General features: G+C 33.1%; 1 protein-coding gene across 1 annotated transcript; it reads right to left on the bottom strand.

The window, feature by feature from the left end:
• Nucleotides 1–15,811: 15,811 nt before the first annotated feature.
• FAM171B (family with sequence similarity 171 member B) lies at nt 15,812–118,288 on the bottom strand. The gene is made up of 8 exons (XM_031960348.1): nt 117,725–118,288; nt 38,380–38,613; nt 34,434–34,526; nt 31,035–31,193; nt 26,801–26,971; nt 25,258–25,374; nt 20,986–21,109; nt 15,812–20,673 (listed from the first exon to the last, which is right to left on the bottom strand). The coding sequence occupies exons 1-8, from the start codon at nt 117,963–117,965 to the stop codon at nt 19,320–19,322; spliced, it is 2,493 nt and encodes an 830-aa protein (XP_031816208.1). The 5' UTR covers nt 117,966–118,288; the 3' UTR covers nt 15,812–19,319.
• Between the last annotated feature and the right edge of the window lie 3,608 nt (nt 118,289–121,896).

Consider the following 121,896-nt stretch of genomic DNA (forward strand, 5'->3'; position numbering starts at 1 on the left):
TGTTTTCCTTGTTCACGGATTCCTAAAGATGCTATAATAAAAATCATTCTCTTGTTTGTGTGCCAGTTCAACTCCTCCTAGAAAATGCTGCAAGTCATCTTGTGTGACCTCTCCAGGGTATTCATCAACTCTAGGAACTATAATGCATGGGTTGAATGCAGGAAAAACCATAGGTGAAAAATATTATTAAAGTTGGTATATTTAGATAATATGGTGGTTGGGTAATTATTCTGCTCATTTTATTTTGGGGTTCCAGTGGCTTATAGAACATGACTTTCTTATCATGTAAGAGGAAAAGAAAGAGTAAAATCTATAAAGATATGATAGTCATATGGCAAAGGAGTGGAACAGAGTGAAGATAAGACTGAAGCATAGCAGGAGATAAGTCTAGTCTATTTCCAGGGCAACCTATGTCCAAGACACAGTAGGAACCACAGTAGGAGAAAGAGCCAGGGAAGCATCTGGGAAGAAATGTATCTGTGGATTTGCAAAACCTCTGCTACCAACACAATTGATAATATCTGGTTATGGTCTGGTAGGCTCAGACCAAGGGATAGATTCAACTTTGATTTTCCTTGTATAAGGGAAAGGAAACAGAATAGCCAAGGCCAAAACCTTAACTAAGCCACCAAGAGACTGATCTAGAACTTCTGAATTCTTGCAGAAACCAGAACTTCATAGTAGCTAACAAATCAAAGAAGAAATAGGGTTGACCCAGACATGTAAAAGTATGGGAAGGATCACAGTCAAGCTAAGTTGCAAAGCTCTCTCTTCTTCCCCTGCAGCTGGCAGTATGAGTAGAGAGAAGAAAACACAGAATGAAAATATACCAAGAATTGAGGGATGCTGATGTGCAAATTAGAAGACTCTATAACAAGTCTAAATAAAACCTCAAAGAAAAGAATTTCCTTGTCACAAGGATGAGAGAATAATGATATATAAAATGTCAAATGAGAACTATGGAGGAAATAAATGGGAAATAAAATGTATTACTTATAAAAGAAGTTGGCAAGCATTTTCAAAGAAGTGGTCTCCCTCAAATTTAAAATGATACAAATAAAAAGCAATGACTCTATAAGATTTTTTAATAAAAAACAATAGAAGCAAATATATTTCAAAAAAAAACTCACCTGAAAAATAGGCTAAGGAGAACATAATCTAATAATTATCAGACTACCTGAAAATTTTAAACAAATGAAAAAAAATTATAGATACCTTTTCCCAAAAAAAGTATGAGAGAAAAACTACCCAGTTATATTAGAATCAGAAAACAAAATTAAAATAGAACACATCCACCAATCACATCTTGATTAAAAACCCCAAAATTTAAATTCCCAAGTGTGTTTGAGCGGAAATCCAGAGCTTCTAGATCAAAGAAAACTACTATAAGCAGCCAGAAAGAGTTCAAGCACAAAGGAACCACAGTTAAGATCACAAAAGATTTGGATATTACCAAGGGCAGAAGATAAAGTCTTATATCCTGCAAAACAATATAATCCTGGCCAGCAGGGAGTAAGGGAGCGAGTGGGTATGAGGGACTACTAAAATAAGAAATAGAATAAAATAATTTTTGAGGACTCCTGATGAAAAGACAACTTAATCTCAGAAATATAAAAATTGGATCTGGGAAAAAATTAGAAAGGCATACACAGCACATGTGTATTTGGAAGTGACTCTATATTATGAAGTGTTTACATTTTAATATAAATAGAATAAATATCCTTCCAGAATCCTAGCGTCTTCAAGAATCATAAAAGATACAAAAGGCAAAAGGCCTAGAGAGAGTTTTATTCTGTTGTACTGATCTTAAGGGAAAAAAATAAAGGGGACAGAAAAGGGAATATGCTAGAAAACAGGAAGAGTGGGGAGAGCACTTAGTAACTTAATAAAATTACAGAAGATAAAAGAATATGTCAACATAGAATAAGAAAGGGAAAAGGTAATTTCCTTTTCATTCAAACTGAAAAAAGGAGGTTTCAATACACTTATATGTAAATCTGGAGTTTGGTAAAGAGGAAATTAAACAAAGACAGGGGAGAAAATAATTTAGAGTGGGATTAGTGATGGTTTGGTCATAAGTAATAGAACAAAAATTCCAAAATTGGAGGGTAGAATATGAAAAAAATTTAAAAAATAGTTTAAATGTAATCAAGATGGCAAATCAGATTGTTCAATTATAGAGCACCACTATTAAGCATAGCCTTTCATGACTTTCTCAAAAAGAAGAAAAATTACAAGATAGGCTAGAGGGAAGTAGATAATCATAGTTTGGAATGTGAATCAGATGAACTCGTGATATTTAGTAGAATGGATTAGAAAATAGAATCCAACAATATATACAAGAAATACTTGAAACATACATATATACACAGCTAACATTAGAAATTAGAGCAAACTAGCTCTAGGTGAATTGAAAAACACAAATAGAGCTTATGAATTCACACAAGGGAGCAGTACAAATGAACATGATAAAAAGTGACAAAGCTGGGAAAAGATATGCTTAAAATCAATATAAATAATGAACTGATATCAATACTGCATATGTCTTAAAAATAGCAACTAAATTCTTTAAGACAAATATAATTGAATTGCAGAGAGGATAAATAAAAAATAAAACCATAATAAGGAATCTGTGTATAGATATAGATGTAGATAAAGATATAGATATATACCTCTTTCAAATTTAGTCAAATTTAATGAAAAGATAGTGAAGAAGGATATGAATGAACTATTAGGAATTTAAATATGAAAGATCTCTGATGATTACTAAATGACAATAGTAAACTGCTCATTTCTCAAAACTTTTAAAACTAACCAAACGTTAAAGCATTAAAAACCTTACAAACATAAAAGTACCAGAAATATTAAACACGTTTTTACTGATTAAAATGTAATATGTTAAATTCCATAAAGAATTTTTGAAAAAGGATTAAAATTTAATTATACTCTACATAATTTATTCTCAAGCAATTCCCTGGTCAAAAAAAAATAAATCATAGAAACAATTAAAAATCATCAAAGAAAATTATAAAAATGAGACAATGTAATAAAATGTTTGGGGTATATCTAAAACAATCCCCAGGGTGAGGACTTCCTATTTTTTTTTTTTTATCATTTACCATTGTGGCAATCAGGTAAAGCTTATGGATCCCAATATATTATTGCCTAAAATCATAAGAATACTCAAAAACTCTACTAGAAAAATCATCAGACTCAAAAGACAAATCGTGGGCAGAGTCTGAAAGCTACTTGTATTTCCCCAAAATGGCAGGAGAAGTAAGAGTCTGTCTGCCTAATTTCAGGAAATCATGAAAGAAAGTATCCCTTAATTCTTAAAATTAAGGGACAAAAGAATCCACAAGATCCCAAGAGAGACTAATTTTAGATGTGTTGCCATTAATCTCCAGAATCAGTCCTAAAAAGATAATGTTGCAAGCAACCAAAAAAAAAAAAAAAAAAAAAAAAAAAAAAAGGAAAAAAACACCAGAATGAAGTTTCTATTGTCCAGGATAGTAATTAACAGAAAGATTAAAATATTTAATTTCAATTAATGGGATATTTCCCAGAATGCTTCAGCTAAGAAACATGAGATGAAAAATTTCTATATTATGATAACATAAGAAGACTAAGAGATCTTGCTAAGGGTGTTATTTAGAAAATGGGCAAGTAAAAAAATGAGCCTAATGCAAGCCACAAGAAGAGCTTCTGATCCCAGAAATAATGTAGTTAAGTATATAGCACATTGATCACCATGTGATCCATGCAGCAGTGAAGTTTTTTTTTTTTTTTTTTTTAGAGGATGAGAAATAACTAGGCATGTTTTAAAATATCAGAGAAGTAATCAATTGATAGAAGTTGAAGGAGAGGTTGAAAATCAGACTTAATGCAGTATGACAATCCTTTTACTGTTTCCCTCATTAGTTCTCAGTGTATTCTCTGGATCAGTTATTCCAAACATTCTTTTCTCCAACCACTTCCATCTCCCTTTAATTGTAAAATGAAGATAATGATAGCACCTTCTTCCTAGGATTATTGTGATGATGAAAAGAGATGTTTGTAAAACATTTACTATAACAACTAGCAAATGATAGATGTTTAATAAACACCCTTTCTTTTTCCTTCCTTCTTCCTCTTAGGAGGAATTCACTTCAGCTTTCACTGAAAAAAAAATGAGATCATCTATCTCTTATCCAATTCCACAATTCAGAAATTGTTCTCAGCCTCTTTTTCTCCTTGCTCCTGTCTCAAAAGAAGAGATAGCCCTTTTCACCAAGACCAACTTATTTATTCGTGTCACTAACCCTATCTCATTCCATTTACTTTTCTCCAGTAGATTGCCCCTTTGATCATTATTTCTCTCACTAGTGATTTTTTTTATTGCCAAATCAAATGGCCTTTCTAAATTCTCATCCTTTGTGACCTCCCTGAAATTTTATAAACTTTTGATCACCTTTATATTCTTTTTTATTCATCTCCATTATATACTCTTTAAGTTTTTGTGATATTAATCTATCCTGGTTTTCCTCCTACCCGGCAGGCCATACCTTATTAGTCTTTGCTGGATTTCATACAAGTGATTTGCAATAACTGTGGATGTCCTCCAAACTTTTTTCTTGAGCCTTCTCTACTCCAACTATTTCACTTGAAGAAATCATCCACTCCCATAGTTTCAATTATCATTTTATGCCAATTAAGTTTTTTCTCTACTAATTAAGCTATAACTTCTCTCAGAAGTCTCACATCCACAGCTTCCTATTAGAAATCTCAAACTAAAAGTAAAATATACATGTTAAGATCAACATGTCCTAAATTGTGTTGATTTTTACAAATTTTCCAATTACTATTGAAAATACCATTATTTCCCGTCACCCAACTCACCATCAATATTTACTCATTCTCTCATCCTCCTCCCTATATTCTATCTGTGGCCATATTCTGTTTGATTTGACCTTCTTAATCCTTGAATATGTCCCATTCTCTCCTTCAATACCTTGTCCCATCAATACCTTGATGCAGGCCCTCATCACCACTCAAATGAAATATTGCAATATCCTTCTTATTTGTCTGCCTTCCTCAATTTTCTCTCTATTGCAGTTAGCTGTCAAATTTCTTTTTCTAAGGTGAAGGTTTAACCATCTCACACACTCCACTCCATTCAACAAATTCTAGTGGCTCTCCAAATATAATTCCTCTATTTGGAGAAGTCCTTAAGGAATATGGCAAAGTCAGAGCCATTTATAGCCGCTATTTATCAAATGATTATTTGCATGATATCTTTAAACATACTTAGATATTCTTCATCCTTAAAAAAAATTGCAAAAAGTTGAATCCTCCTTTGGAAGAGTCTTTCAATAAATTGTCTCCTTTCTAGATTTCCAAGTCTTCTTAACCTTTATACTTTTCTTCTCCCCTCACCACCATATTCTCTGTAATACTGACCTTCTTTTTGTTCCTCTAATAAGATACACCATTCCTCAATTCTAGAAATTCACTAACACTCTCACATTCCTGAGATTCTTCCCTTACCTCTTTTCTGTCTCCTGCTCTCCTAATCTTTTTCCAACCTTCTGCAAGAAGCCTTTCCCAATCCTCCTTAATAATAGTAGTGCCTTCCCCCTTTAATTATCTCAAATGTATTCTTTATCTTGCTTGTACTTAGTTGTTTACATATTGTTTCCCTTATTGGACTGTGTTTTTGCTTTGCTTAATATCCCCAGTGCCAGACACATAATAGATATAGAATAAATGCTTGATGACTAAACATACTTGTAAAATGAGATGATTATACTAAATGAACTCTTATTGTCTTCCAGTTCTCAAATTCTAGGATTCCATAAAGTTAACAGTATGTATCACAGCCTTTAGTGTGTTATCTAAAGTGTGCCATCTCTTTTCCCCTGAGATGCGAGCTAATGGCCGTCTTTTCTCCCTTTTCATCTATCTTTCTCTCAGGTTAACAATTAAAAGGGAAATGAATGAGAAAACGAGTGGATTTCTAAAAGGTCACTAAATGAATCCAAGTTCTATTATGAAAATAATTTTCCATGATTTCACATTCAACCCCAAATTCTAAAAAAGTAAAAATGAAGTAATGTTCTCTAGTGTAAATAAAGCTCAAGTATAATATAATCCCAGAAAAAGGAAACTATTTCTCTTATATTTCTTCTCTGCTCTGCCTTAACACAAAGCCAATGAAACTTGTACTGCTTGAATTGTTTCTCTTTTTAGGTAAATTATGTTCAAGTTCTGAGCTGGAGGATAGTCTAAATGATCCCTGCTTATGTCAGTCTTCAACTTAACTCTTTTAAAAAAGTTTCTCCTCCTGGAAGATTCAGCTTCAGCTGACACTGTGGGGCTTCTCCTAATAACTTTGAGTCCTTTTTAGCTTTTAGGGATCTCTTCATCCCTTCAGTAATATTATTTTACACCTTTTTAACCTCCTGGTATATTTTATCCTATTTATTTTCCATTTATGTTTTTTTTTAATCTTTTGAATGGGATTAAGAAGTATAATGTCCTTCTGGAAGCCCCACATTGGGTGCCAAAATATAGAGTCTTTATGAATGTGTGGGTGCCAAGATGTAGTATGCTTTCTAGATCCCTCCAAATTGGGGTACCAAAAAATCCTCTTTGGAGGATCTCGAGACCAGCCTTGGAGGAGGAGTGAAGGAGGCAGGAGACTCACGAGGATGATCAAAGATGGAGTCCTTATTTCAAGTCCTCTTAGCCTTTAAATACCTTGGTATGATTACATCATTAAAGCACACTAAGTATGTGCCATCTAGAAAACCATTATATCATGACATCAAACTAAACAAGTGCTAACTATAGTAGCATTACATCATTACATCACAATGAGCAAGTGCTAACTATAATCACCTTACTATTGATTTGTAAATGCCTCTCTTTACTGTAAATATCCCTTACTTCAAGTAGAACACAAGTGGTCATGCCATCCTTGACTTCTCAGGAAGGGTGAGAACACCAAAGTGAGGTGGTCATATCCTCCCTGACTTCTCAGGAAAAATGAGAGCACCAAAGGGAGGTGGGGAGTCAAACCAGACTTTGTCAGCAGGTTCCCTCTGGGCTGAAGGGTCTTATACCTTACCCAGAGTTCCCCCACTATCTGCAGCTCTCTACAAAGAAGCTCCACAACATTTATTGAATGCTCTAAAAAGATGTATCTTCATAAAAAGTTAACTGAATTATTGGCTAAAATTCTTCTCCTCTTTCTTGTTTTCCCTACTTATATGAGCAATAAAAGTAATTAACCCAGCCCCAAGAATGGCAAACTCATTGAAAATGGGAATCATTTCCATTGCAAGCAGTGCCAAGCATGTATTAAGCAAATAATGAGTAAGTCAGTCAGTTAAGATATAAGTTCTAGGAAGTGTTCTAATTGCTGGTTATACAAAGAAAGGAGTGGGGTGACTAAACTGTAAAAACCATTTTCAGTGTCAATGTCACCCCATCAAAAATAAGAAGAATCTCATAAAATAAATGTGAGATGTCATGTTTAATAATGCCAAAGTTTCATCTACAGAAAATCTGAAATGCAAAGATTGATTCTCATTTATTAGACATTCCTCTAGGGAGTATTGTCTGAATCAGAGAAATAATGTTGGTATAAATCAAAGGGAGATATGAATTCACATACCTAGCCAAAGTGCCAAAGTTATTATTTATTAAAGTCAGTCTTTTTATATGACATACATATATATACATACATATATATATATATATATATATAAAATTAAGATGGATACTTTTGATATTCAACCTGATAATCAGCCAAGTTGAGAATGATCATCAATTTATTTAAATCTATTCTGAACAAATTATTGTTCATTTTCTTTGTCTGGTTTTACACAAAATTGGAACAGTAAAATTACAGGATAAGAAGGTTAAAGAGGAATATGGCTATTCCTAATCATATAAATAAGCTTTCAGTATCCAAAAAACATACAGCCTTTCTTTAAACTGTCTCTTAGACTTTGATATGCATAAAGCATGGACTTGATACACTTTGGGGTCAGCATTAGCTTTTGTCTTCCATCTACATATACCTATGTTTCTGGAATAGGTTTTTCATAATATACACATACACATATATGTATGCATGTGCAAATGTATGTATTATACATATACATGTATGTATGTTTATACATGCATGTGTGTATTGTGTGTGTCTACATATGCATGTAGACAAGGCAAAACTTTAAATGTCTGGTACTTAGATAGAAGACTATCTTTTTTTTTTTTTTAATGAAAATTACCAGGAGGCCATGGACACACATATACACACAAACACACACACTATCAAAATTATTGAGGCAAATTAAACTCACACGAAGTTACCCAAAGACTCATTAAATTCAATATTCTTATAAACAAATTATCCTTTAAAAATCATAATAGATCCCAATGGGATGTTTTGGGCTCAGCTGTCAAGGATAATAGCATTGTCATCCATAGTACTATTGCTCTGAGAGAAATTGTTATGTCTTAGTGCTAAAAAGATAACCATTTAAAAACCAGAGGAGAGAAGGCCACAAGACTCATGGCAACTGTCATTCCTACAGATCACCATCAGTCTGTGAATTGTGTTTTATTTGCTATGTGGCTGCTTTTGTTTAGATTATCTGTTTTGATCTTCTTTAATCCTGTGCTCTCAATCTGCTTACTCTTTATTTTGTGAACTCATTATCCTACCTATCTTTAATTCAGTTGTAACAGCCTAGTACACCCACTATATCCTAGGCCCTGAGACCTCTTCTGATTTCTATTCACATCAATGAAATTTAATTGGTATCTTCTACTTAGTTCTAGTTAACCTTGACTGTCAGGGAGATTCACCCCAAGTTAAGGTAAGAATGAGTGTGCTATTCTGGAAAGAATGCCATATTTGCAATTAGAGGACCTACACTATTCTTTGTGACCTTAGGAAAATCACTTCACTTTTCTGGGTCTCAGTTTCCTCATCTGTAAAATTAAGGCTTTGGATAAAAAAAAAAAAAAAAAAAAAAAAAACTTCCAACTCTAATTCCTAGGATATTGTAAAAACCATAGGAGCAAAAATTTTTACTGATGACTAAACAAATTATTATAATAAAATTTACAGTTTGATCTTTTGAAATAATGTATGTTACAGACTTCTTAGCTGGAATTCAGTTGTTTCATTTATTTTAATAACCAATTAATCATCCAAAGCTTAAAAAAGTCCATCAAAATCTAACTGGCAGAGTTCTTCCAGGCCTTGTCAAAAGAAAACATCATTCTAAATAAATTTCTTAGAGGATACACTCAAAATTTAGTTTGTGTCATTTTCAAAAGGAGAACCCTTTAATCTCTTCAAGTTACATACATATAAATTTGTTGGATATTATTGAAAAGTCCTACTCCAGCTTTAATCTCAAAAAAATATAGTACTGGATCTCTGAAGTTAGCATGTTTTACAAGAAGAAAGCAAGAATAATTGTTTCACTTCATCACTATTCCATTCCATTTTATCTCGCTGGGAAAAGATTAAGATAATTTTAAAAAAAAATCTTTGAAGTACTTGAAGTCCCATAAGCCTTTGAACAGTACTCAACTGAAAACCAATAGTACCTCTAAATTATTAGTTCTCAATGACTAACCCAATTGCTGATCAAGGTGCTAGTCTCAGGATTTTTGATTGCTATTGTAAGTAGTGGTGGTATTGAGTGGTAGCACAGCTTCAACTCCTGATAACAATGAAAACTAAATTTACTAATAAATCCCAGCAAGGATACCTTGTTCCTTGATATTTCTCTTTGATTCAACATCTGATGAAAAAACCGATATAGGGGAAATAGTACTGGTTTTCTAATCAGGGCATATAAGCTTAAAACCGAATTGTGCTATCTACATAGTTTCCTCATTTGTAAATGACAATTAGAACAGTTATTTTTTTCAGATCCCTTTTAGTTCTAGATTCTTTGATACACCTTCTTGCACATACAACACACACACACACACACACACACACACACACACAGAAATTAAACAGGATTTTTTCCCAAGTAATAGCTCTAAAAAATTTGATTGAAAAAATCCACAATTCTTTTTTCATTTTTGGGGAATATTCTTATTAATAATTAAGAGTAATTAGGTTTTGTAGTCTCTTATTTATTGACTGCAAATTTAAAGTCAATCAACCTTTAGAAAAAAAATCATATTTTTAATTAAGAAATAAGCACTTGATTATTATTATTCTCTTTTATAATATTCACCTAATGCAAAAATAATTCCTGGCTAGAAAAAAAATTTTCCCTTTTCCCCAGACTTTGATCTGACCACTTTCTGGCAAATACCAAAACAAGACCTGTTATTTTCAGTATCTTCAGCTCTAGCCATCATTCCTTTATGACACTAGATTCACCTAAATAGCACTAAAGTCAGAGAATTAGAAAAGATTTTATACATAATCTACTTCAGCTCATATTCAAAGAGTATATATACCTAAGTGGTCAACCAGTTTTTGTTTTAAGATGTCCAGTGACTAGAATCTCCTGTTTCCTGGTTAGTGCATTACATTTTCAGATTTAACTTTTAGAAAGCTTTGACAATTAGGAATTTTTCCTTACCTCAAGTTTAAATTTTCTTCCTTTCCAGATACTGCTTCCAGATACTGCTTTGTATGGGGGGAATATGTCTATTCCCTCTCTGAATACTTATTGTCAAGTATTGTGTACCCATAAGTTTTCTTTTCTAAAAGCTACAAACTCCCAAGTCCTTCAATCAAACACCATATCAAATAAACTTCAAGTTCTTCATTATCCCACTAAGAAATTTTTACTCTCCAATTTAACATTTTCTAAAACATATCACACAGAACTATATATTTGAAATATATGATTAGGGCAATTTTAACCTGTAAATGAGGTTTCCTCATTTGGAAATTCCCTGTACCAATGAAATCACAGGTCCAATCTCTACCCTCATTTTTATATTTTAAATATACAAATTATTGTTCTTTGTGGAATGAAAAGGTGGCACATGAGAACAGACTTGTTTTCATGAGCTTACTCTCAAAGTGATAATTATGATAATTAATACAGCCTGTGATGAAGCTGATCAATTTTGAGTAGTCTGGAATCTCTAAGGGATGGGATTACCTCTGTTTTCAAAGAGTATTTGTCACAAGGTTGTAATAGAGACTACAGGGATTTCAACTAGTCTGTGACCTCAGCATATTCATTTTGATGAAGTTGTTAGTCCACAAATTAAACAAAAATAAAAAATTCATAAATGGGAACCATGATGCAATGTTCACCATGTCCTGTTGTATCCTGCTTTCTGGAGGCCCCAAGTTGGGGTGACAAAATGTACTGTGCTTTCTAGAGCACCCATGCTGGGTGAAAAAAACATACCATCTTAGTGGAGGAGTGATGAGGCGAGACTCCTGAGGATGGTTAGGATATGGAGTCTGCTTATTCCAAGGTCTTCCCCCTTTATAATAGCTTGTGCTAAGTATATACTGCTCACATTGGACCACATGAATAACTTGCTATTGTATGTAGATTGCCACCTGGTATCACTCTGCTTCAATCACAACACAGGTTATCATTACCTCCTGACTTCTCAGGAAAGCCGAGAGCCCTTAGGAGAGATGGGGAGCTGAACCAGACATTGTTAACAGTTTCCCTTTGGGCTGAAGGATCTTATACCTCACCCAGAGTTCCCCCACTATCTGTGACCCTCTACAATGTCCCATTTTCTGATCTAGAAACTAGATGAAATTAGATGACTAGATGTTCATTACACTATACTAAAATCTAAAAAAAAAAAGTATAATCATCAAAGAGAAAATTAATTGCAAACATTTTTCCATAATTGAAACTCAGTTTTGAAAGCAGAGGCTCTTAATCTTTCTGGGTCTGTTTTCTCATCTATACATGAATTAATTGGATTAGATCATTTCCAAGGTCTTCTAACTTTATATCTCTGATTTAGATAAATAGATAGATATGACATGATACCATAACTTCCTTGTTTTAGTGAAACTATAAAGATATTTTCAAATACTTTGGGGAATACATGAAGAAAAATATTTTTGTATTAATAGCTCATAGTTGAGAGAAGATTGAGATTTTTATGCCTAATTTCCAAAGTTCCCTACTTCTTGAATCTTATGAATATGGAAAAATTTGGTATATCTTTTTCCTCCATTCATGGCTCTTTATCCCTAGCTTCTTGTCTCTCCACCCCCTGCATAAGCTCACTGAGCAATGTGATTCTGATAGTAAAAGATTTAATGGTTCATAGTAAAGAATTTGGAAAATTTTATCAGTATAATTTGGATTAATAAACATGGATGTGGCCTATTTACCTAGATAAGGATGTAGATGCTAGGAGAGTCTATAAGTATGAAAGATAAATCCCTAAATTAAGGAACAAGATAATAAACACATCAAAACAGGGCAATAATAACTTAAACTAAAAGTTAGCATGTATATAGAGCTTGAGGTTTACAAAATATAAAATACACACACAAATGTATCAGTCTTCTAGAAAGAGATTAATAAGAAACTATATATGAATTAACTGTCCACAGGACAAATTCCCACAATGAAATTTGGAGACTTTATTGATTTAATTCAATAAGCACCTTTTGGGTAAAAGCTCTGTGTTAAATGCTGAAACAAGATATACATATAAATTTACACTTAATAAAGATATAAAATTAAATTGCCTTATCATGAGAGAATTATCCTAAAATGAAACTAATGTAAAATAGCCCCAAATCTTAGAAATCATAATATATTATGAAATAAGTAATGAGAATTTGCTGAAATGATAAAAGGTGATGTAATAGGTACAGATAGTGGTGGTAATAGTCTAAAAAGGATGGTTAGAATGAAAATTGGTTAGTATATTTCCTGCAATATCAAGGGAGTAAATGCCTCCTTACAATGTAAATATCCAGTCCATTTGGCAAATGCATCCCTTTTAGTGAAGGATTCCCAAAGCTAGATGAAAAGATTGTTGAAGATTATATCCTTTACTATAACCCCATATGTATTAAGCAATCTTTCCATCTTAGTTCCTGCCTGGGGAAACTAATGATTTATTGGCATAGTGATTTACTTATATTTATGTATTATATATTCCATGTTGTATGTATTTATATTTAGTTATATTTTTCCATTATAAATTATTAAATTAGGATTTGGACACAAACGTTTCTGTAACTAAAAAATCTAGGCAGGATAAAGTATTTATACAGGGCTGGATGACCTTATTAATATTACTAGGCCTATAAAGCAGATACCTAAGCACAAGAGTGGAGATGCAAGAAATAGCCTGCCTTAGACTTTACTCTGGAAGCACATAAACTTTTTAGCAGGCCTCCCTATTTCTTGTCAGAGTCACACTCTTGGCAAAATGGAGGGGATTGAGAAAGGGGAAGGTTGACAAGATAAACATCATTGGGTATCCTTTACCAGAAGAGTACAAAAATGTTACTGTACACATAAGAGCTACCTGTTAGCCAAGATGCTTAAGTAGTGTAGTATAGTGGATAGAGTTGTTCTGTGAGTCAATAAGGATTGAGTTCAAACATATAATCTAACATACACTGCTAAATTACCTTGGGAAAATCATTAATGCCCAGAAAACCCTCTATGACTTTAAGTTGGAGAACAAGTAGAAATTTTTATTGACAGATTTTCCTTATCAGACATTTCTTGATAAAAAAAAAAAAAAGTTACAGAACTGATTTAAAAAGAAAAAAGGTAATGCAAACATTTACAGTTTTAGTAGCTTGCACAATGTTGAGGAATAGTTATTAGTTTTGTACTATAAAACTGTTTCCAACATTGTGCAAACATAATAATCAATGAAAAATGAGAAGATGCAAACAGGATTATGCATACAGTATAACAATAATGACTGTTAACTTTGGGTCTCTGGAGAGTTTTTTTGTGTACATGTTAAGGTACCTGACTAATATACTGTCTATTGGGGAAGACAGCTTAAAGAAAGGTTAGATGACACCTATGGATGCTTTCTCAAAAATGTATTTTTAAATCAATAAAATAAAATACATAGGATTACAAGGGGAAACATATCAAAACAGAGTCATCAGAACATTATAAGAACAAGTTCATGGGTTCTAGCCTAAAAACATCTGCTTTAGTGCATTTTTCATGTCACTGGATCAGAAATCTCACTTTTTATTTTCAGATTACGTCTGAATAGAGTGATTCCTATTAGGAAATGCCCAATAGGGACTTCAAGTAGCTATGTAATTTACCATAGTTTCAATTTATTTTAAAAAGCTAATTAGCATTTGACTAGCTTACAACTCAATTTATTTTAGATTTGACCAAACTTCATGGCCCTGATCCAGGATTTTATGGTAATTTGGATAGTAAATAGAGGCAATGTCTACATATATGACACAAGCTTACTTAGAAAACTATTCCAAGTAAAATCTTCAGCTGAACAGATTAGTTGAATCTCCCTGTGTGAAAATATCATTAAGAATGCCTGACCTTCTATGCCCAAGGGCCATAAATAAATTCATGCATATCCTTTAATTTAACACCACCATTACTAGGCATGAATACCAAAAGGGATTTTTTAAAAAAAGAAAATGACCTATATGTACAAAAAATATTCATATCAGCTCTCTTCTCAGGATAAGAAAAGAAGGAAATTGAGAGGATACCCATCAATTGAGGAATGGCTCAATAAACTATGGTATGTATTTGTGGTGGAATATTGGTATTCTATGGAAAATGATGAACACAGGATCGTCTCAGAGGAAAAAAAAAACTTGGAAAGTTCTCCATAAACTCAAGTGAAGTGAAATGAAATGTACTGTATACAAACCAATAGCAATGTTCTGGGATAATCAACTATAAATGACTTAGCTATTCTCAGCAGTAAAATCATCCACAATTACTCTGAAGTTTTTATGACGAAAAATCCTATCCATATCCTGAAAAGGAACTGATTGTGCCTGAATACAGATTGAAGCATTATTTCTTTCTCTCTCTCTCTCTTTTTAACTTAATTTGTGTTGAGGATTTTTTATTTTCATTAGGATGGGAGATCTATATTTTCTTTCACAACTTGACTTTATGGAAATAATTTACATAACTACATCTGTGATTTCTTAATTGTAGATGGGGATAAGGGTGAGAACTTAGAACTCAAAAATTTTAAAAAGACGTATTTTCTTTTTTGTTTTGAATGTAATTGGGGGAAAATATTAAATAAGTAAAAAATTTAAAAAAGAATACCTTACAAGTAGAACTTTGGTGAATGTTTTGGACTGAAAGTTATAGTTACAATGATTCTTGAGTTAATGTGTATATAAGCATACACTTAGTCCATATAATCATTTGGTCTTTGGTCTAAAGAAGTTAAGAAAATAGAGTCAAATTTCATCATTTCCCTTTTGACCCTCTTTAGCAAAGGTATTTCATCTAATATGCTACCAACCTTTAATTTTGATATATTCCTGGTGAATGAATCTACTTTTCCAATCCCTATAATCTAAAAGCAATGATCAAGTTATAAAATGTAAATTTTGAGGAATAAAAATTCAGAGAAATCAAATTTATTTAAAAAGTAAAGGATAACAAGTATACAAAAGTACAAAGTATATTTTACTTTTTAGGGAATGGTGAAAATAGACTAGATCAGAAATAATGGTAGTAGCATCTTATCCAAATTAGGTATGAACTGTCACATGATGATATAGTAGGTATTTGTAATGAAGAAGGTGGAAATTGCCTTCATTTATTATGAGGTAATGTAAAATAAAATGATGCATTAATAATTTTTTTCATGTTATTTTATTGTCTTTAATGAACTGCTTGACATTTTACAAATCTTCAATTACCATTTTACTATCAATACAATATTATTTATAATAAATACACTGAAATGTGAAAAGACACTTATGATAAAAATACAAAAGATAGAAACACTTAGAAAGTAGGATTCATAACATCAGTACTAGGTCTGAAATGGAAGGACAGTGAAACCTTTTATTTTTTTTAACATGGGTGTGGTTGACCAAACCATGTTATATCAGGCTTTTATTATATGATACAATTATGATGGGTCAAATAAAAGGACCCATCATATGTCCCAATCTTTGTAATAATGAGCCATATTGTAAGAGGGTTCCATCACACACAATGTTTTGAAAATGATTTCCAAAGCAAGGAACTATTTTTTGTTTGGTTTTTTTTTTTCTGAGATTTTGGTAAGCTTCATCATGCTTTATTGTGCATTAAAAAGGGCCTAATCCCCCATTCAACTTCAAAAATGTTGTAAAAATATATTTTATAAAGGCTCAAGATCATAATATGTATCAAAACAATACATATTACTGTGCTTATTAAGTGGATCCATCAGTTAATTGAGGGATAGTTTATTTGTTAAAGATATATCTGAAGTATGTACAAATGTTCAGGAAATGTTAATAGTATGACCAAAATTAATAACTCCCTGGAGATTTTCCATTTAAAATATTGAGAAAGTTTTAAGTATCATATGTGGGATTGACTTTTTGTCATTTGAAGAAAGAGTAGATGGCTTCAGGCTTGTCTTTTTTTCTTTTATTTTGTTTTTTAACAGGAGAATATGGATTGCTTTCAAATGAAAAATTACAATGCCTTTATCATTAAAATGAATATATCACCAAGATCTTTAACAAAAATAAGCTGCCAAAATTTAAACTCAGAACAAAATGGGCAGGGTATCTAAAAAAAAATAAAAGAAAATGCATCTCCAAAACAGATAGCCTTTCAAGAAAGGTCCTTGATTTTTTATCCTCCTTGCCCTTACAAACAAATGAACGATCTGAATGATAGTCTGCCTGGTGTGTCCTTTCAAAATACTCTGGTCCTGAGTTAAGTTCACCCAGACAGCCTTATGTTGAGTCAACCTGTTGCTAAAATGGAAAATTAGATTTTTTGTCTAAAAAAGGGAAAAATAATTCTGCTCAAATGATTGAATAGATGCAATTTTATGTATAATTTTAAACTTCATTCCAATATGAACAATCTGTCAACATTTATTAGACCAGAAAAAAATAAGCACAGAGAATACAAGAAAGGGGAGTTAAATATTACCTACATGGAAAATTCACTGTTCCAACATGAAACATTAGATTTTGTCTTTTTTTAAAATTAGCTTTAAAAAAAAGAAAGAAAATTCCCAGTTGAGTGATGATATTTTGGCTAACAGAAAAAACAAATACATTTTTAATATTTTGTTGTGTTCTTCTGATAAAATATATCTATATTAAAGGCACTTCAGCATAGTTTTAACTCCTTGTCCTTTTTTCATGCCATTTTCCAAATGAGTGACAAATGATGAACATTCACTAGTTGTAGATGTTAGTCTATTCTAAAACTTAAGTTTAAGGATTATCCAAGGCAATTAACTCTTGAACTGGTTGAAACAATATCTATGATAAAAACTGATTCCACGTGTCTTCCAAGAGCTTTGTTATTCAGGAAAATATATCAAAATAAAATTGTTATCAGAAAGTTGGTCAAAAGTGGAGATAAATCTGGAAATGTATCATTCTAAGACATAAGCTAATGTTGCCCATTTCATTTAAGTCTATAAATTTAATAAAGGTCCTTATCCATTCTGCCATATTTTTATTTTGTTGGATTGTCTAGTTCATTCATATTTAAAGTTATAAGCATCAGACTTCTGTTATCCTTCATTGATTTCCTTAGCATTGCTTTTATTATTATTTTTTTTTTATTTCCCTTCCTTATTTTGTCACAGAGTCAATGCTGGGTTGTTTCTCTATTTACTCTAATGTTAACTGACATGATTTAGAACCAAGAAGCCAACAAAATTTGAGTTTTTTGTTATCTTAGAGAAAAGGAGATTTCAGATATTTTATCATCTCAGGAAATTAAAAAAAGATCAATTTACGGTACTTAACATAGATCATCTAATTTTATGATGGCTGAGAACTAAATTAAAAGATAGCTTGGGCTAGCTACAAAACAGTTGTTCTATCATACTGCAGCATAAATCCTTCAAAGAATAAAAGGCATTTTAATATGATACTTCTAAAATGGTGATATCATTTCAAAAATATTTTGGACTTTTGATGATTCAGGATGAAAATGCCTTCACTATTGTGAAATTTTTAAGCACATTTGATAAATATCAACTAAATGTTTTGAATACATAACTAATATGTTAAGGATATTTTTAGAGTATATGGAAAACAGTAACATTTTTCTGTTAGCCAAGACACAATATCCCACTCTGAGAAAATTAGTTTTTCCATAGTATTTCAAAAGATTATTTTCTTCTTTTAAATAAAATTTTAAGTTAAATTTCTTGTGTTCATGAAAAGCTTTTCATTGGTTGAGACTATAACTTGACTATCTCGTGATGGCTGAGTTTGAAGGAGCTTAAATAATACATTCTTTCAGAAACTCATTTTTATCATTGAGGAAATAAACATAGTAAAAAAAAAAAATTCAACTTGAAATTGCTTGGAAAGAAACTCAATTTGGAAAAGAAATTCCATTTGAAACTGCTTGGGGGAAAAAAAACTCCTTGACATTTACCTCAATTCATTCATCAAGAGAAAAAGAGAAAGAATAATCATAATGGTTATTTTCAATTATCAAAATACAGGGCATTTCCCTCTCTAAGCAAATTCTACGAAGTAATCACTGACCCAACTTAGGTGAATTAGGGGTGGGATTAGTTTGAGGAATGATACACTATACATAGTGTTAATCACACTAAAGAAAATTATGTCTCACTTTTAAACTCTAGAATAATATCAGTCCAAAACATTTATCATTATATTTCAAAGCATAGATAGAGAACAAGATGATAGGGCTGTGGGAATTTTACAAGAAAGCAACGATTTCAGAAGGAACTATTTTTAAATGTTATGGATAGTAATTCCAGGCAAGGGTAACATTTTGGGAATCACTTATGGAGCACACATTTGTCAGTCTCAGCAGAGTGCCTGCAATACGAATACATTGAGGCTATTTTATAATTTGAACTTCCTCAAACTCATCACTAACAAAAGAAAACAATCAGAAAGTAAAAGATATTGGCAACAAAGCTTTCCTCAGTGCTTTTTTTTTCTGAGTAGGAAATTAATATTGTACATTTTTCATCTGTTACTCCTTTGAAGTCATAGCTTCAGTTCTTACCTTGAACTATACCTGTTACTAAGAAATAGCTCAGCCTCATTTGCTCTTTACAGAATTCACATTCCATTTAACAAGAGTTAAGACAGCTCTGTAGCTATCAGGTAAAGTGATCATCTTAATGGGTTAATTTATGGAAATAAGTGGTCTTTCCTCTCTCTTCTTCCAGATATTAGTTTTACTATCTTTTTTTGCCAATGGGGTTCTGCCTCTTTTTTTAGTAGGGGACATACTGGCTTCCAAATCTTCAGCTATGTTTTTTCTTCTTGGTGACTCTTCCATAGGCTGCTCCATGATTGTCCCACTCCCTCCATCTAGAATGTGCCTTAAAGCTGGATCCTCAGGAGAGCAAACAGTGGTTCCACTTTCACTGCTGCTGAGATCTAAATCTTCTAAATAAAGAATCTTAGGTTGATGCATGCTTTTGATGAATGTTTTCTCCCTCTCAAGTTTTCGATTAGAGTGATGCTCATTCATGTCCACTCCAGAGTCTAGACTGGTGTCATTACTTTGGGTTCTTCTCCCCCTCTTCAGATCTATAAAGGAATGCCTCACTTGAGCAATTGGCTTTCCATCCAGAGAAACAAACCAGGCTCTGGGATGTGGTGAGGGCTTTCCTTTGGACAATTCTAACAATGTCTGTTCTGAAATGCCTTGAAGTTCTGATGAAAATGGAGTCATTACAACAGCTTCATTCAATGTCCCTGGAACAGAGACTGATTCTAATAAACTATTAGAATATCTACTCCAGTCAGAAGTTTGGGAAGGTAAGCTTTGTTGAACTTCAGGTGTAACTTTCTCCTCTCTTGTGGCAGGGGGCTGCAAATGAGAATGTATTGGCATTTTGGGTAATGTCTGGGTATAGTTTTCTCGGTTTACTGGCTCCATCAGTTGGCCATAGACTACCTGTCCCTTTCTTGGCAAAGTAGCTGACTTAGCAGAATGTATCTGTTCTGGAGAATGAAAAAGGTCAGATGTTTGAAGGATAGCTATTGGCTGGCTGTAGATATGCATCAGTTGTTCGGGTATATGAGAAAGCCCATATATTTCTTCATTTACTGAAATATACCTGTTTTGTTCTTGAATATCACCTGTAGATGGAGAAACATTGCTATTATTGCGTTTTGGTTGTACTGTCTGTCTGGATGCAGCATTGTGCTCTAAAGACTGACTTGAGTTTCTTGAATGACTTTTCTGATTGGCTGCCAAAAATGAAACTTCTTCATTGTACATTTTAAAACTGTCCCGAGTTTTCACTGTAGAGACTCTGTCTTCAGGTTCTAACTTTGTAGAATCCAATTTGCGAGAACTGTATGGAGAATTCTTAGAGTGGTACAACTGTAATCTGTCCTCAACTTTTAATGAACCCTTCACTGAACTTACATGGTTTATGTGACTTGTTGATGTGGTCTGGTCTTTCTTAAGAACCTCAAGTCTAGTGGCATTTCTTTCCCTTTTATGTGATCCACCACATTTATCCCTATTTTGAAAGAAAACACAAATAATTGTTTAGAAGTAATCAAGTAAAAAAAAATCTGCTATTTAAATAAGAATATTCAAAATAAGATATTTAGAAAATAATGTCATATTTGAATTATACAAATTTTATATTTTTAAAAATCATATATTAAAAAAGCAATGTTTTCATTATGCTTCTATTTTGCCAAAGGCCTACATTTACTGATATACTAAACACGTTGAAAGTAAAACAGGTAGTTTAAAAAGAATTATTGAAAATAATGTTTTTCTGAGTTTTTATTAATGCTCTCACATTAATCAATTTTATTCTTACCTGCAATAACAAAGAAGAACAGCAAAAAAGCCAATTAGAATGATGACTGTACCTCCCAATATGGCTGTCAGAAATACAGTGTGGTAGGCAGTGATATCCTTGGAGACTTCACTTACAAATGAACCTAAAACATTTAACACAAATATACATATGTAAAAATAATTTTAACAAAATATAATTCATCCAGTGCCAAGTTTTTCTTAATTAGACCATTTCCTATGACCTTAAACACTCCCTATATAAAGTTTCTCATCTAACTTTCTGTTTAATCTTTTACTATCTTCATTTCTTCACAATTGTTAAGAAATAACAAAACAACACATTGACATGTGTGTGTCAGTATAAGAATTACACTAATGTTATATTTAATATGCATTCACTGAGTCAGATCATAAGAGGAATTCTTTATCTATTCAGTGCCCCAATATATGCCATTTTCACTGAGGGTTATAAATAACTCAGCCATGCAGTAATCTTATGAAAGGAAATGAAAAACAATATGAATTGCTTTACTCTTCAAGGCTTCTGATCAAATATGGTCTAGTCACTATAAAGATTCAGATAATGTTAAGAATAATTACTCAGTACTCAAGTACTAACCAAGTTTGAGAAAGTCAACATTATCACCACATCAATCAATCAGTATTTATTTATTAAGTACCTACTATTTGCTTCATAATGGAAGGCAGAAATTAATAAGCATTTATTAAGCATCTAGTATTTGTCATGCCCTAAGTTCTTTACCAATATTATCTCATTTTATCTTCACAACAATCCTGATAACTAAGTGCTATTATGATCCCCATCTTATAAATGTGGAAACTATGGCAGAGAGAGGTTAAGTGACTTGCCCAGGGTAACACAGGTAGTGTCTGAAACTGAACTGAAACTCAGCTCTTCCTGATTCCAGAACTAGCACCCTACCTGCTGTATCACTTAGCTGTCATCAATATTTATCCAAACCAAGTAAAGACATATAAACTCCTCTGTATTCAAAATGCTTATCCAAGTCAAGTGTAATAGAAAAATGGATTTATTTATTAATAAGTAAAATATAGGAGGAGGAATGGGGAAATATGACACTCACGAGGCATTCGCCTATTGGCTCTCCTCCACCTGTGTTCTCAATTACAAAATTGAGGTAGTGACTTATTTTTTTTTTACATAATATGAAGGCTAACTATTCGTCTACATAGAATCCCTAGCCCATTTAAGGAACTGATTTAGCCCAAACTCTCGGGTAAGAAAGCAGTGATCAGAAACTGTGATAAAGAGGGAAAATAGAGAAAACATGGGAATGAACATATAAAGAAAGAAGAGAAGTGAGCATGTAGAAAAATGAAAATACATTTTATATTTACACCAGTCAGGTCTAATCCTTAGAAAGGAGAAAACTGATCTATCTTCATTCAGGACTTAATAAATTTATTTATTTCTTAAAATTACATTTTTCCTTTAAAAAGACTACTTACCCTTGATACTATCTTAATCTGTTTATTATATTTAACACTTATTTTCAGTTTCAAGAAAATTCCTAATTTTGGTAAAAGGTAGATTTTAATGCAACTGACTTTTTTTCCCTTTCATGCTAGTTTTTTTTTTAATTTTTTTTATTATAACTTTTTATTTACTAGATACATGCATGGGTAATTTTTCAGCATTGACAATTGCAAAACCTTTTGTTCCAATTTTTTCCCTCTTTACCCCTATCTTCTCCCCCCAATGGCAGGTTGACCATACATGTTAAATATGTTGAAGTATAAGTTAAATACAATATATGTATACATGTTCATACAGTTATTTTGCTATACAAAAAGAATCAGACTTTGAAAGAATATACAATTAACCTGAGAAGGAAATCAAAAATGCAGGCAGACAAAAATAGAGGGATTGGGAATTCTATGTAGTGGTTCATACTCATTTCCCAGAGTTCTTTCGCTGGGTGTAGCTGGTTCAATTCACAACTGTTCTGTTGGAACTGATTTGGTTCATCTCATTGTTGAAGAGGGCCACGTCCATCAGAATTGATCATTATATAGTATTTTTATTGAAATATATAATCTTCTGGTACTGCTCATTTCACTCAGCATCATGTAAGTCTCTCCAGCCCTTTCTGAAATCATCCTGCTGGTCATTTCTTATAGAACAATAATATTCCATAATATTCATATGCCATAATTTATTCAGCCATTCTCCAATTGATGGGCATCCACTCAGTTTTCAGTTTCTAACCACTACAAAGAGGGCAAGGTAACTGGCTTTTAAACCATTGGCTCAAATATAACTAAAATGATGCTGAACGTATGAGCATTTCTATCAATACCGGAATTATTTTTCAATTCAGTTTTTAGTTTGAGTGTTAAAAGTATATGCACTGCAACATATATTATTAGAACTAGTCAGGACTTTAAATATCATTTAGTATCTCCTTTCACAAAGAAAGAAAAAGCCATGAAAACACTGGCAGATTTCTCAAGGTTATTCACCTGTTTAGTAGTTTAGCCAAGGCCAGACTTCAGCTTTCTTTACTCTTCAAAGTCCCTTTCACTAGATTGTGCTAAATGTGCAAGGAAAATAGAATAGAATAGTGGAGGGAAAGCCTCAATTTGTCAGCATTCACATTTAGGCTCTGACAGCTACCAGCTATATGACATTGAGCAAATCAGGTCACCCCTCTAGGCCTCTACATCCTGACAACTATAAAATTAAGGAATTGGACTCAATGATTTCTCAAGTCTCAATCCTAGGGAGATGGGTTAAATATCCTCTTACTATATAGTAAGTGCATATATAGTATGTGCGTCTGATAAATGTTTATTGAACTGCTGAACAGAAATGACTTTTCAAGTGACAAGCAAGTCAATATGAATAAATTGCTTCTATGTTTTTGCTTCTATGAATACTTTCAATTCCCACAAAATCATCTCACAAGGGATAAGCTGAAAACTACATTTAAAAGTGAATACTAAAATAGAACTTTCACCTACTTCCATAATTTATGACCTCTTCTTGCTTAAGTTGATTATTTTAAATCTGTTTTTAGTTAGTGTCATAATTGCCTACAAACCTTGACTATTCCTCATGGTATTTGAATTAAAAATTAAATGTCTTGGATCTAAAATAGTAATAATATCACATGAAATATTAATTGCTCTTTTCATCAAAATTTTATTACATTAGCAAAATCAGGATTTGTGTATGGTCAGACAGCTGGGAAGACTCCATGTTATTTTGCATAAATAAATACCAAAGACAATCACCTCCTGGGTTTGTATCAAATAGCTTTTTTTAAATGCTGACTTCAAATGATGAAAAGAAAACTTATCTCTTTTGATCACATTAGATTAATGGACAAATATCAACAATTGGGCTGATAACTGTCAGCCTCACAAAATAGTTTTTATTTTCTTTTGTTTTTTAGAAGAAATCAAATCTCAGTTGTAATAAGCTGAATCTTTTATCTTGGTGTTTTTTCTGACCTATTCTTTTTATTGGAAAGAATGTCAATATAAGTAAGGGGAAAAATAAAATACAACAGAATTTTTATTAAAAAAAAATTTATTGAAGACCCAGGAAAATCCCTCTACTAATATATTATAAAATAATTATTTAGTGGAATACTTTAGAGAGAAATTTAAAATCTTGGGTTTTTTTCTCTAATCTTAGCAATTTTTAAATTTGTTGCACTCCTTTTCATTACACAAGCAAATCTGAATGTGAGAAGGAATTTTTTTTTTAACTTTAAAACTCATAACCAAGTGAAATCTTCTTAAGACAGATGTTACAAAAGACTAATCAAAAGTAGAACAGACTGCCTTAGGAGATTCAAGTGCGCTATTATTGAGTCTTTCAAACAGAGATTATATTAATATTTATTACTATGAGATTCTTCAAAATAAGATATTTAGAAAATATTGAATATTTGGAATATAACCATTTTATATTCTTCATTTATAGTCTTCGTTATGTTTCTATTTTGCCAAAGGTCCACATTTTCTGACTATCAAACATGTTGAAAGTAAAATAAGCAATTTAAAAAGAATTATTCAAAATAATGTTCAGTTCAGACAGCTAGTTAATAGTCAACCCAAGACAGAATTCAGGTCTGCTTCCAAAATGTCCTTTCCTCTAAATCCCAATTTTTTTTTTTTTATGTGTAACTACACTGAGGATATTAAGTCAGATTATGGTCAAACTAAGATATACAATCAACATGAACAAGTATAAAAATGATGTTAGCACTGAATTTCTCTTTGCTTTTTGAAGTATTACCTCTGCTTCCAGGAAGTGGTGCTGCAATCCAGTAGCCTAAATGTGGAGCTATATATGTCCACACTAAATGGTCATTAAATTTCTTAACCATTCCCAAGCCACGATTTGCCCAAGCACCTGGAAAAAACAAAACAAAACAAACTATAATCAGGTAGGAGCCTGATACAGATTTTACTTTTAAAAGTGTCTTTCTAAATATAATAGTTACACATATTTTAGAGTTGGTAGAACAACTATCTGAGATTAAATGTCATTTCAACATATCAAAATATTTTTTCAAAGAGTATTCTAAAAAATTCAAACTATACAACATGAATTTGGGAGGATTACCTTTAATTTGAAGCATTTACCCTTGAATAGATGAGATAATGAGGCTTTGGGGAAAAGCTATGCTTTTTTAGCTATGCCCAAGAAAAATCCTAGTCAATATCTAAATAGCATTTAAATTAGACCTACTTAGATATCAGAAGGTTATAGATGCAGAGCTAATGTAGTTCAACACTCATTTTACAAAAGATGAAACTCAGACACAGAAGGGTCAAGTGACTTGCTCAAGGGGTTATAGAACTTGAAAGTATCTGAGACTGACTTTGAACTCAGGTATTTCTGACTCCAATTTCTATGTTCATACACAAATGTCATTTAATCATTTATGTTTAATTGTGGGTTAACATCTGTGTTTTTTGAAGATCCCAATAAACAGTCCCTTAATGCCTTATGGGTGATGACTTGTTTCCTTGCTATGTTATGTATGTGTGTGTGTGTGTGTAATATTTTTAACTATTGTATTTGTGTGTATATATATATATATATATATATATATATATATATATATATATACACACACACATATATATACTCGTATGTATGTACATTATATATATATGTATGTCATACATATATAAAACATTGTAAATATTTGTCTAAAGAGCCTAAATTTATTGTTTTGCTTCATTTTGGTAATAAAATAAAGTACATATCTTTCTAAGGCCATTGGTATCCAGTGGGGTTTTGCTGTATTAAAGGGGAGAGACAGAGAGAGGTATAAAGATATATATATTTGTATAGAAGTGATAGAAAGAGACAGAAATTTAGTAATTTTTTTCGGGGGGGGGAGACAGATGTTGGAAATAAAATTTTTCTTAGATGTTATATTATATATTGACAACATTTAGCAAAAACTAAATGCTCAATAAATAGCTGTTTTTGCAAAATGAACAATTTGCTAATGATTTACAAAGCACTATACAAACAAAAAATTCTTATTTTTATATATTGAAATATTTTATTTTTTATATACTGAAATATTTATATATTAATATACTGAAATATTTATATGTATGCTTATATATTTTATATACTAAAATATTTATATATTTTATATACTGAAGTATTTTGTTTTATATACTAAATACTATATTTTATAAACTGAAAAATGATGAAATGTATATTATTACTGAAGTGTTATGCTATAAGCTATAACATAATCTGTTTTAAAAGATATTCAGTGCATCATAGTTCCTAACCTGTAGAGTCCACTTACCGGTTTTCATATCAAATGTCCAAGCAGGTAGAGCATCCCCTGACTTTGCAGTGGTTGGGTCTAGGAGGGGGAGAGTAATTTGAATGGAGCCATCCACATTTAGTTCTTTTCCACCAGAATATATATTCACACATATTGCAGCAAGAGGAGTCAATTCAATACTTTTAAAACCTAAAAATAGAAGAATTTTTTTTCTTACTTGGAATATCAAACATTTAATGTTAAGGCAATATGGAAAAGCAAAGCAAAGAAGCAAAATATCAAATTCTTCTAATTTGTCAAAAGTTTTGTTTTTATTCCCAGTAAGTTCATACAAACCCAATTTTTATCCTTGCATTACAGGGACAGGTTTGCATAATATTTGATGATTTGAAATTAAAATGTTAAATTGCTAAATTCAGTAGTTAACAAAAAAAAAAAAAGGCTATATTTGAAACCTGGTGAATCTCTCCTGATAGACTGCATCTTTTGATTATTTTACTACCCATAGAACTGATATTGTTATATACTAAGATTTTAAATTTGAAAAGGGGATTAATAGAACATTTGCCAATATACTAATGACATTCAACTGTGTCAGAAATTTTTCCATATTTTATCATAATGAGACCTCTTAAAACTTTGGAAGATACATATTAGTTCTACACAGTCAGCTGAAAATGAGTTTTCCCTCATTATTTCTCTTTGATCACTCACACTGTCAAACAGAATAATGCCATATATGCCAAACATTAAAAATAAATTATGTGATATGCTTGAAAAAGAGAAAGTGTTCAAGTACCTGCACAGAGATGTTTACTCAGAAGCCCCTCATTCCAAAAACTCATTTATATTAAACAAAAATTAACTTCAATTTTCTCACAATCAGAATTCTCAGTCTTAAACAGCAAAAATCACAGAAAACATATACAAAATATCATTTATGGTTTTTCAATATAAAATAATGCATTTTCCTTTTTAGCCGACTCTTATCTCTTTGGCTCAAGAAGGAAGCCAAAATAACACTATTTAGATCATGAAGTTCTGAATGTTTACAACACAATCATCTATAACAAAAATACCAATCACGATTCAGAAAAAATAATCAACAAAGTAATGAACTAAATTTGGATTTTAAAATGATAAATTAAAACAAATATAAAATACTATATAGCCTACTGGATTATACATTTTAGTATTTGGTGAAGTCGAGTATCTAGCTCTAGGATTTTCTTTTTGTTTCTTTCTTGGCTATATCTAGAAGTAGTTTCATTCTCTTACTGAAGCATAGTTTAGGAAGACTGCCTTACCACAACTCTCAGATTATATGAACCTAAAGAAGAGGCAGATAGAAATAGAATATAGGAGGGGAAATAAGAGACATGAGTAGTAGGTATACAAAGTGGAAAGAAGTTAAAACAAAGAAAGCCTGCATATCTAGTAATATGACTCTGGTATCTTCACCTCCTTCAGATCCTTCAGATATATACCAATTTCTCAGTTTCCTGAGGACTGTATTAACTCCAATACTAATTTCTTCATTTCACGAATTTACTTGGTCTATACATATACTTTAACCATTTTTATTCTTTAATGCCATTGTTAGTGACACATTTGAGCTTAAGTTTGATGGAATATTATCTTTGGTAATAAAAAGTTTGTTATTTTAGCCTTTGCTAAGCTTTTCCATTTTTCTTCTGTTGTTCTTTATTAGTTTTTTGCCTTCAATGTCTTTGAGATGATTCTGCTTAGTTGAATCCTATATGAACAAACTTACTTGCTTTTATTTGCTTTATGAGATGATACTTTTCATAATTATTTATTTTCCTTTATAAAATTTTGAATTTATGTTGTAAACCAGTATTTCCTTTAATTGACATTTCTCTGCATGCAAGAGAATCAAGTATTTGATTTCTTTTAGTTAGGAGAAATGTATACTGCAATTTACTCTAAAATATTGCAACCCATTAATCTCAAGTACATATAAAAAAAAACATTTTAACTGCCTTATGAGATTTGGGTGAAATTATTTCTATAGATCTACAGTCTCAACAATGCTATTTACCCCATCAAAATAGGCTGCAACCCATTTCTGTCTTTTTATCCTATGTGATTCCTGATCATGTACTTACATAAAATTTTACCAAAAGGTTGAAGGCCTTCAGGAAAGTATTTTTTTTTTTTTTTTTTTTTTTTTTTTTTTTTTTTTGCGTAATGCAAATTTACATAAAGTAAAAGTAAGAACTATCTATTCCTTTAAGACAGAAGCTGCTAACTCTTGCATAATCCTGATTATGGCTCCAAAATATTAGAATTGCTTCCGATTGCTTGTAATATTTTCTCTTTGATTTAGGAACTCTGGAATTTGGACACAATATTCCTAGAAGTTTTCATTTGGGAATCCTTTTAGGAAGTAATCAGTGGATTCCTTCAATATCTATTTTACCTTCTGGATGCAAGATATCGAGAATATTTTCTTTGATAATTTCTTGAAATATGATGTCTTTTTTTATTATGGCTTTCAGATAGTCTAATCATTTTTCCAGGAAGATATTTCATATTTTCTTCTATTTTTTTTTATTGTTTCTTGATGTCTCGTGGAATCATTCAATGTTTCCATTTACCCAATTACATTTATTTTTATTTATTTATTTATTTATTTATTTTGCTGAGACAGTTGGGGTTAAGTGACTTCCAAAGGGCAACACTGCCAGGAAGTGTTAAGTGGCTGATGCCAGATTTGAACTCTGGTCCTCCTGACTTCAGGGCTGGTGCTACACCAACTAGCTGCCCTCCAATTATAATTTTTTAAAGAATTATTTTCTTTAGTGAGCTTTTGTATCTGTTTTTCCATTCAGTCAATTCTGCTTTTTTTAGGAGTTCTTTTCTTCAGTGAATTTTTGGGCCTTTTTTTTTTTTTTAAACTATTAGGCCAATTCTGATTTTTATGGTATTATTTTATTCAGTATTCTTTTTCCCTCTTTTACAAAACTATTAATTCTCTCTTCACTATTCTCCTGTACCACTCTAATTTCTTTTCAAAATTTTTCCTCTACCAGTCTTTAACATTTTCAGGAACTCTTGTTGGGCTTGAGTTCAATTAGCATTTTTCTTTGAGGCTCTGCTTGTAGTTGTTTCCATAGTGTTGTGTTCTGAATGTGTGACTTGGTTTTCCCTGCCACTGTAGTAGCTTTCTATGGTCAAGTTCTTTATTGTTTGCTTATTTATCCTGCCTATTTCTTGATTTTTGAATTCTGTGGTTGGACTCTGTAATTACTGCTCTCCTGATCTGTATTCTGGGCCCCTACTCCCTTGTGCCCAAACACAAGTGATCTTTTGCACACCAAAATTGTAATTCAGAACTGTTTATAGGCAATAAAGTGCCAATTACCTCCAGCTCTACCTGGGGCCAGAAAAAGGTAACCTGTAATCTCTAACATCTTGCTGTCTCTGGATTGCAGATGCTGATGCTGCTGCCTTCTCCAAGGCCTGTGCTGGGATACTGCAACTGTGTCTGTTCCAGGCAGGCCTCCAACCTAGTGTCACAGACCTCCCCTGATGACATTCTTAGTTATGTTAGGCTGGAAAATCATCCTACCTCAACCTTTTGCTGTCTCTACTACTTCAAAATTTGATTTGATGTGTTATTTTCAAGTTGTTTAGAGAAGAATTTTGGGAGAGTTCAGATGGGCTGCTGCTTATACTCAGCCATTTTAGTCTCGTAAGAGTGTTTTAATATTTGGGAGGTAATATTATTCTATTCATCTGTTATCTCTCAATTGTAGTATAAAACCAACCTATATTCCTTTCCAGTCATGAATGTTTTCTAATGTTTTTATATAGAATTTCTTTGGTACAAATTGTAATTGGAAATATGTTGCAGCTTGCTTATAGCCAATAAGTATAGATTAGTATCTAAATAGTGATGTCTGAGAAGTAAAAGATGAGAATGAAAAGGAAAAAAAAGTACTTAAGGTACTCTTTGGGCATCAAAAAACACTGGAATTGAAATTCACATTAATTTCAAATGGAGTTATAGCAAGTACTATAAGAAACCAATTGTACTTTTAGATAAAAATGATGGCTGACAGAGACATCTTGATAATAGATATGGGATTCAAGAATATATGAATTGTTCAACTTCAAATGTATACCTAAGCATTTCTCTGCATTTACTTAAAAAGTGTAAGTGATGTACTTATGTCCTTATAATACATCTAAATCCAATTACAAGACTAAGAAGAACACCGAATACCTGATTTATTAAGAAGAATTCCTGTTGTGTAAAGAAAGTTGTCTACTTTCAGAAACTGTTGTAGCACTGTAAGATAGCCCGTGACATTATTAATATGATGGCTGCTGGGAAGTTTAATTAAACCCTTTGGAAACTGCACACTTGGTTGAGATTTGGCATCTGGGGAAAAAAATTTAATTTAGCAAACAATAAAATTAAGAAAATAAAGCATTGAGTTAGAAACAAATGTAGAACAATGACATAGATTAGTGTTTGTACTATGAATCACTCTTCTCCAAAATTTCTTTTCTTCTTTTCTTATTTATTATTCTTATTAATAAGAAAAAGCAATAGCAAATGCCTTCTAAAAATGGAAAAACAATCTTTCCTAATTCCTAATTCAATCCAATTATATGTATCAATGCTTTCTGTGGTAAATGAATATAACTTGTAGTTTGGGAGTAGATGAACCAAATATTAGAATTTCATCAATGTTGAGAACTCACAATGTGAAAACAAACTCTTTCCCATGTAGACTGTCAGTTGGTTTGTAGCTTACAGCCTTAGAAAATTGCCAAGAAGCATTGAGAAATGAAATGGCTTGTCTGTGGTCCCAGAACTAATATATGTTAAAGGCAGTTTTTGAATCCAGGTTATTTGACTCCTCAGGTGACTCCCTCTCTTTCATTACATATTGCCTCTGTATCTTGTACTTATGACCTATAAATGATTACCCTTTCATTGACTTTTCTCAATCTCAGGTTGCTTCACTCCAGAAGCTTTATTTTTCTTTGGAAGCAATAGGGTATATCAAAGAGAGGGCTGGTCTTGGAATTAGGGAGACCTAATTCTACATTTGACACATTAGATATGTGACCATGGCTAAGTCACTTAATTTTTCTGGGTCCTAGTTAACTGGCTAAAAATATCCATAACAAGAAAATCACTCATTTGTAGTGGTAAAGGGAAGTCCCCAGATTGTGTAATTGCTTTGATAAAACCACAGGCCCACATTCAAACAAACCCCTAAACTCACAAAAATACCCAATTATATATGTGTGTGTGTGTGTGTGTGTGTGTGTGTGTGTGTGTGTACATGATGATAGATAGATAGATTTTCTAAAACTATAAACTACAGACAAATTGACAATCTGCTTGGCAGGAGTTTTCACAATGAGTTTTCAGTGTTGATGAAATATCAACGCTTGCCCCAACCATGCCCAAACTGAAAGTTACCTTTATTTATTCTAGAAAGCACTAATATATGCACAATATATACATTGAAGGGAAGTATAAAACACATTGAAAGATAGCCTAAAGACATTTGGTCTGCTCAATGTAGTTAATCTAGCTAGAAAAAAATGTGTATTTGTATTGAAGAGTTATATATTTATCATACCTATTTTTTATCTCTGATAAAAACAATAATCAGTTTCATACTCAAAAATGACTAAGAAAGCACTTGGCTTACCTCACAAAGCAAAAACAAAGAGCTTTAAGAATCCTGCATGGAAAGCTAAATAATCAGGATAAGTAAGCATACATCTTTTAAAAGAAGATACTCTCGTATTTCTTGATAATGCCTGGCCTACATATCTTATAACAATTTCAAAATTCAATTTAGAAATACTTATTTGGAACTCAGAACAAAGTTTACACTGGAAACAGTGTAACACATGGATTTTAAGTTTATGTACTGTGGGACCATATATCCTCTCTCTTTCCAACTAAGTTTAGCAGTAGAAGAAGAGACTTTTTGTCTCCTTGCATAAGTTATAATATGGACATGGGATCCTAATGATCTATAGTCAGGAAAGAATAAAAAAAAAGAAAGAAAAGAGTTGTAGACATCACTAGCATCAACAATGAGGGTGTCCCATACTTTTAGAAAAAAATGAAGGAGACTTCCAACTAGTTCATTACGTAATCAAGAGAATCATTTGAGGGTACATGGCATTCCTAAGTAAAATATTTTAAAGACAGCATATGCCTCATTCAGTAGTAATGGGAGACAATTTACATAGGAAAAATATCCAATTTGCTATTTAAAATATGAAAAAAGTTATGAAAAATATCTAAAAGCTTCTAACTTTTATGCTAAATTCTACTGTATGGCTAACTTGCATATTTAAGTTATTCCTCTCCTTTTTTCATTAAAATAAACATTTTATTTTAATAGTATAGTATTTTCCCAATTATATGAAAAAATAGTTTTCAACTTTCATTTTTGTAAGATTCTGAATTACAAATTTTCTTCTCTCTCCTCCCATCCCCAAAACAGCAAGTAATCTGATATAGGGAATATGTGTGCATTCATTTTTAACACATCTCTATGAGACATGTAGGGAAGAAAAATCAGAATAAAAAGGAAAAAAACCAAAAGAAAGAAAAAAAGAGTGAAAATAGTATGCTTCAATCCACATTTTCCCCATAGTTCTCTCTCTGGATGAGGATGGCATTTTCCATCCAAAGTTTACTGAAACTGCCTGAGATCACTGAATTGCTGAGAAGAGCCAAGTCTATCATAGCTGATCATCACACACTTTTTCTGTTGCTGTGTACAATATTTTTCTGGTTCTGTTCACTTCACTCAACATCAGTTCATGTAAGTTTTTTTCCAGGCTTTTATGAAATCATCCTATTCATCATTATTTATAGAATAATAGTATTCTATCACATTCATATACCATAATTTCTTCAGCCATTCCCGAATTCATGGGTTTCCATTCATTTTCCAATTCCTTGCTACCACAAAAAGCAGCTACAAACATTTTTGCACATATGAATCCTTTTCTCTTTTTTATGATCTCTTGGGGACACAGACCCAGCAGGGACATTGCTAGATCAAAATCACTTTTATAGCCTTTTTAGCGTAGTTACAAATTTTCTAGAATGGCTGGATCAAGTTAACAACTCCATCAACAATACATTAGTGTCCCAGTTTTCCCAATCCCCTACAACATTTATCATTATCTTTTCCTATCATTTTAGCCAATCCAATATGTATAAGGTGGTGCCTCAGAGTTTTAATTTGTGTTTCTCTAATTAATAGTGACTTAGAGCATTTTTTAATATGACTATAGATGGCTTTAATTTCTTCATCGAAAATTGTTCATATCTTTTGACTATTTATCAACTGAGGAATATGTCATTCCTCTTAATCTTTCACCTGAACATTTGACACCTTAGGAATGGAGCCAATTTCAACTAACCACTTAATACTTATCCCACGTATCATGAAATGTACACTATCCCTGGAATATAGATTTTTAAATGAGGAAATATCTGTAAATATGTCTGATACTAATTTTATCTATTCTGTTTGCTGATTTCCTAGATCAATTAACTTAGTTTATTAATAAAGAATTTTAATTGCATAATAAGCATATTACACAATAAATTGAGGCATATTGTACTTACCAGACGATTTTCCCGTAACTAAAACAGTATCTTCAAATAGCCATATATTAGCTTGACTTTGAGGGAACAGTGAAAGTGTCACTGATGAATATACTGTGAAATGTAACAAATTTAATATATTTTATTAAGTGAGAAAGTTGCAATATATTTAGTTCTGTTCCAACAGCTCTGAAAAGTGTTGAACAGACCAAGTGTACGACAAGAAAGTCAGGCAACTGTAAAGTAAGGAAAAACAAGAATGCAAAATATGATGAATGGAGGTAAAAATGGAAGATGAAGGCAAAAAAACAAATGAAAATTAATATCATGGCAATATTTACTAAAATTTGGTAGTTTATTTTCTATGGTATATAAACTTATTCAAAAGTATTTAAGGCATATTATTTGAAATAAGATTTCCTTATGTGGAATGGATAAGGGACTAGACTTGAAACATGAAAACTGATTTCAAACCCTATATATACTTCAGACACTAAATAAATATGTAATCCTGGGCACTTCATTTATTCTCTCTACATCTCAGAATCTTTAACTGTTAAAAAAAAATGGGATTGGACTTGAAAGGTCTGGTAGGTCCAAGAAGAACAAAATTTAATTAATTTTGCATATAATAATCCTACAAATACTTGAAGGTAGCTATCTATTATGGCCCACCTAATTCTTTCCAACATATTCTTTCAATCAACTTTCCTATGGCGTTTATCATTCTGAATACCTTCCTGTTGGTGTTTTTCTTCTTTAAAATAATAATATAAAGGTTCTCCCTGGGAGCAGGTTTCCTGGGGAGATTTCCTGGAGGCAGCCTTAGTTTCAGTTAAAAGTAATAATTACTCCAAACACAGCCAGGTGATAAAAGTTCAGCTCTTTTATTGTCTCCAATATAACCCAGTTAGTTTTCTTAGAGGCCTCTCTCTCTCCTTGGTTGTAAGAGCTCATGCAACTTTGTCCCTTGCTTCTGCCTCTGCTTTCTTCAGCCTCCAGCCAGCACCTCCTTGCCTGGGGGTGGGCAACTTTCTGGAGAGCCTTTCAGACCAGCGTTGGTCTCAGAAAATGCAGGAGTCCAGCCACCACAGCTGTGTGAGAGGAAGTGAATTTGGTTGTGTCTCCGAGAGTGGGCTTCTGCTGAATTAACCAATGCTCCCTTCTTCAATCTAATTCAGCTGAACTCTCCTCTCAATGTTTTCAGCTCAACCCTCTGAGAGAGCCTCTGTCTGTTTCTTATATATGATCTCTTCTGAGAGAGAGGGATTATAGGTTTCTCCCAGAATGCTCTCTGGCCCTGAGAGCTTCAAGGGAGGTGTGAATTCGTATATCTCATACTAAACCCTGAAATCTCCCAATCGTGTGAACTCCAATGAGTACTTAAAAACTCCTTGTTTATATGAGCTCTCTAAATGTGTGAACACAAGCACTGTTTCTATCAGTTGTACTTAGTACGTTGTTTCAAGTTCTGGCCCATAACATCTCCTCGTAGGATCAGATCAATCATACTGAACCATGCTAAATTAGATAATTATTGTCTCTATCAACTCTAATGACTTAACACTTTGTAAAGATTCCAACACTCTCCTATGGATAATATCAGATTGTCAATATTTTTCTTAAAATATGGGACCTACAATACTCTATTTTTCCTAATCCACAAACCATATACCATCACTCTGGATTCTATGTTTCTATCGATACATCTTTATTAGGTGGGTGTTATTATCATATCCATTTTACAGTTTAAGAAATATAGGTTAAGCGATTTGCTTACTACACAACTAGTAGATTTTTAAGACAATTTTAATTCAGGTCTTCCTGATTCCAGGCCTGAATCTTATCCACTGTATCACTTAGCTGCCCAAGCTATCCAAGTCATAGATATGTTGAAAATATCTACAACAACAATAAAAAAGTTAGTCCTTCAAGTTGACTTCAACTTTTTCTTTGGGTTATCATTAAACTAGTTCTGAAATAATTTAGCCCACATATTTGGTTTATCCACAAGGATAGCTCAGAAAATTATGTATAACATTCTGCTGAAATCTAGATATACTATGTCTCTGGAATTCCGCTGACAAGTTTAGTATCCTTGTCAAAAATAGAAATGACATTAGTCATGACTGAAATATTCTTGATCACCTCTTTAGAACATAGATTAGGAAGTAGGAGGGAATTTAGGGGTCATCAAGTATAATCCCATTTTTTTTTTCTTCACAGATGATGAAATGGAGTCCCAGAGAGATTATATGACTTGTCCAGAGTCACAAAGTGAAAAAGTGACTGATGTGGGATTATAGGAACTCTTCCTGATTCTAAGTTCAGCACTTTATCTGCTATCCCAACATGTTGACTTTTTAGAGTTCACATAAATTATTTTTAGTCTGTAACACAAGTTTATCAGTTAGTTATATGCATCTATTTTCTAATTATTTAAATTTTCTTAATTATATCTCAACAAAACTCTGTGGTATTAATGGTCAATGTGAAGTCCTACACAGTTTTTGAATCTTAAACTTTGTCTGGTATAGTGTTTGGCCAAAGGCAGGTTTTCAAAATTGCTTTATCCTACTCAATATCTGTTTCTTGTCCTGGTTGTTGCTGAGGCAAAATACAGCTTCTTTAATCGAAGTGATTTGGCTTTTGTTTAAAAATCTTCTGAAATGAAAATGTAGTTAAAATTTAAGTTAGGTGGTATGATTTTTGTTTTAAAAGAATTTAGAAACATCAATATTTCTGGCCCTATCCACTCAGAGTACAGTCATAAGAAAGAAAGAGAGCTTTCTTAGTCTGTTAATACTTACCTCAGCAGCCAGAACTATGTCAAATTAATAAACAACTTTATTTCATTATTTTATTTTTTATTTACTATATGATTACCATGAACCAAGTATTATAAAGTACAAAAGATGATTATAGAATGTTTCTTATGTTCTTGTATGTATAAATGTACTGTTCCCTATTGTCTCTGCCATTGGAAAGTAATTTCCTTGAAAAATGTGGGGTTTTTTTTCCTCCTCTTTTTATATACCTAGTGCTTAGCAGAGTACCTGGCATACAGCAAGTGCTTTAACAAATGCTTCTTGAATTGACTTCAAGGATCTTACATTCTAGTTGGAGGGGAAAAACATAACTTTTATAAAACAATCACTGAAAATTGAAGAGTAAGTGTATGGATTTTACTTGTTATTTCACGTCTCTAATCTCTCTAATGAAAAAAAAATCAACAGATGCAATTTATCACCTTTGTAACTTGTAATCTTAGAGAGTGGCTCAGAATACTGAGTAGGTGAGTAATAATCACTATCACACAGCTGATTTCTGTTAGAGATAGAATTCAAACCTATGGTGTTTTTTTTTTTTTTGGTTGATTCTCTATTATATCACAATTACTCATAAGAAATCAAAAACAATATATAATTACACCCTACATTGTGTGGTACAGACTATAAATACTGAAGGAGTTTAGAGCAGATAGAAATAGATCAAGACACGTTAGAGCACTGAGAGAAAACTTGATAGAAAAGAGAGACATGAACAAGGCTTTAAAGAATGAGAACAAATATATATATGTAGGTTGAGAAGAACTGTCAGGTATTTGTACATTGTTTTTAAACAATTTTATCAATAACTTTTACCATACATGCCCATGAATAGAAATTAGTATTTATTGCCCCTATATGGACAATATTCTTAAATATCTACTTTCTCATAATTAGCACCTACAACTTCAAGTTTATGTGAATTTAATTGAAAAGGTTTTTAATGTCTTTTCAAAATAGCATTTAAATAAAACCACAATAGAGGGTAAAAATCCCTCTTGTTTTGCTTTAAACTAATATTCAGTCCTGAGCTATTTAGGCTAATTGTTTGGCATTATATTCAGTTGACAAGAAGAGATGGCTTTCCAAAAAAAGGGGGGAGAGGGGAAGCTAATTAATAACATTCTTAAATGACTTACTTGGCATTTTTCTGGTCTTCCAGGGTAATGGTGTTAATAAGTAACCATCTTTGTAAGCAGTGATAGTCAAGCTGACACCTAATTTATAGGGAACTTTTATTAACACTGCTCCATTGTTTCCAGTTACAGTAGAATTTGTCTTTGTGTAGTTCACATACACTTCTACAATTGCTTGGCGTAGATACTGACGACTGATGATATCATTCACATGGACTTTCAGCAAAAATAGAGATACTAAGAGGAAAAGAGAAGTTAAATGTTAATATTGAAGTTTGTTCTATACTGCAACATATGTGTTATAAAATATTATCCATAATTATTTCTTGGATTAGCACAAAAATTAATTTTTGGGATTTGAAATATTTCTTCCTGTGTCTGTTCATAACATATATTTCTTTCCATCTAACAAAAAAAAAATTTGTCTAAACTGGAGTTTCTTTTCAAAAGAGAAGAAAAAGTAATATGGAGAGAGTGATATTTTCTCTCCAAAAACATGCAATTTTACAATATTTCAATGAACTTCATAAAACTGAGCCAAGTTAATTACATTTTTTGCCAACAAGAAATAGGAGATATTTCCACAGAAACTCATTTATTTTTGTGGTCTTAAAAGTATCATTTGGTAACATTTTTCATAACATTAAAATACATTTTCTGAGTGTAAGAAATCTAAGACTGTTGGCCTATGGTATAAAGGTAAGCACTGATTAATGCCAATGAATTGTGTTAAAGTGATTTGAATATTTGGGGTGGATGAAGGTTATGGCCTTAATTCTTTTTTGAATTTTCATCAGTACAACCACTCTAGTCTACACTAACATTTTGGATAGCATTTCCTCTTATTTTCAGGCTAATAAAAAGAATCAGGGAAGGATCTTTCAAACTTGCTGGTTCACATCTTCATTGAGAGAGGAGATGATTAAATTGATGAGTTTATTTTGCCTGTTGAAATATCTGTTAGAATAACTGATGATGTGATTTATATCAATAAAGTATTTAGTGCAGCTAAATTTTAATAAATATTTGAAAACAGGGGTTTTCTTGGTCAGAGTAAACTATGAAAGATTTTATAATGTTATTAATGAAAAAAATCATTTCAAGTAGAAATTGGCTAGGGTACTCATAAATATGTCACTATGGTACGGAAGCATCTTAATCTGAGTTCTTACATTCTTAATCTGAGATTCATAAATTTTTTTTTAAAAATTGTAATTATGTTCCAATGTGACTAGTTTTCCTTGTAAGCTCACAAATTTTACCTTATGCACTTTAAAATAATATTCTGAAAAGATGTGCATAAACATTTACCAATGAGATCAACAACATACAAAAAAGATTAAGAACCCCAGGTGTTAGAGAAGGAGCACTAGACTTTGTCAGAAATCATAATAGAAGTCCCTACATAGGACAATAAAACTGGTATCAATTCAAGTAGAAATAAAACTTAATCTTCATTATTAAGACTAATCTTTATTTAGGTGTCTAAATCTATTGAGTTGCAGGTATTTTGTTTTAATACAGTTATGGACAATTTCAATAATTAATTGTGTTTTCTGGCTCAAAAGGAGCAAAATCATTCTTTTCATCATGTATCTTAGCACCAAAGCTAAATTTGCTTTTTTTAAATTAGAAAAAAAGTTTCACATTATTTAAAATATATATATTTTATGAGCCTGAAAATAGGCTTCAGGAGGAATTTGATACCTTTAATTATCAGAAAAACTATTATGTGGAAGAAGGCTAGACTTATTCTGTTTTGCCCTAGCAGAATAGAACTAGTTGACACTTGCAAAGAGGCAAATTCAGATTCATTCACAAAAAAATTTTTAAAAAAATTCCTTGAAAATAGAGTTGTCCAAAAGAGGAATGAAGTGTTTAGAGAAATAACATGTCCTCAAGCAGAAGCTGGATGATCATTTAATAGAATATGCCATAATGAGGGTTCTTTCCTACATGAATTGGTTTGCTTTTGAGATCTATTTCAACTATCAAATTTTCTGATTCTGTAAGCAATTGAGATTTTATACTGGCTGCTCATATTACAAGACTCACATTTAGCTGTCACCTTATAAATTATTTTCAGCACAAAAACTATTTGAGGCAGATGGCATAAGTACCATTATTCCAATTTGTGGAGATCAGGAAGTTAAATCTCAGAAGTTGTTATCTACACTATTAAAATGTAAAGTCCTTGTGAGTAGATACTGTTTCATTCATTATACTTAAATCCTTAGCCTAGCAAAGTAACTGACCCATAGTAGATAATAAATACTTATTGATTGATTATATACACCTCATAAATAGCAAGAAGATGAACTCAATTTCCAACTAAATTCAGGGTTTTTTCCCTTACATCATGCTGTCTTATTAATGATAATGGTATAAGTGTAAAATGACCTCTTCCCCATCCCCCTTTAAAACCATAAGATAAAGAAATTATTAACTATTTTAACCAAGGAATAACTTGCTGGTACATTTTAAGTTAATTTTACTTATTCTAACTATTTTGTGGGCATAAAATTTTTTTTCACTATAGGAGAATTGTTGTTTTTAATGAAAAAAAAAAAAACATATCTTCCTGTCCTGCAGAAGATATATCAGATATGTCAGCAAATTTGTAAGAAGAGCCCAGCTCTTATTTTTTTCATGGAGAAAAGAAAATGTTACACAAAACAATATCTCTATATGCCCATAGGAAAAAAAAACCATTATACAGTTACAGAATGTTTAATATCATGCATAAAAGCCTGCTAAGTGCTTTTATGCATGCTAAGTGGTTCATTTAACTAAGTACCAAACCCAGAGTTAAGAAGACTCCCCTTACTGAGTTCAGATCTGACTTCAGACACTGACTAATTTTGTGTGACCCTGGGCAAGAAACTAACCCTGTTTGCCTCAGTTTCCTCCTCTGTAAAATGAGCTGAAGAAATGGTAAACAATTCCAGTATCTTTGCCCAAAAAACCCCAAATAGGGTCACGAAGAGTCAGACATGATAGAAATAACTGAACAACAAAAATAAAAGCCTGTGCTTACTTTTTTTAATCAAGTAAAACAATGAATCTTAGTTACGAAGTAAATTGAGAAAAAAAAAATCTGATCACAGAGGATCCATAATCTTCATAGTCAGACCTTTACAATGAGGTTTATTATTATACTTCTGGAAGCTAACCAGATATTCTGAGCATATCAAGCACACATACTCCAAAACAAATATAAAAATTGCTGTGTAAAACTGATGCTGAGTGAAATGAGCAGGACTAGGAGATCATTATATACTTCAACAACAATACTATATGATGACCAGTTCTGATGGACCTGGCCATCCTCAGCAATGAGATCAACCAAATCATTTCCAATGGAGCAGTAATGAACTGAACCAGCTACACCCAGAGAAAGAACTCTGGGAGATGACTAAAAACCATTACATTGAATTCCCAATCCCTATATTTTTGCCCACCTGCATTTTTGATTTCCTTCACAAGCTAATTGTACAATATTTCAGAGTCTGATTCTTTCTGTACAGCAAAATAACAGTTTGGTCATGTATACTTATTGTGTATCTAATTTATATTGTAATATATTTAACATCTACTGGTCATCCTGCCATCTGGGGGATGGGGTGGGGGGTAAGAGGTGAAAAATTGGAACAAGAGGTTTGGTAATTGTTAATGCTGTAAAATTACCCATACATATAACCTGTAAATAAAAGGCTATTAAATTAAAAAAATTGCTGTGTAGAGCCAGATAAAAATGATCCTTGTCCTCCAGTTCATTATTATGGATAATCATGATAAGGTTATAATTGATTAATCTAAATAGCTCTTATATATGAAAGAGCATTACAATTTTACTAATTTGTGATGAGAAAAGACACCTATGAAAGAATTTAGAAAAGGTAAAGCCACAGAACCTTACATGCTCTCAATTCTATCTTTTCCTCAAATAATTTGATGTTTTAAAAAATTTTGTCATTCAAAAACTGCTGGGAAAATTGAAATTAGTACAGCAGAAACTAGGGATTGACCTACACTTAACACTGTACATCAAAATGGGTTCATGATCTCAGTATAAATAATGAGATTATAAATAAATTAGAAGAACATAGGATAGTTTACCTTTCAGATCTGTGGAGAATGAAGGAATTTGTGACCAAAGAAGAACTAGAGATCATTATTGATCACAAAATAGAAAATTTTGATTATATCAAGTTAAAAAGCTTTTGTACAAACAAAAATAATGAGACAAATTTAGAAGGGAAACAAGGGAAAACATTTTTACAGTTAAAGGTTCTGATAAAGGCTTCATTTCCAAAATATATAGAGAATTGACTCTAATTTATAAGAAATCAAGCCATTCTCCAATTGATAAATGGTCAAAGGATATGAACTGACAATTTTCAGATGAAGAAATGGAAACTTTTTAGCCATATGAAAAGATGCTCCAAATCATTATTGATCAGAGAATTAAGACAGCTCTGAAATACCACTACACACCTCTCAGATTGGCTAGGATGACAGGAAAAGATAATGAATGTTGGAGGGGATGTGGGAAAACTGGGACACTGATACATTGTTGGCGAAATTGTGAATGCATCCAACCATTCTGGAGAGCAATTGGAAATTATGCTCAAAAAGTTATCAAACTGTGCATATTCTTTGATCCAGCAGTGTTATTACTGGGTATATATCCAAAGAGATCTTAAAGAGGGAAAGGGATCTGTATGTGAAAAAATGTTTGTGGCAGCCCTTTTTGTAGTGGCTAGAAACTGGAAAATGAATGGATGTCCATCATTTGGAGAATGGTTGGGCAAATCGCGGTATATGAATGTTTTTTTTTTTAATTTAATAACCTTTTATTTACAGGTTATATGCATGGGTAACTTTACAGCATTAACAATTGCCAAACCTCTTGTTCCAATTTTTCACCTCTTACCCCCCCCCACCCCCTCCCGTAGATGGCAGGATGACCAGTAGATGTTAGATACATTAAAATATAAATTAGATACACAATAAGTATACATGACCAAAACGTTATTTTGCTGTACAAAAAGAATCAGACTTTGAAATATTGTACAATTAGCTTGTGAAGGAAATCAAAAATGCAGATGGGCATAAATATAGGGATTGGGAATTCAATGTAATGGTTTTTAGTCATCTCCCAGAATTCTTTCCCTGGGCATAGCTGGTTCAGTTCATTACTGCTCCATTGGAAATGATTTGGTTGATCTCGTTGCTGAGGATGGCCAGGTCCATCAGAATTGGTCATCATATAATATTGTTGTTGAAGTATATAATGATCTCCTGGTCCTGCTCATTTCACTCAGCATCAGTTCGTGTAAGTCTCTCCAGGCCTTTCTGAAATCATCCTGTTGGTCATTTCTTACAGAACAGTAATACTCCATAATATTCATATGCGGTATATGAATGTTATGGAATATTATTGTTCTGTAAGAAATGACCAGAAGGGTGATTTCAGAAAGGCATAGAAACACTTACATGAACTGATGCTGACTGAGATGAGCAGAACCAGGAGATCATTATACACTTCAACAACAATACTATATGATGATCAATTCTGATGGATGTGTCTCTCTTCAACAATGAGATGAACCAAATCAGTTTCAATTGTTCAATAATGAAGAGAACCAGCTACACCCAGTGAAAGAACTATGGGAAATGAGTGTGAACCACAGCATAGCATTTCCATTCCTTCTGGTTTTGTCCACTTCCATTTTGTCTTCCTTCTCAGGTTATTTTTACCTTACTTCTAAATCTGATTTTTCTTGTGCAGCAAGATAACCGTATAAATATGTATACATATATTGCATTTAACATATACTTTAACATATTTAACATGTATCGGTCTACCTGCCATCTAGGGGAGGGGGTGGGGGGAAAGAGGGGAAAAACTGGAACAGAAGGTTTTGCAAGGGTCAATGCTGAAAAATTACCCATGCATATGTCTTGTAAATAAAAATCTATAATAAAAAAAATAAAGAAAAAAATTTGTCATTAACTTGACATAATACAATTGGTTCATAATAAAATGACATCAAATTTATAACAATTTTAAAATGCAAATAACATTCTTTAAATCACTATTTTAGTATTTTAAAAGTCAGTTTTAAAAATAAAGGCAATATTAAGAGCTTATTCAAAACAAAACTTTTAAATAGCAACTATTTGTCCAATAAGTCATTTTAAAAGAGTACTCATAATGGAATTTTAATTTTTAATTTTAATCAACAAGGGAGAAACAATGAAAGAATATAAGCTGATGGGGCCATAAACTAAATGTATTCAAGAAAACTCATTCATTATAAGTCACATATATATTTATTATATGTCTGTTATAATTTTCCTTTCATTTTTAGGCTTAAAAATATTTTTCACTAGATATAGGAAGAAACAGATCTAAAAAATTTTAAAGAGAAAATGCAATTTTTTAAAAAGTACTATACACAATGAATTAATTTCATTGTATAATATAAGAACCAAATGGCACCACATCTAAAGTCTTAAAGGAAAAGATAAAGGAAGAAAAGAAATAGACAACAAAATTTTAATAGTAGAAAACTTCAGTGTTCCACTGTCCAATTCCACTGTTCCACTGTTCCAATTACACTTACACTTAATCTAATTAATCTAATTAACACCTACAATTAATCTAATCAAAAAATTTTAATAAGATAAGGACATGAATACAATTTAAGAAAAAATTAAATACAATAGATCTCTGGTGGTAGAATTCTATTAAAATAAAAAGGAGCATATGTATTCCTCAGCTGTACTTGGCCCCTTTACAAAAATTTACCATGAGTAGAACATAAAGACATCACAAACTAATGCAGAAAAACAAACAAACAAAAATTAAATACATACTTCATTGGCTACAACTGATAAAAAATAAATTCACAAGAAAGCTACTGAAACAAGGGTTAAAAGTTAATTGGAGACCAAATAATTTAAGGCAAAAGAATTGGTAAATCAAAGAATAAAACATAGGGAGAGCAGAATTTAATTTTTAAATTTCAATATTATTTTATTTGGCTGTGACCTAAGTTTGATATGTTTTCTCATTGATGTCATCATCTTTAATTAATTAAAATAAATTAATCTAGGAGTTGCTTTATGTATGCATGTGTGTACATATTTATGTGTATGTATATACACACACATACATAAATATATACACACACAGATAAGCCTAATTTGATTTAAAAAGAAATAAGAACAAACAAGGTTACCAATATCAAAAATGTAAAAGGAAATTTTACAAAAAAATGAAGAAATAAAATTTTTAGAAACTACTTTGCCCCTATATGCCAATAAAACCAACAAAATAAATGAATATTTATAAAAACAAAAATTGTTGATATTACCAAAACAAAATAAAAATAATTTAAAGAACACAATCTTAAGAAAATGAATTGAACAATCTGTAAATGAACTTTCAAAGAAAAAAACCCAAGGCAAAATGGCATTAAAGTAAATTATAGCAAACAATCAAAGAACAATTAATTTCAATATTACACATAGTGTTAATAAGAGAGAAAGGCATCCTATCAAATTCCTTCTATGACATAAATATGATCTTGATATGTAAATCATGGAAAAAAATTTTTCCAGGTAAAACATGACTTATCTGAAGCATTCTTGCTGGATTTAACTTTTCTTTTTTATTATCAAAGCTTTTTATTTTCAAAACATATGCATGAATAGTTTTTCAACATTGATCCTTGCAAAACTTTGTGTTCCAATTTTCCCCTCTTATCCCCATCTTCTCCCCTAGATGGCTAGTAATCCAATATATGTTAAACATGGTAAAAATATATGTTAAATATAATATATGCATACATACTTATACAATTATCTTGCTGCACAAGAAAATTCAGATCAAAAAGGAACAAAATGAGAAAGAAAATAAAATGCAAGCAAACCCCCCCCCCCCAGAAAGTATGAAAATTCTGTTGTGATTCACACTTAGTTCCCACAGTCCTCTCTCGGGGTGCAGATGGCTCTCTTTATCACAACATCATTCGAATTGGCTTGAATCATCTTGAATCATCTAATTGTTGAAAAGAGCCATGCCATGGACAATTAAAAAAAATTTAAAAAGTTATAGACAAATAACCCTAATGAGTATCAATGCAAAAAATTTAAATAAAATTAGCCAAGAGACTACAGAACTTTTCACAAAGATTATACTCTATTACTAGTCCAGTTTAACATCAATAAACAGGGCTGGCTCAATATTAGGAAAATCATCTATATAATTTATCATATTAATAATAATGATCAAAATCATGATATATCAACACATGTAGAAGAAAAACTTTGGACAAAATAAAGCACCAATTTCTCTTTTAGAAAACTCTAGAAGCAAAGCAATAATGCATTTTTTTCTTTATATGATAAGTAGTATTCATAATAATATAACAGGGGGACAGCAAGGAAATGTTATCTTATCACTATTTGGTATAGTCCTAGAAAAGTTAACTATAATTGTAAGAAAAGAAAAATAAAAAAGTAATACCTAAGCATAAACAAAGAAGAAACAAAATTTGCTTTTTATACATGATATGCTTGATACTTAAGAGAATACTAGAAGGCCAACTAAAAATTAAACAATAATTTTAGTAAAGTTATAAAGATGTAAAATAAATCCATGTAAATCATCATTTTCATAGCACAACAAAAACCAGCAGAGGCTTTAAGAAAAGAAATTTGCTTTTAAAATAACTGTAGAATATATTAAACTCTTGAGAAATTATCTTAGGAGATGAAGAAAACACAGGAACTATATGAATTTGACCACTAAAAAACAAAATTTACGATAATAAAAATAGTCCTAAAAAGTTGAAGAAATGTTTGAAGACAGGTCAAATTGATAAAATAGAAGTGAATATTTCTCAAATCATTTTTTTATTCAGTGCAATACCAATCAAGTTACCAAAAAATTACTCTGTAGAATTAGAATTACTTTGTAGAACTAGAAAAAATAACAATCCATTTAAAGAAGTAGAAGAGCAAGAATCTTAAAGAAAATAATGGGGGGGAAGTTGGAAAGTAGGAGGCCGAGAAATTTCAGATCATAGCTATAATACAAAGTAGGAAATATCAGAATGATTTAGTGCTGGTTAAAAAAAAAGGAGGCCAAACAGTGGAAGAAAGTAGATATTCAGCATATAGATTCAATCTGCCCTAGTACATTAGTGATTAATAATCTAAAGATCAAAGTTACTGATGTCACTATTAGACAAACACTGACAAAGTGATCTGGAAGAAAGATGGTTAAGATCAACATCTCACACCATTTTCTATCATAATCTCTAAATGAATTGATGATCTAGATGTAAAAATCAATTCATAAACAAATTAGAAGAACAAGAAATGAATTATGTTACACAGTTATTGTGAACACTGAGTTAACACCTTGGATACCTTAGAATCAGCCAGAGTCATGATAAGCAAAAAGTCCTTGGTCTTTATTCTTGGTCTTTAGGGGTAGAAGTGAATTGGATGGACGCAAGATCTCCACGACCTCTCCTCTTCGTCTCCCACCGAAAAAGTGACCCTAGTTAGTCTTACTCCACCCCCTAGTCCCTCCTACAATTCTCTGTATACACCAATTATTGAGCCAGCACAGAATAGTGGGAAAGGCCATTTTCCAAACATATGCTAATAGAGTATTGTCCAATTGGTAATTAGCCTTAAGTGCTCGGTTGTCCAACCTCAGTGCATCAACTCAAGAGTTTCAGACCTTAACAAGTTCTGAATTAGGGAAGAATTCATGAATAAATAAGTAACAGAGAATATCAAAGAAGATTTTAGAAGCCTATTTTGTTGCAGAAAATTAAGTTTTTTGAGACTTTCAGGGGTGGAACCAAGATGGTGAAATGAAGTCAAGAAGCTACTTGAGCTCCCCTTTTCCTCTCCAAAATCACATGATATCAAGTCTCTGAAAAGACTCTGACAGAATGAAAAAATTTTCCAGTTCAAGATATATTGAAAAAACTTCAAGAAAGGTCAGTCTCACTGGGGTGAAAAGGGGGTTCAGTTCAGCTCAGACAGATGCCGGGAAAGCCAGTAAGAGGGTCTTAATCACAGTAAATCAACAACTGAGACCCTTGATCCTGGATCAGTAGAGGAGCATATCAGTGAGGCGGCTTCCAGTTCCATTTCAGAAGGTAAACTCTGGAAAACCAGGCTGTTTTATGAAAAAATCAGGCAAAGCTATTCCCTAAAGTCCATTGGCTTAAAGCCAAGGCCCAGAGCTGCACAAGAAGCTTGGGACAATGCCCCCTTTTATTCCCAGAGCAGAGCTTGGTCATAAAAGTAAAAAAGAGGAAAGAACAAAAGAAAAGAAAATGAACAAGAAACAGAACAGAACTTTGATAACAGAAAGCTACTATGGTGATAGGGAAGACCAAAACACAAACTCAGAAGACAAAATGTCCACAAAGGAAATCTCATAGAGTGATATGAATTGGCCTCAAGCCCAAAGAAGCTTCTTGGAATTGCTCATAAAAGACTTTTAAAAAAAGACTTTAAAAGGCAAATAAGAGTGACAGAAGAAAAAAAATTCAAAAAAAAATGAGAAATGTGCAAGAGAAGGAATGTGAGTCCTTAAAAAAATACAATTGGCCAAGTTAAAAAAAAATTACTGAAGAAAACAATACCTCTAAAAGCAGAATTAACCAAATGGAAAAAGAGATACAAAAGCTAATGAAGAAAATCACACATTACAAACTAGAATGGGGCAAATAGAACCTAAGGACTCTATGAGACGTGAAGAATCAAACTAAAAAGAATGAAAAACATGGAAGAAAATGTGTAATACCTCATTAGACAAACAGCTGACCTGGAAAATAGATCCAGAGGAGACATTTTGAAAATTCTTGCTTTACTTGAAGATCATGACCAAAATAAGAGCCTAGATAGCATTTTTCAAAAGAACATCAAGGAAAACTGCCCCAATGGGGGGAATACTCATTAAAAGAATCCAAGACAAGAGAAGACAAGAAAGAATCCAAGCTGCCAGACAAAAGTAATTCAAATACAGAAACAACAGTCAGGAATACCCAGGATCCATCTGGAAGCTTCTACAATAAAGGATCAGAGGGCCTGGAATACCATATTCCTAAAGGCAAGGGACTTGAGGTTACAAACAAGAATTAACTACCTAGCAAGATTATCATCTTTCAAAGGAGGAGATGGATTTTCAATTAAATAGGATTTTCAATCCTTTTTCCTGAGAAAATCAGAACTAAACAAAAAATATTAATTTACAAACATAGGACTCAAGAGAAGCATAGAAAGGTAAACAGGGGAAACATTTTATATACATACACACACATATGTGTGTATGTGTGTATATATGTGTGTATGTTTGTATATATGTGTGTGTATATATATATATATATATATATATATATATAAAATTTAAAAGTTATACTAGTGAGAGACCTCAGCATTCCCCTCTTAGAATAAGACAAATCTAAGCACAAAATAAACAAAAAATAAACTAGAAAGGTTAATATAATCCTAGAAAACCTGATTATGGTAGACCTCTGGAGAAAACTAAAGAGACAGAAATAAATACATCTTTTCCTCCAGAATATGTGGCAACTACACAAAAATTGAAAATATATTAGAGCATAACAACTTCACAATCAAAGGCAGAAAGGCAAAAATATTAAATGCTCACTTTTCAGACCACAATGCAATAAAAATCATATTCAATAAAGGACCAGGGAAAAAAAGACAAAAACATTGGAAATTAAATAATCTAATTCTAAAAAATGAGTGGTTCAAACAACAAATCACAGAAACAATCCATAATTTCATCTAAGAGAATGACAATAATGAGACAATATACCAAAATCTATGGGACACACCCAAAGCAGTTCTTAGGGGAAATTTTATATCTCTAAATAGCTACATGAATAATATAGAGAAAGAGGAAATCAATTAATCGAACATGCAACTAAAAAAAGCTACAAAAAGAAAAAAATTTAAAATCTCAAGTCAATATCAAGGAGAAAGTAGTAAAATTGAAACTAAGGGAACTATTAAACTAACAATTAAACTAAAAGTTGGTTTTATGAAAAACCCCAACATTGGTTAATTTGATTAGAAAAAGGAAAGAAAAAAAAAACAAATTACCTGCATCAAAAATAAAAAGGGTGAACTTGCCACCAATGAAAAGAAAAATCAAAGCAATAATTAATAACTATTTTGCCCAATTGTATGCCAGCAAGTGTGACAATCTAATCAAAATGCATCAATATTTACAAAAATATAAATTGCCCAGATTAACAGAAGAGGAAATAAATTACTTAAATAGTCCCATTTTAGAAAAAGAAATTGAATAAGCCATCAATGAATTCTCTAAGAAAAAGTCTTCAAAGCCTTATGGATTTACAAGTGAATCCTACCAAACATTTAAAGGACAATTAATTCCAGTACTATGTAAACTATTTGGAAAAATGGGCAAAGAAGGAGACATGTCAAATTCCTTTTATTACACAAATATGGTTCTAATACCTAAACCAGGAGGAACCAAAACAGAGAAAGAAAATCATAAGCCAATCTCTCTAATGAGTATTGATGCAAAAATTTCAAATAAAATATTAGCAAAGAGATTGCAGCAATTTATTAGCAGAATAATATGCTGTGACCAAGTGGGATTTATACCAAGAATGTAGGGCTGGTTCAATATCAGGAAAACTATTTCAATAATTTACTTTATCAATTGCAAAACCAAAAAAAAAATCATATGATATTCTCAATAGATGAAGAAAAAGCTTTTCACAAAATACAGCAGCTATTTGTATTAAAAATACTAGAAAGCATACAGATAAATGGAGCTTTTCTTAAAATAATATGCAGTATGCATTTAAAACCAACAGCAAGCATTATTTGTAATAGAAAAAAGCTGGAAGCATTCCCAACAAGATCAGAGGTGAAAAAAGGATGCCAATTATCTCCACTATTATTCAACATCATACTAGAAATGTTGGCTTTAGCAATAAGAAAGGAAAAAGAAATTAAAGGAGTTGGAATAGACAATGAAGAAATAAAGCTATCAGTCTTTGCAGATGATATGATGATATATTTAGAGAATCCTAGAAAATCAACCAAAAACCTATGGAAACAACAATTTTTGCAAAGTTGCAGGATATAAAATAAACCCAAACAAATCATCAATTCTATATATTACAAAGCCCATCAGCAAGAGACAGAAAGAGAAATTCTATTTAAAATAATTATAAACAAAATGGGTTTACCTGCCAAAACAAATCCAAGTACTATATGAACACAATTACAAAACACTTCTCACAAAAATAAAGTCAGAGCTAAACAACTGGAAAAATATAATTGCTCACGTGTAGGCCTAACTAATAATAATGACAATTATGCCTAACTGGATCTATTTGTTCAGTGCTATAAGAGTCAAACTGTCAAAAAATTATTTTATAGAACTAGAAAAAATAACAAAATTCATCTGTAAGAACAAAAGGTCAAGAATATCAAGGAGATTATTAAAAAAAAAACATAAAGGATGATGGCTTAGTAGTACCAACCCTAAAATGATAGTATAAAGCAGCAGTCATCAAAACCATTTGGTCCTGGCTAAGAAATAGAATGGTGGAGTAATGGAATAGATTAAATACACTTGACACAATAATCAAGGCCTATAGTAATCTAACATATATATATATATATATATATATATATATATATATATATATATAAAACCTCCAGTTTCTAGAATAAGAACTCACTATTTGATAAAAAGATTTGGAAAGATTTGCACAAATTGATGCTGAGTGAAAGAAGCAGAATGAAGAATACATTGTATACAATAATAAAAACAATGTACAATGATCAGTTATGAAAAACTTGGTTCTTTTCAGTGGTTCAGTGATCCAAACTAATCCCAATAGACTTTGGACAGAAAATACCATCTGCAGACAGAAAAAGAATTATGGGGTTTGAATGTAAACATGCTATGTTCACTTTTTTTTTCTCCCATTTTTTTTCCCTTTTGTTCTGATTTTTCTTTTCCAACATGATTCATAAAGCAATGTATATTAACATAAATAAATTTAAAATAATAAAAAAAAGAGCATTAAGTCTTTTGACAAATACCAGTGGAGTTATGATTAGGAAAGAGTTAACAGAGGAAAAAAATATTTTTACAACAATTTCTTCTGATACAGGTCTCTTTTTCAAAACATACAAAGAACACATTAAAATTTATTAGTTATTCCTCAATTGATAAATGGTCAAAGAGCATCAAAAGGCAGTGCTCAGAGAAAGAAATCTAAGCTACCTATAGTGATATGAAAAACCATTAATAACCACAAACCATTAAGAACTAGAGAAATATAAATTAAAGGAACTCTTTGATTCTACACTTATAACTATCAATTGAAAAGTACAAAAAAAAGAAAATAAATATTGGAAGGGCTGTGGGAAAAAATTATTTTTATCATTGGAGTGAGTACACACACTCAAAATCCTTAAAATTGTCATTATGCAGCTCAAAGATGAAATTTGAAGTATTTAAAAAAATAAAAAGTAAAACAACAATCTACTTAGATTCTAAGTTTTGTGATTATACTAAATCTAAGCAAAAAGCAATATGGAAAAGCAAATAGACATAGAATATTTCTATTCTAGAATAGAATTAATTCTAGAATATTATATGGGAAAGAAAATCTCATTTTACTCAACTGGAACCTGTTGTTTTAAAATGTGATTTACCAAAATAAAGAAATAGATAGCATAAAGAGAGTCTTTATGGTCTAAAGATAACTACACAGATATTTGATAAAGAGCTTGATCATTAAACTATTCTTCTGGGGTTTTGTTGTTATTGTTGTTGTTGTTGCCATCCAAGAAATCTACTTGTTCACTGTGATCTACTGAGAGGTTAACACAGCTTCAAAATGTCAGAAATCTCTTCATACTCACAGTCATTTATGCTGGCTTCCAAATTTACTTCTGGCTTTTACTATTCTAATTCTTTATTTTCTCTCACCAATTTGTCAAAAGGTAGTTATGTGGCACAGTGTATAGAGTTCTCAACCTAAAGTTAGGAAGAGATGAATTTAAATCTAGTTCCTGACACTTCCTAGCTATGTGACACTGAACAAAGTCATTTAACCTCTTTCTACCTGTCTCCTCAAATTTAAGTTTCTCAGAATTGTAAAGACTAAATAAAATATTAATTGTAAAGCATTTAGTACAAGGTTGGCACATAGGCAGTTAATAAATATGTATATACCCTTCACTCTTCTTGTGTTTTCAATAAGCATCAACCATATTCACTATACTATATATTTAACCTTTCAAATATAGAAAATACACACATTAGTAGCTTTTAATTCTTGGTTGAAATATCAATCCTACATAAGTGACAAAAAGCTTCATGCAAAGATAAGCATATTATATTTAACTTTGGAAGGAACTTGAAAGTTGACCTAATCTAACCTCCTCATTTTACAGCGAAGGAAGTGAATCTTGGTGGGGTTAAAGGCATTTTCAAAGTCATAAAAGCAGTTAGTGGAAAAGGCAGGATTCAAACTCAGTAATTTGATTGACTCCAAAAGTCAGTGCTCTTTCTAGTATGCTATAATGACTTTCCTCTATTAATTACTATGCTGAACTGATCACCCTACTTTCAAGAGGCTGTTATTAGGATGAACAAAAGAAAATTTTTATATAAAGGGATGTTAAATCTTTAAGTCCAAAATAAGAGAAAAATAATATTATAGTGCTACATAAACTTTAAACAAGTGATTATGTAAAACATGTATTTATATACTATGGAACATTAATTATGAGACCATGATTAGAAAAACAATTTGTATAATTAATATTATCTATTAATATTTATAATTGAAATAATATTTATAGTTTTAGTGGTATAAACATTATTTTAATGGGCTGAAACTGAGTTGATGCACTGAGGTCCCAGCATTTAAGGCTAATTACCAATTGAACAATACTATATTAGAATATGCTTGGAGAAAGAATGGCCCTGCCCACTACTTTGTGCTGGCTTGATCTGTTGGTGTATAGAGAGATTTGGAGGAGGGATTAGAGGGTGAAGTAGGACAAACAAGTGTGACTCCAGGTGGTAGAAAAAAGAGGAGATTCCTGTGTCCATTCCTCTCCTCTCCTTTCGACAAAGAATAAAGATGGAGGACTTTTGCTTATCCTGACTCCAGCTGATTCTAAAGTATCCAGGGTGCTAATGCAGTCATCACACATTATATTTTTATTAACTATAATCTTTCCATGCCTATTCATATCTATTACATATTTATATAATAGTAATTATACACACACATACACACACATAATATATATATATATATATATATATATATATATATATATATATATATATTAGACAGGGCAGGGTGATATGATAGATGCAGCATCCTGCCTGGAGACAGGAAGACTTATCTTCATGAATTCAAATCTGGACTCAGATACTGTTTATCTCAGTTTGTCATCTATAAAATGAGTTGGAGAAGGAAATAGCAACTTATTCTACCAAGAAAACCCCAAATGGGGTCACTGAGTTGGAAAGACTGAACAACAACAAAAATTATATAGACATAGTAAATAATATACTTGACAGTGAATTCTATTGATTGTAGAGAAGCAAAATAAAAGTTAAACATGAACAAAGAGACTACAACTATGATTTCATTGGCAAAGAGAATTCCTAAATAAACATTCCACCAAAGCAGATCAGTAACTTCTTTACAATGTAAGTCTTAAAACACTGATTAGTGAACTAAGACATTTAATGTCTAGTTCATGATCACACAGTCATTGTGTGTCACAGGTTTAATTTGAACCATATCCTCCTAGTTTCAAGGATGACTATCCATTTTGTTAGATTTCTATAATGAAATGTAATTATGCCATTAAAAAAAGTAAATAATACTGAATCAGAGAATCTTAAAGATTTTATGAAATTATATAGAAAACTGAAACCTAATACAATTTACACAATACAATAACTACAAAAAATTAATAAAAATATCATTGAAAGATATCAGTTCAGTGAATAATTATTTTACTTCAGAAGATGAATAGGGAAATATGCCTCCCCTCACAATTCAGGTGGCAGACTAAGTGGAGAAAGAGGAACATATTTTTCAATGTGGAAAAGGTTTTGGTTCTACTTGGTTATTATTTATTATGATGACAAGTCCTGGGAATTAGGATTCATTAGGAAATGAACATATTTGTTTTAAACCCATTAATTATCTTAAGATAATACAAAGAAACATAGCCAATTTTAGTCCAAAGTGCTGATATGAGAATAGCTTCTTCTTTATTATTCTGCAGGAGTGAAGTTTTAGGAATATGGAATTTTGTGTGTAATGTTTAACTTAATTGATGTTTTCTTTAATTTACTTGTTTTCCCCCTTTCCTCTAAAAGAAGAATATATTGGATAATGAAGACAATGTATAAACAGGAAATAAAGATATTTTTCTTTTTTAAATTAATTTTATTTAAATTTAAATCTAATTGATTGAATTTAAATTTAAAAAATTAAATTTTCAGTTTCAAATTCTCTCCTCCCTCCAAGCTCTTTTTCATCCAATGAGAAGCCATGAAGTTCCATAATCACTACATCTATGAAGTCATAGAAACATATTTCTCCATTAGTTAAGTTCTCTTCTAAAAAATATTAAAAAAAAAGAAAAAAAAAGTGAAAAAAAAGCTTCAGATTCTTCTTTTTGCCATTCATCCTATGTGTAAGTAAACAGCCTTTTTTCCACAACGAATCCTTTGTAATTGTGATAGATCATCATATTGCTCAGGGTCATTAAAGCACAGTTGATTTTCATTACAACATTACTGTTATTGTGTAGATTGTTCTGATTCTGTTCACTTCACTTTACATCATTTCATATAAGTCTTTCCAGGTTTTTCTGAAAACATGATACATGATTTCTTCCAATAGTATTCCATCATATTCATATACCACAATACTCAACCATTCTCTAAACAATGGGCATCTCAGTTTCCAATTCCATCATCCCTAAAAGAACTTCTACACACATTTTTGGACATATAAAGTCCTTTTCCTTTTCCTTGATATCTTTGGAGTAGTGGAATTTTGGGGTCAAAGAGTACAAATAGTTTTATAGTTGTTTTATATATTTTATATAGTTTTTATAACTATTGGAATATATTTCCAGATTGCTCTCCAGAATGGTTCATAGCTTCACCAATAATGTATCAGTATTCATATTTTTACATCCCTTCTAGTACTTGTCATTTTTCTTTTATGTCATCTTAGTCAATTTGATGAATGTGATATAGTACTTCAGAGTTGTTTAATTTACATTTCTCTAATCAACAATAATTTAGAGAATTTTTCATATGATTATTTATAGCTTTGAATTTTCCTCTGAAAAATATTCATATCCTTGGATAATTTATCAATTTAGGAATAGCTTTTATTCTTTTATTTTTTTAAGACTGGTAAAGCAGTTTATTATTGCCATTGGGAAGTCAGCCTTTGCTTTGCATGAATAGAAAGACTGAATTCCTTGGTGGCAAGGTCCCAACAAAGAAGTAAAGTTTCTAGCAGAGAAATCCCAACAGAGAGGTATAAAGTCTAATTAGGGAAATAAGTGAGAAAGATAAAGAAAGGGTAATGCTGAAAGAGAATATCATTTCAGCAGGCAGAGGGTTGCTGCTATGTATGACAAGGCATGTTAGGTCCTCTGCTAAATGGCTTTTATTCTTAACAAATTAAGTTGTTTCCTCTATATTTTAGAAATTGGAACTTTATACAGGAAATTTGCTACAAAAAATTTTTCTTTTCATGTTTTTCTTCTAATTTTGATTGCATTGGTTTTGTTTATGCAAAAAAAACTTTAATTTATGTGATAAAAAATTCCCCAGTATCTCTATCTCTTGTTTGGTTATACACTTTCCTTATTCATAGACTCAGGGAATTTCTTTCATGCTCCACTAATTTGCTCATGATTTTATTCTTTATGTTTAAATTCTTTATGTAGAAAAGTGTGAGGTGTTGATCTATACCAAATTTCTAACAAACTACTTTCCAGTTTTTCTAGTAGTTTTTGTCAAATAGTGATTCCTCCCTCCCATATAATTTGGATCTTTGAACTTATCAATAACTAGGTTGCTATGTTAATTTGCCTGTATATATTGTGTACCTAATCTGATCCACTGATCAACAATTCTTTTTCTTATTCAGTACCAAATTGTTTTAATGATTACAGTTTTGTATTTAACATGAATTCTGGAACAGCCAGACCCATTACTTACCATTCTTTCTTACTTATTCCCCTGATATTTTTAGCCTTTTGTTTATTCAGATGAACTTGATTATTTTTTCTAGTTGTATAGAGTAATTCTTTGGTAGACCGATAGGGCACTGAATAAGTAAATAAATTTAGATGATATTGTCATTTTATGATTATGAAAAAAATATTAACAATATTTTCCCAGTTATTTAGATGTTTTCATTTGTTTGAAAAGTGTTTTATGCCTACATTCATATAATTCCTTTGTGTATGTGGGCAAATAGATTCCCAGGTATTTTGTGAAGTCTGAAATAATTTTAAACAGAATTTCCCTTTCTATTACTTCTTGCTAACTTTTGTTGGTAAAATGCCAACATGTTGATGCTTTGTGTGGATTTATTTTATATTCTGCAACTTTACTCGTTATTAATTATTTAAATTAGTTTTTTAATTGACTCTCTAGGGTTTTCTAAGTAAACCATCATGGGAAATGTGACTTATGTTTTATCACTGTCTATGATTATTACTTACTTTTCTTGCTTTATTGCTATAATTACTCTCCTAATAATTGTTGAATAATAATAGAAATAATGGACACATTTGCTTATTGGAAAGGCTTCTACATTATCCCTGTAACAGATAATGCTTACTCTTTGCTTTAGATAGATACTATTTGCCATATTAGAAAAAGCTCCATTTATTTTTATTCTTCCCAATGCTTTTGACAACAATGTGTATTGTATTTTGCCAAAAGCCCTTTCTATATCTATTGAAATAAATATATGATTTTGTTGTTGTCAATTATGCTTATAGTTTTCTTAATATGAAACCAGTTCTGCCTTGCTAATATAAAAACATCCTTGTCACACTACATGATCTTTGGGATATTATTGTAATCTTCTTTACAGTATTTTATTTTAAAAGTTGACATCAATATTCTTTAAGAAACTAATTTATGGTTCTCTTTTTCTCCCTTTTGTTTAAGTACTAAAACCAAATTTGTGCCATAGGAGAAAAATTGGTAGTAGCCTTTCTTTGGCTATTTGGAATTAATCATTCTTTAAATATTTGGTAGAATTCGAGATTTTTTTTTTTGGTTAGGTAATTCATTAATAGTTTGTTTTATTTCCTTTTCTAAGATAATATTATTTTGGTATGATATTTCTTATTCTATTTATTTGGATAATTCATGTTTTTCTAAATATTCATGCATCTCATTTAATATATGATAGCAAATAGCTGGGAAAATAATACCCAATAGTTAATTTTATTTCATCTTCATTTCTTGTACATTCATACTTTTTTCATTTTTGAAACTGATAATTTGGTTTTCATCTTGCTTTTAAAAGTCTAATTAGCCAATTGTTTGTCTATTTTATTACTTTTTCCAGAAAATCAGCTCTCAATTTTATTAGTACATTGTAAAAAAATATTTCTTTTAATTTCAAGGGAATTAATGAAAAAAAATCAAATGAAGGTGGCTTAGCTGTACCAGATATAAAACTATATTATAGAGCAGCAGTTACCAAAACCATTTGGTATTGGCTAAGGAATAGATTAGTTGATCATTGGAATAGGTTAGATTCAAGGGATAAAACAGTCAACAAATACAGCAACCTAGTCTTTGACAAACCCAAAGACCCCAGCTTTTGGGATAAGAACTTACTGTTTGATAAAAATTGCTGGGAAAATTGGAAACTAATATGGCAGAAACTAGGCATTGATCCACACTTAACACTGTACACCAAGATAAGGTCAAAATGGGTTCATGACCTAGGCATAAAGATTGAAATTATTAATAAATTAGAGGAACACAGGATAGTTTACCTCTCAGACCTGTGGAAGGGGAAGGACTTTATGACCAAAGAAGAACAAGAGATCATTACTGATCACAAAATAGAAAATTTCGATTATACCAAACTGAAAACTTTTTGTACAAACAAAACTAATGCAGACAAGATTAGAAGGGAAGCAATAAACTGGGAAAATATTTTTTACAGTCAAAGGTTCTGATAAAGGCCTCATTTCCAAAATATATAGAGAATTAACTCTAATTCATAAAAAATCAAGTCATTCTCCAAATGAAAAATGGTCAAAGGATATGAACAGACAATTCTCAGATGAAGAAATTGAAACTATTTCTAGTCATATGAAAAGATGCTCTAAGTCATTATTAATCAGAGAAATGCAAATTAAGACAACTCTAAGATACCACTACACACCTGTCAGATTGGCTAAGATGACAGGAAAAAAATAATGATGATTGTTGGAGGGGATGCGGAAAACTGGGACATTGATGCATTGTTGGTGGAGTTGTGAACGAATCCAACCATTTTGGAGAGTAGTTTGGAACTATGCTCAAAAAGTTATCAAACTATGCATACCCTTTGATCCAGCAGTGTTACTACTGGGCTTATATCCGAAAGAGATTATAAAGAAGGGAAAGGGAACTGTATGTCCACAAATGTTTGTGGCAGCCCTCTTTGTAGTGGCTAGAAACTGGAAACTGAATGGATGCCCATCATTTGGAGAATGGCTGAATAAATTGTGGTATATGAATATTATGGAATATTATTGTTCTGTAAGAAATGACCAACAGGATGATTTCAGAAAGGCCTGGAGAGACTTACACGAACTGATGCTGAGTGAAATGAGCAGGACTAGGAGATCATTATATACTTCAACAACAATACTAGATGATGACCAGTTCTGATGGGCCTGGCCATCCTCAGCAAGGAGATAAACCAAATCACCTCCAATGGAGCAGTAATGAACTGAACCAGCTACGCCCAGAAAAAGAACTCTGGGAGATGACTAAAAACCATTACATTGAATTCCCAATCCCTATATTTATGCCCACCTGCATTTTTGATTTCCTTCACAAGCTAATTGTACAATATTTCAGAGTCTGATTCTTTTTGTACAGCAAAATAACGTTTTGGTCATGTATACTTATTGTGTATCTAATTTATATTTTAATATATTTAACATCTACTGGTCATCCTGCCATCTGGGGGAGAGGGTGGGGGGGTAAGAGGTGAAAAATTGGAACAAGAGGTTTGGCAATTGTTAATGCTATAAAGTTACCCATGTATATAACCTGTAAATAAAAGGCTATTTAAAAAAACAAAAAACAAAAAAAAAATTCAAAATCTAAAAAAAAATAAATGCATATTACAGTTTGAACAACAAAAAAATAAAAAAATAAATAAAAATATTTCTTTTATATTAGGCTCTTGTTTGATTTTCAGGATTTGTGCTTTGGTGTTTAATTGGGGAAAGGAATTTAATTAGCTGTTTTTCTTGTTTTCTTTTTAATTGCATGGTCAAATTCACTGAACTTAGCTTTCACTAATGTAAGCATTTAGCATTTAGAAATATATGCATTACCTTACATATTTCTCTGGCTAAATCCCACAAATTGGGGTACATTGTTTCACTGTTATTATTATCTTTAAATGAGATTATTGGTTGTTTCTATGATTTGTTTTTTGATCCACTCATGAATAAGGATTGGGTTGTTTAGTGTAGAATTTTATGCTCAGAAAAATTTGCATTTAACATTTCTGCTTCTCTGAATTTTTCTGTGAGATTTTTATGCCCTTATACATAGTCAGTTTTGGGGAAAGTTGTAATGGGCTGAGGTTTGAGTTGATGCACTGAGGTCCCAAGTACATGAGGCTAAATAGTAATTGGACTATACCCAATTAATATACATGACTGGATAAAGAATGGCCCCACCCACTCTCTGTGCAAGTCCTGATGTGTTGTATAGGAAATAATGATTTTGGGGGGTGGAGGCAGAGAGAGACAGGAAGAGAAGCTGGGAGAGATTGGGCTGGGTTCCATACTCCTAGCTGCTGGTCATGTGGCTGCTGGTCTAGCTAGCTTCTTGACTCAGCTGCACACATTGCTATTGCCCATTCTCTTCCACCTCCGATCTTTCTTCACTGAGAATAAAGACTCACGATTTTCCCCTAACCTGAATTCCTGACTCCGGCTGATCTTAAAATACGCAGTCTTCACATTTGGTGCTCAACGGTGGGAATCAAGGACTGAAGAAGTCTCCAGTGACCAGGAACTTGGGTGAGTATTGTTAATAGACAAACAAGGAACTTATTTTCTTAAAAACTAAACTAGTAATCTTTCTTTTTGGCTAAAATGGGACAAATGCTAGCTAAAGACTCTCCATCCCTGCCCCCAACCCCACCCAAGAGTGGTGCTATAGAAAGCATGCTTAAGCTAATAGAAGGACAAGGGCTACTTATAACTTGGGACAGGTAGCTAGACTTGTGGGCATATTAAACTGCATCTCCCCTTGGTTCGTAGAGGAGGAGCAGATCTCTCGAGATAACTGGTCCCTGGTTGGACAACAGCTGTCCACGTATTACAGTGAAAACAGTCCTCATTCAATTTCTATTGAGGCATTCTATTTATACAATATAATTCAGTTAGCACTAAGAAACCCTATCCCTAGAAGAAAGAAAAAAACCTGCTGCTGCTGCTGCTCCTGCTCCTGCTAGGAGTAGCCAAATAGGGAAGCCTGATATTAAGGAGCAAGACAATGAAGAGATTAATGACCATATCCCCACAAGGCATGGAGACTTAAGTGAGCAAGGGTGTGGTGATTTTTCACCTCGGGTGGCAGCTTCAGCCCCACCTCTGGAGCAAGTGATTGACTCTCCTCCATCAACTCCATGCTCTGGGATGGAGGGAGAAGGGGCAGTGTGGGGGGGGCAGTGACAGCACCAGCACCTCCCCCCCAGGATCCAATTATGAGTAGATTGCAAGAGGGCTTAATGAAGGCCAAAGAAAAGGGCGTGGACGTCAGGGAGCTCAAGCCACATATCTTTCCTGTAATTTCCCAGTTTAATGCCTCCGGTCAACAAAGTCGAAGATACGCTCCTTTTAACATAGAAATCCTCAAAGACCTGAAAAAGGCTTGCACTCTTTATGGGGCTACATCAGCTTATGTTAAGATGCTATTACAGAATTTGGCTTTTGAAATCTTGACTCCTAATGACTGGAAATCTATAGCAAGGATATGCCTAGAACCTGGACAAAATTACATGTGGCTTTCTGAATATAGTGAGCTCTGTAGGATACAAGCCCAACAAAATAGTCAAAATGCTGTTCATGCTGCGATCACCTATGACCTACTAACAGGTATAGGTCCCTATGCAGATGTCACAGCACAGATTAATTATCCAGTAGCAGCATATGAGCAAATTGCTGCTAATGCTATCAAAGCATGGACTTTGATTGACAATAAAAATGACAAAGGTGAGGCCTTCACAAAAATAACGCAAGGGCCAGATGAACCCTTTGCTGACTTTGTGGGACGTTTGCAGACTGCTATCACAAGAACTAAGGGGAAAATTCATCAACAGATGTTTTAATAAGGCAACTTGCTAAGGAAAATGCTAATGAGATGTGCAGAAGAATTATATTAGGACTGCGCAAGGTTGCTCCTTTAGAGGAGTTCATAAGACACTGTGCCACAGTGGGCACAAATGCCTTTTATAGCCAGACTATGATGCAGACTTCCCAAGATCCCAACATGGGAAGATAGGGTCCCTTCTGGCAAGAGACTTCTAGAGAGACACATCAATGCTTTGTGTGGTAAAGTAGGGCATCTGAAAGCTCAATGTTGTTATAGAGGCAGAGTGAGAAAACAGGGTGGGAGAACAAGACCCAGTACCCCATGTCCAAAATACAACAGAGGCTTCCATTGGGCCTCAAAATGTAGACAGGTTCAGGGAAATGGGATGAGGGGCCCAGCCCCAGGGCCCCAGGCAAAAAACACTTGGGGCATGATAGCAGCCAATGGTGCACCCAGAGAGTGCCTAGACGGCCAATACCCCAATATGATCAATCAGCCAGGAAGCCATATAATGGGAGAAAGGGATTACACAATCAACCAGCCAGGAAGCAACCTGATAGGAGAAAGGGATTACAATTAGGGAGAATAGAGTTGTATGCAGCTGAGACAACTGAGATTCCCCCTGGAGAGGTGAAATCTGTTCCTCTCCAGTCTATGGATCCCTTGCCTCCAGGCACAGTAGGCTTGACCATTTTACCTCCTGAGAGTACGTATAAAACAGTGTCCATCCACACACTGATGTGGGAAACTGGGGAATGTGTAGATAATATCCCAGTCACCAATACAGGCAGACAATGTGTGACTTATCACCCAGGAGAAGTAGTAGCATCAGGTTTACTCATACAGAATCCTAATAAGCAGCTTGGTGATAGTCACTCAGATTCTGATTCCAGATCACAAAATCCATCAATATACTGGACAGCAGCTGTAACAACTGAACGACCTATGCTCACGATCCATATAAATGGCCTTCCATTGGAAGGATTGGTAGACACTGGTGCAGATCGGACAGTCATTATAGGTGCCAAATGACCCAGTCACTGACCAAAGATTAAAGCAGACACCTACATGTCTGGCGTAGGAGGATCAATAGCAGCTGAAGTTAGTGCTGCCCCTATGAGATGGACTTTTGAAGGCAAAACAGGAGTTTTTACTCCTTTTATAGTTGAAAAAATCCCCATCAATTTGTGGGGAAGAGACGTTTTACAGCAATTAGGGTTAAAAATGAGTACTTTGGTTTTTTAAGCAGGGCTGCTGTTGAAGGCCTGCCAACACTTTCACCTGTTCCTATCCAATGGAAAACTGATACACCAGTGTGGATAGAACAGTGGCCCTTAAGTAACGATAAAATTCAGGCCTTATTAGATATAGTACAGGATCAGCTTGACCAAGGACACTTAAAACCTTCTCTAAGTCCTTGGAATTCCCCAGTGTTTGTTGTAAAAAAGAAATCTGGAAAATGGAGGATGTTAACAGATTTAAGAAAAGTGAATGAACAGATGGAAACTATGGGAACTCTTCAGCCTGGACTTCCATCTCCTACTCAATTGCCTAGATAATGGCCTCTTTGGGTCACAGATATTAAGGACTGTTTCTATTCTATCCCTCTGGATAAGGAGGATATGAAAAGATTTGCCTTTTGAGTGCCCAGCGTTAACTTAACTGAGCCTTATAAAAGATATGAATGGACAGTTTTGCCACAGGGAATGAAAAACAGCCCTACTATGTGTCAAATGTATGTTGTTGCTGCTCTTGCTCAAGTAAGAAAAGCATTCCCAAAAGTTATGCTATTACATTACATGGATGATATATTGGGATGTGCACCTGAGGAACAAATGTTAGAAGCATGTCTACAAAAGACCATAGAAACACTAAGGAATTACAAATTATACATAGCACCAGAAAAAATTCAAAGACATGCTCCTTTTCAATATTTAGGATATGAAGTATACCCTAAGGTGCTTACAGTTCAAAAACTGTCCTTAAGAACAGAGAAGCTAAACACATTGAATGATTTTCAGAAATTGATAGGAAACATCCAATGGATGCAACCAGTATTAGGTTTGACTACCTATCAGTTACAACCGTTATATGACATTTTAAGGGGAGACAATGCTTTAAATTCACCACACCAGTTTACAAAAGAAGCTCAAGAGACTTTGAGAGAAGTTGAACTGGCTTTATCCAATGTGGTTGAAAGAGTCACTCAAAAACCCTTGGAAATATCAGTTTTTGCCACACAAGAGACACCCAGAGCAGTCCTTCATCAGGGAGACAGTGTGATAGAGTGGGTGAACCTCCCGGCACAACCAGAACAAAGCCTTACTCCCTACTCAGTGCTTGTGGCTAGAATTTTATTAAAGGCCACTAAGGGAGTAGTACAATTATCTGGGACAAGACCTGACAAGATATATACCTTTTATACCAATACACAAATTAATGTGTGTTGTGAGACCATCCCAGAGTGGCAAATTTTATTAGCCATGGCTCCAATTTTATACATGGGTCTCCATTAAAGATAACCAGACTATTACATAATTGGCGATGGATTCTTGAAAAAAAAGTTTCTAAAATTCCTCTTAAAGGATCAACTATCTTCACGGATATATCCAAACATCATATTTGTGCTGTGTACTCTCATGATCTAACTATAAAGAGAGTAGTCAGAACTCCTTTTCAGTCCACTCAGCAGAATGAATTGTACGCGATCATTCTAGCTCTTACTTATTATCCAGGAGACATAAATATAATATCTGATTCGGCCTATTCAGTAGGTGTGGTACAAAGAATTGCCACAGCCCAAATAAAATTTGCAGCCTCTAATATATATCAGCTCTTTAAGAAACTTCAAGAGCAAGTGAGAAAGCATCCAGGTAAGATCTATATATTACATGTCCATTCTCATAGTGGACTTCCAGGTCCCATATTTGATGGCAATTCAAAGGCAGATGGCCTTCTAACTATGTTGGTCAATACCCCTGTGTTCCAAGAAGCTCAGGCATCTCATTCTAAATATCATCAGGCTGCTCGAGCTTTACGTTTACAATTTGGAATAACAAAAGAGGAAGCTAGGAGCATAGTAAAAGCCTGTACGGCTTGCCTTCCTTTCCATGCTCCTACACTGCCTCCAGGGAAGAACCCTCGTGGTTTGAGACCCAATGAAATCTGGCAAATGGATGTGACCCATTATAAATCTTTTGGTCTTCTATCTTTTTGGGATTCACTTTTGCAATACCAGCAGCAAAAGAGACAGCCCAAGTGGTCACTGAATTCCTCATACAAGCATTTGCCATTATGAGTGTGCCACAAGCAATAAAAACAGACAATGGTCCTGCTTATACTTCGAAACATTTTGCACACTTTTGTGCACAGTATAAGATTTTACACACCACGGCATACCTTTCAATCCTCAAGGACAGGCAATAGTGGAGAGGAGAAACAGAGATATTAAGACGCTCCTCCAGAAACAAAAGAAAGGGGGAGCCACAGGTAACCCTAGAGAACTTCTAAATCTAGCCCTTTATACTATTAACTTCTTGATTTTTGACAAAGATGCACTGGCTCCGGCAGACAGGTTTTATAACCCACCGGAAGGTCAGTGTCCAGTGCAAGCAGCTCCACTATCTTTAGATAATCCCCAGGTGAGGTGGAGAGACCCAGAAAGTGGTGAATGGAAAGGACCAAATAGGCTAACTGCTTGGGGGAGAGGGTTTGCTTGTATCTCTACAGGTGGAGAAGGAATCAGATGGGTGCCAACGAGCCATATTTGCCTTGTCCATCGCAGAGAGACGGAGCAGATCCTTGAAACAAAGGAGAAGACCCAAGAAATATTGGGTGGTTCTGTTGCTGATTGTGCTCACCATTGAAAGAGTGTGGCAGTTATGGCGTTTGACTCATGGACATCAAAGAGTGTTGGACTTGAAAACCCTCAGGAATCATTGGATTCTCTGAGACATAGGACTTGAAAACCCTCAGGAATCATTGGATTCTCTGAGATATAGGACTTGAAAACCCTCAGGAATCATTGGATTCTCTGAGACATAGGACTTGAAAACTCTCAGGAATCATTGGATTCTCTGAGAAATGATAAGACTGTTACAGGACTTCAAAATCTGCTGGAATCATTGGATTCCCTAACACATAAAAATACTTTTGCAGGACTTCAAAAACTCAGGGGGATCATTGGATTCCCTGACATGTGAAGCAATGAACAATAGATTGGTTTTGGACTATCTCTTGGCTGCTGAAGAAGGTGTATATGTGACTGTTGTTTACATACCCTCCTTCTAGGACTTCTGGTGATCTTTTCCAACACCATGTTGATTTATATTGTTTGCTATTCCGCTACTTGCGTGTACAATTCATGTTTGTTACACCACATCGAGCCTGCACTGACTGTGGGGAGAGTCATCCCTAATAGCCTCTGCGTTATTGCTATTTGCTTGTGTAATACCTCCCATTCTGATGGGTTTGTGCATAATAAGACCCTTCAACCCAGAAACCTGCTAGCAACCCCCACTTCCTTTTGGTGCTTTTCATCTCCCTTCCTGAGATGTCAGGAAGGGTGTGATCATCTGCTTTTTAGTGCTTTCACCGCCTTTCCTGAGAAGTCAGGGAGGCTGTGATCACCTCCTTTTCCGTGCTTTCACCTCCTTCCCTGAGATGTTAGAAGGGTATGATCACCTCCCCTTGGGGGCTCTGACCTCTCTGAGGAGTCAAGGATGGCATGACCACCTGTGTTCTAAAACAAAAGAAAGCGGGAGATGTAATGGGCTGAGGTTTGCACTGAGGTCCCAAGTACATGAGGCTAAATAGTAATTGGACTATACCCTATTAATATACATGATTGGATAAAGAATGGCCCCCGCCCACTCTCTGCGCAAGTCCTGATGTGTTGTATAGGAAATGACGATTTTGGGGGGTAGAGGCAGAGAGACAGGAAGAGAAGCTGGGAGAGATTGGCCTGGGTTCCACACGCCTAGCTAATGGTCGTGTGACTTCTGGTCTAGCTAGCTTCTTGATTCAGCTGCACACATTGCTATTGCCCATTCTCTTCCACCTCCAATCTTTCTTCACTGAGAATAAAGACTGACGATTTTCCCCTAACCTGAATTCCTGACTCTGGCTAATCTTAAAATACGCAGTCTTCACAGAAAGTTCCTGAAACAACTGAGAAACAGATAAACTCCTTTCTATTTATATTCAACATTCTCCAGAGATTTTTGATAGCTAACTTTCTAAAATCCTATTCATCTTCTCAACTTCTTCATTGTTTATTTTATTATTAGATTGATCTAGTTCTGAGAGAGAGAAATTTAAGTCTCTCCTCTAGCATAATTTTAGGCAACTAAAGGGCACAATGGATAGAGTGGTGGGCCTGAAGTTAGGAAGATTCATCTTCCCGAGTTCAAATTTGACCGCAAACATACCTAGTTGTATGACCTTGAACAAGTCACTTAATTCCATTTGTCTCAGTCCCTCATCTGTAAAATAATCTGAAGAAGAAAATTGCAAACTACTATAGTATTTTAGCCAAGAAAATCCCAAATGGATTATATATATATATATATATATATGTATATATATATATATATATATATATATATATATAAATAATCCATTTACTATACTCACCCTACCCCTTCATTTCCCTTTCCATTGTATAAACTCTTTATTGCATGACTCATTTCTGTATCATGTAATTCATGGATTTCTTGGCTAGAAAAAAAATCTCACTATGCCTCTGGGGCAGCTCAGTGTTTCAGAATCTAACTAGTTCTGTGTCTCTGGGCAAGTCATTTAACCTCTATTTATTTCAGTTTTCTTATCTATAAATAGGGACAATAAATATAACCTTACTACTCAGAGTCATTATAAGGATCAAATGAGATAAGTGTAAAGCACTTAGCATAGTTTTGGCCTCCTTATAAGCACTTCATGAATGTTAGCTATTATTATTATTATATTATGTTCTTGGAATTCTCATTCAGAATTCAATTTAATCCATCTTCTTAAGTTGTTGTGGAAGTGATTTGAGGGTTATCTGTAGCCAGATTGGTAAGTTCTAACCTTACCCTCAACTTCACCTCCCAATATCAATAATTTTTTCAAAGAATAGCTTATACTATCCTCAATCATAAAATAAGTACTAATTCACCTTAGTTAATGGTACTAAATGAGTATGTTCAATATCTTATAAAATTACTATTTTCTTTCACTATGGGTAATTGTTTTTATAAATAAACTGATCACAGCACCGTAAGCTAAAAACACGAGGTTCCAGCGCTGTGTAGGTCACTTTGCTTACCCTACACTATGACCATATCCTAATACCAGTCTGGCCCTTCTTAAATAAAAATAGTACAAGAGAGTTTGGATGGACCAATATGACTAATAAAACAGCTCAAATAATCAATCTTGATCCTGTAGATTATATAATGAAACATTTTTCTCCTATCATGTTATGTGGCACATAGTGATTACTTAATAATCTTGTTCACTGGCTTGATTCCAATCAGAAGACAAAACCACTAGGCATAATATTACATCCACTGGGAGATGCAGCCATCTTATCAATTCTTTGTCTTTTACTGATTTTCTTTAGTACTATATAAAAAAAGGTGTCATGTAGTTGAGGGAAGGGTAAATTTTTAGTGTAATTTTTTAGAAAGATGTAAATAAAAACATATTAAAAGATGTGAAAATCAGTTACCCCAAATCAAACTATCACTTTGTCCTATGATAAAAATCTATAATTATTTAATTCTGATGGATGCATGTAAATGAAATATTGTGATACACAAATGAAAATAATACATCTCAGTTACTTGAAATGGCTTTTTAGCATTCAACTGTAAAAAACAAAAAAACAAAAAAAACTTGCCCCAGCTCTAAATAAAAGTGAGAACTATAGTGTTAGAAGTATTACATAATGCAGCAATCATGGAGACCCACTTAGAAAACTAAGCAAAAGAATTCTTTTCACAATTGAAGCAGCTTCTAAGCTTCCAAAAACTGAACGTGTGCAGACTATAATGCCTATTGAAAGGCATGGTTTCCCATTTTAAGCAGAATTATATGAAGTATATTGTCTCGTGTGGTCTCCAATTACCCCATTATCAGCTTGTTAGATGAGTGTACTTTCTTCTCTCTTCTATCTACAATCAGCAAAGAGAGATGTAGGGAATTCAGGTTCTGAAAAATATCATAAGATTTATATATAAACAGTCATCCTCTCTCAGTTACCTCAGGAAAGTTCAGTTTCAGGAAATGTCGAATCCACTGGGGAGAGAAGGACTTTAGGATAAATTCAAATGGATAAGTCAAGTTATCTTAAGCATCCTTTCCAGATGTAAAATCACCTTAATAATCTATATAGAAAAAAATGCATTAACTTGCATTCCATGTAATTACAACATTTGGTATAAGAGGAAAACATTTTTCCCTGAAATTTTTTGTATTTTTAGTGATTTTTGTAAAGTGTAACACTTTAAAATATAACTGTCTAAAATGTATATAAAACATCTACAAAAATTAATTGGAAGTATATTGATGCTTAGAGGCAATGGTGATCAAATAAACAGCTTATAAAGCCGTGCATAAACTGGTCCCATTCTACTTTTTCAGTTTTCTTACAACTTACAGCTTCCTTATCCCCATACTCTTTAATCTAGTGTCCCTGGTCTCCCGACTGTGCTTTGCACATGACACTCCCTATTCTAACTCCAAGTGTTTTCACACTTGCAGGACACGTCATCCATGTCATCAAGAACTAATTCTTGATATCTTGCCTTCTGAGTTCCCTGGTTTCCTTTAAGTCTCAGCTAAAGTTTCATCTTTTACAAAGAGAATTTCCTGATACCCCATAATGCTACTACCTTCCTTCATTATCTATCATTTATCTGGTATATGTTTTCTTGTTATATAGGTATTTGCATGTTGTCTCCCCCTTGCAGGATAAGCTACTTGAAAGCAGAGACTGGATTCAAATCTTTCTTTGAAACAAACAAGCTGTGTGACTATGAGCAACTTTTTTTTAATGGACTCTAGATTGTTCTTTAAGTGTACTAAACAATGCTATAGGACTATATAGCAGATAAATATTGACTTACAGACAGATTTTGAGGGGAAATTTTTCTTTAATAGGGGTTCCCCACACAAAAGGAAGTCATAGGCTCATCCAGACCCCTATTTCTACTCAGTCTCCTCCCAAAAGTTAATAAGGGCCGACTACTGAGACATATAGTTTTTGGGATGTGTCAGTTTTTAGTACAAATATCAATGAGAAATGGAGGAATAAATAGGATGTGTTTATATAATAACAAATAATATAATCTATATAAATATTTTCTGATATCAAGTTTAAATTTCCCTCTTTTCATTTCTACCTACTGCTCCTGGATCAAACAGAAAAGTTCAAATACCTTTTCTATATCACAGCCCATCAAATTTATGAAATACAGGCCTATCTCCTAACAATATTATTACAAAATTCTCCACAGAATTTTACTCCAGTGCTTCAAAGTGACAGCTGTTCAATTATTTGAAATTCTGAAGACACCTATCATGTTTCCCCCAAGTATCCTCTTCCCTTGGAAAAATATGCCCATCTGTTTAAGTTCTGTACATGTGAGTACGACAGACAGAAGCTAATGTAACTGGAATCCAAAGCCCTACCTATTTTTCTTTCCCTTTTTCTTCCTTTTCTTATTCTGTTTCCCCTTATTTTTATATTCTTAAAAATCATCTTCAATAACTATATAAAAATTCTCTCAAAATACAAAAGAACTCTTGTATCTATTTTAGACATGTCTTGGTAGAGCTGCTATGTATATAAGGTCTCTTATTTTAGACTTTCAAAGAGAAGATATTGATTTAAAGCTAATTTTCTGATAGATCTTAGATAAGTCACTTGATCTGGCTCATTCTCATCTTGTTCATTAGTGAAAGAAAAGATTAACCTATATTATTTCTAAAGTTTCTTCTAGTTTTATAATTCTATGAGAAAAAATAGCAAAATTAAAACACTATAAAAAATAAAAAATCTAAATGTTTAAATATCATAATCTTAAATTTTATTATTGCTTCTCAAAGTAAAATGGAAAGTAAAACAATTAAATGATCCTAGAAAATAATATGTACAATTTAGCCAGCAATCATTCTCACAAGTCAATATTTTTAAAAGATGAAACATACATTTCATTAGGGAACAGGAAAGTTCAACAAACTCATTTTAAAGCTTAACAAGAAAGGAAATGAGATATAGACACCACATTGAAACTGGTTAAACCCAATTCAATTATGTAAAAGTAAATAGTAGTTTTCTCTTGGAATTACTCATCCCAAAAACAATTACAAAATTAGTGGACCATTCTTGTACCGGCATTCAGTTGTTAATATGATTTAAAAAATTAGTTAAGCAGACTATTCAGTTATAGAATATTCTAATTCAGAAGTGTCAAATATGAGAATGCCCACAACACTCCTAAGTGAAACTGGAACAAGGTTAAAATACAATTGGTATATGTTTAACAAAATAAAATAAACTGTAGATTTAAAATTGCATTTCAAAATGTGGCCCACAGGGATCCTTAGGTACAAAGCAACCCCTCATTTCTGTTTGAATTTGGCACCATTGTACCAGTTAACTATGTGTTCTAATTAATTGAATGTAAGAAATGCTTTTTGTTTCAACTTTTGTCAATTTTTTAAAATAATATGGTAGGGTAGACTTGTAATAGGATGGAAAGGATATGTGTGTATGATAGTTTGGGGCGCAGAGATCTTAAATTACAACTAGTCTGCAATTCAGACTAGGCTTACTGGGTACCCAGACTAAATCTGGACTAACATGATAAGGAAAAGGGGAGCATCTTGCCCAAAGTGGGAGGAAAAAGCCCATATAAAAAGCAGGTCAAAGTTTCTGTGCACATCAGAGTGCAAAGTGCCCATAAATCCCTGCAGCTTGATTTAAATAAGGATAGATAGTCTTTTTTTTAAGTGAAAAAAGTGTTAATTTGTCATCTCTGTCTCTTCTTTCCTTCCCTCCCTCCTTCCTCCCTCTCCTCCTCCTCCTCCTCCTCCTCCTCCTTCTTCTTCTCCTCCTCTCTCTCTCCTCTAATACACAGAAAATAGAGTTATTTCACTTTAAGAAGTATATACAATGAACATGATTTAACATTTGTTTGATAACTGTATAAATATGCATATATATTGGATTTAATATATATTTTAACATATTTAACATATATTCTGTTATGGGCCAGAACTTGAAACAAGGTGCTAAGTAAGTGGAATTGAGGAGACAGTGGTTAAATCTAGTTTAGCATTGATTTAATCCTACAACAAATAATGGTTTCTTAGTGATACAATGATTGATGTATATATACTCAGTGTGGAACATATAAGGAGGAGCTGTCAGGGCCATAAAGGACCAGGGTACTAGAAGCTCTCAGAGGCTGAGCCATTCATTCCATCTTCCACCTTTATTGTGGCTAGAGGCTCAAGCAAAAACTCTTCAGAGTCTGGGAGATTCAGAAGCCAGAGAAGGTAGTCTAGGAGATTCAGAGGCCAGAGAAGGCAGGCCTCTCAGAACCAAGGAGAGAGATAGGCCTCCAGAAAAACTAGCTGAGCCCCAAGTGAAGGAGACAAGACTTTGAAGAAGATAATAAAGGATTTGGGCTTTAATCCCTGGCTGCACTTATGATTACTGAACTGAAATGAAGGCTGCCTCTAGAAGCCCTCCAAGAAACCTGCTCCCAGAGAATATTGCATTTTAGAGAAGAATATTACAATATTGGATTACCTGCCATCTAGGGGAGGGGATGGAGGGAAGAAGGGGAAAATTTGGAACAGAAGGTTTTGTAAGGATCAATATTGAAAGATTACCCATGCATATGTTTTGTAAATAAAAAGCTATAATAAAATAAACTTTAAAAAACATTTCTTTGATAAAACTCAGAGAATTGCATATATAATGAACACACAATAAATGATTCTAATTAGATGTACAAAAACTGAGCTATAATGATATAATAATATAATTGAGCTATAATGATATAATATAACAATATAATGATAATAAATGATATTATTTCACTGTGTGAAATATATTATGTCCCAGGACATATGTTAGAACATAATTTTTCAATGAATGTATTTTAAAATTACATAGTAAGTTTGTTTTCTTGTCATTTGTCTCTTTAACTACCAAAAGAAGCTGGGAAAAAATATCTGATTGAGAGTTCTGACTGGTGGTATTCTCTGGTTAATAGATTTTAATGTGCTCAAGTATTTTTATCTATGTAAAGATTAGTGTCCAGGTTAGGCTGTTAGCTTTTCAAATGTGACTACTGAACCTGAGCAAGTATTAAATTTCTCCAAAGTTTACTCTTTTATTTCTGACATTGTCAGATTAGTTTAGATTAAAAAAAATTTATGATGTGTTAAGAGCCTCAAAGAAAGACAACAGTTAAATGAAGTTAGATTGGCCATAAAAATAACAGCATATGCACAATGAATTAATTTGCTGATTTGCAGTAGATATTAGTCAGGTAAACTTTATAAAAAATTTAAAATAAAATTCAGATATTCATATGGAAATAATATTTGCTTATTATATAGAAAGCCCCCTACCCATTCTCTTTGCAGACAAAATATATTTAAATCAATGAAGTAAAAATGGAAATCATTTAGAAGCAGCCAGACATGCTTCAGCATGTTTTCTGGAAACTATCAGCACCATATTGCTCTTCAGTACTTCAGTTAAGCAGATCAGACTATCCTACTGTGAGAGTATTGGGGGATTTAAACTGAATGAGCCACCATCATTTTCTCTGGGCTTTTCGGACTCCTTTGGAAAATGCCATTTTTTATCTGAACTCTAATTAGAGATCTGAAGGGTACAGCGACTCGTAAGCACACAAATCACCCAGAATGAGGACATCAGTAACCCAAAAACACAGAGCATACAACCCCTCAGTAGGGTGCTCAGTAGGATCTATGCAATCATTATGAAATCAAGTTTAATGCGAAGGCTACATTTTTAAAGTAAATAACTTATACATTTCTTTTAGTTTCCGTGTTTTAAAGTCAATTCAAGTTCAACAAGGATTTCTTTTTTTTTTAAGCATAAAGGGGAAAAAAGCTTTTAATAAATCAAACTGACATTAATATTACTGAAAAATTAACAAAATATTTTGTGTTTAGTGTGGAAAGATGTTATATTAAACATCCATCAAAACCATTAGGTATTAAATTAAAAATTAAAAAAACCTCCATGTGATAGACTATTCAAGAAAAAAAACAGAAATATAGACTACAATAAACTAATATGTTCAATAAACAGAAAACATAAATCACCTAACAAATAACTCCCTATTAGATAAGACCTTCTGGGAAAAAATGGGAATTAGTCTGACATAAGTTAGGCTTACAATATATTACATTATATTCCACAATAAATTCAAAAAGAATACATAATTTGAATGTTAAATATTATACCATAAATAATTAAAAGAAAAATAGTTCATATATAATAGATGCCATCTATATAGCATTTGAAAATTTGCAAAGTGCTTTACAAATATTATCTCATTTGATCCTCACAAAAACCTGGGGAGATCAATACTGTTATTATTCCCATTTTACAGATGAGAAAATTAATAGAAGATAAGTGACTTTTCTAGGGTTACATATCTAGTAAGTCTCTGAGAGCAAATGAAGTCTCTCTTTCTATAGGACTGATATTTTATTCTATTTTAAATTTATTCATTAGTTTTTGACATTTTATCTTTTCTCCCTCCCTCTCTTTACCCCTTTCCCAAGGAAGCAATACATTTTATATAGGTTAGACATGTACAATCACATTAAGCATACTTCCACATTAGTCATGTTGTGAAAGAAGAATAAGAACAAAAGGGAAAAAAAACAAAAAAGAAAAAAATAGCAAAAAAATTAAAATAGCATGTGGACAATCTTTTTGACTCTAGGTCTAGTATTCCATTCCATTCCATAGACTCTAGAGTCTATGCTATCTATCATGACTATATCTTTCATAGACATGGGAATAGAATAAATTCTTTCTTAACCAAGTAAGAAATATAGAGACAATTATAAAACATAAAAATAAATAATTCTAATTACATTAAATTGAAAAATGTTTACACAAACAAAATTAAGGTTTCTATGATATGAAAGTTCATATGGTATGTACACATGTATATGTATGTATACACATAATCAAAAGCCATTACCCAATTTTTAAAAAGTGGTCAAAGTATATGAACAGTTATAAAAGAAAAGGTGTTGAAGAGGTTGGGGAAGGACAAACCCACTAATACAAAATGAATCACTGGTAGAGCTGTGAATTAGTACAACCATTGCTGAAAATGACTTGTAATTTTCTGAAGAAAGTGAATGAAATATTCATACCTTTTAATCCAGAAAGAAATTCCACTTTTAGGAAAATGATCCAAGGAATCACTAATAAAAAGAAAGGCTCTATCTATATAGAACTATATATGTATTGCCAGCATTCTTTATTGTGACAAAATACCATAAAAAAAAGAAGATGGTCATCAATTGTGGAATTACTAAAAGCCCCATGGTATATGAATATATATATATTATGTATGAATATAATGAATATATAATATATTATATAATATACAATTCATAATATGATATATTATGAATATAATATATATAGTATAGAGGGCTGAAACTTTGAAAAGGTATATTTGAATCAGATAGCTGAGCACTTAAGACTAATTACCTATTGCATGTGAGATAATGGCTCTATATACACATATTTAGATGATATGGTAATATGGTGGCTCTCCTCATGATTGGCACTTGCTGAATGTTTGGTGGTGAGGTAATCATAGGCAAGGATTGGAGGGCAGAGAGAGAGAGGTCAGGGTCACTTGGCTGCATAAAGAGAAGGAGAGAGGCTAGAGACTAGGGAATCCAAAATCCAGGATACATCTTTGTATCCTGCCTCCTTCACTTCTCCCCCTAAAGACCAAGAACTTTGATTGATCCTGCCTCTGACTGATCCTGAGGTCCTCCAGGGAGCTAGTCCAGATATTATAACTTAGTGTTCAGCTATAAGAAAGAATGGACATGGTGGGGAGGAAAGGGAGAGAATGTGGAGCTCAAAGTTTTAAAAATAAATGTTAAAAATTGTTTTAATATGTAACTGGAGAAAAATATTAAATTTTAAAAAAAGAAAGAAAAAAGGAACAATTAACTTGATGGATACAGAGAAACAAGAAAGCCAATATGGAAACTCATGCAAAGTGAAATAAATAGACTAAATTTTTTTAAAAAATGAGTAAATGACAATCACAATGTAAATAAAAGGAACAACAGTCACAAAACAATTGAAACGGAATATTGTGAAACCATTTAAAAAATAAGATTGGCTCAGAAGAAAATAAAAACATCTTAGCAAAGATGAGGATCAATGAGTGAAAAATGTTGCATTAAATGCCATTTTTCAATTTGGGGCTTTGCTTACTTTTTTTCTCTTACTATAAACAAACAAACAAACAACACATAACAACAACAAAATCCAAACCATTTATTATAAATAGTAGTTCCCTGGGAGCTTGAAGGAGGATGGGTAAATGTGGTGGTGGTGGTAGTGATGGTGATGGTGTCAGCCATTTCAGTCATGTCTGAATCTTCTCAAGCCCATTTGTTTTGTTTTGTTTTTTTAACAAAGTGGTTTATCATTTCCTTCTCCAGCTCAATTCAAAGATGAGAACTTACCCAAAATCATAGACCTAATAAGTGTCTTAGGCCAAGCAGATCTGAATTCAGGTCTTCCTGAATCCAAGCCTGGTGCTTTATTTACTGTCCCACCTGACTGCCCTCCTGGCAAGCTGAAGAAGGTGGGAGAAATTTAGGCAATATAAAAAATAAAAGAACATTAAGAAAAGTTTATTTTTAAATATTAGATTTTTAAAATTTTCTCAATAATATATACACTTGCTTTATATCTCAAAAAGCACCTAATCAGCAAGAACTATGTTACTACATATTTGACAAATTAATAAATGAAATAAAATTTTACAATAAATTTACAATGCAGAACACAGATTATTGTCTGAAGAAATTGACCACCAAATGTGGGGAAAAGAGTACAGATAAATAAGTATGACACAACGGAGAATGTATAAGTGTGCACAAAAGGATGAAGCAAAGTGCTGTTTTGAGAAATCTGAGTAAGGAGAAGTAATTTTCGGCATGGGTTTTAAGGTGCAGAAAGGAATAACAGAAAAGACTTCACGGAAGAAGTGAAACCAGTCAGACCATTAAGGAAAGAAAAGGAAAGAAGGAAAGCCTGCTTGAGAAAAGGATATATGTGGTGTTCTCTTCTTTTTTATAACATATGATGGTTCTCTGTGAGCAGGTTTCTCAGGGGAGGTTTTCTGGAGGCAGCCTTAGTTTCAGTTCAACGTAATAATCAGCCCAAATACAGGCAGGTGTTAAAAGTTCAAATCTTTTATTGTCTCCTTCAATATAGCCCAGTTAGTTTTCTTAGAGGCCTATCTCACTCCTTGGTTCCAAGAGCTCTCGCAGCTTGTCTTTTAGCTCTTCCAGCTTCTGCCTCTAGCTCAACTCTGACTCGTGGCTTCTCAATCACCAACTCTCAATCTCCCCTCTCAATCTTTTCAACTCAACCCTCCTGACTGAGCTCAGCTGTTTTTATGTTCTTTTAGAGGTGTAAACTCAAAGTTTGACTCCTCCTCTGAGAGTGGGATTATGGGAGGTGTGAATTTGGATATCTCATACTGAACCCTGAAATCTCCCAAACATATGAACTAATGTGTGAGCTAATGTGTGAACTCTTAAAGGTGCAAACCCAAGCACACAAGAATTGTTTCCATCAATTCCATTGAGTTATCACCTTGTTTCAAGTTCTGGCTCATAACAGATATAAAAGAATCCATCCCAGGAATCAGGGACAGTATGGACTAAAATACAAAGATATTACAAGGCAGGATATTAAATTAGATTTATTGCTGCTTTTATGTAAATAATCAAATTTGTATATTTTAATATTATTTGGGAAGGAGAGGGCAGAGGAAAGGGGAAGGGAATCTGGTTTAAAAGTACCTTGAAAAGTACAAAATTCATTAAAAAAAAAAAAAAAAAAAGCATGAGTTTGAGCCATCTGCTTGACTTGACAGCTTTTTGGCTAAATGTATTGTGCCAGTCTTAAACTATTTCCCTCAATGGATAAGAAACGTTGGATACATTTTTACTGTTTTTATAAATATGGTCAAACTTCTATGTGCATATTATTCTATCTTTTAAATTAATAACCTAAAATGTGTGACATGTGTTACATAGCTCCTTATGGATCCCATGCAGTATATAGATAGAATCTTCAGTTCTGTAATATTGACAAGCTAATATTGCCTCAGAAGCAATCAAAAACTTTTAAGAGAAGATCATACATATTTAAATGAGAAGTGTTGATGTACTAAAAAATGCTTATGAATTTAATTTTGAAAAAGAAAAATATAGAGAGATTACATGTTGGACCGGATACTACACAGGATTTCTTATAGAATAAAGTCACCAAGAGAATGACTGAAGTTGATTTGAACTCAGGTCTTCCTGACACCCACCTAGCTGCCTCTACTCTACTGTGTCATAATAAGAATTACTCAGTTATATAACAATTTATACTTAAAAAGCATTTTACTATAGTCTCTCATTTAATCTTCATAACTAAGATACAGTATTCCTATTATCCCCATTTACAGAGAGAGGAACTCAGAGAATTCTTTGAGGGGAAGCTTAGCCACATTCATTAATAATAATCTAAGGCAATTATCTATAGCAAAATGGGGATTTTAAGAGAAGCACCCACATATAAATTGAGTACTTAACTGTAAGATGTTAATAGAAGTACATGACTTGGGGCCAGGAGGATCCGGGTTCAAGTTCTATCTCTAATTTTAACTACTGGCAAATTGATTTAGTCTTTCAGTAGCCCCCAGGAAGCTTGATATTCAGGGGTTCCTAGCATTTTTTTTTCTTTCAAGGATGCCTTTGACAATCTTGTGAAATATATAAATCTCTTCCAGAATTTTTTTAATAACTTGAGTAAATGCTAAATTTCAGATAAAGGTTAGAAAAAATTTAAATGTCATTATGTGAAAAAAATGTTCTTGAATTTTTTGACATCTGTCTATAGATCAGTTAGAGAGACCATGGACTAAAGGTTAAGAAGTTCTGAAAAGCTTTCTTGACTCAAGGGAAAAGGTTTCTGCTTAGGCACTTTTCTCATTCGCCAAAATTTACATAACTAGACACCATTCAATTTCCATATAAGTAAAACATTTCTTGGGAAGCCCTTACTCAAAGATTTTGATCAAAATGTTTTGGAACACATATATTTATAAGCTCAAAACTTTTTAAAAGAAGTTACTTGGTTTTTTTTTTCTTTTTGTTTCTTGATTTGTTTGTTTGTTTTTGAATGGGCCCATCAATAGCTTGAGACAGCAATCTGGACCCAGGAAATGAGGGAACACAATAGGTGCTGCTTAAAGTTACATACCCCTGTCTTTATTTAGGTCTAGTATTCTCCTTACATAGCCATAAATTCACTTGATAACAGCAACCCTTTCAGGATTTGTTACTCAAATCAATCTACCTACTCCCCAAAGTTCAATAGTGAAAGCCTAAGGCAGGAAGAAAAAAAAACTGATTTGACAGGCTCAAAGATCTGGCCTTAGAAATTTAATTCATCCCTTTATTTCACAGGTGAGAAAGCAGTTCAAAAGAAGTGAAGTGATTCTTCCCACCCAACCCCAGGCAGATAACTAGTTCTCTGTATCTAATCTAACCTTTCTGATTCCAAGTCCAGTGCCCTTTCTTCTTTTTAATATAACTGAATTTCTTGTTTTAAGACAAGATATTTGGGGCATCTTAATGATCACAGAATGTATTTTAGAGCTATTGTGCAGCTGTCTATAACACAGATTTTTGACTAAATAAACAGCAATATGTTATAGTGCAGAAGCATTAAACTCCCCTAGGAAGGACCCAAGTGCAGCCCAAACCAGATTAAAATGTAACTGGTGATTGTTTAACAAAATAAGTGTAGATACAATATAAATAAGGTTAATTTGTAATTTTCTAAGTCAAAATGCAACCCAGAAAGATCTGTTTCTATTTGTTTGACACCGCTGTTGAGATAGCTAGAACACTGGATCTGGAGTCAGAAAGACCCAAATCAAATCCTATTTTAAATACTTAGTAGTTGTATAATCTTGAACAAATGCCTTAATCTTTCAGTCTTGGTTTCCTCTTCTGCAGTAATAATTGCCCCAATTCACAAGGTTGTCTGAGAATCAACTGATGTAATGTTTACAAAGAACAAAGAGCTAGTGTTAAATTCCATATTCAGCAATATATAGTAAAATCTAATTCAAGTTTATCCTATTTCCCCTCCATAGGAATAAGACTTAAAAATCTTTGCCAAACATTTAACATGCTTCTATTAATTTTCTTCTATTTCCATTCAATCTTTTAATGACAGCTTAAATAGCTTCTTAAATTACCCTTATGTATTGTAATGAGAAATTCAGAGGATTGTAGCAGCAAGTGTTGAGGCAGCTGGTGATGCAGAGGATAATAGTGAACTGTTAGTCAGACCTAAATTCATATCCTCCATCACATAATCATCTCCATAGACAAGCCACCATCTCTTCAGATTAGGTTTCCTCAATAACACCTTAAGGTTTTTGTGTATTGCATAATATAGACAAAGAGCTATATAAATGCTAGCTATTATAATTAAAGTAATAATGAAAAAGTAATCTTATGTGAAAATCATATTCCAATCTTATTGTAGAATAGATCTAATCAATATTCTAACTAATCAGCAATATTTCTGTAAAATGATATAGTCTTATTTAAAAAAAAACTTCTACAAATGCTTGCTATCATCTATACCTTTGAGATAATTATAAAATAGAGAAGTAAACATTAAAATACATTTTTTGGTTTTAAATGATTATTTTCTGAAATTTCTGTTCTAGGATATTCACTTGACTGGAGAATAAAGCATACATAAACATACACAGACACAGATACACACACACATACACATGCACACACACACACACACTCTGCCAAGACTTTGCAAAAAGACATGAATAAAGGTCTTTTGAAAGACGGAGTTTAAAAACAGACTTGTTTTTCTCTAAAGGGAAAAAAGTCACCCTTTAAAAGACAAGCTACCCAAAAGACTTCAAGCAGTTTTAGTTAGCCTATTTGGTAAGCCAAATTCATTCTGGAAAATGTTAAGATTTTGAACAAACAAGAAAGAATATTAAATACTACTGTTTCCAATATGCTTCTTAAAATCTAAATTGCTTTTTCAATAAAATAAAAGGTATCAATTTGTGAAAACTTGATGCTGGAATCTGAGTAACTTGATTGTTCTAAGCTTTCAAATACATCTTTCTTGTTTTGTTTGCTCTAAAGACTACATTCTTTCTACATTATTTTATAAAGAAAACAGTGATTTTCTTGTACAATGAATGATAATACCTGTCACTTACTACAAAAACTCAAGGATTCTGGGAGAATCAAAATAGAAAATAGAGGAAATTAACAGAAATCAAGGCTTACTTAATGGTATTTTTAAATATTGGATTATCTTCCTTCTCTCTCATCTCCCTACCAGCTCCTAAAGTAAAAAATGGCTTACAATAAGACTTATGTACTAACTTAATAAAAGTGAAATCACACACTTTTGGATTATATTATTCACTAATACACATATTTACATCATTTCTTGGTACCAAAAACATTCTCATTGTAGCCCAAAACAATATATTTATCTGAATGTTAAATTCTGTCCTGAAGTTTTTGTTTTAATTCAGATACAAATGCATTCCAAAATGAAAACTATACTCTTTTTGATCTTTGCAAAGAACTAAAAACAATAGTTAGGGAAAACAGATTACCATTGGGAAAACGGAGCTAGGGAAAAAAAGATACTATAAATCTTGCCATACACTAGATAATATAACTGAGTAAATGAAAAGTACCAATTATATGTCAAGCACTGTGCTAGACATTATAAACATAATAGTTAAGTCAATGGCACATATTATCCTGATTTTTTAATCTATCTCTCTAAATGTTCCTTATCTAGCTTTTTATCTGGCTTTTCTGATATTTCTTACCTTTTACTTTTTATGTTTATGTTTATGTTTGTTTATGTTTACTTTTATGCCCCATACATACTTACATGTATACTCACATGTATATAAGAATGTTTTCTCTCACTCTCTACCACTGCCCATTAGATACACATGATTTCCTACAGAGACTGGATAGTCCCTAATACATACTTGCTGGCTGATTGATAAGTTCAAGCCTGGTAGACAGTTCTGGTATGTGAACTTTGTCATTACTGATGTGATCCCCATTGGCGTAATTGGAAGAATTATGCAAAGTTTTAAATTTTCATGTCCTTTAAAAAAGATTTCTTTATTTATTACAATATAATAGCACTCTATCTTAACACTGGTTATCTAGTTTAGCATGGTACTTAATAGTCTCTAGTACATGTACTTAGTACTTAATATACTTCTCCAAAATTCACACCTATGACAATGTAATTATAAGAGAGCATATAAGCTCGGACACACTTAGCCAGATTCAGAGGCAGAGAAGACAAACAGACTGGAGGCCAGAGCTCAGGCCCTAGTCAAGGAAACTAGATTATGAAGGAGATAATAAAGGATTTGGACTTTAACACCTGACTATTCTTGTGGTGATTAATCTGCTGAAAGGAAGGCTGCTTCCAGAAAACAAATAAGAACATTACATTTTGGTGCCCAACAGTGGGGCTAAGGCCCTACATCTGTGACTCAGAAATTAGGATAATTACAAAAATAGACAAGAAGAAAACTTTGTTAAGAGCTAAAGTATTGTTTCAGCAGAAATGGAACAAACGTTTAGAAAGAAGCCTTTTCCACCTCAAGGAAAATGTGTAGAAAGTTTAGTTAAACTCATAAAAAACCAAGGTTTGATTGTAACTTGTATGCAGATCATTGAACTCTTTGAAATATTAAAATACACATCTCCTTGGTTCTCTAAGGAAAAAGAATTAGATCCAGATACATACAACTTAATACAACTGGCTTTAGGGAATTATCTAAGTATTAGAATAAGGAAAAAGAAGAAAGTGCAGGAGGGGGAGGATACTGACAAACTCAGTGAAAAGCATAAAGAATTAGACAAGAATGGAGTTAGGTACAATTCTGATGAAATGTGGTGCTTCATAGCAGGAGCCATTAGGGCATTCCCCATCCCCTGACCTGTCTCCCTCAATTGATCCTTCATGGGTGGAGGGAGAAGGAGGAGGAGGAGGGGCCGTGACACCATCAGCACCACCTATGAAGGAGCTTTGTCCACCCCCTATGACAAGATTACAAAAGGCACTAGTTAAAGCTAAAAAAAAAAAAAAAAAAAAAAAGACAGGATATATCTGATTTTAAAATAAATGCATACCCTGTGATTGAAGAATTTGATTCTTCAGGTCAAGTTAGGAGAAGATACACAACTTTTGATGTGGAAATTATCAAAATTTTAAAAAGGGTTGAACTCTTTATGAGGCTACATCATCTTATGTTAAGATGTTATTAGAGAATTTGGCTTATGAAATTTTAAGCCCTATTGACTGGAAATCTATAGCAAGGACATGTTTAGAACCTAGACAAAACTTGTGGCTTTCAGAGTACAGTGAGCTATGTAGAATACAAGCTCAATGAAATAAGCAAACTGGAGTTAATATACAAATCATCTTTGACAAACTAGCAGGTAAAGGTCAGCGTGCAGACACTTCAGTACAAATTAATTACCCTTTGCTAGCATATGAGCTGCTGCTATCAAAGCATGGGACACCCTCCCAGGAATAGAGGGGAAGCCTATACAAAAATAGAACAAGGTCCAAATGAACCCTTTGCTGATTTTGTGGGACATCTGCAAACAGCTGCCCTACAAACTACTGGAGAAAATGCAGCTACAGGAATTATGATAAGACAACTTGCTAAAGAAAATGCTAATGAGGTTTGTAGAAGAATTATTCTGGGACTATAAAAAGATATTCCTTTAGAGGAAATCATAAGATGCTGTGCTACAGTGGGCACAAATGCCTTTTATACACAGGCTATCATGCAGAGCATGGGAAGACAGGGTCCCTCTTGGCAAGGGATGTCCAGAGAGACTCTTCAATGCTTTCAGTGTGGCAAAGTAGGGCATCTGAAAGCTCAATGTAGGCATAGAGACAGAGTGAGAAGTCAGGGTGAGAGAACAAGACCCAAAACTCTATATACAAAATGCAACATGGGCTTCCACTGGACCTCAGACTGTATATTGACCCAGGGAAATGAGAAGCAGGGCCCAGCTCCAAGACCTCAAACAAAAAACAGATAGGGCATGATGGCAACCAAGTTTACACCCAGAGTGTCTTTAGAATTTCAGTACTCTGATATGATCAATCAGCTGAAAAATAATCTGAGGAAGCAAGGGATTACATGATCAATCAGCCAAAAAGCAATCAGATGGCAGAAAGGGATTACAACTGGGGAGAATACAGGCTTTTTAACCCAACAGAAGGGCAGTGTCCAGTGCAAGCAGCTCCAATGTAATTGCCAGGTGATGAGGAGAGATCCAGAAAGTGGTGAATGGAAGGGACTAGAGAGGTTAACTGCTTGGGAGACAGGACTTGCTTGTATTTCTACAGATGGAAAAGGAATCAGATGGGTGCCAATGAGCACCTGGAAAGAGACAGAAAAAGAGAAAAACCTAAACACAAAGGAGAAGAGCTAAGAAACATTTGACACTGAAAGAGCATAGCTAATAATGAGACTCACAGAACTTCAAAACCAGCATGAATCATTGGATTTCCTGAGATGAAAAACTGTTGATAAAACTATTGAGGGACTTCAAAATCTGCAGGAATCATTGGATTCTTTAACATATGATAAGACGGATACAGGATTTCAAAATCTGAAGGAATCATTGGATTATCTGACACATGAAGTAATGGACAATAAAGTTGTTTTGGACTATTTCTAGGACTTATGGACATGTATAATTCCTCATGTTGATTCATGTTGTTTGTTTGTAGTATCTCCCATGTTGATGGAGTTATATATAACGGTTTCAAGTGAGACCCTTCAGAAACTGGCTAATCTGATTTGATTCCCCATTTTCCTTTGGTTTTCATCTCCCTTCCTCAGATGTCAGGGAGGGTGTTATCACCTTCTCCTTTTTTGGTGTTTTCACCCCTTTTTTGAGAAGTCAGGGAAGGTGTGATCACCTCCTTTTTGGGGTTCTCACCTTCTTGAGAAACCAGGGAGGGTGTGACCATCTTATGTTCTAAAACAAAAGAAAACGAGAGATGTTATGGGCCAAAACCCTGAAACAAGGATTCTTACAAGGTGTTAAATCAGTGGAATTGATGATACAATGGTTATCTAGTTTAGCATGGTGATTAATAGTTCTCTAAATTCAGTATGATTGATTTAATCTTACAACAAATAATGGTTTCCTAGGGATATAATGATTGGTTTATACTCAGTGTAGCACATATAAGCTGGGACTCGGAGCCAGAGAGAGATGCAGAAGGGCCAAACACAAACAAATCCAGAGCCAGATTCATTCATTTCATCTCACACCAACATGGGGGCTGGCCTCCTCCACTTCCCCCACTGAAACCAAGACTCCAGAAGGTCTTTAAGGAAGCTAGACTGGCCCCCAGGCAAGAAAATAGACTGTGAAGGAAACAATAAAGGATTTGGACTTTAACACCTGACTATTCTTGGGGTGATTACTCTACTGAAAGGAAGACTGTTCCAAGACCTCCAGAAAACCAAACAAGAACATCACAAAAGTCCCCATAGGGAACTCTCCTAACATACTAGGCACCCTCCTCTAAATTTCTTGAGATTGTAGGGCTACCCATAAAGCACATAGTTCTTCCACTGATCTCTCATTTTCCCTATATAACATTGTACTCTTATATGATGCTAGCTTTTTATATGATGCTAGCTCTGTATAAGAACCTCTTTATGTCATGCATACTTCTTCATTGATAATATGCTGCAATTCATTCCTAGAATATGTGTCCATGAAGTGTAGATATCTGAGTGACTCTAAAATATGGCACAATACAAGCTCTAGTCCCTCAGGACTAATAATTGAATAAGGATGTTGGTTTTTTAAAAAGATAAACCTTTGTTTCAGGAAGAAATTTAGGGTCATGAAAAGCTTTGTACAACTTCCCAAAGATAATCTGCTTTCCTTCCCTTAGTCAAATCTAGGTTTAGTTCATTCCCCATCCTTATCCAGTTGGAGATAAATGCACTAACAGACCAGCTCTATGGACTAGCCACCTAACATCATTTTATAATCAGGAAAATAGGAATTCAACTTAAGTTCAATTCATTTAAATGATTATGGATCTCATTTAGGGTATTTTGTAGAATTTCAGGGCTTTATTCAATTAGCAGAATATCATTTGCTAATAGGAGTATTTGGAGAACTTCATCATTTGCAAAGAATGCCTCTTGCATTTGAACATTCTCTATTACAATAGAAAACACCTTTGGTAAACACATATCTCCCTGTATCATGCCTACCTTAATATTAATATTTAGAGAACTATTACATACTATTTTATTTAGAACTCTGTGGTTAGATCTTTCAAGGAATCATTTGTGATTTTAATATATTCATGGAATACATCTTGTTAAGACAGTCTTTAATACAACACTTTGTTTGACCAAATAAAATGTTTTTTAAAGAAATAATCAACAAACAATAACAACAGTGGAATGCTAAGTTCAGTTATAATTATAAAAATGAAGTATGCTATACAATATCATTTGCAAAAAGGCTAGCATTTCTAATACAATACTGAATAATAATGGTGATAGTGGGCAAGCTTGTTTCACTCCTGATCTTACTGAGAATGGTTCCAGTTTATCCCCATTACATATGATGCTTACTGATGGTTTTTAATATATGCTCCTGCTTATTTTAAGGAAAAGTCAATTTATTCCTATACCAAGTGTTTTTATTAGAAATGGATGTTGGATTTTATCAAATGCTTTTTCTCCATCTATTGAGATGATTATATGGTTTTTGTTAATTTGGTTATTGATATAGTCAATTATGCTAATAGTTTTCCTAATATTGAACCAGCCCTGCATTCCTGGTATAAATCCTCCTTGGTCATAGTGTATTATCCTGGGGATGATTTTCTTTAATCTTTTTGCTAATATTTTATTTAAGATTTTAGCATCAATACTCATTAGGGAGATTGGTCTATAATTTTCTTTCTCTGTTTTCAACTTACCTGGTTTAGGTATCAGTACCATGTCTGTGTCATAAAAGGACTATGGTAGGACTCCTTCAATCCCTATTTTTTCAAATAGTTTATGTAGCATTGGAGTTAATTGTTCTTTAAATGTTTGGTAGAATTCACATGTAAATTCATCTGGTCCTGGGAGTTTTTTCTTAGGGAGGTGATTAATAGCTTCTATTTCGTTTCATAAGATGGGACTGTTTAACCAATTTACTTCTTCCTCTGTTAATCTAGGCAAGCTATCTTTTTGAAGGTATTCTTCCATTTCATTTAAGTTATTGAATTTATTGGCATGAAGTTTGGCAAAGTAATTCCTAATTATTGCTCCAATTTCCTCTTCATTAGTGGTGAGTTCTCCCTTTTCATTTTTAAGACTAACAATTTGATTTTCCTCCTTCCTTTTTAAAAATAGATTTACTAAGGGTTTATCTATTTTGTTGGTTTTTCATAGAACTCTTAGTTTTATTAATAAATTCAATAATTTTTTTTAACTTTCAATTTTATTAATCTCTCCTTTTATTTTTAGAATTTCAAGTTTAGGGTTTGATTGGGGGTTTTAATTTGTTCCTTTTCTAGCATTTTAGTTGCAAGCCCAATTCAGTGAATAGCCTTTTAGTAGTAGTAGTTTTTTTTCTCTTTCTCTATTTTATGCAAGTAGGCCTCTAGAGATAGGAAATTTCCCTTTATTGCTGCTTTGGCTGCATCCCACACATTTTGGTATGACATCTCATTGTTGTCATTCTCTTCGGTGACGTTATTAATTATGTCTATGATTTGCTGTCTCATCCAATCATTCTTTAGTATAAGATTATTTAGTTTCCAATTTTTTTTGGTCTATTTTCCCCTGGCTTTTAATTGAATGTAATTTTCATTGCATCATGATCTGAAAAGAATACCTTTACTATTTCTGCCTTTCTGCATTTGAATTTCAGGTTTTTATGTCCTAATATATGGTCAATTTTTGCATAGGTTCCATGAACTGCTGAGAAGAAAGTGTACTCCTTTCTATCTCCATTTAGTTTTCTCCAAAGATCTATCATGTCTAACTTTTCTAGTATTCTATTTACCTCTTTAACTTCTTTCTTATTTATTTTTTGGTTTGATTTGTCTAATTCTGAGAGTGCAAGGTTGAGATCTCCCACTATTATAGTTTTGCTGTCTATCTCTTCTTACAGTTTTCTTAATTTCTCTTTTAAGAATTTAGATGCTACACCACTTGGTGCATATATGTTTAATATTGATATTGCTTCATTATCTATGCTACCCTTTAGCAAGATATAGTGCCCTTCCTTATCTCTTCTAATTAGATCAATTTTTGCTTTTGCTTAATCTGAGATCAGGATGGCTACCCCTGCTTTTCTGACTTTACCTGAAGCATAGTAGATTCTGCTCCAACCTTTTACCTTTACTCTGTTTGTATCGCTGTGCCTCAAGTATGTTTCTGTAAACAACATATTGTAGGATTATGGCTTTTAATCCAGTCTGCTAATCACTTCCTCTTGATGGGGAAGTTTACCCCATTTACATTTATGGTTAAAATGACTAATTCTGTATTACCTGCCATCTTGTTAACCTTTGCTTATGCTTTTCTCCTTTTCTTCCCCCTTATCGCCCCCCCACCCCAGTATTGAACTTGTGAGCACCACTTGCTTCTCACAGCCCTTCCTTTTTAGTATCCCTCCCCCACTTTAGAGTTCCTCCCCCTTTCTTACCCCCATTCTTCACTATTTCTGTATTCCCTTCTGCCTCGCTTACTCCTTCCCTATTCACTTTCCCCCTCCCACTTTCCAATGCAATGGGAGAAGTTTAATCATAAATTGAATATGTTTTGTTAGAATTCTTACAAGGTGCTAAGTCAGTGGAATTGAGGAGATAATGGTTAAATGTAATGTAGTATTGATTTAATCCTACAACAAATATTGGTTTCCTGATGATGTAGTGATTGGAGTATACTCAGTGTGCAACATATAAGCAAGAAGCTCTCAGAGCCAAAGGGCACTCTGGGAAATTGAGAAGCCAGGATTCAGTTGGGCAGAAAGGCTATCCTGTGGAGAACACTGAAACCAAGATCCGGAAGGCCTCCAGAAAGCTAGCCGAGCTCCAAGTGAAGGAAAGAGAAAATAAAGGATCTGGACTTTAATCCCTGGCTGCATTTGAGGTGATTATTACACAGAACCAAAACTAAGGCTGCCTCCAGAAGCCCTTTGAGAAATCTGCTCCCAGAGAACAAATATATTTTAGAGAAAAGAACAGTACATTTTGGCACCCGAACGTGGGGGCAGACATGATCCTGATTTCAGTGGAAAAGTGTCTGATCCTGATCCAGTAGAAAAGTCTCTTTGACCCAGAAATTAGGGTGAGTACAACAAGAAAACTTTGTTAAAGAGATAAAGTAGAATTTCAGCTAAAATGGGACAAATGTTTAGAAAAAAGCCTTCTTTTCAAGGAAAATGTGTAGAGAGCATTGTAAGGGTTATGAAAAGCCAAGGTTTGATTATAATTTGGGATCAGATCACTGAATTTTTAGAAACTGTACAGTACACATCTTCTTGGTTCTCTATGGGAAAAGAATTGGATCTAAACAAGTGGAAATTAGTAGGAGAACTTTGTCAATTTTACAATAAAAATGGACCTGACTCAATTTCCAAAGACACACTTAATACATATAATTTAATACACTGGCTTTAGGAAATTATATAAATATTAGAATAAGGAAAAAGAAGAAAGAGCAGGAGGGGGAGGTGCCAACTAAACTAGGTGAAAAGGATGAAGAATTAGATAAGAATTCGCAGCAGGAAAAATTAGATCATTCCCAATCCCAATTACTACTTCCCTAAATTAACCCTTCATGGGTGGAGGGAGAAGGAGGAGGGGGAGAGGCAATAACACAATCAGAACCACCTACGAAGCAGCCTGTGAAAAGATTAGAAAAGGCATTAGTTAAGGCAAAAAATGAAGGACAGGATGTATATGATTTTATAAATACATATCCTGTGATTGAAGAGATTGACTCTTCAGGTCAAAAAGGGAGAAGATACATTCCTTTTGATTTGGAAAAAATTAAGGATTTGAAAAAGGGTTGCACTCTTTATGGGGCTACATCATCTTATGTTAAGATGTTACTAGATAGTTTGGCTTATGAAATCTTAACCCCGAGTGATTGGAAATCCATAGCTAGGGCATGTTTAGAACCTGGACAAAACTTGTTGTGGCTTTTGGAGTATCATAAATTATGAAGGACTCAAATCCAACGAAATAGGCAAACAGGAGTTAATGTACAAATCACTTTTGACCAACTAGCAGGTGAAGGTCAGTATGGAGAGAATTCAGAACAGATTAATTATCCCATAACAGTATATGAGCAAATTTCTAAGGCTGCAATAAAAGCTTGGAGTTCCCTCCCTGGACAGAAAAATGGAGGTGAAGTCTTCACAAAAATAGAGCAAGGTCCCAATGAACCCTTTGAGGATTTTGTGAGACATTTGCAAACAGCTGTCACAAGAACCATTGGAGAAAATTCAGCTACAGAAATAATGACCAGACATCTAGCTAAGGAAAATGCTGATGAGGTTTGCAAAACATTATATGGGGACTACACAAAGATGCTCCTTTAGAGGAGATAATAAGATGCTGTGCCACATGAGGTACAAATGCTTATTATACCCAGACTATGATGAATATGGGAAGACAGGGTCTGTCTTGACAAAAGACTTCTAGAGAAACTCATTGATGTTTTCAATGTGGAAAAATAGGACATCTTAGAGCTCAGTGTAGATATGGAGATAGAGTGAGAAGACAGGGTGAGAGAAAACCCAAAACCCCATGTCCAAAATGCAACCAAGGCTTCCACTGGGCTGCAAAATGTAGATTGACCCAGGGAAATGAGAGGCAGGGCCCACCCCCAAGATATCATACAAAAGAGAGATGGGGCATGTTGACAGCTGAGTTTACACCTAGGGAGTCTTTAGAAGGTCAGGACTCTGATGTGATCAGTCATCCAAAAAGCAATTAGATAGCAGAAAGGGATTACAAATGGGGAGAATACAGGCTTTTTAAATCAACAGGGCAGTGTCCGGTGCAAGCAGCTCCAATGCAATTGCCAGGTGATGAGGAGAGATTTATAAAGTGGTAAATAAAAGGGAATTAGATAGGTTAACTGCTTGAGGAAGAGGGTTTGCTTATATTTCTACAGATGGAGAAGGAATCAGATGGGTGCCAACAAGCCATATTCGCCTTGTCCATCAGAGAGAGATAGAAAAAGAGAAAAACCTGGAAACAAAGGAGAAGACCTAAGGACAAAATCTGCAGGAATCATTGAATTCCCTAGCACAAGGTAAGACTGTTGCAGGACTTGAAAACCATCAGGAATCATTGGATTCCCTAACATAAAATGAGACTATTGAAGGTCTTCAAAGCTTGCAGGAATTATTGGATTCCTGGCAATGAACTAATGGACAATAGATTCCTTTTGGACTATTTTTAGGACTTATGGACATGTATAATTTCCTCATGTTGATTCATGTTATTTGTTACATCACTACTAGCCTGTGTTATGTTACTATGAGCTTATGTAATTTATGAAATTATGTGTAATACCTCCCATATTGATGTATTCAAGTAAGCCCCTTCAGAAACCCGCTAATCTGATTTGATTTCCCATTTCCTTTGGTATTTTCATCTCCCTGAGATGTCAGGGGGGGAATGATCACCTCCTTTTTATGTTGTTTTCACTCCTTTTTTGAGCAGTCAGGGAAAATGTAGTCACCTTCTTTTTGGGGGTTCTTACTTCCTTGAGAAGTCAGGGAGGTCATGACCACCTGTGTTCTAAATCAAAAGAAAGTGGGAGATGTTAGAATTCTTACAAGGTTCTAAGTCAGTGGAATTGAGGAGATAATGGGTAAATGTAATTTAGCATTGCTTCAATCCTACAACAAATAATGGTTTCCTAGTGATGTAATGATTGGAGTATATTCAGTGTGCAGCACATAAGCAGGAAGCTCTCAGGGCCAAAGGGCACTCTGGGAGATTGAGAAGCCAGGATTCAGATGGGCAGAACAAAGGAAGACAGAGAAGAGGTGGCAGGCTGTCCTGTGGAGAACACTGAAACCAAGATCCAGAAGGCCTCCAGAAAGCTAGCCAAGCTCCAAGTGAAGGAAAGAGAAAATAAAGGATCTGGACCTTAATCCCTGGTTGCATTTGAGGTGATTATTACCTGGAACAGAAACTAAGGCTGCTTCCAGAAGCCCCCTGAGAAATCTGCTCCCGGAGAACGAATATATTTTAGAGAAAAGAACATTACAATGTTTAATATTTTTCTCTTTAAGCCAATTCTAATGACAGTGAAATACACACTATGTTCATCCCCTTCCCTTCTTTTTCTCAGATATAAGAGGTTTCCTTTGCCTCTTCATGAGATGTAATACCCCCACTTTACCCTTTTTCTAGTACAATTTCCTTTCTACCTCTAGTTTCTAGAACAAATTATACATGTGTTCTTTTTTATCTTTATAACATAAATATAGTTCCCAAGATTTCTTTTTACCTTTTTAGGTTTCTCTGAGTCCTATATTTGAAGATCAAACTTTTTATTTAGTTGCGTTTTTTTCATCAGAAATAGATGAAATTCATTTATTTCATTGAAAGTCCATCTTCTTCCCTGGGGAAAAAATGCTCATTTTGGCTGGGTAAGTTATTCTTGGCTGCATACCAAGTTCCTTAGCTTTTTGGAATATCAGATTCCAGGCCCTTCAATCCTTTAATATGGAAGCTGCTAGATCCTGAGTAATCCTTATTGTGGTTCCTCTATATTTGAACTGATTTTTTCTAGTAGCTTGTCATATTTTTTCCTTGGAATTTAGCTACTATATTTCTTGAAGTTTTGATTTTAGGGTCCCTTTCAGTAGGTGATTGATGAATTTTTTCAATGTGTATTTTACCCTCTGTTTCTATAACATCAGGAAGTTCTCTTTGATAATTTCCTGGAAAATAGTATCCAGACTCTTTTTTTCATCATATTTTTCAGGAAGTCCAATAATTCTCAGATTATCTCTCCTAGGTCTATTTTCCAGGTCTGTTGTTTTCCCAATAAGATATTTGACATTTTTTCCATTGTTTCATTTTTTTTTAAATTTTACTTCATTGATTCTCGGTGTCTCCTTGAATCATTCAATTGCATTTGTTCAATTCTGATTTTTAATGAATTATTTTCTTCATTTACTTTTTTGTATCTTTTTTCTAAGTGTCCAATTGACTTTTTAAGTGCGTTGTTTTGTTCTATGGAAGTTTTTTTTTCATTTCACCAATTTTATTTTTTAGAGAGCTATTTTCTTTTTCCAATTCACTGATTCTGTTTTCCTTGGAATTGTTTATCTTTTCCAATTCAATTCCAATTCTGTTTTTCAAGGATTTCATTTCTTTATCTACTCTGTCTTTAAATGACTTATCCAGACTTTCTTGCCAACCTTCCCTTTCCTTTTCCCATTTTTCTTCTAGCTCTCTTGTGAGAGCCTTTTTAATTTCTTCTATGAGTCTTGTGTGTTGAAGACCAGATCATATCCCCTTTTGGGGATTCCTCTGGAGACAGTCTGCTTTTAGTCTCCTTGGGTTAAAAGTCTGCTCTCTTTCCATATAGAAGCTATTGATAGTTAGAGCCCGTTTTAATTTTTTGCTCATTTTGTCAAAGAAGAATCAAAGAAAAGAAACTAACAAAAAAGCCCCAAATGCAGTCTGCTTTTTTGGGGGGTGGGGTAAGGGGCTGGATGGTATTACCGAGCTTCCTCTATAGACTGCAGGGGGCAGCAGTGAGGCACTAACAGGACCGCCATGGTTGCGCTGCTCTGTACTCTGAGACTCTGAGAGCATGCTGAGACACTCCGGGTGGGTATGGTGTTTATAGCTTCTCTGCTGATCTACTGGCTTGCTTCCAGGGCAAAGTAGCGACACTGTGGTAAAGTTCTTCCTGCTGAAATGGCTGAGCTCACTCCCCATCCCCTTCAGGTCTACTCTATGTGAACTGCCTTCCGTACTCACTGTCTGCTGCTCTGCTGCTTCCTGCCTTCAGTCTATGCCTGATCTAATCATCCCCGTTCACAAGCAAAAACAGATCTTATTTGGTGAATTTCAAGGATATCTTCTGTTGGTAATTATTTGTGGGTTTTTTCAGTCAAGCACTAATTCCGAGGCCTTGTTATGAAAGAAAAATTTCTGAGAGCAAGACACAGCTTAAATAGATGTCTGTGTCCTCTCCACTATCTTAGCCAGAAGGTGGATGATTCTTTTGAACCTATTTCTAATTCTTTAAAAAACATATATCCATATTTATTATACTGCACAAGAAAAATCAGATCAAAAGGAAAAAAAAACTATGAGAAAAAAAAACCAAGCAAACAAGCAACAAAAAGGTGAAAATACTATGTTTTCATGCATATTTAGTCTCCATAGTTCTCTCTTGGGATGCAAAAGGCACTTTCCCCTTACAAGTCTATTGGAATTACCTTGAATCATCTTATTGTTGAAAAGAGCCAAATCTACCACAGTGATCATATTGTTGTTACTGTGTACAATGTTGTTTTGGTTCTGCTCACTTCATTCAGCATCAGTTCATGTAAGTCTTTCAGACTTTTCTGAAATCAGACTACTCATCATTTTTCATAGAACAATAATAGTTCACAACCTTTATATACCATAACTAAATCAACCATTCCCCAGCTGATGAGTATCCACTCAATTTCCAGTTTCTTATCACTACAAAAAGGGCTACTACAAACATTTTTGCAAACATTTTCCCCTCTTTTATGATCTCTTGGGATACAGACTCAGTGGAGACACTTCTGGAACAAAGGATATATACAGTTTTGTGGCCCTTTGGGCCTAGTTCCAAATTATCATCCAGAATAGTTAGATCATTTCACAACTCCAACAACAATGAATTAGTGTCCCAGTTTCCCAAATTCCTTCCAACCTTTATCATTATCTTTTCCTGTCATCTCAGCCAATCTAAGAGGTGTGAAGTAGTAAGGAGGCTACCATTTTAATTAAAAGATAACATATACATATACATAGGCATATATTTGGTAATGTATACAGAGATGGGGGGGAGATATATAAAATACCAGCTTCAATAACTTTTCTCATAAAGATTATAGATAATGATTCTGTAGTTTTAAAAGATTTTGGAATATTGAACAGTGACAATTTAATATCTGGTCTTGAGTCTTTAAAGGAAGGCTTACCATTTAACTGTTATTCTAGAAAGGCTATTTACTGTCATTGTTTAGGAGAAACTAAGATGACTGAAAGAAAGAAAAATTTTTAAATGTATTAAAATGCATAGATAGAACTGATGGAACTGTGAACCCTTGTGAAGAAAAGTTATTAAAAAAATTCTTATATAGTCTTCAAGGTGATTAGAAATTTTTAATGATAATTGGAGAGTAACCTGTCATTATTATAGAAACACTGTGACAAAATAAAAGAACTATTTCCTGAGAGAAGTGGATTTAGTTCTTATGTTATGAACTAATAAGGAGAAGATTCTTGAGACGCTTTGGCTATAATCTTGAGAACTGAATGTTGAGACTGTATCCAACTGTATCCATCAGTAGCAGTGACTTTTTTATATAACTAAAGACTTTATGTTATTATTTATTTTACTATTCAAAAATTGAACAGGCAGTAACTTTGATATATTTTTAAACCTAAGAAATCAGGAATTTGGATAGGTATATACAAAAGTTAAGAACTGTTTAAGAGAAAAATATTAATTCAACTTATTAAATATAGTTAATAAACTGGAATGGGAGCTAATAGCTAATTGATTAATTGATAGGAAAGATGGAATTTTATTCAGAAAATATCCATTTATGCTCCAGAGGATGAGAATTAATTTAATAATGATTCAAGTAGATTGTTAGAAGCTAATTACTCCACCTAGGCTACATAAAAAGTTATGGTCAACTCAAAACTCTATCAAGGATAATGGACTAAATTCCAAATAACTAGAAGACTTTGATATCAAAGTTTAGAAGAGAAAGGGTTCATTGATGATTGAAAGGGTTGAAGAAGAATTCATGGACAAGTTAGAGCTTAACCTGAACTCAAAATGAAAAGAAGGAAACAAGAATTTAAGTACTACTATGTGCCAGGCACTATGTTCAAGTATTTTATGAGTATTATTTCATTTGATTCCCACAACAATTCAGTGTAAGTATTATCCCTTTTGCAGCTGAGGAAAGTGATCATATAGAAATTAAGTGATTTGCCCAGGATTACATATCCAGCTCCGTGAGGCCACATTAATACTCAAGTCTTACTAACTCCAAACCCAAGGTTCTATCCCATTGTGCCATCTACCTGCACTGGGAAAAGGCCGAATTCAAATAATCAGCGAGAAGAAGGAAGGATATTACAAAATCACAGAATCTCAGAGTAGAAAAGATTTCTCCAAGATCTCTAAGCCATCTCTTGAACAAATAGTCTCTCTATATTATCTGCAAGCTAGTTGTCAACCAGTCTTTGCCGAAAGACCTTCGTAAAGAAGAGACTACTATCTCTTCCAAGGTAAGTCATTATTCTACCATTGGTCAGCTTGAATAGGTAAATCATTCCTTTTACACTGAGATGAAATCACATCTTTATAGCTTTCAAGTATTGCTCTTAGTTATTTCATCTGGAACAAAAAAAAATGTAATTACTCTTTCACATTACATTCCATAAAATACTTAAGAAATCTATATTGTCCACAGAAGATACTTAAGATATGTGTAATATAACATGTGCATGCATGTACACACACATACACACACACACACACACACACACACATACAAACAATGTCAGTTCCATAAATCCAGGAACTGACATTTTATATCTCTGTAGCTCTAATACTGAGCATATGCTGGGTTCTTAAGCTACTTTATGGTAGGACAATGTGTTATACTTTTCTTTGTATTACACTCCCCTCTACCTTGTAGGATTCTTTACTTTCTTCAAGATACAACATAAGTTCTTGCTTCACATAGAAGCTCCTTGAAGGCATGGGTCATTTCTTTTTGTCTTTGTATCCTAAGAATCTAACAGTATCTGGCACAAATTAGGTATGAACTGAGTGTTTGCTGATTCTTAATAAATAATACTGGGATAAGAACAACTTTAATTAAGTTTCTAGTATGCATTAAATACTGTGCTAGGTACTTTAGGAAAATAGAAAGTTGAGGTAAGTAAGACACCATCTCTGATTAGGATAGAACTTATTGTAGCTCAAAATATAATATAAAGAATACAATTTGATACTCATATTAGAGGGATACAGAAAATGGTATTTTTGAGAGATTCATTGGAAAGAAACATTTATTAGGAAGCATAGAAGGGAGTATCAACTAGGGGGAAAGTTTTATTTAAGAGAAGATATTTTAATCAGAGAAGAAAACAATATGCAATCTCTGTTTTCAAGGAAAAATATTTCAGACAGGAGGAACCAAAATAAAATAAAAGGAGGAACCAAAAGATATAATGAAGCAAAAACTGATAGAATTTGGTAACTGATTAGATATGGGGAAGAAGGAAAAAGAGGAATTAAGAAGCCTGAAGACTACTTTCTGATTTGGAGAAATTGGTTAAATATTTGTTTATCTTGCCTCCTCAGGATTTTCCATTATAAGTTGTTCGAGTTGTTCTATCACAGTGAAATATTGCATAAGCAAACATATTAAAAATAGAGCTAAAGATAAATATGCTCTTTCAAATTTTGGCCCTACATGATAAATGTACTTTTTTTTCTTTGTAAAATGAAAGGGTCAACCTAGATAATCTTTAACATCTCTTAAATCTATGATCTCTTCTTGGTTTAATATCTTGGCTCCCAATCCTAACCTTCCTACTCTGGAAAGACTGCCAAGAATTACCTCTGTTAAAGCAGGAATACAAGAGGAAAAAGGAAACAAGAAGACCAAAATATATCTGAAATATAGCATAGATAGTATCCTTTGTGAAATATCAGCAATCAGAGCCAAGATGGCACCCTAAGAGCAGGAATTTACCTTAAATCTGTCAAATTCCTCCCCGGCTTCAAAATAAATTATGGGGTAGCAGAACCAACAAAAGTACAAGGTGAAACAAATTCTCAGCTCAAGACAACTTAGAAAATTGAAAGGAAAGCTCTGTTTCACTCAGGTAAGAGTGGAGTGCAATCTAGCTTAAGTCTTGCCCAAGGGAGACTGCAGCAGGCCTTGAGAGTGTTGGCTTCTGGAGCAAACACTAACTATTCAGAAAGAGATTATAGGGGATCTTTTTTTCTGAAATTAGATGAAAGACTCTTGTTTCATTGATACATATTTCTGGGTCACAGTCTCAAGGCAAAAAGGAGTACCACCACACTAGATTATAAAGTCACAAAGGAGATAGGCCTCTGGTTACAGTTTCAGGAAGGAAAAGAGTGCATGTGAACATTCATAAATCAGAGAACAAGCCAGGAGAGCAATGGCCATATCACCTAGGAAGAAATAAAAACTTACAGAGGCCCAGAACTAACTTAAAAACAGCAAGAGAAAAAGTCTGAAGCTTTCCAACATAGGAGTAGAACCTAATTTTAACATAAAGTTAAAAGTCAAAAATAGACTGGAAAATGAGCAAAAACCTAAAACTAAAAAAAGAGTTGAACATAGAAAGTCATCATAGTAACAGAGAAGAGCAAAACAAAAATTCAGAAGACAAAGTCAAACAGCTATATGCAGCACTTCAAAGAAAAATATGAATTGATTTCAGGTATCAAAAAAAAAACAATTTCTGGAAAAACTCAAAAAAGGTTTTAAAAACTCAAATAAGAGAGATAGAGGAAAAATTGTGAGAAGAGGGATGCAAGAATGAGAGTAATGTAAGAAAACCATAGGAAAAAAGTATATAACTTAGTAAAGGATTCACAAAAAATACTGAAGATACATTATAAAGCAGAACAGGCAAATGGGGCACAAAAAGCCAATGAAGAGAAGAAATCCTTTAAAAAGCAGAATTGACCAAATAGAAAAAGAACACTCACTGAAGAAAATAATCCTTTAAAAATTATAATTGGGCTGTTAGGAGCTAATGACTCCATGAGACATCAATAAGGAATAAATCAAAATCAAAAGAATGAAAAAAATGGAAGAAAATGTGAAATACCACACTGAAAGTAGATCCAAAGGAAGAAATTATGAATTTTTGAACTACCTGAAAGACAAGATCAAAGAAAGAAACCAAACATCATATTTCAGGAAATTGTTAAGGAAAACTACCTTGACATCCTAGAACCAAAAGGCAAAACTGAAATTGAAAGAAACCATCATTAATGTCCTGAAAGAGATCCCAAAATTAAAATTTCCGGAAATATTATAGACAAACTCCAGCACTCCCAAGTCAGGAAGAAAATATTGTAAGCAAGCAAAAAGAAATAATTTAAATATCATGGAGCCACAATTAGAATAATATAAGATTTGTCAGCTTTTACATTAATGGATTAGAGGGCCTGGAATATGAGATTCGAGAAGGCAAAGGTATTGGAAGTATAAACACGATTTACCTATCTAACAAAGTTGAGTCTAATTCTTCAGGGATAAAAAAAAAGATATTTAATTAATTCAAACATTCCTTATGAAAAAAATAAAGCTGGAGAGAAAATTTAAGTTCTAAATACAAGACTCCATAGAAGCTAAAAAGGAAAACAGGAAAGAGAAATCATACATGATTTGATAAAGTTAAACTTTACATTCCCAGATGAGGGGATAATATGTGTAACTTCTAAAACTCTATCATTATTAGCAGTTTAAAAGAGTACACATAAAGAAAGGTCACATGAGTGAATTGACTATGATGATGTAATATCTAAAAAAATAAAATGGGAAAAGATAATATACAAATTTGTTCGAAGGGAAAGGAGAGGTAGAATGAGGTAAATTATCTCATATATTTCTGTATCTTCGTTCTAATCATTAGACTGCACAATGAACAGCTATATCAAAGAATAATTAATTATCTTTCAAAAGCTACCTTATTTAGCAAGGAAACCTGGGAAAGTTTACTTTGGTGCAACTACATTTTGAAGAATAGTCTAAATTAAATTATCTTGGCCACAATCACATCAAAGTAAAAACAAATCACTGGTTTGTGGTAGACAACGGGAGTGAATGATTTCACCCTGTAGCTCAGTATGTTTGTAAGATTTGCTGTTTGGAAAGATAGCTGGCACAGATGAGAATAGAATCAAAGTTTGTATGAGACATCAAATAACAGTTGGTCTGCATTATGTTCAAAATAGTTTCTTTTCTTTCTTTTTTTTAACAAATTGTGTTTAGGCTTAAAATTCAAGGAAATTGGAAATTCAGATAAAAAAATTCTTATAGGTAAGAATTATATATTGCTATAAGTACTACTAACATAACAAAAAGTGACATACATATGAGTGGGCACTCAAGTGATTTACCAATATGGACAACTAAGTCTGAGTTACAAATGAAATATATCCTTCACTTTGTGGGAAAAAAAAGCAACTTCAGTTGTTCTTCTAGACACAATTTTACTGTTGAGACCTCACTCAGAGCTCTGGAGAAAGTTATATATACAAGGAATTATTGTAGTGTTAAGCTTATTAATACAGAGTGTCTCAAAAATCTTGGTGTAGTTTTAAGCTTATAAAAGTTTAAAGTATTACTTGTTATTTTCTTGGCAAATACACTGAATGATTTGTCATTTCCTTCTCTAGCTCATTTTATAGATAAGGAAACAGAGGCAAACAGGGTTAAAGTCACACAGCTAAGACCAGTTATGAACTCAGGGAAATAGGTCTTCCTGACTCTGGGCTGAGAATTCGATCCACTACATAACCTAATTGTCCCAAGAGAAAAAAATTCTTTGAATCATTACTAATTCTTGTTGTTTAGACTTTTCAGGTATGTCTAACTCTTTGTGATTTCATAGTTGGGTTTTCTTGGCAAAAATGTTAAAGTGGTTTGCTATTTCCTTCTCTATCTTATTTTACAAAAGAGGAAACTGAGGCAAGTAGAGTTAGTACCTATCCAAGATTATATAGCAAGTAAGTATCTGAGATGGATTTGAACTCAGGTCTTCCTAACTCTAGGCCTGGTACTCTCCTTAAGAAGTCTCAATATTTATTATTCTTTTCTTTCATGTTACAATGCTCTCAAGTTCAAATTCAATCTCAGATACTAGAGATCTCTAAAGTCTCTCCCAGCATTTTTGCCAAGAAAACCAACAATATAGCAGAAATTTAAATATTATTTAGTATAAGATACTTTATTATTTTAATATTTATTATTGATTTTATACTCAGAATAATATTCTGAGGAGAGTACAGAAGGTAATATTATTACTATCATATATTACATATAAGGAAGCTGAGATCCAAAGAGGTAAGTCTTGCAGTTAGTGCAGTTAGTAAAAAACCAGAGTCAGAACTCTCATCTTCTATCCACTGATGTTCTGTTGTTATTGTTGGCATACTTGTCTTACTGTTTCATGTGAAAACCAGAGAAGAAGAAAAAACTGAGAGTCAATCAATGAAAAATTCATTAATATCTGCTGCTGTATCCTGTCAGAGAAAAGAAAGAGGGAGGGAAGGAAGGAAGGGAGAAGGAAGGAAGGAAGGAAGGAAGGAAGGAAGGAAGGAAGGGGAGGGAGGGAGGGAGGGAAAGAAGAGATGAGGGAGGGGAGGAAGGGAAGAATGAAGGAAGGAAAGAATAAGGGAGAGATGAAGGAAGGGAAAGAAGAGAGGAGGGAGGGGAGGAAGGGAAGAATAAAGGAAGGAAGGAAGGAAGGAAGGAAGGAAGGAAGGAAGGAAGAAGGGAGGGAGGGAGGAAGGAAGAAGGGAGGGAGGGAGGAAGGAAAGAGGGAAGGAGGAAGAAAAAGGAGGGAGGAGGGAGAGAGGGGGAAGGAAGGAAGAGAAAGAAAGGGAAAAAGAGAGAGAAAGAAAGGAAGAAAGAAAAGGAAGAATGGAAGAAAGGAGGGAAGGAAGGAAAGAAGAAAGAAAGAAACATGAAAGGAAGGGAGAGAAGAGGGAAGAGGGAAGAACTGATGGCTGTAGCTATTATTTTCCAAAAAGCAACCTGCCCCTAATGTAAGATATTTAAAGGGAGCAATTTTATACATTTTTATGTCTTATAAATTTTATTTCAAAGTACCAGGAACTCTGCAATTTTTTGTTGGTGGTGCTGTTGCTATTGTTTTTAAATGAACTATACATTTTGATATCTAACACAAAATGCTTACTAAAAATTAAAAGTATGGATTTTTTTAGGTTCAGAATATTGGATGTTAATGCTACATAAGGCATAAGCAAAAATGCATTACTGGAATTGCAAATTGGGATAGAGATGATAAGGCTAATAAATTGGGTTGCTGTTATTTGTCTTTGAGATGTCAGAATCTATTAGAGTAAAAATCAATTCCCCAACTGGAATTTCAAAGAAGTCGTGGTGGTGGAAGGGGAATACTCTGAAATAATAATAGCCTCCTCCCTAGAAAGCACAGCAGTTTTCAGAATAAAATTCTTAACCTATCATGGCCCAAGAACAAAGAAATCCTTCATTCTACTATTTGAAACCAGATTTATAAAGATTTATTTTTTAAACAACAAAGAAAATTAAAATCTTCATTGAGATTTAAACAGAATTTTATTGCTCAAAGTCTAGATGGCTAAGATTTTGCAGAGTAGAGAGCACAGGAACAGTGTCAAAAGAGGAGGTTAAATTAGGAATTAAAATCAAATCCAGATGATGCTGACTCAAAGATGGTAAAATCCCTAAGCTGCTTCTGTAGAACTGCTAGTGTTCTATATGCACTAAAGAAATGGCTTGGGATATATAATCTTCTCTAGAGACTGTTAAGAATCAGACTATATCCTCCCACCCCATCTGCTCAGGGTGACATTTATATTACTATGTGGGAACATAGTATCTTACTTTCAGCCCCTGTTATATATGGCACCTGAAATCTATTACATTATTGGATGAGTTGACTGCCAGAGGATCCTGGGGAAATTGGTTCAAGTACAGGAAAGCTTAGAAATTTCTAATATCATCTAAGAATAACATGCATATGGAATAACTCAAGCCTTTTACCAAAAAGCATCTTTTACTTATTGACCTACTTTTGAAAACTCATAAGAAATTCAGTTTAAAAAATCATAAGAAAAATTTAAGGAGTGATTGACTGCAAGTATCATCATCTCAATTTTAAAGTTTCCACAGTCAATCCTAATTTTTTTAATCTTTTGGGTCAAGTCCTTTACACAGTTGTCACAAAATCCACAGCTTCCCAAGTGACTACATTACACAATTTTTATCATTCTAGCATAAAGTGTTTGTTACCTATATTAATTTTGTTGTCCCTTCCCCAATTTATCATTTATCTTATGTTTGTCTTGAGATAGATTTTTATTTCACGGTATCATTTTTATTGACAAATAAACAGAAGCCCTCAAACACTGTAATAAAGAAAAGGAGGAGGGAAAATATCTCTGTGTAAGTAGTTTCCCTGCCCCTACAGGCCTATCAGATTACTTTGTTCCATCTCATAATTCACGGTGAGTTGCATTACCTCAATCTCTATTCTTTGATGCCTCCAATGTATTCTCCTACAACTACCCAGCTCAAATGACTTAACAATTTGTGATTTTTTCTTTCCTATTTAAGCCACTTGTGGAACTGAGACAATTTATAAATACATATATACATATATAAATACATATATATAAATATAAAAATATAAATTTTATAAATAATATATATATGTATTTATAAATTGTCTCAGTTCCACAAGTGGCTTATTACCTATCTGTACAGAGGAGGGAGTTCCTACACTCTGGTTTTCCCCAGACTGATGAAGAAAAGGTCTGATTCCAGCCATATCTTTTAAATTATGTATAGTTGGGCAATGAGGTTTAAAAAGTTTGTTGGTATGTTTTGTGATTTTACTCTTAGTGAGACTTTTTCTTTTTCTTTGCTTTACTTGAGTTTAGATAGTCTTTATGGTCTAACTCTAAAAGTACATACTTTTATTTTAAAGTACTCAAAGTATATTCTAAAGCTCTACAATTCTAATTAAAAGATAAAATATATTGATGTTATATAATACTATACATATATTTTATGCATTTATAGCTTTCTAAACTTTTTGTGTTGTCTCTTGGCCTTCATGTAACATCTTCAACTACTACAAAGCTTCCAGAAACTCCCATTTAATTTCTTATGCCAGTCCATAATATATTAAATCTACAATGGGGAAAACATAATGTGAAAGAATAACTGTAGTTAAAATTAGAAGGGCAAAAAGTAATTGCAAAAAAAAAAAAACTTTACAGCAAGTTTCTTTAATAAAGGTCTCATTTTCAACATTTGAATATAAAGAACTTATTTGAAGTAGGCCAATATAACAAAATGATAATTCTACCTAATTTAGCACCAATCAAATTTTTATAGAATTATTCTGTAGATCTGGAATAAATCATAACAAAATCCATCTTGAAGTACAAAAAGTCAAGAACAGCAGGAGAATCAATGAAAATAAATGTGAAGAAAGGAAGAATACCAGATTTCAAACTATATTACAAAATTGTCATTATCAAAATAATATACATTGGATAAGAAATAGAATGTTTCATCAATGCAATATATCAGGTGCACAATGTACAGTAATAAATGATAATAGTAATCTAGAATTTGATATATCAAATGATCCAAGCTTTTGGGAGAAGAATTCACTATTTGATAAAAACTGTTAGAAAACTGGAAAACAGTCTTGCAGAAACTAGACAGAGACCAACATTTCACACAGAATACCAATATAAGATCAAAATGGGTACATGATTTAGACATGAAGGGTGATACTATAAGCAAATTGGGGGAGCATGGAAAAATTTATCTCTTATATTATATCTCTTATAGATTTAATCTATAGATATGGAAAGAATATATGACCAAACAAGAGATAGAGAAGATCACAGGAGGTAAAATGTATAATTTTGATTACATAAAATTAAAAAGATTTTATACAAGCAAAATCAGTGTGACCCAAACTAGAAGGAAAGCAAGAAATTGGGTAGGACAGGGTAGGTACTGAGGAGGGGAGATATTCACCAATTGAAAATAGTCAAATGGATATAAAAAGGCAGTTTTCAGAAGCAGGAATCCCAGCTTTCAATAGTCATATAAAATGCTCTAAATTACTAATAATTAGATAAATAAAAATTTAAAAAACTCTGAGTTACCATGTCATACCCAATGTGAGATTGCTTAAAGAGAAAGAAAGGAAAATAACAAGCACTCGAGTGGATGTAGCAAAATAGATTCACTAATGTACTTTTGGCAAAGTTGTGAACTGTTTCAACCATTTTAGAGAACAGTATGAAACAATGTCTGTCTTTTGACTCAGCAATACCACTGTGTAGTCTATATCCCAAAGAGATGAAAGATAAAGGAAAAGATCCTACATGTACCAAGAGGATGCCCACCAATTGAGGAATTAGATGAACACATTCCAATGCTATAAAAAATGATGAGGAAGCTTGTTTAATTAAAATCTGGAAGACATATATGAACTTATCCATAACAATATATACAGTAACAGAAATACTGTAAGGATTATTAATTGTAAAGACTCAGCTACCCTGATTGATACAGTGATCCAAGAAAATTCCAAAGGACTTATGACAAAAAATACCATCCACCTCCAATGAGAATAATAATAAAGTCTAAGTGTCTATTAAAGCATTTAGTTTTCACTTTATTTTTCTTGCTTTTTTGACAATATGGCTAATATAGAAATATTTTTATATGTCTTTACATGTATAATGAGGTATCATTTCTTGCCTTTTCAGGGAGTGGAAAAAGGAAGAGAGAGAGAGAAAAAGAAAGAGAGAGAGAGAATATGAAGTTCAGATTTTTAAAAAATAATGTTTAAAAATGTAATTTTGAAATGTTTTAAAAATAAAATACAATTTAATAATGAGAATAAAGAAAAAAAGAATAAAGAAATTAAATTCATTAAACAAGAGTTATTCTTGAATTGAAAAATGACTAATTGAAAAACAGTCTAAAGGTAAAGAGGAAAAGCGAATAAATACTTTTTGTCTACTACATACTAAGTTCTGTGCTAAAAGCATTAAAATATTATCTGACTTGAAATAACCATGTAATTGTTTTAGTAAAAATCCATGTTCTCAATAGTTACATTTAAAATTCTTCAAATCCCTAATAATTAGACAAATAAAAATTAAAGCAACTGAGATTCTATGTCATATCTATGATTGTCAATGATGACAAAGAAGAAAGTGATAAATATTAGAGGAGCTGTATGAAAATTGACACACTAATGCATTATAGATGAAGTGTGAATTCACCTAGCCATTCTGGAAAACATTCCAAACTGCACTCAAAAAGACAATATCTTGGACATATCCTTTGATCCAGTGTTTTAATTCTAAGAAGCATATACTGCATAGAGCTTAAGAAAAAAGGTACCCATATGTACAAAAATATCTATAGTAGTTCCATTCATAATAGCAAAGCTAGAAAATAACTGCATGAAATTGTCCACCTACCAAGGAATGACTAAAAAAAATTCATTACATATGAATGTAATTATTGAGCCATAAAAATGATAAAATGAACACCGTAAGAGGAAACAGAAGACATCTGAAATGATGCAGAATAAGATGAGCAAAATCTGTAAAACAATTCATAAATTGACAGTATAAAGGAAAACAATTTTGAAAGTCTTTAGAAATCTGATGGATCAAATGTCAAACAAAAATTCCAGAGTACTGATGATGAAGCATTCTAACAGAGAAGAAATGGATTAAAAATGCAAAATGCAAAATATATTTTTATAATGGTTAATGAGGAAATCTGCTTCTTTTGATTATATATATACTAAACATGAGGGTTTTTTCTGTTTCTCACTTGTAGCAAAATAGGAGGAAGAGAAAATAAATGCATGTTAATTGAAAAATAATAAGAGAATGTTTTTTAAACACATCCATATTTAGAGACAATTCTACCCATTAGTTATGATGACTATTTTTTCCCAGAAAAAATTACTCTTCACTGTAAATTCATACTCTCTTAAAATTGCCTCAGACTCCATTTTACCCAAGCAAATGCAGAGAAATTATTAGCAGAATATTAAAAGATTCCAAAGTTCATGATTATTTAACAATATAGAAGTACATTTTGACAATTTAATTCTTACCTTCTTCTAGAATATTAAGCGAAACTCAATGATGCACCAAAAGGAAGAAAACCAGAATTTTGCCAGACAGAAAATATAAAAATATTCTGTTCACATCCTAACAACAATTAACTATCATCTTTCCCTCTTCCAAGTTCAAGTATCCCTTTCTTAATTTAATAGGGGGAAGAAAAAAAACAAAGTTTGGGGATAACAATTGATCAAATTTCCTCCCTCCTTTTATAAAGAAGAAATTTGAAAGAAATTTCATCATCCTTAATGATTACTAAACCTGTAAGTTATTATTCTTGACCCCAGGGACATTGCACATGTTTCCATAAATTTTGTCTTGGACTTGAAGCTGCCAATCAACTGATCTTGTTTGATAATTTAAGGTTAACTATTTATAGAGTTAAATTAATGTTCTATATTTTAGGAGATTCTTTTCTTTAAAAAATTCTCTAAAATAAAATGGGTTTTTTTTCTCATGAAATCTTTATAATAAATGGTGACTATGATGATAAAATATTGGCATAAGTCTGTCACTTGAAGATTGTGTTTTATGGGACAGCAAGATGGCACACTGGATAGAGCATCAGCCCTGAAGTCAGGAGCACCTGAGTTCAAATGTAACCTCAGACACTTAACACTTCCTAGCTGTGTTGTCTGGGGCAAGTCACTTAATTCCAATTGCCTCAGGGGGAAAAAATTGTGTATTATTTTACTCTAATACTTCATAGTGGAAAAAGGCAAGTGGTCCTAGATTCATGACAACTGGTTAACGCTATTAGAAAGACTATGAGTATAATATCAACAGGTCATATTTGTATTGTGAATTCTAACATAAGTACAATGACATTATCACTAGTAAGTTACCATTTGATAAGAATTCTTTGGGCGTAGGAATATACCACAAGCTATGGAGAAATAATTAATAGACATGCTCTACTGTTGTCCTCATTCTTAGAAAACAACTCAAGAAAGTCCATAGCATATTTAATCCCTTTCCCTTTATTTTGGAGGACATGGGCAAGAGTCACACAAGACAAAACAACTATGGATGAACTCTGATCTGTATTACTGAAGGAAAGAATACCACAACAATAAAGTCATAGACTCACTGAAGAATATATATGAATGGATAGAATAAGATTTTATTGTGTACCTACTATATGCTAGGCACTGTGCTAATTGCTTTATAAATATTTCATTTGATTTTCACATCATGAATAAAAACATCTTTAAATTGCTCAAATTTCTATAGAGACAAGTGAAATAATTATGTATTTGAGAGGTTCAAAAGGAAGAAATAAAGTGCAGGTTCTTTTTAAAAGCATAAATTATCAATATAAATTTAGTTTATTTTTGTAATAACTGAAAGTTATTTCATAATTACTTAGTATAGTATCTTATGTGAAATGACAATTAGATTCATTCACTCTAGGACCTAAAGAAGGCATTTATAACAAATACATATTATTAACTACTATGCAAAAATAATTCCTAGCTAATATTACCAAAAAAGAAAAAGACATATATATTTAAATAGCATAAACTCTAATATATCAATGTAGCCTAGGCCATATGTGAATGTTATGTGCATATTTGTATATATGCACATATATGTATGTAGTGTGCACATTTACATATATGTATGTATAGAAAGTTGCAGATTTGCCAATACAATTCCAGTATACAAAAAAAATCCTTATCATCATCAGATAGAGATAGTTTAGAGATAATCTACATTTTTTATAAGCCAAATAATCACAATACTTTCCTACAAATCTTGAAGGACTATAAACAGGAATTATTATGCCAGAGCACTCATTTTAATAATACCTGATGGAAAACACTATAAACATTTTCTACCTCAAGGAATCTGGGCAAAAGTAGGTTTAAATAATTAGCCAAAGTCATGCAGTTAGTAATAATGTTGATGGTGCCTGAACCTCAGGAACATCTTAATAGAGAAACAACTCTCTTATTCAGATAGCATGACATTGTGTTGTGAAAACATTTGATAGGGGCAGATTGAAAACACTGAAAACTAACTATGAAAGAAGGTGTATCTCAAATTTAACAAGTCCTCACAGGTTTTTTCAATGTATTTTTTTCTTAAGTGTATGAAAGGTTTGTGATATAACTGCTGGTAACAAGTAATGATGATAGCTTTCTGCATGTTAGTCTTGGGGAAAGAAGGAAGTGGTGATAACATTAAAAATCATCACAAATAGCAGTGTAGCATCATGGAATGAATGCTGACTTAAAAGTCAGGAGACTCATAGATTTAGTCTCTGGCTTAACATTATCATCTTGATTAAGTTAATTATCTGTTAAGTAGAATAATAATGCTTACACTAATTTCACAGGGTTGTTGGAAAGAATATATTTATATACTCTAAAATGCTATATAAATGTGAGGTTTTTATTTTATCAGAATACCCATCTTAAATATTTTATGCTTGGAACAAAGTATTTATTCATAATTTTACTTGTTTTATATTTGTGTAATCACAAAAGGATTGATTGATGCACTGTGACACATACTTCATTTATTTTGTTGTTTTTCAACTAATTTTAAGCTAAAAATATATAAACAATCAGTTTTGATTTCTATAAATTCAGATTTGGAAACAAGATTTCTCTGCAAAGTTGCTTCAATTCTACAAGTATATGTTAAATGCTTATTATGTGCAAGATATTATGTTAGACTTAGGGATAATAAGACCAAAATAAGTGACTATTGAATACACACTCCTATATTTGGATAATATGGGGAGGGGTGTATATGTGTATTTGTATAAAAACAGAGAGAAATATGTATATATAATATATATTGAATTACCAAAGAAAATTGAATATGTGAAAATTAAAAATTAAAATGAAGTCACTATTTAAATTACAACATATGAAAATATTTTTTCCACAATGTACTAATGAAATGTATAATCAACAGTATAACACATGTAATTTTCAAGATTATCTCATTATAGTACTAGATATAAAGAAGTTAGAACTATGAGACACCATAGAGATCATCTAATCTAATCTTCTTTTATGATTAAGGAAAACGAGGCTCAAGGAAGTAATAGAATTTTCCTAAGTTTACACAGGGAGTCAACAGTCAGGCTAATATTAGAATCCACAGTGTCTGATTCTAAATACAGATTTTCCCTTATACTATGCTGCCTCACCATTCCTAGGTTATTCTCCTTATATGTGACCAATGAAGGAAATACCTCTAACAAAACTTCTCCAGGTTGTCTTGACTTATTTCTTTCTCTACTTCCTTTGAATATTCTGGGTGATCTGAGAGAATAGAATGTAAGTGTGGCAATTTCAACCAGCCCCAAAGCTGAACCTGGCTACCTCTTTATTTCTAGCAAAAGTTAGCATAATTACACAATTAGGGCTCTGCAAATTGGAAAAAACAAAGTCATCTTAATAAGCAAGTATTAATTACTAACTAAGTGAAAAATAATGTAATAATATTTGTTAAAATAGTCTTCTTCCCTCCTTGGAGGAGAGAGATACATGACATACACAAATAACTTTAACACAAAATAACATATTTTAAATATATTAAAGAGATTCAAAGAAAATACTACCTATGTTCCAAGAGGGAAAATTATTTTTTGATTAGGAAGAAGAAAAGTTTCTTGGAACTTAAAGAATTTGATTTATTCTTTTACAGAAGGACTAGGAACTGAAATAAATTTGACAATTCCAACAATAAGGAAGAAAAATGTTGGAAGCATAGGGACCAGCATAATTAAAGGTAGTGAAAAGTGGAAATACAACTTATAAATTTGACAATAATATGGAGTATGTGAAAGAAGAAATGACAATGCTTTGTATCTGATCCAATATAAGTAAGTTGTACAATTCTGTATCTTATTTGCTCCCTCTTCTTACAGGAAAGGCAAGTCATCATAGCATGACTAAAAGTGGTTTTAAGATAGTATCATGCAATAGAAACTAAGTTTTTTCTATGAAAAATTTAAGTATTCATAAACTATTTACAATTTGTACATAATTCATTTCCAATATCACAACCTTTTTTTTTTACTTTACCATTCTTTTATTTCTCAATATTTTAAAAGTATAATGAATCATGATTATTTATAGTGTCATTGTTTTCATGAAAACTAACCAATGACACTAACGATAAACTAAGTTGCTAATTTCTCCACTATAGATAAAAAGCTAAGACTGCTATTCATCACTTATTGATCCCCAATTCTATCTCCCCTTTCCTTCTGTATTCTGCCTAGAAGTGATCCAGTTTTTAGCTGTATACCCCTTGAAACAATAACAATATCAGGACTTCTTAACCTAGCATTCAAACTCATTTATAATCAGTAGGAGCAGCATGATGTAATAGAAAGAATCAAAATCTCTCATAAGAGAAATGGAAATTAAAATTCAGCAAATTAGCAGCTGATAAAACATAGACATGAATACATTAATGTTCTGTGAATTTTTAAGTATTCTAGAAACAATGTGACAGGATGACAAGCAAGTATATCAAATGTCTATACTCTTTAGCAAGATCAGGGTACATAATAGGCAGTTAATAAAGTTTTATTATTATTCATTTTCTACATACCTGAATCCTTACTTTTGATCCAGAAATCCTTTGGTTAGACATATAACTCAATAAGACTAAAGGTAAAAAGATACAATATATTCCAAAATATTTGTAGCAGCACTTTTTATACAGTAGCAAAAAAAAAAAAAAAAAAAAAAGATCAAAACAATAACCAACCAACAAACAAAAAACCCTGGGAAAATGTCCGATTAATAAGTGGATAAACAAAATGTGATACAATAATCTAATGGAATATTACTTCATTGAATGCAATAATGCATATGAAGAATATACAAAGTTCTAGAAAGTCTTATATGAGCTCATAAAAATGAAGTAATCAAAATCAGGAAAATAATATATGTAATAATTACAACAATGGAAATAAAATAACAACAATAAAAACTAAACATGGAATAATTAAAATGACTGATCTTGGTTCAGAAGAAGAGACTATAAGACCACTCCTCCTTTCCTTCTTTGAAGAGGTAGGAAACTGTGGAGTATATTTGATTAATATGTTAATTTTGCTGAACTGATTTTCTGTCTTTTTCTTTTTATTCTTTGTTATAATAGTAGGGAATGGGAAGAGGTATACAAAACATCCTCAACATTCTTATATTTAATTTTCATGACTTCCAGCATTATCATGATTTTATTAGTAATGTCATTTTCACTTTCCCATAAAAACATACAAAAAAAAAAAAAAACAAGTTTGTACAAGTTTGTAGAGCTGCTGGTAGTCTAACAGGCTTCACTGCTCTTGCTCATCCTACTGTTGTAAAGTGCTCCCTGTATATTCTTGTCACATTTTCATTATTGCCTTTAAAACTCAAAAGTTTTGTCTTGAAATTGTGCCTTCAGAAGGTAAGTAAGCTCTTTAGGTTCAAAGGTCATGTGTGAAAAGTCAGTGAAGTAGCTTGGTGAGAAAATAAAGATATTAAGCAAACTTCATGATGAAATGTCTGCAGCTGCTATCACTACAATTTTGGTATTTTAAAAAATCAATAACTGGCTTTATCTGTGAAAAGAAGAAAAGTTACCTGTGCTACTGGACATTTCATGTGTTATAAAGAATGAAAATTATCTTTAATTAATGGATTTTTTAAAAATAAGATGTCAGCACAAAAAAGATCACAAAATTCTAGAGAATTGCTAGAAAGAAAAATGTTTTGCAATTTACTAATTTTATTTTGTGGGTTATTTCATGGTTACTGTATTAAGGAAAGTACATGTTATGAGAATTAATGTCATAGTTACTATATTGGGTAAAGTACATGTTATCAGAATTAATGTTTTATAAAGAATTATCTGCAGTAAAATATATTTTCAACTATCTCCATTGAAAGATTAGAATTTTTGGTTGTTGCAATAACCTGACTCTCTATTTCCCATAGGTTCACCATGTTGACATTCCCATTTTTTACTTTCACACATTTTGTAGGAACATTACCCCTTGATATTTGAGGACTGATTATATTGAGAAATAAAAGTAATATAAAAACAAGATGAATTTTTTTGGAAAAAAAAATCAGGTATTTTATAGCTGGAAAGATCCTTAGAAATAATCTATTCATCTCATTTTATATGTAAAAAAATCTGAGGTCAAGACATGTAAAGTTCCCTATTAATGAAGTAATAGAGTAAACCTAGAACCCTGGGTCTCCTATATCCAGGCCCAATATTCTAGGCTTCCATGGCTTCCATGCCATCAAAGATGAAGGCCTAGGGTTTTGGCTTTGTCAAAATTGGATAAATAACCTTGGACAAATAATTAACATCTCTGAGTTCAGTTTCCTCATCTATATCATGCAGATAATAGTAGATTTCTTAACTCAAAAAAATTATGAGAATCAAATGAAATTATACATCATGAAAGTATTATGAAAATATTAAGCTATCACTTTAGCCATCTTTCCAATATTATCCTTTATTATTCTTGCTCACCTACTGTTTACTCTGCCCAAATGAACTTATTATCCCATCATTTCCTATTTCTTTGCCTTTACTCAAGCTTTTCCTTAGACTGAAAATGTTCTGCTTTCTGTATGCTCTACCTTTATTTATTGAGATCTTACCTAGTTTACAAACCCAGCTCAAAGGTGCTTCTTCCATGAAGTCTCCTCTGATCCTTTCATATTGAAATGCTCTCTCTTGTAACTCATCTGATTTCATAATACTTTTTTCTCTTCTAATGTATTAGTTATACCCTAATTTACATTTCATCTGTGTGTGATCTTATCAATCCTATTAATAGAAAAAGTTACTTAAGTACAGGAAATCTGGTTTATCCATTGTCCACAGAGGGAATGAGTAAATGAACAAAAACAAACCAAAAAAATCAAATTAAAATTCAAATATTAGCATATTGTGGTAAAGTGAGGAAGGTCAAACAAAGTTGCAGATCTGTGAGTCACTTACAAAGAATCTAATGAATGAACTTGGCCATAGTTATCATTAAGTTTTTGATTTTTTTCTGCCTTATGTATAGCTATTAGCTAAAACTACAGATTCAAGATTTATAAGCTTTCTTCATAACTACCCCATTTAAATATTTTCTTAGGTTTTGAAAAGAAAAAAATTATTATTATTATTATTTACCACACAATATCACTCAAAAATACTTAGCATTTAAAAGTTATTACTAGAGTCAGGAGCCATACTTTCAAACATTAGATACCACAAATACATTAAGCATAACGAAAGCTATAATGTTTTCAAAGAAAGAGTAGATACTTTATTTTTCCCCCAGAGGATTGTGATGGGGTTCTGTGAATCTATATTCCTATTATTAAGAAAGAATTGAGTTGAATTACCCTTTGTTCACCAGATTTAGAATTCTAGGGTGAAAAAAAAGAATCCTCTAGATACAACCATATAGGCCCTGACATCAATCTGTTGAATAGTTATTACTTTCCTTGTGCCTGATAATTCTAATCTTTAAATAAGGTGCACTAATAATGTTATGGGTTGCTAGTGATGTTTTCCCAAATATGTTTTTTCTAGTGAGTCCTTACCAAAATACTAAAATATGTTGTTTAAGATATGTACAGTAAAAATATGGAAATGTTAATAGTTGTTTGTAAAATAAGCTAGAATAGTGAAAATCTGCTTGGTTTTTTAACTATTATATAATTGTCCCTCTCCAAAAAAAGATAATTTATGGACAAAAAAATGTCAATAATCAGCTCTTCATTAACAAACTTGGCTTTTTATTTTAAAGAGTTTTTAAAGATATTTCTCTCCAAAAAGCATTTCTGCATAACGATCATATTTCTATGTTAAGACTCTTCAATTTTGTGACTAATGTTTCCCCAGAATATCTTTTCATTTGCTTTGTGGTATCCCAGATACAAAGGTACCTCCTGGGAAAGGAGTATGGAAAATTCTATTAAACACATTTCTTTCAAGACATTTTAATTCATAATATAGTGATTTTTTAAAATTAGATTTTTTGAGGCACTGTAACTATACTTTATGGAAAATTTTAAGGTTGTTTCATTCTATACACAGAACTTTAACAAATTAAATCAGATGTTTCATTATTTTCAGATAGTAAACCTGAATGGTGCCCTTTGAGCATTCTTTCAAAATAGGACCGTTTTTCTCTCTCTTCGAAACCCTCATTTTCTCATTTTCAACACCATTTATGAGGCAACAGGAAGAATAATACAAACCATCATCAACATTATCACCAACAAACCCCCACTGTAACACAATTCCTAACAGTTTCCATAGAAAATGAAGTCTAGCAAGACAGCATTGCAGTAATCGAAAAGTAAGGGGGTTGGGAGGGAAACGTGTTATTGCTAAGGGCGATTTTGCTCCCGGCTTACAAGAGGAGCATTAATGGATGTAAAAATAGTGAGAACCATAATCCCTTTAGCTTCATAACAGAAAAGTAACCCTCTTTCCCCATCTCCATCAAGAGAATGTTCATTTAAGTTCCCCTTACAAGTAGGAAAGATTGGCCTGTACAGCTTTAAATTTAAGGATCTGTTTTAGCTGGGAATGGGACAGAAGGGAGAATCTTTTGCAATGTTTCTTTGCCTCTAGGATAGGATTTAGAAAATCTGTGTGCGTCAGAATGGGAGAGAAGAATTCATTCTTGAGAGGCAGCGAGAATTTGGGAATAGAGGAGGGTGGGGAGAAATTTGGTTAAGGCAGCTATTCTCCCCCGCACCCCAAGACTGCAGTGCAGTGCGTTTAAAAGAAAGCCAAATCCTGAAGGGATCTTTCCCAACCACAGGGGAAGATCAGGGATGTGAATAATCAAAAAAAAAAAAAAAAAAAAAAAAAAAAAAAAACAAGAATAAGAAAGGGAAACTGGGAAATGGGGTGATGGATACAGAGCTGATTGATAAGCATCCTGAATAAAGCAGAAGGAAGGCCACAGAAGAAAACCCAACACTCAAGACCCTACCTGAACTAGATAGGGTAGAGGATGCTCCGGGCACCTCTGGCCTGTCCTCCTCCTCCTCCTCCCGCTGCTGTTGTTGCTGCTGCTGCTGCTGCTGCTGCCGCTGTTGCTGCTGCTGGATCAGGCTTAAGTCAGAGCGGCTGGGCTCTGCTCTCGAGGCTGCAGGGACAAGCCGCCCTTTCAGCAGCACGGCGGCCAGACCTAGAAGCAGAGTGAAGGGAAAGCTCCCGCAAATCCTCGACATGGCGAAAAGCCAGAGGGCAGCGGAGGCATATTGCGACAGAGAACAGCTCTCTGGGTGGAGCCGGCAGTGGCAGCGACAGCGGCCCGGCTGCCTGCTCCCCCACCTTACTGACCAGCGGACACTCGGAAGCCCGCTCTCACACACATAAACAGACACTCACACACCGAGGGAGAGAGAAACACATACACACAAACCAAGACACGCGCACCACGGACCGGGAGAGGAGGAGGAGGCTGGAAGGGAAGAGGAGGAGAGGGGAGGGGAGTAGAACGCTCGGAGCTCTGCACATGTGATGGAGGAGGGTGAAGATGGGAAGGTGATGGAGGAGGAGGGCTGCTGCATCCTGAAGAACCAACGGGGGTTGGGATTGGTTGTTAATTCTGAGGGACTGAGTAGGGAAGACCGAGTAAATATTTGCTATGACTATACTCTATTTGGCCATTTTTTAAAAAACAAACAAATTTTTGCCTATAAGAGTTATCCTTGGAACTGGAAAAGGCCCAGTGACTTCTCACTCACTTAAAAACAACACTAACAATAAAACTATTCCCCGACTTACTGGGCAGGGAAAAGATGGACTGGGTTACACCACCATCATCACCACACCCGTATCCCCATCGCAGGAATGGTACAAATTGGTGTGATTTTAAAACCTCATCCTAGTCCGGTTGCTGGGTAACTAGCGCTAACTAGACTTAATATTCTTTTTTCAAAGATCCCCATCCCAGACCCTACCATCTACCTTTAAAACATCATTTTTCTTCTTCTTTCTCTTTTCTACTGGAGGAGGAGAGGGCAGCGGGAGCGGGCTAAGAGAAACGAAGCCCCACCATCTTCTATTTCACAACCTAGACGTTATCCTCGGGTTTTGAGCCAAAGCTTCTCTGAACTTTTGCAATAGTCAAACAAGAAGCATTTATTAAGGGTCTATAATGTCCCACACAATGAGCTAGGATACAAAGGGGTGTGTGGGGGGGGTGGGAGGCATGGTCCTTGTTTTCAAGAACTTCATTGGGGTATATTTGCACACATAAGTAAATTTAAAATATAGGCAGAGAAAACACAAATTAATTTCTGGATTAGGGGATGAAGAAGAGTAAACTGCAATAACTGGAGCAAGTAAGCTCTCATGTAAAGAGTGACAAACTAAACCGTTAAGAAAGTTAGGGGATTCTTTGAGATTCTATAACGATAAACTTCAAGTGGAAACCTAGAAAGAGATTTATGTTTGGACAATACTCTGCCTTTTTAGGTTTAAATTGCAAAAGCTGAGACCCAGCATAAAGGACATTACTTTAAGGCTTATGCAGCTGACTATTAGAACAGTGGGTCCCTTAGGATACTTATAAACTGGCCAGAGGAAAAACCCATCTGCCTGACTTGCTATAAATCCCTAAGGAGGAGCATTCTTTGAAGAGCTCAATCATGCATATTCTGGACATAAAAATGATCAGATTTTAGCTGCAGTGTGATTATAGCAGAGGCTGGTGCAAGTAGAGGACATTTATTTGTTGGAAGGTAGATTAGATTCAGTTATTGTCATTTATTATGCCAAAACAAAAGAAAATAAAAACCTGTCTCTTTAATAATGATGGATAAAATGTGGGAATAGAGGGAATATATATATGTGTATATATATATATATATATATATACATATAGATTATATTTGGTTTAAATAATCCTTGAAAGGAAGTTTTATTTGAGAACAGTGAGGACTAGGTATTATATTAATTGCTTTGTTAGGAAAAATACAGACTACCTATACCAAGCCAGTATTAAATCTGAAGCTTTGGGGCTGACTTTTAGGTTCCCATTCACTCTATCATTTCTTTCCTGCCACCTCTATTTTTGCAGAATATACTTAGCACAACTGCTTTAAAATAAAACTCTTCCCTCTTTCCGGAGGGTTGAACATGCCCATGTTTTGGTGAAACCCGTTGGCAAAATTCTCTTTCTTTCCAATGGTGGAATTTTCTTCCTTTTTGAAGTGGTAATGAACTTATTTATTCCCGCGAGAAATACCAACCTACATTGTCACTATTAGTTCCTGAATAAATAGCCCAAGGAAATACAGTTGGCTTCAACAGGCTTACTAAATTTAAGCTAAATTACTAAATTTACTTTCAAGAGCTTAAATAATATTGTCATTTAGAATCCAGATAAGGCTGAGTAGAAAATAGAGTTCAGTGTAAGATTGGGAAGGAATGAATTGTGAAAGAAACAAGACCACAAAATACTTTTGGTGAGCTGATGTTGCCTGTCACTTATATAAGTAAATGAATGAAATTGGGCATCATTGGTTTCACCACATCTTTGTTTCCTGTGTGTAAGCAGGAGGTATTTGGAAAAGGGAGGAGAGGAGAAGAGGATAAAGAGCTGAGCTGGTATATGTCTAATGCAGCAAACCCTCATTACTCATACCAAGCTGCTTGTGCTGCTATTTCTTCCAAGTTATCTCTGCTCCTGGAGAGAAGAGAGAAAGAGAAAATGATTCCAAAATACTGACTGGCAGATCAGAAAGAAGAGTAGCCAAGAAGATGTATGCATTTCTCTCTGTGTGGTGTCCACGTCTTGTTTAATTACATTGGCATTCTGTTTTAACAGTGGAATGATTAATTCAGGAACTTCCCTCTCACCCTCCCCTTCACTTTTCATCCCTTATCTGTAACATCATCTAGGCATCAGCATGAAGTAAATTCATATTATGGGCATATTTTGAGGTAAATAAAGTTGTATTATTCAAGAGGTATCTGTAGTAGAAGAAAAAACAGAGTTTTCTGAGTGAATAGACATGTTTAAGTTTGAGCTTTGATAGTTGCTATTTAATTTGGCTCAGGTCACTCTGTATCTTAGAGCCTTCTTTTCCTTATCTGGCATGCAAAGGATATGTGATTTCTTTATCATGAAAGTGGAACTCAAATGCTACCTTATATATGAGACTTCCTAATACTCCCAGTTTAATTTTCTGTCGATTTTTATTTTGAATTTAAATGCAAAAAGAGGGTTTTTTTTCATATACACACAATTGTATAAATGAAATTGTAAATCTTCATTTTATATTAGTTATCTTTGTTTTAAGTCTGCAATAACATATAGTTCATGAACTGTATTTCCTAACTACACTTCCAAGTACAGAATATAAGAACTTGGAGTCTTTTACATCTGTTTTTAATGTTTAATGTTTATAGATATAATTGAGAGATACTACAATGGTCCAAGATTTGATGAAACCAGCACAATGCAATTTGCAAACATGAACATATAACAAATCCCTTTTCATTTTGGATTCTAAACTATATTTCTATTACAGCAGGAAAAATATTTGACAATCATACAGCTCTATATTGTATGCCTGACCTGAAAATTAAATATTAGATGATAATCCTCTAATCTTGTTATATCTTCCCAGAAATTTTGTAAAATTTTGATGTTCACATGAGGAACAACTTGAAGAAGAGCCTTTAAATCAGTGTTTTATTCTACTAAATCTAATGAGAATTTTTGTTGTTGTTGTTGAACAATAAGCACAATGAAATCTTGCATCCTCAACATTTTTCAGGGAATTGTGTGATGGTTAAAAAGTTGTTATAGTGTGATATATTTTATGAAAGTCTGAATCTTTCATTCTTATTCCTTCAAAAAGGAAATTTTTGGTTGAAGCATATATTAATTATTCTAATAAAAGTTTATAGATAGAAAAGTGGGCATATATGTCATGTTAATGTTTTCTGTCACTTCTTATAAAGTCTCTATAGATATCTTTCATTTTTAAATCACAATCATTTATGGAAATAACTACTTACTACCAACTCCTTGCAACAAAGAAAAACATTTAAGCAAAACCAGATATTACATGATAATTACATCTGACAAGTTGGCTTTAATAGCCTAATATTTATGTGCTGTGAAGAGGGGTATAGTTAATTAAT

The sequence above is a fragment of the Sarcophilus harrisii genome, chromosome 3, assembly GCF_902635505.1.
Source record: "Sarcophilus harrisii chromosome 3, mSarHar1.11, whole genome shotgun sequence".
NCBI classification, from domain to species: domain Eukaryota; kingdom Metazoa; phylum Chordata; class Mammalia; order Dasyuromorphia; family Dasyuridae; genus Sarcophilus; species Sarcophilus harrisii.

Excerpts from the sequence above, each read along its gene's own strand:
- FAM171B (XM_031960348.1), bottom strand. The coding sequence starts at position 117,965 with ATGTCGAGGATTTGCGGGAGCTTTCCCTTCACTCTGCTTCTAGGTCTG. Across the intron at positions 38,614-117,724 it reads CTCTACCCTATCTAGTTCAG|TATCTCTATTTTTGCTGAAA; the intron begins GTAGGGTCTTGA and ends TTTTCCTCTTAG. Across the intron at positions 31,194-34,433 it reads AGTTACGGGAAAATCGTCTG|ATGCCAAATCTCAACCAAGT; the intron begins GTAAGTACAATA and ends TTTTTTCCCCAG.